General features: G+C 38.8%; 2 protein-coding genes across 10 annotated transcripts; one reads left to right on the top strand and one right to left on the bottom strand.

The window, feature by feature from the left end:
• Window positions 1-4,086: 4,086 nt before the first annotated feature.
• On the top strand, window positions 4,087-66,638 carry SPTAN1 (spectrin alpha, non-erythrocytic 1). Of its 9 annotated transcripts, XM_074211014.1 has the most exons (58): window positions 4,087-4,193; window positions 13,602-13,841; window positions 15,922-16,047; window positions 19,794-19,934; window positions 20,447-20,593; window positions 21,957-22,090; window positions 22,265-22,409; window positions 22,495-22,649; window positions 23,628-23,763; window positions 24,891-24,992; window positions 25,874-26,011; window positions 26,488-26,598; window positions 27,714-27,791; window positions 27,917-28,072; window positions 28,269-28,473; window positions 31,855-32,036; window positions 32,411-32,654; window positions 32,975-33,097; window positions 33,313-33,530; window positions 33,948-34,040; window positions 34,570-34,704; window positions 35,407-35,555; window positions 36,931-36,990; window positions 38,192-38,390; window positions 39,092-39,196; window positions 40,774-40,797; window positions 41,283-41,318; window positions 42,421-42,468; window positions 43,508-43,599; window positions 45,973-46,117; window positions 46,206-46,387; window positions 46,720-46,819; window positions 46,986-47,183; window positions 47,277-47,423; window positions 48,106-48,209; window positions 48,452-48,614; window positions 48,901-48,915; window positions 51,082-51,213; window positions 51,396-51,533; window positions 52,514-52,618; window positions 52,935-53,143; window positions 53,927-54,047; window positions 54,345-54,466; window positions 54,943-55,075; window positions 56,600-56,698; window positions 57,007-57,166; window positions 58,037-58,113; window positions 58,194-58,403; window positions 59,412-59,708; window positions 60,347-60,459; window positions 61,043-61,060; window positions 62,348-62,410; window positions 64,407-64,461; window positions 64,676-64,872; window positions 65,165-65,218; window positions 65,307-65,453; window positions 65,569-65,716; window positions 66,119-66,638. In XM_074211014.1, exons 2-58 carry the CDS (start codon window positions 13,605-13,607, stop codon window positions 66,242-66,244), a joined length of 7,497 nt encoding a protein of 2,498 aa, XP_074067115.1. In that variant the 5' UTR covers window positions 4,087-4,193; window positions 13,602-13,604; the 3' UTR covers window positions 66,245-66,638. The 9 variants fall into 9 exon arrangements, with proteins under 9 accessions (XP_074067115.1, XP_074067118.1, XP_074067117.1 ...); XM_074211017.1 differs by lacking the exon at window positions 36,931-36,990; XM_074211016.1 differs by lacking the exon at window positions 42,421-42,468.
• Window positions 66,562-109,244, bottom strand: DYNC2I2 (dynein 2 intermediate chain 2). The gene is made up of 9 exons (XM_074211023.1): window positions 108,666-109,244; window positions 83,624-83,872; window positions 78,644-78,753; window positions 75,243-75,400; window positions 74,553-74,662; window positions 73,087-73,254; window positions 72,246-72,478; window positions 67,488-67,645; window positions 66,562-67,058 (listed from the first exon to the last, which is right to left on the bottom strand). Exons 1-9 carry the CDS (start codon window positions 109,053-109,055, stop codon window positions 66,820-66,822), a joined length of 1,815 nt encoding a protein of 604 aa, XP_074067124.1. The 5' UTR covers window positions 109,056-109,244; the 3' UTR covers window positions 66,562-66,819.
• Window positions 109,245-120,230: the final 10,986 nt, after the last annotated feature.

Raw genomic sequence — 120,230 nt, 5'->3', positions numbered from 1 at the left:
AAGTTTGAATTGAATTAAAAAGCCCCAGCAAGGACCAACTTAGCTAAATTTGGAGATCACCACCAGGCTGGCTGCAATATTTTTGCCACTACAACTCTTTTAAGACTGTTTACTGTTTCTTTAGTAGGGTTCCAGTGTATTGATAGCAGACACAAACAGGTTCCCCTACAAACTGATTTCTACATTGCCTCCCATTGTGATATAATAAACTGATATTCTGATTTAAATTTTCCCTCTTGTGAATTTTGTCAGTGTGAATTAACAATCTGATTATTCAATGAACTGATTATATCAAGTTTCTGATACTGCATGTTTGAAAATAGGAGCCATGAGTAGAAGTAATAAAAGCCTTTCTTACACCTGCCAGACTTATTGTATGGATTTTCTGCCTGCTATTAGTATATATGATACAGAATTGACCATAATGAGTTTTACAAAAGCATTTATAGTTTCACTAATATGAAAAGTGTATTTCTTGAAGGCAATCCTCCTAAATATTTATGGATCCACAAAGCTCTATTCAGTGTTGCCCAGAAATCCATAAATTTTGGGGGTCAAATTATAACTGTTAAGAAACAAGGGCTTCTCATTTGAAGGGTAAGTTGTCTTTTCTGTATTATCTAGATTTCCTTTTTTTTCTCTTCCATCTTTCTTTGCTGAAAGTGGTATTGATACTTTCAATAGTTGTAGTTTTTTTAAAAAGCTCTATGTTCTCCACAAAAGTTTCCACCAGTGAGGTGTGACCCTAGATTCTTGAGGCTTTCAAGTACAGAGGAAGCTTTCATATCCTAGCAAAGCTTTTTATATGGTTCCTCTGGTAGACCATGTCTTAAGCACTTAACTAAGTATTGAAAACTTAAATACAGATTGGCCTCTAGGTGGTAAATTCTTTTTAGGTTTTTGCAAGGCAAACAGGGTTAAGTGACTTGCCCAAGGCCACACAGCTAGGTAATTATTAAGTGTCTGAGACCAGATTTGAACCCAGGTACTCCTGACTCCAGGGCCAGTGCTTTATCCACTACACCACCTAGCTGCCCTATGGTAAATTCTTTATCATGATGATCCATGAAACAGATAAACATATAAAATGTCCCTTGGGGCCTATGGCAGTTAGATGATGCAATAGATAGAGCACGCCCTGAAGTCAGAAGGACCTAAGTTCACATTCAGACTCAGACACTTGCCTGTGTGACCTTGGACAAGTTAACCCTGATTGCCTCATATCCTGGGCCACCTCCAGTCCTCTTGACTTCTATCTGGCCAGTGGACCCTGATGACTGGAGGAGAAAGTGAGCTGATGACATCCCCCTCACTCAAATCCAATTCACATGCATGTCCTGGCACCTCCCTGATATCATAGTCTTCTTTGAGCAGGGAGGACAAACAACAGCCTACTCCTACCCCAGTGGTGACAGTGATAGAAAAGAAGGCAGGTAGTAGTAAGAATCGGTTTGGTTTCAGTGTTTTTTAGATGGCCTACAAACATTAACTCTTACTTTGCTAAATATGAAACCTTCATCACCAAGGTCTGAGGAAATTGAATTACATAAAATCTCCAGTGGGTTAATTATAATGGCCTCTGGAGGATTTATGGAAGAATCTAGATGAAATTTTACATGTTGATAAGGCAGTGAACACAATTCACTGTTGGAAAAAGTGAACCCATAATTCCAAAATGCAAAAGTTGACTTATAAACAAGGGTGACTTTGTCAGCCCATAAGGTTTCACAATATTCTCAAGAGATGCCTTATAGTAGTGAAATATAGGTCAACATTCTCTTAAACTTGCCTTCAAATAACTAGTTGTGCAACTGGGAAAGCTAGGTGCTATAGTGGAATGGCAACTAAGTGGTGTTATGGATAGAGCACCGGCCCTAGAGTCCAGAGGACCTGAGTTCGAGTGTGACCTCAGACAAATGATATTAGTTGTGTGACCTTAGGTAAGTCACTTAACCCCAATTACCTCAAATCCAGGTTATCTTCCTTTGATTCATCTCTGGCAACTGGACCCCCTCATTCAAATCTGCTTCATTTTGCTTCTCATGGCATCACCTTCCTGATGTCATGGTCTTCTTTGAGAACTAAAGACAAACATCAAGTTTTAAATGTCACAGGGTAAGAAGTGGCTATTTTTGAGGATAGTTTTTATATAAAAAAAATAACAATTGTGCTTTTTGTTTGTAAGCATCTAAAAAAAGGTATTGGACCAGAACTTGATAATGTCCATAAGATATAAAGGCAGTGGAAGTGTATTCCATTAAATGAGCTCTGATAGGAAGATACCTTGTAATAATCTACTTTGATATTCCTCCCCAATAGTAGGTACTAAATAAAGTTCTTGTTAAAGGAATGGAAACTGATGAATGCAGATGTTGACAGATCTCTCAGAAAATAAAATGCTTAGTGTGAAATAGTGAGGTCGTCACTGAGACTGAATTGCAGTTTTCCAAGGAAAGCCTTAGTTAATGGCTTAACAGGAATTAGTATTTTCTGTAATCCATATAGTGATTTGACAGTATTGAAGCTTCTTGTCTCCTTTGCATTTGGCATTAGTTGTTGGAACCCCAGCACACAAAAAGCTCCATAACACAAATAGTGCAAAATGGCATTGTCATAGCTGTAACTACCTCTGCCACATTAGATGATGTTAGCCATTTTGTACACTGAGCTGAAAATTTGATTAGACATTTTGTTGCTGCCAGGAGTGGAAGAAGATATTGAAAGGATCAGCTGTTGGCTGAAAGGATTCCCCCAGGGAGGAATCCTTCAGCTCTGGCCTTCTTTAGGTAGCTTTCAGCAAACATTCAACCCCCCCCCCCCACCGTTGCCCCATTTTTCACTGAAGTGTGCAAAGCTTTTGGGGAGTGGCCAGTCCTGTTCCTTTGGGATGATGATTTCTCCTAACAATTTCCCTCCCAGCACTGTCGTGTTTTGCTAGGAATCTGGGCAGAGCTCCCTAAGTCAAAGGAAGGAACCGCCCATGGAGTGCAGCGAGCTTCGGAGATGGGCCCTGGACCAACCTTTAGCGCAGTGCCTTGCATGTTTATTTAATGAACATGGCTGCAGTCTGACGCGGCTTTAAACTCTCCAGCTCAGCACTGCAGAGCTCCCTTTCCCTATCGCAAGGGGAATGGTTTTCCCTCTGCTCCTAAAGGCTGTTTTTTTCCCAGCTCCTGCTGTTACAGGACTGGGAGAGGGGGAGGGGTTTGAAGCATCATACTGCAGATTTCCCACCCCGAGAGATTGAAAATGGGTTTACGGGGGGAAAAAAAGCATTCCTTTTTCTTGTTAGGCTCACAAAAGGTTTTTACATGTATTATATCTTGCCATATTTATGACCCAAGTATACCCGCATTTTACAGGTAAACATTCTGAGGTCGCCATATTGCAGTGGTAGACTTTAAGCAGTCCAAGTCCGATGTTATTCCCAGTCTATCCTGCTACTGTTTCTCTACGAAGCCACCTGCCGCGTTCCCGCACCCCATCTAATGGGACTGCCATTATCAGCAAAGGGGGTTCCGCATCTCCCCCTCGGGTTGCGGGGGTTAAGAACCTCGAATAATTGCTGCTTTTAATGGCGCTTCCGCCCTGAGGCGCCCCGGGTCCGGGGGTTCCCTCACGCCCTCCCCGGGCGTCTCGACCCCAGCCCTCCCCGGAGGCCGACGCTGCGGCGGGCCTGGAAGGGCTGCTTTCACTGAGCTGAACGGCAGCGCGCGCCCGGAGCGGGAGGGAGCCTGGGCCCCGGGGCCCCCGGGAGTCGCCCCAGGTGCGGCTGGGCCGCCCGGCCCGAGCATCCCGGCAGGGGCGGGGCAGGACGGGCCGGGCCGCGGGCCCCGCCCTGGGCGCGCCAATCTCGGCTCCTTCCGCGCCCCCCGCCCACGCCCACTTCGGCTCCTTCCGCAGCTCCTCGGCCCTTTCCGCCGCAGCCCGCCGGGGCGCGGCCCGAAGGCTCCGCCCCGCCCCCCCGCCCGCCGGCCGCCGGCCTCCTCCACTCCCGGGCTCCAGACTCCTGCTCCCTCCCTCTGGCGCGCTTCCCGTCGGGAACGCGCTCGGCCGCCTATAAAGGGGCCGGGGAGCGCGCGTCGCCTCCACCGGCCGCCGCGGGAGCGAACGGAGCGGAGCGCAGCGCAGCCCGCCGGAGCCTTCCGTCCCCTCCTCCGGCCCCGCGAGCCCTACGCCCCCGCCCACAGCCGGTGAGAGCCGCGGCCGCCCCCACGCCGGCCGGGCCGGAGCCGGCCTGGGAGCCCCGGGAGGGGGGGCGCAGGGGAGGGGGCACGCCCTGGCGCTCGGGCGGGGGCGCGGGGACCCGGAGGGAGGCTGGAGGGGCAGGGCGGGGCGGCGGCCGAGGGGACAGGTGAGCGCGGGCGGGGGCGGGGGCGGGGAGCCCCGCCGCCCCGCAGAGCCCCGCCCGCGCCCTCGCCCTCGCCTCGGGGCCGGGGGATGCCGGGGCGGACTGCCCCCGAGAGGATGGCCCGGGCGCCCGCCCCGCCCTCACGGGCCCTGCCGGGGCCGAAGCCCCCTCCGCCCAGCCTCCACGGGGCCGCGCCTTTGCCGGAAGGGAGCTCGGGAGAAGGCCGGCTGTCGGGGCCTGGAGGAGCCCCCTCCCCCCTTTTTTCCACTTCGCTCTAAAGAGGCGAGAAAAGACGCTACCTTTGCAGCCCTCCCCTCAGCAACCATTTTCTAGAATTCCCCAGCTCAGCCCGGTTTGTCAGACTAGTTGGTGTCTTGAAGCTTGTGATTATGAAACCCTTCCAATACAAGCTTTAATAGGTTGGTCAGGTGTTTCCTCCTTATGCTTGCCATCCATAAGAGAATTATTTAGTTGCCTTTTTGTATCTATTTCTATTGAATGCTAGAGCGGTCTTGTTTGAAAATAATCCCTTTTGGCAAATTTTTTCTAAAGATGTTACCTTTAAAGGTCTCTCACTCGAGTAAAAATTACCTTTTTTAAAAAAAATGCTCTTAGGTTTAAAAATCTGTATGTGTATCTTTTGGGCAGATTTGAGAAAGCTGGGATGAGATGAATCAACTTGGAGAATCGATATTTATATAATGAATCCTGAAATGCTTATGCTCTTTGTTCTAGCTGTATCATGTTATTTTGGGGAAAGCCCAAACCCACACCTATGAGGGAGAATAGAAGACAATTCCAGTGACAAAGTTTTAACGTTCATCGTTAAATTTAAAAATTTTAGGGATCTATTGAAAAAAATTGCCATAAGCCTGGAATGCAGACTTAAAATATATTGTTATATATTGTGAGTGAGAAGAGGACAGAAAAGCATAAAGAGGTAGGAGGCGTTTTTTTTTTTACAGCAAGAAAAAGATACAGATTTCTAGTTATTGAGGTATGTGAAAATCATAACATAAAGCAACTGATTGTTGTGTCAAATTTTTTTTAAAAATTTTAACTTGTGCATTTTGCAAGGTCAAATTGAAGTCATCAGGGAAAAGATTGTGCTTCAGTCAACTTTTTACTGTAGGATATTAATTCTTTTTTTTTGGTAAGTGGATCAGTAATTAGCAAAGGGACACATAAACTGTGTTAAATGTTATCCAGGGACCTGAACAAAGTCAGGGAAAGAATTGGAACATGTTATGGACAGATGTCAAATAGTTTCTAATAGATTTTTTTTTGATTGACCTAATAGGAAAAAAATCTCATTTAATCTTCTGTCAGACTGTCTGACAAACCATTTTAAGTAATGGATTCTTGGTTTTTTGTTTGTTTTTTATTTATTTTCCTATTTACATGCAAATATAATTTTCAACAGTCAGGTTTTTTTTTTGGTAGCATTTTGAGTTTCACATTTTTCTCCTCCTCCCCTCACCCTCTCACAGAAAGCACTCCAACTCAAAATGACTTTATTATATTTTAGTTCTTTGGAATAAGCCCATTGAAAGGGAGGGGCATACTGCAGATGCTGGGAGAAGTCCAGCACAATCCACCCATTGCTGAACTTGTGTCAAGGGCAATAGGCATCCAGTCTGCCTCCCTACCCAACTGACTGTAATCCATCCTTTCTGAGCTATGTGAGGATTGTGCGGGGTATGCACTCACAACTGCAGCCGTTAGCCATGTACAGTAGCTTGGAATGCACTGCTTTGATGGCAAATTCAGAGTAAGAGAATACAAAAAAAGCTTCTATGGCCAATCATTTGAGTAGGCTCTCTCAGAAAAGCAGCTGTTTCCTCAAAAAAAAAATTACATTTCTTTGTTTTCCCTTGTATTCCCTTTGGACCAATTTTTTTTGTTTTTAAACAGGAAATGATATATGGAAGAGGAAGGCAATTCAATGGGTTGGGCTGTGGTAGTGTATAAAGATAAAAACCATATCATTTTCCCCTTAAATCTCTGTTGTTTCTTGTCCAGGATGTTTTAAGTAATCCTAGAGAATGAGATATTTTAGAACGTAGGCATCACCTTTCCTTAAGAAACCTTATTCAAAATTATTGCCTATAATTTGAAGTTACTTAGGCACATTTTTATAAAAAAAATAAAAGAACTGCTGCATTCTGGTGGAATGATACTTGGTTTTTAAAAAAAAGATTAGCATTGTGGAAGATGATATGCTCCATTAATTCTTTGAAACATGGGTAAGGAAAGAAAAGAATTCTGAAAATGGAATTTCCCTGTACAGTTTTTAAATCGCTTTTTTTAACCCTTGTTCAGATTGCCTTTAGCAGTATATTATCTTGCTCTTCCCCCTCCCCCCCTTTAGACTGCATTCTTCCATCATGTTGTCATCGTTTCGTAAGCGCAGAGTCCAGGTATTTGACAATGAAGCATGCAGGAAATGTGTTGGTTTCTCTGGTTTGCCTGTTTTGCAGTGATGGCACAATATTGATGTCACAGAGGATTGTGATCCAGAGAAGGGGGACAAGGGAGAGGAATTTGACATGCATGAACCTTTCTATTAAGTAGACAAGTTGGGGATTTTTTGTGGGGGGAGATGGAGGAGTGAAGGGAAAGGCTGATGTGTGTGATCCAAGGATTCTTAGTAGCTTCTCTTAAAAATTTCCAAATCCTTAAGTATTTTTCTTCTTCTGATGCATGAATGTATAGTATTGCATCACCAGGCCATAGTTTGCATGTTTCTTGGATTTGGATTTTTCTTTTCTGGTCATTGCTTGGCTCTTAGGAACCAAGGGACAAAAAATGTTTGGAAAAGAATTTGAACCTCAATTCACTTAGTAAAGTGACATTTTGGTTCTTGTTGCCATATGTTCACAACTTGGGTTTGTTTCCTGTTTCCACTAGCTTCCAAAAATGGCTAGTAATGATTTTAAATATTTCAAACCATTCGTTGAATTGGAATCTTTTTATTTTTTAAATTAAAAACAGGTAGAATCATGTCCAACAAAGAGAAATATAGACTCTCAAATCTGGAGGGATAATGGTGTGCAGTGTAAAGAGCCTTTGATATGGAATTAGGACCTGCATCCATGTTGCCCCACTCTCGGCTGCCACCTAATGTATGGTTTGTCACTTAATCCCTCCTAGCCTCGGTTTCCTCATTTGTAAAATGAGAGAGTTAAAGATCACCAAATCTATGATTCTGTGATCTTGTGATTATAGGCAATAAATCCAAGGTGCAGGCCTTTTTTAAAATTGACCCTGTTTAATTCTTTAAACGGGAGTTTTAAAAGATGGGCTATTATAAAAATACTTTCCTGTTTAAACTATAGTACAGATAATATTGTGCTCAAGTACTTATTTCAATGTTATAGGTTAAAAGGTAAGTGACATGATGATATTCAGGAATTAGATCATCTGAAAATCATGTTCATTTTGGATTTTGATGCAGTGCAGTCTGGACAGTGTGCTTTCTCATAGCTGAGACCCTGCTGATTTCTACTGACAATCTAATAAACTGAAAATTATGTAACATTTTATGGGTGCTAACTAATAATCTATAGATTTAATACTTTTGCTGGGGAATGTTAAAATGAAGTTCCAGGCTACTATTCTCCAAAGTCATAGTAAGCTGCATTGTTTTTTCTAAACATCTGAGGTCTGACTAAGCAGAAGAGCAAAAGTGGTGGATGTTTTAGATAGCTTGTTCCTTTGGTTTAATGTGAAGATTTTTTTTTTTTCCATAGACCAACCTATTCTTGTTCATCCTATTAATGAACAAAGACAGATTTGTTCCAGAAAAATCCCTCCATAGCTACATTTTGGTTTTGTTTTAATCAAGTAGGTGAAATGCCATTCTTAACTTAGAGGAAAATAAATGAAGTACACATGGGATTGGAAATGCAACCCTTAAAAAAATATATCATTCATTGCTCTTTCTGGAAGCCTGAATTTGTTTGCTTTGAATGCCTTTCAGATTTCTGTGTCATTCATTTCTGAAAGAATGGCAATCTGAGATTTTCCTTTTGTAGAAACTTCTGACCATCTTCTACAAATTTTTCCACTCATGAGACCTAGAAAGAAGCTGTGAATTACTGGTTCACTGCAGATATCAAATCTGCAGTGCCCCAAATCTTTGACCTTTGGATTGAATGTGTTGCTTAACACTCTTTTCTACCTTGGAAATATCCCTCAACCCACGATAAAGATTTGACTTGTACAGTTTTATTGATAATCTATTTTAAATAAGAAACATTTTTAAGCAAATATATTTTTAAAGTCCTTTTCTAGGGCACTGATTCAGAAACTGTAAATGCTAATTAATGTCAAATTGTCCTCTAACTAGAAAATGCAACCATATTCAGTTGATATATTTAAGCTTTAAGGTAAAGTTGAAAAATTGTTCTGAGACTCCTTAGGTGTTAACATTTAGCATCCTTGAATCCTCTTCTCCCTAGAATTTAAATAATACTGTAGAAATGCTGACAAAGTCTTAAATTTTCATTTATCACTATTGGTGGCATGATAGTAATTCCTCTTTAATCCCCTGAGATTAATCTACTTTATTTGTTGAAAGATTGCTGACATCTTGTCTGTTGCATTGCAGTATTTATAAATAGCTCTCTTTGAGTGATGTCATTATTTTTAACATTACTCTTTACAAATATCATCTGCAAAAAATCTGTTGTGTTTTTTGTTTGTTCTCCACTTAAAGAGAATGATTACAGTTTTTAAAATAAATACATATTTTTATTTTTAGGCCAGTTTCACCTACTATTAAATGTCTCCTTTTATTCAATTTTTTAAATCAATTTTGCAAACTAATTTGAGATAAGTAATTATTTGCATTATATTTGTAGTATAAAAATTAATCTCATTTGAGGATTTTTAAGAAGTTAATGGTTGGAACAACAATAAGATAAAGATTTTTTTTAATTTTTGTTTTGCAAAAAGAAACATCCATTTTCCTTTTCTTTTTTTTTAAAGTCCTCATGACCAAAAATTTTTTACCTCTAGAAACAGTGTGGAACTTTTTGTCTCCAAGTTGATCTTAACCCCATTGCATGTAATTAGGGGAGACCTTGGGACAGGTTCCTTGGAGTTCTACAACTTTAGTTTTGGGATGGGTAAGGGTTGTATGTAATAGAGCCCAAGAATGCAGTCAGTTATTTCATGTTTGTTGTATGAAAGGTAACACCATGGAATGATAATGGTGTTTGATGATTCAGAAAATTCTTAATTGAGTGGGGGGTTTGCCCTACTTATCTCTCTTTTAGGGGTCTCTTCAAGTGAGAATGAGCAATAAGAGTAGGTTGAAAATAGCAGCTAAAGTGGAGAAAGTGTGCTCCATTTCAAATTGGGGGGAGGCTTTTTGTAATTCTACAAATGTAACACTGCATGCAGACCTCATTCTGCAGCATGGATGACTTTCAGCCTCTGAGCTCCCTAGTGACTGCTGACTGCTGATTGCGTCTTGGCAGAACCCAGGCCTGCTGATGTCAGCTGATCTGCTGTGGGGGAAAGAACAGTCCATTATCATCCCACCAAAGTACTTGGTATACAATTGACTGGCTCTACTTCACTAGGGCTACAAAGAGGTCCTTTTAAGTTGGTAACTTCAGCCACAGGCCTCTGGATGGTCTAACCTCATTGGTAGATTGAAACCAGTGAGCTGGGTGGTGGTGGGGGGCCTCCTTCATAAGACAAACATATTGTGATGGTGGATTGTTATTTTTCATTCCAGAAGGATTTTAACAGAATATGATTTTTTTTGGAGGTTTCCATAGCAGCTGAAAAATTATGGAATAGGAATGGAGATTGTGATGTGAAGAGGCAAGACTAAATAATACAACGATTCCTAGGATTTAAGATGTCCTTCAGAAACTCTAATGGTTATCTCATGCCTGAACTTAATGCATTTCTTGCTATGGAGGAATTGGCAAAAACTGTTTTTGTGCTTTTTTTTAATTTTATAAGAATAAAGTAGATAAATTTTTCTTAAGGAGGGTTACTCAACCTGTTTTTGTCTTCTGTATTCACTAGGAAATATGGTAAGAAATATAATCTAGTGCAAGAATTCTCATGAACCATGGTTTGGTTTGCTCAGCCAGCTCAGTCCATGTCTCAGTCCTTAAATACAAATTCATTTTAATTAAAGTGTAAATAAATGCCATATAGCTTAGGATGGAGAACACAGATATAATCTGTGTAGGAATTTATTAACTCTTCAGGGAAAAAAAAGGTTAACAATTCCTTGTCTGGTAGGCAAAGCATTGAATCAGGGTTCAGGATATTTGTATTTCTAGTCTTATTGTGTTGGCTTCATGATAACAATGGGTAGATCACTTTGCTTTTTTATGCCCTCAGTTTCTTGAGCTGGTAAGAATGAAAAACTCTTTTTATCTTATTTCCCCAGTAATGATTTGAGGATTAATGAAGTCATGTCTATAATGAATGAGTAATCAATAGAAAATAAAGGGTTTGGTGGTGGTAATGGTGCTATCAATAAGATATATTTACTTTTTAATTTTATCTCATACTGCTTTCACCAAAATAAGCTTGGGCAATGAGACATCAAGAAAGGAAAGTTTTTTTAAAATGTCTTTACGTTAGAACAGGGTCAACTACTGCCTTTTATATGTTTTTTCTATGTCTTCTGTTTCTTTTTCATTGCATGTCTTGCTTTTTTTAACTTAAGAAAAACACTTAAGAATTCAGAAAAGAGAGTACTTTTTTCTTTTTTTCTTATTTATTTTTAGAAACAATTTTACCTGTTGTCCTTCTGGTACTCTTAAGAAGTTCTGTCATCTTTATTTCCCAGTGGTATATCTCAATTACAGTGAAAAGACCAGCAAATTTTCTTAAAAAGTTGCCCTATGGTCTTATCCATGAGTTGGACTGAACTCATTAAATGTGATTCAGACTTGCTAATTAGAAGGAGGCTCAGCTATATTTCTCTAGTTAATATTTCTTTACTTTGTCTTTTAAGTCACGAGTAATGACTTTAGATGAAACATCATTTTTTTTTTTCGATTTGGAAAATGTAGTTGTGAATTGATTATTAAACCTCTTTCTTCATCCTTTTCAAATACCCTTAAAACTCCTGCGATCCAAGTTAAGCTCAAGACCCAGTGGGAAAAAAACTCGTACTTTTCTCGACAATAACCGGTCTTGTCTGGATATCATAAGAAAAAGAAATCATAATGTAATTGGGATTACTTAATGTATTCCTGTAAAATAATCTTTAAAATGTTTCATTTCGAAACACACTGACCGTACCTAAACCTCTTCTCAATAGTGATGGAGTTTTACAGGAAATTCTGCTACTCATATGTGTTACATGTAGATGTATACGACCTTAAAAACACAGTAGTCTGAGGCTGAGTTTCTTTGTTAGGCCTTTTCTCTCTTTCCTCTGAATCCTCTCATCTCAATTTATTTTATCCCAGAGCTTGATAGATAATATATTTCCCACAAATCACTATATTCTAAAATCAAATAGTATAAGAAGATATACTTAATTCAATTCTTTGAGCTGTTTCCTGAGAAATAGTGTTGAACTTTTTATTGTTGGAGATGTTACCCTTTTCCTTACCTTACCCTTTTCCTTACCTATTTCACTTGTCTATTAATCATCTACCAGATGAGAATGACTCTTTTCATGGTTAAAAGTTTCTTGGGTTCCTCCTAACCATACTAATTCTAACTTGTCAAAACCAGAAGATCTTGTTAGCTCTTTGACATTTAAATTTCGGTGAAGTTGCCCAGTCAATCAGCATTTAGAGCTGGTTTGCAACAGAACTCTGCTTTGTTGGTTTGCCAGCTTTTGGCAAGCTGACTTCCCAAGGAAATGAATTAAAGGAATTTAAATTTGAAGCTAAACTTCCTTTTTCCCTTCCATCTTTCTAAAAGGACAAGTAGGGATTAAATTAGTCAAACCTAAGTTTTGTAACTTCAGTTAGAAGGACTTTTTTTTATAGTTTTCTTGCCACTTCATTAAAACTGATTATCACCTATCTAACTTATTTGGTCTCAAGTCATGGTGTGACTTGAAGTCAGCCAATGAAGTCAGCCAATAATGTTTGATTTTCATAGTTAACTTCATTGATATTAAGAATTGATAATTTTACAGTCACTTTTTATCTTCATTAAAAGTCTAAATGAGGTTGAGAGAATAGGAATAAAAGAGAAAATAACTGATTTAAGAATTGGTGAGCAGGGGCAGCTAGGTGTGGCAGTGGATAGCATTGGCCCTGGAGTCAGTAGTACCAGAGTTCAAATCTAGCCTCAGACACTTAATAATTACCTAGCTGTGTGGCCTTGGGCAAGCCACTTAACCCCATTTACCTTGCAAAAGACCTTAAAGAAAATTCTCTCTCCTTTCCCCAAAAGGAAATGGAAAAAGTAAACGAAAGCTTTTTGAATTGACATTAACTCTTGATTACTATGGATAAGACAGATCAGTCTTGAATTCTCAAAAGACCTTTTAAGATTCTACAACCCAAACTGTAGGCCTCCTATCTCTGTTCTTCATTTGAATTTCCCTCTGCTACATTGGTTAGGCATTTGGGGGATTCATGGAGACGTGTATAGGTTTTAGAAATTAGAAATAATCAAGGGGCGGCTAGGTGGCACAGAGGATAAAGCACGGGCCTTGGAGTCAGGAGTACCTGGGTTCAAATCCAGTCTCAGACACTTAATAATTACCTAGCTGTGTGGCCTTGGGCAAGCCACTTAACCTCATTGCCTTGAAAAATCAAAAAAGAAAAAGAAAAAGAGAAAAGAAATTAGAAGTAAGCAGTCCAAATCTGAACTTCATTGTTAGGCTGCTAGGAAGGAATACCCTACCCCATCCCTTTGTACTTTCCACATATATGAATTGATCTTATGAAAAACTATTTTTCATTAGGTATAATGGTAATGGGGGGATAACTAGGCAAAAGTGAGTGGAGCTAGATGGCAAGATCTTTCAAGCCTGACTTTTGATACATGACAGGCTAGCTGAATCTTGGCAAGGCACTTAACCTCTCAGGGTCCCAGGTGTCTTGTATAGAAGGTATAGACATGCATTGGTATAGGAAATTCCTTATCCATTATCCCTCACTCTTTTCTCCTCTATTCCTCCAACTTGATGAAAGCACAGTTTTGGTTAAAGGAAAAAAATGAAAATATTGAGAAGTCATATTGATTCTCTTCCATTGATTATGTTTAAGTAGATTATAATTCAAAGCATTTTGTTTTTCAGAAAATGGACCCAAGTGGGGTCAAAGTGCTGGAAACAGCCGAAGACATCCAGGAAAGGAGACAGCAGGTTCTGGACCGATACCACCGCTTTAAAGAGCTTTCCACCCTTAGGCGTCAGAAGCTTGAGGATTCTTATAGGTTCCAATTTTTCCAACGTGATGCTGAAGAGTTGGAAAAATGGATCCAGGAGAAGCTACAGATTGCATCAGATGAGAATTACAAGGACCCAACTAATTTGCAAGTAAGTTTCAGTTCTCTGAAATGCCTGCTTAAATTCTTGAAATCTTAGGCTTATAACATGAGATAAAAGATTTTTATTTAAAGTGATTCCAAGAGGAATTAGACTGTAAAAGAACCAAATTTTTGGTGAATGTTGTCAGTGTAAATCCATAGTAAATGTCTTTTGCTGTATTAATTTTGTATAACTTTATTTTAAAATATTCACAGTACTAAATAGGTGGTGCAGAATTGAGCTATAAAATAGTCAATATTCAGGAACCATAGGTATATGGCAAGGGGTGGTGGCACTATGCCAAATATATTTACAGTTATTTTCTTGATCTTTACAACAGGTCTGTGAGAAAGGAGCTGTTATTATCCCCATTTTACAGTTGAGGAAATTGAGGCAAATAGATTTTTAAGTGACTTGTCTAGGGTCATACAACTAGTAAGTATCTGAGGTCAGATTTGAACTCAGAACTTCCATTCTCCAAGTTCAGTTCTCTATCCACTGTATAGTAGCCATTGTATAGTACTCAAAATATTTTAAAATAAATTATGCAAAATTACTGTAACTATATTTACTATGAATTTATATAAAGCTTGTCTAATATCAGGACTGACTCTAGAATTTATTTAAAATCCCATAAGTAAGCAGACAGTCTATAATGAATGATCTGTAAACATCTTTTTTGGTGTTCCATTCATTAATCTCTTAAAGCATTAATTTTAAAACATTAAGTTTATATTTTTGTTACTAATATGAATTCAAAATGATGATAAGACAAAAGAATGCATATTGTGGAGAACTCCCTCTGTTAGTGCAGATCAAAACTCATTTGTGATTTACTCTCTTTATATAAACGTCCTAGAGAGGTAGCTGAGGAACAGAAAGATGCAGTGACGTGTCCAGAATCATATAGCTGATTAAAGTGTCAGAGGTGGTTTGCTGGACCAAAATCCAGCACTATCTACTCAATATTCCATGCTATTTCTGTTGCTGAAGAATATTTATTAAATACCAGATGTTGCTTCAGTGGCTTAAAAATTAAAAAAGACTATTCTTTCTATTCTGGAGATAATTTTAATCGTTTCAAACATAATTGTGTTATTAGGCAATACTGTAAATTAAAAATAATTACCTATAACTGCCTTATATAGAATTTTGCTCCTCGTACTCCAAAGTTGAATCAATGTAGAGCCTTGCAGCTGGAGCAAGCCTGTTGTCCCAAAGTAGAAAGAAGTTTATGGTATTAAACCTGTACATGAAGCAAAGTGATGACTAGCTGATTTATGGACATTCGTTGTATACCCACCTCTCCTCCCCCCTTAGCTCTAAAATAAGTAGATTTTGCGCTTTCATCAAAACTATTCTTGGAGGTATGGTTGTTATTGGAGTTGGAGCTGCAATAGTATTTTCCTTGGAAAACTCCCAGCCCCAACATGAATGGAATCTCAAGGTTCTTTAGTCTGACTATAAACCCAGGAGTTTACCCAGTTATGGATATGGCATCATAAAACATTGAACCTGTAATCACATTCTTGTTAAGAGAATGATGATAAAAATGATGAAGATAAAAACAACCATGAATGAAAGAGCTTTGGTGAGAAAGTGACCTCACTTGTGTAGGAAATACCTTCTACCAGTGCAGATTTGGAATTGTTCTTAAAGGAAGACAACTGGCTTTGAAGTTAGACCTGAAATCCAGGTCCTGCCTTATGTGACACATTCTGCTAACTCACAAGACACGAGAAGGCTCACTTAACTTGTCAGTGTTTCAAAGAAAACATTTTCATAGAATTGAAAGATAGTGAAAAAAATTAGCAATAAATATATTATGGTAGTTTTAAAATATTTCTAAGTATTGAATTCTTCTATTGATATATTTTTTTTCCTTTACCATGCACTCAGTATTCATAGCACAAAATGTATTTTGAAACATTGAGATATTTGAACCAAGTAGTGGGAAAAGGGAGGAAATAGCATTGATGGGTGTGAGAGATATCAGGTGGGAAAGGGGGGGAGCCCTAGGAAGAAAACTACTGAACTGAGTGGTTGCTTCTTCCCTCTTCTCTCTCCCCCCCCCCCCCCTTCCTACCAGGGAAAGCTTCAAAAACATCAGGCTTTTGAAGCTGAAGTGCAGGCCAATTCAGGTGCTATTGTGAAGCTGGATGAGACTGGAAACCTGATGATCTCTGAAGGGCATTTTGCATCAGAAACTATAAGAGTAAGTATGAGTACTCAGTTCAGTGCCTTTTGGCTGGGAGTAGGAAGAATTTGGTAAAGGCCACAGCCACTTAGCTCACTTAATAGATTTTGGATTTCTCAAATATTCTAAAGGAATTTATTAAATCCTTAAAGGGGATAACAAATCTCTTTTCCATACTATGTTGATTCTGAGTGAACATAATAAACAATAATTGTTTATTCATTTCAGAAATTACTATCCTTTTTGGATAGTAATCTTAGTAAGTAACTAGAATGAAATGTTAGAAACTGGATTAGACAAACCATGTTTTTGGAGAGGTAATTAGCAAAGAAGAGAATATCAATAATAAAAAGTAATCTCAAATAAATCACAGATAAACTGATTCAGCCTTGGTAACCATGAGTCTGAAGCATATTTGTTGTTCAAGTCTTTTGCAGAATGCTGTGGTTCATATGACTTGTTCAAAGTTTACACATGGTGGAGTCTTTTGTCCTGCAAATTTCTAATGGCAGGAAGTTGGGAGAAATAATTTTCTATAGGATAATATTTTAATACTGCTTTTTTAGTTTTTGCAAGGCAGTGGGGTTAAGTGGCTTGCCCAAGGCCACACAGCTAGGTAATCATTAAGTATCTGAGGTCGGATTTGAACTCAACTCAGGTACTCCTGACTCCAAGGCCAGTGCTCTATCCACTGCGCCACCTAGCTGCCCCAATGCTGCTTTTCTTCGATGTGCTTTTTACTCTTTGTTGCTTTTAGTATAACCTTACTTTCCTTGAAGGGTTGGTCGATGCTTTTCTATTTATTATAAAAGTTTTCCTCAGGACTTGAACTTAGTAGATGCTCTTATCAGTTGTAAGAGGAGGTATCTTCTATACCCTAGTGTATATAATATTTAGTACATTTATATGCCTTTAATAACTTATTTTTCTAAAGTTAATTTTTTTGTCATTTTTTTATGACTGCCGTAATAAGCAGTCTTATAATGAATGCATGCAAATACCATGGTAGAAATCAGTCATTCATTACTTCTATTATTAGTAGAGGAAATGCTAGTAACAAATGGACTTCCTCTAACATAAAATAATCCTCTGAGAAATCATAAGAAAATTCCTTTCAGTTAAATTCCTTTGCAGTTTAGTTTCAATTAAGGAAAAATATGTTAGCCAGTTCTTCTTTTTTTTATTTTATTTAAGGCACTAAGGTTAATTGACTTGCCCAAGGTCACACAGCTAGGCAGTTATTAAGTGTCTGAGGTCAGATTTGAACTCAGGTCCTCCTGACTCCAGGGCCAGTGCTCTATCCACTGCACCCCCTAGCTGCTCCCCAGCCATTTCCTCTTAAGAGTAGTAACAGATATCGAGATAAATGAAATCAGCATTGTTCTTCGCTTCCCTGGTATAAATTGTTACCTCCTCAAACTGAATTTCTTTCATAAATGTCAGTAATGTTATTCCCATGTTGCTTATGGAAAAAGAAAGAATAGCTCAAACAAATAACTTTCATAGCATCATTTAGGACATCAATTGATATCAAAGTTCAAACTTCCCTAAATCCAAATTTGTTGGTCTTCTTGGAACTTCTAAGTGGATCATTAAAATATTATTTTCTTCTAGTTTGCTTTCTTAAGCTGTATAAATATAAAATTACTTTTTTTCTTATTTTCAACCCATATTTGTTGGTAATACCTATTAGCCTTTTTTTTTTAAGCTCTGCTACTTTTAATAGATGGCTATTTTCATGAATTTGCTATTGAGAAATGTCTGACTCGAGACAGGAATTTTCCCTGTAGCCAGTTCACCTTCCCTGCATTTCTCAAGTGTTAGGAGAGTAGCATTGGAATCTTCGTGCAGACTAGGAATCCTTGTCATCATACCTACCTACAGTTTTATAATAATCATAGCCTTGTGAAACTGGTATCTAAAACTTGAGAATTCAGATCAGACTAATCAGGAAGTAAAAGATTGTTTTTTAATTAGTAGATTTTTTTTAGAAGATCTTTAGTCAGTAATATGAAAATTAAATTTGCTCTGGATGAAGAGTTAATTTTGAAGTAAAAAAATGTTCGTAACATATGTTTAATCTTTTGTGACATTTTAAAATTGGATTAGTTCCTTCCCTACTCTTTGCCTTAGTGTCTGCTTCTCAGAAACCAGTAATTTCTTATTAAACTTTTAACAGGCAAAATGTCATCACTGACTTGGGGTTGGGTAGGTTACAGAATGCTATTTTGTATGCTCTAAATTGTGGGTAACCTGCCTATTACTGGTTCAGACTTTTACGCCTTACCGGACTGCGTGTCGTCCCATAGTCACAGCCACCCACATCGGGTCTCACATACGAGTAGGTGGAGTGTTTACTGTGCCATATGTGCTCACTCTTTTTCTACTCCTTGGAGATGCCACTATCCTCTTCCTTTCTTGATTTAATTGCGATGATAATGAGCAATGCTGGAAGTGAATTTTGCTGTGAACCCTTTTCTCTCCCTATTACTTTCTCCTTGTAAATTAAATACCCATAGTTTCCTTAGACTCCTCCTATATTGAATATCCTATAGCCTCTGTAACTTGACTTTCAGGTTACAGTTTTAATGGGAGTGGCATTGTCAACAGTGGGTGCAATTCATGCCTCTTTCTCTTTTGTGTTTAATTTCTTTGTCTGTGTAAAAGAGAAACTTCCAGCATCTTGGGAAGACACATTTGTATTAAAAAAGAGATGTTTACCCGAAATCTGAAAATAGAGTTTTGGTCTGCCTCTTCGCAGGCCAGATTAAGATTCTGAATTTGGTCCGGCCCAAAATAATAAAACCCAATGATGCTGGAAACATTGCTTAAAATTTATTTATTTCTTCTTCGAATAAAGAGCATGTGATCTATGGTTTTCATTTGTATGATGTCCAAATTGAGTCAGATTTGATAAATATGTTCTCAGTCATCTCTTCAACACAAGTTCCCAAAGTTACTCTGCCAAGAATCCATTTTCATCATCTGGTTAAATTTCAGGAACCCTTCCTTTTCATTCTTTATACTTATTTCAGTTTCCCTTAATTCCCATAACAATTTTTTTTACATCCTTGTTTGCCATAGGTAGTTATTCACCATATACCCCTGCTGAGGTATCCTTTCCATTAGATCATAATCCTTTACCCTTCTCTTTTTAGATCATCATCCCTTCTATCAGGGAGAGTAGTCTCTTGGTTTGAAAAATCTAATTTGAGAAATACTATCTTAAAACAGACCAGAGAAAATCTGTCTATGAAGACTTGAGTCACATCAAATTAGCTTTTAGTACCCACTTATTTTTCATCATCACCACTCACATTTTTTTTTCCTGCTGCTATAATGCCCTTTTTTTTAAAGTTTTTTTACAAGGCAATGGGAGGTTAAGTGACTTGCTCAAGGTCACATAGCTAGGCAATTATTAAGTGTCTGAGGTCAGATTTGAACTCAGGTCCTGCTGACTCCAGGGCCAGTGCTCTATTTACTGTGCCACCTAGCTATAATGCCCTATAATGCCTTTTTTTAAAAAAAAAAAAGATTATATTTATTTTGAGTTTTACAATTTTTCCCCTAATCTTAACTTCCCCCGCCACGGAAAGCAATCTGTCAGTCTTTATATAATATAATGCCCTTTCAACTAAAAGGAAGATTTTGATGCAAAGCCCTGTAATGTTTCAGGCTACTTGTAATTCTTCTAAAAAGGTGTCCCTCACTGCCAGTGCCCCTGAGGCTGGCTGTGCTCTGTAGGGCTGATTTTTGTTCCACAGGCTCGTTTGATGGAACTACATCGACAGTGGGAGCTACTCTTGGAGAAGATGCGGGAGAAGGGAGTAAAATTACTGCAAGCACAGAAGTTGGTACAGTATTTACGAGAGTGTGAAGATGTGATGGATTGGATCACTGACAAGGTAGGTCTGAGAGAGACAGCCTCCCACACCTTCCTTGCCAGATTTCAGGAGAGTAAAGGAAAGCCCAGCAATAGATAATATCTGGCAACAGTAAAATCATTTTGTGATGGAGATGATAATTGTAATTGCCACACCTCAAAACCTTAAAAGAATTCACAACAAATATGTGGGTGACCTCATTTTTGAAAAGAAGTTAAAACTAAGGGCTTTGTTCTTCTCTCAAGAGTTATATACTTTTTTAAATTTGTTTTGGGTTTTTTTGCAAAGCAATGGGGTTGTGTCTTGAAGTCACACAGCTAAGTAATTATTGTCTGAGGCTGAATTTGAACTCAAGTCCTCCTGACTCCAGGACTAGTGCTCTAATTTCACTGTGACACCTAGCTGCCCTGAGTTGTATACTCTTGTATACATGTAAACACATGTATCCCCATATCTTGTTCTCTTTATAAAGAAAGTTTTGTTTTTTTTTTTTGCATTGGTGGGTAACTGGTTCTGATTCGATTACTGGATAGGAAGCAATTGTTACTTCAGAGGAGCTTGGTCAAGATCTAGAACATGTGGAAGTTTTACAGAAGAAATTTGAAGAATTTCAGACCGATATGGCTGCACATGAGGAACGAGTAAATGAAGTAAATCAATTTGCTGCCAAACTCATCCAGGTAAACAGCAAAGGAATTGTATGCATCCTAGAACATCATTGATACCAACTTGTTATAGTGTATCCAAAAGAAGGGGACATTCTAGATATTATTTATAATCTTTGAGCAGATCACATTTCCCAAAATACCATGTTCAGTTCATCAGTTTGTCAGTTTGAAAGATCACTTATTTTTCTGAAAACATTTGCTTTCCTACTTAAAACAATCCATACTGGTCACCTTGGGCAAAAAAGGCAGAGTCTATTTGAGCATTTTCACCTCCACCCAATTTGGGGTGAGGCTTAATCAAGCTTCATTTGAAGCTCTGCCCCAAAGGGTTTCTCAGGAGTAGGTGTGGTAGAGAGAGCTTCAAACTCCCATCAAGTCTGATTATTCTTTGCCTCCACTATGATTAGAAGTCTTCCCGGATCCATGAGGTATCCTGGCCTAGGAAAGGCTGTAAATTGAATAGGTTGTAGAAGAAGTGTCCATAAAATGGGAGAGGACTAAACTACTTCAGTCATCTTCTGCCCTCCTCTTTCTCATACCTTCCAGATCTAATTCTCTGCTAAGTCTTGTTTATTATACTTCAAGGCCTCTTTCATTTATCTCCTTTAATCTACTTACTTATAGGTCAGGCCCTTATCAGAACTATTAGAATATCTTTTAAATTTGTCTCTTTGTAACCATCCTCTCATGTTCCATGCAGCTTCCTAATGGTCTGACCTGACCCAAGAAGCTGCACTACCTGCAATTTGCCTCTAGATTCCACTCCTCTTGAGGCTGGCCCCGGTCTCTCTTTGCAGGCTTATTATAGTACTATCATTGTGCATTCTACCTTCTATCCTCCATTCAGAACACTTCAGCACCCCGACCCCTGTGCCTGCCCCTGGAACACATTGACTTTCTCAGAAGGTCTCACTTTCTCAGAATTCCTAGTTCCCTTCAGGCTTTAGCTCAGTTGCTACCTCTAATCCAGGGTCTAACCTTGATCCCCTTAGTAATTACTTTCTTTCCTCACTCCCATTTACATTTACTTCATATCTGTTTTGTCTTTGCTTAACCTTGTTCAGATCATTTCTTCCCAGTAGAATGTCAGCCTTTTGTATCATAGTCACCTTGCAGTATTTAGCAAAAAGGAGATGCTTAGGAAATACTAGTCAAATTCATTATGTCCTTGGTCATTGATCTTAATTACCAAAGAAGTAATTGAGATGTACATAAACAATTAATTTCAAACCATGTAGTAAATTGCCATGAGATACATATTTCTTACCATGAAATTACTTTTAGGAGATGCCATTACAACCCCAAGGTGGTTTTCTCTAACCGGATGAAGTTATTCTCCATTCATGTCTCCTTTATTCTATCTTACTTCTTTTAGGAGCAACATCCTGAAGAAGACTTGATCAAGACCAAGCAGGATGAAGTGAATGCGGCCTGGCAGCGACTCAAGGGCCTGGCCCTCCAGAGGCAGGGGAAGCTCTTTGGAGCAGCTGAAGTTCAGCGCTTTAACAGGTGCAGTCCTCTCCTGACTAGTAACAAGAGCCTTTGAGACAGAGACCACTCTGCATACTAGAAGAAAATGATTTAATGTATGAGGAGATCTTAGCAATGATACAAAAATACTAGAGCTCCTGCTCCTCAAGGTGCTTGAATTCTTGTGGGTAAACTGGTTTGTCCATCTTTTAGGGATGTGGATGAAACTATCAGCTGGATTAAGGAGAAGGAGCAGTTAATGGCCTCTGATGATTTTGGCCGAGACTTGGCCAGTGTACAGGCTTTACTCCGGAAACATGAGGGACTAGAAAGAGACCTTGCTGCCCTAGAAGATAAGGTGGGTTTGACAGGAAACAAATTGATTCATTCAAATAAAAAGTGGTCTAGAGGAGGGTACTTACTTAGAGTTAATATGTTTGTAGGTCAAAGCTTTGTGTGCCGAGGCAGACCGTCTCCAGCAATCCCACCCTCTAAGTGCTACTCAGATCCAAGTTAAACGAGAGGAGCTGATTACAAATTGGGAGCAGATTCGCACACTGGCAGCTGAAAGACATGCACGACTCAATGATTCTTATAGGTAGGGGAAAAATTTTTTGCATCACTTCTATTTCTCCCTGGATCCCTCCTCTCAGCACAAATAATTTTTCTTAAAAGAGAAAGGAGAAGAAATTCAGAGAAACCACAAACACATGGGGGGAAATATCTGACTGGATATGTAATGCTACACATCTATGAACTCTGATCTCTGCAAAATAATAGAGGAGGTATTATTTTTTCTTCTTTGAGGCTAAACTTAATCTTTATAATTTTGCAATATTCAATTTCAATTGTTTTATGATTATTCTTCGCAATTACTTTAGGTAGCCATTTTGTGTATTGTTTTCCTGGTTCTTATTTCACTTTACATCAGTTCCTTTAAATCTCTTTCCATGCTTATATTTTCATTGTATTCATTATTTATTACTGCACAGGTAATACTCCCTTATATTCATGTACCAAAATTTGTTTACCCATTTCCCATTTAATGAACATCTACTCCAATTCTTTGCTACAAGAGTGCTGTTTAAAGATGTTTTGGTGTTACGCAATGTTTTTGTTATTGACTTCCTTGAGATATATACCTCTTGATAAAATCTTAAGTCCAAGAGTATGGACATCTCAGTCATTTTCTTTACATAATTCAAGATTATTATTCAAAGTGTTTGGAAACCAGTTTACAGTTCCAACAACAGTATATTAATTAGTATGTTTGTCTTTTATACAACCTCTGGGACACTGACTGTTCTCATCTTTTATCACCTTTGCCAATTTACCAGGAGTGAGGTAAAACTTCAGGATTGTTTTGATTTGCGTTGAAATTATTTTAAAACCTTTTCTTTGCCTATCATACCCCCTTCTATCCTTTATTACATTATAGCATGGAATAGAGAGGTTGATCCCAGTTTATGAATTACCCACATTTTTGTTTTTGGTTTTTTCCAAATTGGGACCTCATGGTAGAATTTTCCATCTTTTGGGTGAAGAAAGCTCATTGTATATTTCTGATTTTTCAAAGACTTCAGCGCTTCCTAGCAGATTTCCGTGATCTCACCAGTTGGGTGACTGAGATGAAGGCTCTCATCAATGCAGATGAACTTGCCAATGATGTAGCTGGGGCTGAAGCACTGCTTGATAGGCATCAAGAACACAAGGTAGCTATATTAGAATCTTCTGGAATTATGTACACCCTGTGATACATTAGATTTCTTTTTGAGTTTCCAGTGATCTAGTTTCAAATCTCGTAACCTTGCTTTCATGTAATTCTTGTTCTACTTTGCTCCTAAGATTTATCAACTGCATTTAGTAGATAGAATTAACCTTGGTTTAAGCATCAAGAAATTAACTAGAGTCTGTAAAGGTTCTGGCAGAAATAGATGTGATGATGTTTTGGGTTCTACTGTAGCATATTCTTTCTGGTGAAGAGGATTAGCAGAAATGATTCATTTAAACTCCAAATTTCTTCATTAATATGTATATCAAAAGCTCAAGCATGGAAAGATCCCTGGATTTGGAGAGGGGGACCTAGATTCAAATTGCATCTTTACCACTTAGTCCCTTTATTACCTTATACAGCACTTAAGATTTCTAGGCCACATCAGTAGAAATGATTGCTTATAAGATCCTTTCCAGCCTTAATCTGTGATCCTTCATATTTTATGTTTGGTGACATTTTCAAAATCTTATGCTACTGCAGTTTAGTCTTTCTATTATACATGCCCATTGGGTGCTAAACTTGCACAATTTTGTTTCTCCAAGGGAAGAGTTGAACAGTAGCTTTCTCTGAATACTATTTTTCCCAACTTCTCATCCTGTTGTTAATCTTTTTGGTAACCATCCCCATCTTTTTTCCCTTTTTTTTTTTAGGGTTTTTTCTTTTTGCAAGGCAATGGGGTTAAGTGGCTTGCCCAAGGCCACACACCTAAGTAATTATTAAGTGTCTGAGGCTGGATTTGAACCCAGGTACTCCTGATTCCAGGGCCTGTGCTCTATTCACTGTGCCACCTAGCCGCCCCACCTTTTTTCCTTTTTTGAAGATATCCTTTGTCCACAAAAGCTAATGAGATTCAGTTATCTGGGCTATTCAGACTTTTAAAAATCATCAAGAGTTTTTAATATTGATTTTTTAGAAACCTATCTTAATATTTGATTTAGTGTCTAATTTCTTATAATATTTTGAATTATATTCCGAAAGATTATTGGAAATAAAGGGGTGGAACTTTTTTTTTTCCATTTTTGCAAAGTGCAGTCTGAATTATATGCTTTTTTTCTCCTTCCATAGGGTGAAATTGATGCTCATGAAGATAGTTTCAAATCTGCTGATGAGTCGGGACAGTCTCTTCTTGCTGCTGGTCATTATGCCTCTGATGAAGTAAGAGAAAAGGTAAGATTTCAAGAGAGTTGAAGAATTTTCTGAATCTGTGAGCTGCCTATTGCTCCTGTTTTCTAGTCTATTAAAGCAATTCTTTTCTTCCCTCCCACCCAATATCTATAGATATAGATATAGATATAGATGTGTGTGTGTGTGTGTATATTTTTACATATATCAACTTTATATTCAGCCTTTAGAGTTTTTTAAAGTAAGTTTATCATTACATGTGTTTATAATAAGTTCTTCCTATTGCCCTTCCCCAACCAAAAACAAAGGAAAAAGAAAACCTCATAATAAACACCATATTCCAGCAAAACATTTCCACATTGGCCAATCACAAAATAACTGCTTTTGTACTTTAAGTTATGAGCATAAAAATTAAGCAATGACCAAAATTATTAGGGATTTATCATAAAGTGGTAGAAGACATATATCATTTACAAATGGGGAAGAAACTAAAATTTGAAGTTACTTAGATTAAAGCTTAGATTATGTTACTTAGATTTTTAGATTAAAAACTGTTATTTTTTTCATTTTATATCTCATTCTTTAGGCAGATGTCATTTAAACAGTTTTCTTTTAGATAAACTTATAGCATCAAATTAACCACAAAATAAAAAGACAAGTAGAACTTTCTTTTTTCATTAGCATAAACACTAATATTTTTGTTCTTTGGATACTTAATATTTATATAGTTTTTGTCATGTATCTTTCATTAGTCTACCATTCTAATAAGCAAAATTTTTGTAGACACGAAAACTAGGCTTTGGAAAGATCAGCATTCCTGTAATAGAATTCACAGCCTCCAAATTTGTTGCTTAGTTTTGTGTTACTGTCTAGCTATTATAGCTAAAGTAATGATAATCTCCATGTTTGTGTATTTTCATCTATAGCTGAACATCCTTTCAGATGAAAGGACTGCCCTCCTTGAACTTTGGGAACTTCGCAGGCAACAGTATGAACAGTGCATGGATCTGCAACTCTTTTACAGAGACACTGAGCAAGTTGACAATTGGATGAGCAAACAAGAGGTACAATTTGAATGAGAATCTTTTAGGGAAATAGGAAGTTGTGGTGCTCTGCTTGGGAAAATAAAAATCTTGGGTTTTTTTCCCTTTTTTAATAAGGTCTGACTCAGTAAGTAAAATTACTGAGTCTAGTTTCTCAAATGGACTAATTTTTCTCCCTCAGCCAGCAGTGCATCTGGACTTATCCTTTGAGGAAACTTCATGTGTATGGTTTTTTTAATTATTATCAATCTTATTGAGAACTCACAGTCATTGGGAAATATATATATCCAAAAGCAAGATAAAAAAAAAACAGCCTGAAGAATTTAGGACTGAGTTCATTTTGTCCTTTGTTGTTCCTAGAAGTATCTTCAAGTTTGCTTTGGAGATTGGGAGTACGTAGACTCTTCTTTCTCATTTTCTTTCTCAGCCTATAGTAGTTTGTATAATTTTTAGAAGTATGAAAATATTATCCCAAATCCTCTATTTCCCTTCCAAAGGCATTTCTGTTAAATGAAGACCTGGGAGATTCTCTGGACAGTGTAGAAGCTCTACTCAAGAAGCATGAAGACTTTGAGAAATCCCTCAGTGCTCAGGAAGAAAAAATTACAGTAAGATCTTTTACTTAACTGAAGTTTCTTCATAATGATCTCAGTAATGTTTTACAGGATTTATCATTTTTAAGGGGTTCTTTCACAAAATAATTGTGTGAAAGGTGCTTTAATTTCTATTGCTATCCAAAATGTTTTCAGTCTGAACCAGTGATCCTAAGTGATATGAGTTAGGTGACACGAGGCCTACTTGGTGTGTTTGACTCCAAATTTGGGATTGACCTTTTTGTTTAAAGATAGGCAGGTAGAGGGGCTGCTAGGTGTTGCAATGGATAGAGCACCGGTCCTGGAGTCAGGAGTACCTGAGTTCAAATCTGGCCTCAGACACTTAATAATTACCTAGCTTGGGCAAGCCACTTAACCCCATTTGCCTTGCAAAAACCTAAAAATATATACGTGTGTGTGTGTGTGTGTGTGTGTTGTGTGTGTATAAATGGGAAATTTTAAACAAAAGCAATAAAAATACAAGAAATCATAAATAATGTTCATTTTGTGGTTTTTTAAGTCAATATGAGGCCCACAAGAGTCTGTTTCTTTTTAAGTTTGTCACCATTGCTCAAAAACAGCTGAAAAAAAGAGCCAGAGATTCAAAACCAAGAGAACAAATTTTGTGCTTCTTATCCACATTTTAAAGATGAAGAAACTGAAACTTAGAGAGATGGTCCTTTACACAGGACAAGTAGCCAAAGCAGGTTTTGAATTTGGGTTTACATGATTCTAGCTCCAATACACTATTCATTGTACCACCTAACTACCTCTGCATGAATTTTTTTTTTAAGGTTTGAAACTTTATTTTTTTAAGAAAGATTTTATTTATTTTAAGTTTTACAATTTTTCCCCTATTCTTGCTACCCTCCCCACACCCCCCACAGAAGGCATTCAGTTAGTCTTTACATTAGTTTCATGTTAGACATTGATCTCAGTTGAATGTGAGAGACACCATATCCTTAAGGAAGAAGAAGTATGAGATAGTAAAATTACATAATAATATAACATTTCTGCCTGAATTTTAAAGTGGAGTATTATCTAGTCCTATAAATCTCTACACTAGTACAAAGTGAACTCAATTTTGAAGAAAAAAGTATCTTTACTAATGAACAATTCTGTCTGTCTAGGCACTGGATGAATTTGCAACCAAACTAATTCAAAATAACCATTATGCAATGGAAGATGTGGCCACACGTAGAGATGCAGTAAGTTTCTAAGTCCTTTGTAAAAGAAACAATCAACTATCCTAGGAGATAAAAGGAAGTCTCCTAGTCATAACTTACCCTGGGAGCCCAGAGCCAGGGATTCACAAATGATCTTTGTCTTTCAGTTATTGAGCCGCCGCAATGCCCTTCATGAACGGGCTATGTATCGCCGGGCACAGTTGGCTGATTCATTTCACCTACAGCAATTTTTCAGAGATTCAGATGAACTCAAGAGTTGGGTGAATGAGAAAATGAAAACTGCAACAGATGAAGCTTACAAGGTAATGTGTTACTTCTAGGAGGGATAGACATCAGGTAATAATAATAATAATGATGTGAAATTATTTCAGAAAATGGGATTTTTTTACAAGGAATACTGTTAACTTCTAATTTAAGACTTGATCATAGGTCAGACAGTGAGTGTGTAAGTGCATGGGATAAATCCAAGTAGAAATTGTACTCTGCCATTTACCCCAGGATCCATCCAACTTGCAAGGCAAAGTTCAGAAGCATCAGGCTTTTGAGGCTGAGCTGTCAGCCAATCAGAGTCGCATTGATGCCTTGGAGAAAGCTGGACAAAAACTGATTGATGTTAATCATTATGCCAAGGATGAGGTGGCAACTCGTATGAATGAGGTAATCAGTTTGTGGAAGAAACTGTTGGAAGCTACAGAGCTAAAGGGTAAGAAATATTTAATTTCAATATTGGTGAGTTCTTCAGATAGGAATCCAAAGGTAGATGAGCTCTCTTGATGTAGGACATTGCATGTAAAGTCAAGTTTATATTGGGAAAAGTCATATATTAATTAGGAAGAGTAGATTTGAAGATAATTTTAGTATTAGGTTTCATGATTCTAGGAGACAATTATTGGAACAGATTGAAATGCCAGAACTATATAGTAAATATAATTGAACATGGTAGAAGAGTTAAATGTTCTTTCCTACCACTGAAAAAGATTAGAGAAAATGGTTGATAGACTGTTCAACCCTGGTTGAGAAAGGGATGGATGGACAATTTCATTTATCTGGTAAGAGACCAACCTGATTACTGAGGACAAAAATGAACACTCAATTGAGTATTCAGTTATATTTCATATTAAGATTTTTTCTCCTAGATTTCAGAGTCCTTTTAAAATTCATTTATTTTCCAGTTAACATGCATTCATTATTTTTTCATTTTTCTATCACCCTTTCTTCTCCCCCATTGCAAAAGCATGTATAATCATATTTAATGTATTTCCATATTGGAAACAAAAAACATAAAAAGTTTTAAAAAATGAATTTGCTTGCTCTGCATTCGGAATCCATAGTTTTTTCTCTGAATATGAATGGCATTTTCCTTAAAAAGTTGCTCGGGGATGGTTAGGTGACTCAGTGAATAGAGCGCTGGCCCTGGAAAAAGGAGTGAGAGGGAGAAAAACATCTCACAAAGATCTGGCAAATTTGGTGCCACAGGGAGTCACAGGTATACCTTAGAAAGAGATAGGGGGCGGCTAGGTGGCATAGTGGATAAAGCACTGGCCTTGGAGTCAGGAGTACCTGGGTTCAAATCCGGTCTCAGACACTTAATAATTACGTAGCTGTGTGGCCTTGGGCAAGCCACTTAACCCCATTTGCCTTGCAAAAACCTAAAAAAAAAACAATAATTGCCTAGCTGTGTGACCTGGGGTAAGTCACTTTAACCCCATTACCTTGCCAAAAAAAAAAATTGTTCAGGATTGTCCTTGATTACTAAATTGCTGAGAGGAATTGTGTCCAATCTGACAACGTTGCTGTTAGTGTACACAGTGTTCTTTGGTTCTGCTCACTTCACTTAGCATCAGTTCATACAAGTTGTATTTTTGAAGTCAGGCTGTTCATGATTTCTTACTGAACAATATTACTCTATAACATTTATAGCTTGCTCAGCCATTCCTCAGTTGATGAGGATTCCTTCAATTTCTAATCTTTTGCCACCACAAAAAGAGCTGCCATAAATATTTTTTAAAATGTGGGTCTTTTCCCATTTTTATAATTTCTTTGAAATATAGCCTGTAAAGGGACTGTTGCATGTGGGAGTACTGTAAACTCATCACCTGGTGTCCTTGAGCACTGTTTTACTGGTTGACTGTAGAGTGCCCACGGGAGTGGGAGTGGACCAGGGCCTGGAGAGTTTATTTAAACACTTGTATTCTGGTGAATAAAGGGAGATCTTGGAGATCTAGGAACCTAATACTTCCTGAGCAGCTAGCTAAAAGGAACTTAACAACAGACCACTAAGTAGTGGTTTTGCTGGATCAAAGGGAATGTAGAGTTTGGTTGCCATTTGGTTATAATTTCAAATTGCTCTCCAGGATGATTGGATCAGTTGACAATTCGACCAACAGTGTAATTATTAATGTCTCAATTGTCACACATCCTCTTCAACATTGATCATTTTCCTTTTTTGTTTTTTTAAGCAATCTGGTAAGTGTAAGGCAATATTTCAGAGTTTTAATTTGCAATTTGCTCAGAGTCCTTTTTTTTAGTGGGGGGGGTTTGTTTGTTTTTTTAGTTTTTTGCAAGGCAAATGGGGCTAAGTGGCTTGCCCAAGGCCACACAGCTAGGTCATTATTATGTGTCTGAGGCTGCATTTGAACTCAGGTACTCCTGACTCCAAGGCCATTGCTCTATCCACTGTGCCAACTAGCTGCCGCCCCCCCCCCCAAGAGTCCTTATTAAGAAATATCTGATTGAACTTCCCATCGCTTAAAAGATAAGGGAAACAATTGAGATTGGTGTTTCCATCATGCAGAAGTACATGAAATGATTGTACATGTATGACCTATATCAAATTACTGGTTATCATGGGGAAGGGACTAGAAAGGGGAAGGAAAGGCGAAAAATTTGGAAGTCAACTTTTTTTTTTTTTTTTTTTTTTTAGGTTTTTGCAAGGCAAACAGGGTTGAGTGGCTTGCCCAAGGCCACACAGCTAGGTAATTGTTAAGTGTCTGAGACCGGATTTGAACCCAGGTACTCCTGACTCCAGGGCCAGTGCTTCATCCACTACGCCACCTAGCCGCCCCTAAAATATTTTTTTCCTGAATTTGTGGTCCCCCCCACTCCCCCTTACATGTGAAAACAAGTTCCAACATTCAATTCCAAAACCTTGAGTTCCAAATTCTCCCCTTTCCTCCCCCCTCATTGAGAAAGCAGGTTACTCGATATAGGTTAAAAATGTATAGTCATAAAAAATATTACTACAAAAGTCGTGTTATAAAACTAATCCCCCACCAAAAAAAAAGAGAAACCTCAAAAAATATAAAGTAGGGGAGGGGGAAGCATGCTGTATTCAGACACCATCAGCTCTGTCTTTGGGATGGATAGTATTCTTTCTCAGAAGTCCTTTAGAGTTATCAGCATTGCTGAGAAAAGGTAGGTCATTCACGGCTGATCAGACTCTCACCGTGTGTATAGTATATTGCCCATTGCATTTGCTCATGTAAGTTTTTTACTGAGAGTATTCTGTTCATCATTGTTTATAACAGAATAGCATTTCATCTCCAATCATATACTGTAATTTGTTTAGCCATTTTTCAATTGCTGAGCATCCCCTCGATCTCTAGCTCCCCACCACCAAAAAAGAGCTGCTAACACATCCCTATATATTTAGGTGGAGTGCACAATCTTTTAAAAAATGGTGAAAACTATCCTAATATGTAATTGAAAAAATTAAATATTTGTAATTTTTTTAAAAAGCACAGGAATGGTGGTAACCTTTCTCTTGTTGTAGAACCACAAGAAAATGGGTTTCTGGGGGCGGCTAGGTGGCGTAGTGGATAAAGCACTGGCCCTGGAGTCAGGAGTACCTGGGTTCAAATCCGGTCTCAGACACTTAACAATTACCTAGCTGTGTGGCCTTGGGCAAGCCACTTAACCCCGTTTACCTTACAAAAAAAAAACCTAAAAAAAAGTAGGTTTCTGATCCCAATTTCTATACTAGTGTCATATGGTCTCTTTAGAACAAATATTGACAATAAAAAGTGATTATCCATAATGGCATATAGAAATTCTCTCTGAATCTCAGACCCTTCTCTCTGAATAGGAATAAAACTTCGTGAAGCTAACCAGCAACAGCAATTTAACCGTAACGTGGAAGATATTGAATTGTGGCTTTATGAAGTAGAAGGTCATTTGGCCTCTGATGATTATGGGAAAGATCTTACTAATGTCCAGAACCTGCAGAAGAAGCATGCCCTGCTAGAGGCAGATGTTGCAGCCCACCAGGTAGAGAGTTTGTTTCTTTGGGATATTGGGCATTTTCAGCACCATAACTTGGGAATGTAGAAAAAATGCTCTCACACTAGAATCTCTGGTCATGAGATGCTGTGTAATTCAATGGAGAGAGACTAATGAATTTATCAAATGTTTGTAAGACCCGTTGTGATCAAGTCAGGGTTACATAGATAATTGAAACTACAAAGTCAAAGGAAATTAACATTCTCCTGGAGGTTACTTATTAACTTTAATGAGACTTGCTAAATTTTCCAGAATCCTACAGCAATTGTCTAGGTTCAGAATGCCCATAGTGATGATAGAAAGTAGAGTGGAGACCATCTTAATCATCAGGTTTATTTCTTCCTCCTTTGTACTCATCCCAGGATCGAATTGATGGCATCACGATCCAGGCCCGGCAATTTCAGGATGCTGGTCACTTTGATGCTGATAACATCAAGAAGAAGCAAGAGGCCCTTGTAGCTCGATATGAAGCTCTGAAGGATCCTATGATTGCCCGAAAGCAGAAGCTAGCTGACTCCCTGCGCTTACAGCAGCTCTTCAGAGATGTTGAGGATGAAGAAACATGGATTCGGGAGAAGGAGCCCATTGCTGCTTCCACCAACAGAGGTCAGTCCATCTCTATCATAAGTAAAACAAGTTAATAAACTAATATTCAATTCTAATTCAGTTTTAATATTCAAATAAGATAAAAATTTAAATTATTTTCTTTGAAACTTTAAAATATGTGAATATTTGTTGCTGATTTCATAATTTTGTGTCTTAAAATGCATGTCAAAGTTTACTTAAATTTCAACTATGATAATGATTCCTTTGCAAATAATAGACATTTGATGCTTAAATTGAATAATGTGTGTTCTAAGGAAACAGCTCAGCCTTGACTTTGTTTTATTTAATGACTTGACTGAAGAATTGATTTCTGTTTTCAGGCAAGGATCTAATTGGGGTCCAGAACCTCCTAAAGAAGCATCAGGCACTTCAAGCTGAGATTGCTGGTCATGAGCCCCGTATCAAAGCTGTTACACAGAAAGGAAATGCCATGGTAGAAGAAGGTGAGTTTGACACATTGTAATCATTTTTGGAATTCATGGACAGATGTTTTCTTTTAAATTATTATCAATATGGTTTTTTTAACTAGGATTTTGTTAACTCTTATGGTTGACTTTATTCCACATTGTTGAATTATGATATATATTTGTTCATCCCCTTTATTGTTGCCTTTTTCTTTTCTCCTCCTTCCCCTCCAAAATATAAATTCATACCACAGGTCATTTTGCTGCAGAGGATGTGAAAGCCAAGCTAAATGAATTGAATCAGAAGTGGGAGTCTCTAAAAGCAAAAGCCTCCCAGCGTCGGCAGGATTTAGAAGATTCCCTGCAAGCTCAGCAGTATTTTGCTGATGCCAATGAAGCTGAATCTTGGATGCGAGAGAAAGAACCTATTGTGGGCAGTACAGACTATGGAAAAGATGAGGACTCTGCTGAGGTAAGCCTTTCTCAGAAAGTAGGAGGAGTTGAGCAGTCTAAGGCATTTGAGAGACTAAAAAGAACCATTTGGGTTAGAATAACTAACTATAGAAAGCGTAGGAATAACTGCCTTCCCCCCATTCCCAAGAATGGGGTCTCTGTGTACACCTGTTCCTTATTTTTTCGATCCTTCTGATTGGGAGTCATAAAACTGCAGCAACATTAAAGTCTTTCATATAATCAGTTTGAATTTGTCATGAGTCATTAGGGTGGATACAAAGAAAAAATGTGACATTTCAATTTGTGTGACATTTAAAAAGCCTGCAATTTTCCCCCACTTTATAGTAAGCCATTCAATAAGCTTGAGGGAGAATGATTGATAAAGTAGCCACAGGCTTCCTGTTCATGTTTTTGATGCATTTAATTTTGATTTCAGGCTCTTCTGAAGAAGCATGAAGCCTTGATGTCAGATCTGAGTGCCTATGGCAGTAGTATTCAGGCTTTGCGGGAACAAGCTCAATCTTGCCGGGTAAAGACACCTAGTATAACATCCCATTCTTTTCTCATTTGATAATGCTTCTGGATACTATTAATAAGTATTTCAAAAATAAACTGAATGTGTGCCTAGCATATGGTAGGCACTTGAAAAAAATGTTTATTGATTAGCAATCAGAATGAATGCAGTTTGAGCTCTTAGAGGAGATACACATTTTAGATACACATTTTATTATAGTATAAGAGCATTAACTTCAAACAACGTCAAAACTTAAGTGTTCACTTCAGCACCATGTAAGACTAAAATTGAAACAATACAGAGATTGGCATGGCAAGAATGACACCCAATTATAAAACATTCCATTTATTTAAGGTAATTGACTGCAGGTTTTACTAATTTCCTGCATTAATAAATAAAATATAGTACTTACAAAGAAATGTGGATGTATTAAATGAATACAAGTGATAAATTGAAATTCTCTTTCACTTAACATTTAGATGATACTCTTTAAGAGAGTTGATTTTTAACTACTAAATGTTTTAATTAACTCTTGGTGTTTTAGCAACAAGTTGCTCCTACAGATGATGAAACTGGGAAGGAACTAGTGTTAGCCCTCTATGATTATCAAGAAAAGAGTCCTCGAGAGGTCACTATGAAAAAGGGAGACATCCTTACACTACTCAATAGCACAAATAAGGTAAGGTACATTAAAGGATGGTGAGCCTTCTTTTTTTTCATCAAAACTGATGATGGGGGTACAGCTAGGTGGATCAGTAGATAGAGCACCGGCCCTGCAGTCAGGAGTACCCGAGTTCAAATCCAGCCTCAGACACTTAATAATTACCTAGATGTGTGGCCTTGGGCAAGCCACTTAACCCCATTGCCTTGCAAAAAAAAAAACCCTAAAGAAAAACCTGATGATGGAATTTCTGAATTTTCACAGTTGTACTTATCCTCCTGTAGTTGAAAGTAAGTTTCAGGTTCAGTTTAGAATAATAAAATGTTACATTAGAAAAAAAAACTTTAATCCAGTGTTTCAAGCAATAGAGAAAATATTCTCTCTGATAACCTAAAGAGATTGTTATCAAGATTGAACAGAGACGCACACATACGCATATGCACTTGCACCCTATTCCTTCAACCAGTTCTTCCATAAGTTTTTTGAACAGAAAAAATTGCTATGTCCTTAGCAACCCTTTTTTTCCTCCTAGTATAGCATTAGAACCATAATTAAAACTAGAGTATACAATGATAAAATCTATAAGTGGCATACAATAGGCTTGCTTTTAGGAGTAGTATGGTATCTGGTATATACATATAAAATTTAACTAAATTCTCAGTTTCTTTTTAAGAAGCACTCTTGGACTTTAGATTTAAGTACTCTTTTCTTTTTCTCCAGGACTGGTGGAAAGTGGAAGTCAATGATCGTCAAGGTTTTGTACCTGCTGCCTATGTAAAGAAATTGGACCCAGCCCAGTCAGCCTCACGAGAGAACTTACTGGAAGAACAGGGCAGTATCGCACTGAGACAGGAACAGATTGACAGCCAGTAAGGGCACTGCAAATAAGACCCAAAATCAAAGCATATCAGCTGGTGTGGTCAGCAACTCCCAGTTAAGACCACAATTTTGACTTCTGTGGAATTGAATAGTCTCCTAAGTGTACATCTTTACTCAAGATATGCTTCCTTACCCTGGCTACTTTTCTTAGAATCACCTTTAACATGTGAATATCCCCAGTTTTAACCATATTTCCTGGCTAATTTCCATACTTTTTTTTGTTTTTCCTAACTTTTCATAGAGTTCTCTTTTTCTTAAACAACTTTCCTTTTTTGAAATTAACAACCCTCTTAATCTTTCCATCTGGCATGGGATACTTTCTGAAATTGGTTTTCAGGTTAGGCTTTGGCTCCCTGTCCCCTGGTTCCACTCTAATGGACCTTGCAACTTTTCAGTGTAATTTGTTTTGTGAAGAATAGCACTTTTTTCCAAATCCCTTTGTTAGGCTTTATTATGATATAATTAATTCCACTAATGGACTTATCAGCCAGAAAGTTTGGTAGCCATCTTTTTTCTGCATATCTTCTTTTGATTTGAAAGTATCAGAGGTTATACTTCACCATGGTTAATCTTGTTGGGGGGAAAAATAGAGTTGATTTGTTTATTCAGCAATTTTAGAAACTCCTGTTTTCTAGAGAGGCAACCTTGACATATTCAAAATGACATCACACTGAGATAGACAGACCTGGATTCAAGTCCTAGCAATTGACACTTTTGTACCTTAGGCAGTGGAAAATCATTACTCTCTCTGAGCCTCAGCTTCCGTATTTGGAAAATTAAGTTAAGTAATACTTGTCCAGTTTTGCTAATAGTAAACAAGAAAGGACTTATAAAAGTACTTTATAGTTTATAATATGAATTATTTTTACTGTTCATCATAAAGAATTCTTGATTATTGTGGGGAGATAGTGATTTCCATTGTAAATTGTACAAACTAAGCTTGAAATTTGTTTTTAAACCTTCCTGTCATGTGGAATTGATTAGCCATCAAAAAGATTCTCATCATTTACAAAGGAAACCAGTTCTGAACCTAAAGTTTCACTCCAAGAAATATCTATCCACTCCTATTCCCTCCATAACTTTGAAGTCAAGGAATATGTCTAATGGATATTTTCTTCAAGTTTACAGATCTGAGATAGTCCAACCTACTAATAAGTTGAAATGAATGCCCTGCTGATGATTTCTTTTGCCATTTGCTGGCCTATCCTGCTTTCTAATAGCTTTTGAATGACTCCTTAATCTTCACTTGAATGAGTTCTTTCCCTCAGTCCACCTTGACCTCTGGTGGAGGTTCCAGCTTTACATTAGTTGAATTAATCTCACTAATTTTTGCATGCTTTTGCTGTGCCCCCTCTGTCTGTGCAGGACACTCATAACTAAGGAGGCTGGCAGTGTATCTCTACGTATGAAACAGGTGGAAGAACTGTGAGTAGGCTGAGGGCCTTTCCTGAGCCCCTCTGTCCATTGATGTGTTTGTTGGTCTTGCCTCTGCTGCCTAGTTTGGAAGGGTTGGGGGTTGCTGATTGCTTCTCCACAGGTGGTGGGAAGAATGTTCACTTAGTCTTCCATCTTTCATCCAAAAGGATAAGATTTAAACTATCTTTGGTTGGTTGCTGCTTTTCTCATCAATTGCTTTCATGTCTTGCTACGTGTTCAGAGCGTCCTTGGTTTCACCCTCTTGGTTCTGTTTAGCTGACAGGTCATTCTGTCAACACCAGACACTGATTTGTCTTTAATACCCAGTTGGCTGGTATTAAAAGAATGCTGACTGTTGTGTGGATTCAAATTTGCTTCACTTCATTTTTAGAAGCTAAGGTTTAATTTTTTAGAGTTATGTGAGATGCTTTTTGTCTCAAACCCAGTTTTATTAATTTTTTTCCTAATTTCTGTGAACCCAATGAGGTTACAATCTTTGTATTTTCTTTCATCTTTGATTCTTATTCTTTGCCAAGTCTTTGGCTGGAAGACTTGTAAGTTAGTAAGCTATCTTGGACCTAACCTAATAATACTCAGCTAATCATAAACTACATTGTAATTAATGTCAAGATGTGTTCATTTCTTAATCTATTAGAGACACATTTTTGAAACTCATTCACCATCTTTCTGCCTTGAATTTAAAAAAAAAATTCTTTCTAATCACTTAGGACATAATGCACTGATCCCAGCTTAGATGCCTGTAACATCAGGCTGCTTTCTAGCTCACCCAGCCTACAGGGTTCTTGAGAATGACTATATGGGAGGAAAAAGGAAACCCTCTGTGATACATGATAGTTAGACTATCCATCTCACCTGTGGTTTGTAGTTGCATGCACCACATGAACCATGTGCTTTGTTTCAGTCATTTGCAGTTGTTAGTTGTGAGTATTAAGTGACAGATTTTGTCATCAGTGTGCTTGGCTTTTCCTGTGCTTAGGTGCTTCTTGGTATGGAGGATGTCTGTGTCATCTTCCTGATCTTCTGGTATCAACGTGTGGAGTTTTGACCCCCACACAGCTCTAGATCTTAGTTACCATGGGTATCATGTACAGTAATACTTTTAGATTTGTGCCTTGGAAGCTCCCTAGTGTCAGCCTTGTGTGTTTGTATCATGAGACAGCTAAATGTCTTCTCTTCTGAATCCTGCCAGGTACCACTCTCTGCTGGAACTGGGAGAGAAGCGCAAAGGCATGTTAGAGAAAAGTTGCAAGAAGTTCATGCTATTCCGTGAAGCTAATGAGCTGCAACAGTGGATCAATGAGAAGGAAGCCACATTGACCAATGAGGAAGTTGGCACAGATCTAGAACAGGTGGAAGTGCTACAGAAGAAGTTTGATGACTTCCAGAAGGTAGGGTGTGGTTGGGTTTTCTGATAGATACTTTGGATTTAGAATTAAGTACCTACTGGAAAAAAGGATTTCTTCTAGGTTTATGATGGTCTCTTTACATATATAATATTTACTCTAAATTCCAGAACATCAATATTTGAAACAGAAGTTCATTTGTGACAGTCTAGATTGAAACATGATATTCTAGTATCACTATCTGAATTTCATTTTTATTTAGCATACTGAAACCTAGTAACTCTTAAGACTCTTTCATAAGGCAATTCAGTTTAAATACAATAGTTTTCTCTGCTGCTTTCTCACAACAGATGGTATTAAGAACCATGCTAGACCTAAAATATCGTAGTAGAAATGTATTCTTATAAAACATTGTTATATAATCAGCATTTCAACTTATATCCATTAAATATAGAACTACTTATCTCATTTAAATAGCATCACTTGTCCAAAGCAATATGATAATTAGACATGGATAATTAATTGCTCCTTTGAGACACAAAAAACTGCTGTTATATCCTTATTTCCTTCACTGTGGAAGCTAATTTTTCCTGATCTTAACCATTGTGGAAGAACATAATGACATGATTATGAAGAGATTCCCCACTGTTCAGGGATTCTCCTTGACAATCTTGAATTATTTGCCACCCATATCTTTGTTTCCATTTGACATGTGTACAGTTATATATTTGGCTTTTTCATTAAAGGATTTAAAAGCCAATGAGTCACGACTAAAGGACATCAACAAAGTTGCTGAAGACCTGGAGTCAGAAGGGTTAATGGCAGAGGAAGTCCAAGCTGTACAGCAACAGGTAGGAAGTTTCATTTCTTCTGTCCTAAGGCCCTACTATCATATCATATCATATCGACTCCATCTCTGTCTGTACCTTTAAAAATCCTTAGTAACCACAGTTAACTGACAGTGATTTCTATGTAAGTTCTTGAAAGTTGTTTAATTCCTTGAATCAATTCAGTAGGGAAAACCTTTCTCCTTGTAGGAGGTTACGTAATGATAATCTGTTTATGTTGTATTAAAAAAAAAACTACTACAGAGCATCAGAACTACCAACCAAACTTACTTGGACAACAATGTGTTTCAGTAAATTAACTTCCAACGCATGATGTATCATGTCAATTTTTAGTTACTTCCTGTAAAAAAAAGTCAATTTCTCATTTTTCCTCTTAACATGGTTACAGTATATACTTCATGCTTTTGGCTCTTTTTTTTGTGTATTGTGTTATGAAAGTCTTTCCAGATTTACAAAGATTTTTTGCTTATTTGTTTGTGTATTATTTCTAATGAGTTCTTCAAATAAATATATTAATCACCAGACCCCTTTTAATAATCCTTATTCTTTTGAAGAAGTCTCTATTCTGACTAAGAGAGATCAAAGATTTCTTTCTTGAAATTCTTCTATAATATGCTTTTATGCCTTTTGAACAAAAGATCTATGACTTCATCAGAGGAGATATTTTTCCAGTCAATCAATAAGCATTTTTTAATTGCTTGCTGTGTTCCACACAGCTTAGTATATAATTTTGATGAGTTTCTTTGGGTAAAAATTATTCACAGCCTGACCTGTCACAAGGCATTTTTTCAGTCATCTCTCCAACTTGGTAGCATTCTAAGAACTAAAATTTTAATGGAAGCACTTTTGCTGAAGTTACATTACAATTCTGCATTAGTATGCTAATTTGTTTAAATTTCAGAATAATGAGCAAACACAGAACAGGTATAATCAATTTCTTCTCATTCTCTACTCAGATGTTTTCACTGTACAAATCCATTAGTTGTTCGTTTATTTCAGTGTTGTCTGACTTGTCATAACTACATTTGGACTTTTCTTGACTGAGATAACTGGAGTGGTTTGCCATTTCCTTTTCTAGCCTATTTTACAAATGAGGAAACTGAGGAAAACAAGGTTAAGTAATTTGCCCAGAGTCATACAACTAGTAAGTGTCCAGAGTTGGATTTGAAGTCAGAAAGATGAATCTTCCTGACTCCAGGCCCAGCAGGCCATCCAAACCATTAGATCAGGTCAGTTATCTAACTTCTAGTTATGAGTTTTACCCTAGTGTTAATAAACATAATTGGTGTGCATAACTCCTCAGAGAAGTAAAATGCATTGAACTCAAGTCAGGAAAAACTCAGTCCTGCTTCTAACCCTATCTCTGGGCAAGTTCCAGTCTCCTCGTCCCTCAAATGGAGATAATATCTTTATTAGTATTTATCTACTTCATAAAATTGTTTGAATCAAATGAAGTTATGCAGGTTTGAGTACTTTGCAAACATTATATCATTAAAGTAATATATAAATTGCTTATCATTATTATCTAATTTTCCTTCCTGTGATAGTAAACAATCCTATCTTTTTTTTTAACTTTGCAGGAGGTATATGGTATGATGCCCAGGGTAAGTCTTCATTATTGTAAATATAATTTTTGAAGAACTTGAATATGGTAAGGCTTAGGATGGCAAAATTTTAAAACCACTTGAGGTGTCTTTTGCTGACCCCTCAGAAATGTCTTAAATAGAAAGTCCTTTGAAAAGAAATAGAATGGGTGGCTAGGTGGCACAGTGGATAGAGCACTGGCCTTGGAGAGTCAGGAGTACCTGAGTTCAAATCCAGCCTCAGACACGTAATAATTACCTAGCCTTGTGGCCTTGGGCAAGTCACTTAACCCCAATGCCTTGCAAAAACTTAAAAAAAAAAGGAAATAGAAGACTTTTTACTTTTTTTTGCTGCAAAAACAGCTGTAATTTTAGCTTTTCCAGGTTATTTTCCACATCTGTTATTTCAATGTTTATTTTTCCCCCTTGTTTTGAAAAAGTAGTAAAAGTGTAGTATAAATATGTTGATGAAGGCTGGTCTTAATCCATTCTTGTGTTTTGGCTAGGATGATACTGATTCTAAGACTGCTTCTCCCTGGAAGGTAAGGATTCTGTTAACAGTATGTTGCCTTTAAAATGTTTTATCTCTAAAAGATTTTTAGCCATTTAAATTTCTCCCATAATAATATCTTGGGGTTTTTGCCAAATATTTCAACTATTTCCTTATTTTCTCCATCACCCAGTGAGCTATTTCTTATAACAAAAAAAAATTATAAAATCTGAGAAAAAAGTATCCTGGAAAAGCTAGTACATCAACTAAGGCTGACAGTACATGTAGTAGTCCACATTCAGAGTCTCCTACCAATGGAAGGAAGGAAGACATTTCTTTATTTCTTTTGGAACTGTTGAGAAGTTAAAGATTCTCTTGAAAACCCACATGAGCTTTGAACTTCTTTAGGTTTTTTTCTTTCACATAATTCTCTTTTGTAGATCAGTTAATATTTCAGGCACAGAGTAAAAACCAAGCACATAGATTAAACTGCATAAAGTGGTTATTAAGTTTCAGGTCCAAAATTATGGTGTTATTGTACTGCATGGTTAAGCACACATCCTACCTCCCTATTCATACTGCTGTCTAAAGGATATACCACAAAACTTTCAGTGGACTAAATAGAATGACAGGATTTTCTCCCCCTCCCCCCATCTGTTACTCTTCCTGCTTTTACTTACTTAAATAATATTTCTTTAATGATCTTTTTTTCCTTGCCCTTAGTTGACCCTATTGATTTAAAACAACTTCATGACTATAATTAGTAATTTCACCAATTGTTAATATAGCCATTTGATTATATAGGCTTGATTGCCATTTGTAATTTCTGGAGTGTTTTTCCCTTTGCAATAAGTTCTGGATTTTTGTTTTTCACTAATCTAGATAATTAGTTATTATGACTTCAGTTTTTTATCTTTCTCATTATGCAGTGGGGAAAATGAGCCATTGAAATATGTCTAATTGTTGACATTGGATATTGTGATCAATGCTACTATTGATATCTTGAATGAAAACTCAGCATCCTTTTATCCTTTTAACATCATATTGGTTGACAATTAGTCAGGCATGATTGGTGTTGAAAGCCTGGTTTCCTGTCTGTGATTAGCAGATCTTTGATTACTCTTGCTCTACTTCTGCCTTCCTTCCCCATTTAGTCTGCACGTCTGATGGTTCACACAGTGGCCACTTTTAATTCAATCAAGGTAAGAACCAATGAAAGCTCTGCTTGCAATTTTCTTGTTTTTCTTCAGCTCCTCTCTTCCCTTTTTTTGTGATTAATCTCCAATGATATGGGCTCCACTATTCAGCATCTCTTGAATCAGTGCTGAATTTCAGATACTATTACTGAGGCTTACAGATTTATTCAGATGCCCTGTCATAGAAATCTCATGGTGGGGATCCACTGTTAAAAAGGCATTACTTGGGGACAGCTAGGTGGCGCAGTGACTCCAGCCCTTAGAGTCAGGACCTGAGTTTCAGATACTTAATAATTGCCTAGCTGTGTGACCTTGGGCAAGTTGCTCTTTATCCCATTGCCATAAATAAATTAAAAAATTTTTAAAAGGTATTACTGGTTTTCAAGTTTCTCATGCCTTTGGTAAAGAATAGTATCTGCTTTAGCCCTGAAAAAGTAATTTTCATTAATCTTGCATTATTGCACATTTTATCTTGACTAAATTACATTACTCTTATTTTGAGAGTACACATTTATAAGCAGTTTCTCCTAAACTTGTGAAGGCCCACAGTATATTAAAGTGGGAAGAATTTAGCATGCTTTATATTTATTAAAGTCTCTTGAACAAATATGAGAAATTAATTTTCTCCAAAGATATTTGAGCCTTACTTGGGTTATCTTTTATTTCCTAAAAGAGATCTTGTGGAGGTCAAGATTCCCTAGGCTACTTTTGAAAGCTATGAGTACAACTCTAGTGCTAGGAATTAACCAGTACCACTAAAGACCTCAGTGTTGGTTGCCATGGTCCTGTCACTTTGAATAAGCTTAAGAGGATTTTGTCTAGTCCATACATTTCATTTTGTGGTCTGGCTTCACTTATGTTCTCATTGTTGAAGTTAGAAGATTTACCTGGAAACTAAGGAACAGATTATATGTTATACTAGAACTTTATCTTATCTTCCTTTAACCATTATCACCAAGATAGGCTTGTTTCAGGAAAAATGTGAAGCCCCATTGTAAAGGCAAAAATTATAAGCAAAACTGATGATTGCATATTTCTTCCATAGGAACTAAATGAGCGCTGGCGGTCCCTACAACAGTTGGCTGAAGAGCGAAGCCAACTTTTGGGCAGTGCCCATGAAGTACAAAGGTTCCATAGGTGAGAGATCCTTGTTTAGGAATGAAGCAAAGGATAGAAGAAGAAATAAGTAATTCTTGATTTGTAATATTCTTAGAACTTAAAGTGATTTTAGATCCTCAGAGCTAGATAAAGGAAGATTCTTCACTACTTAAAATAGGAGTTAGCAAACTATGACCTACAGGCCAAATCCAACCTGCTACCTAATTTTGAGTTTTTTTGGGGGGGTGCATGAATGAATAACTTTTTTTTTTTACATTTTTAAATATCTTAAAAATGAATTTCCCTCACAAATACATGTTTAGCTGAGGTCACAGATGATATGAAAGAGCATTGTGTAGATAAACCTCAAAAATAAGTGTTGTTCAGGTGTTTCGTAGCGTCCAACTCTTCATGACCCCATGAACCACATGTTCTGTTCAGGGAGTTTTCTTGGCAAAGATATCAGAGTAGTTTGCCATTTCCTTCTCCAATGGATTAAGACAAAGGTTAAGTGACTCACCTACAGTACAGAGCTTGGAAATGTTTGAGGGGAGGTTTTGAACTCAGATCTTCCTGACTCCAGACTCCAGTACTCTTTCCACCTAGCTGTGCAGATACCCCTGCCCTTCCCCCCTCCCCAGTAAATAAATCCAAGTACCCCCTTCTATTGTAGAATTTTTAGGAATGTTTTTACTTTAAAAAAAATTTTTTTGAGGGTTCCACAAAAACTGTGTAGCAAGCTAGGTTTTTCTTACTGGCCCTGGTTTATCAACCAGGCTTTGATTTAAAGGATTTCTTCAATCTCCTGGAATAACATAGAATTTTTATTCTTGACTTCTTTGAAAGCTACTATATGGACTTGAATTTTATTGTTTAGTTCTATTTTTAGAACTTTTTAACAATTAAAGATATATTTTTAAATAGTCAGTTGAACGAACTACCTCATGAGAGGTAATAGTACAATGAAAGTACAAGTAGTAGGGACGGCTAGGTGGCGCAGTGGATAGAGCACTGGCCTTGGAGTCAGGAGTACCTGAGTTCAAATCCGGCCTCAGACACTTAATAATTACCTAGCCGTGTGGCCTTGGGCAAGCCACTTAACCCCATTGCCTTGCAAAAACTAAAAAAAAAAAAAAAAAAAAAGTACAAATAGTACAAGAAAGACTACCTGTAACTGATGGTGTGTGACTGGTAAATTTCCTCACCCTTTGTACTCCTCAGTTTCTTTACCTATAAAATGGGGAGTATAGTACTTAAATCAAGTGAGCTGTGCTGCATGTAAAATGCTTTAAAATTGTAAAGTACTATATAAATATGTTACTTTAAAAATTACTGATAGTGATCCCCTTTATTATAAAGGTTCTTCAAGCAAAGATTGAGCAATTTATCAGAAATGTAATAATATAGATTCTTGTAGGTAATGAGAAATCAAATATATTAAACCAAATATTACAACTAAAAATCCAAAATTTGAATCTCAAAACAAAAATAGTATTTGTATGCAGAGGACAGAGCACTGGCCCTGGTAGCAGGAGGACCTAAATTCAAATCCAGCCTCAGACACTTACCAGTCCCCCAAAAGTTTTATATTTGCCTTGTTTCTTAAATTACAGCCATTTATTTATTTATTTGTGTACTTCTCTCTACTTCTGTTCAGTTGAATGATTCATTATATCAAATAACAGATTAGTAAAACCAATAGACAGTATATTGTACCTAGAGCTTAATAAATCAATGCTTGATGCTTTGCCTTACATATACAACATCCAACTCCTTAGGTGCCTCATCTGCTTTGTTACATCAAGGAAAGAAATGTGTTTCATCATCCATTCTTGAGGTCTCAGATTGGTCATTACACTTACTTGGTGCTTAGTTACCTTTTAATGATGGTTTCATTACATTGTAAATTTTTTCCTGGTTCTACTGATACAGGATTTTGATAGAAACATTCTCATGTTTTGTTTGTTTTGCATTCCTCAAAATTAAGTTGCTATGCCACTATAAGTTCAGTCCTTTTCCCATCAAGTGCTCCCATTTAAAGTGCTGGTGTTGGATGTAGGTTTGGCCTGCCACTGGTGTTAGTTAAGTATTGTTCTGTGCACCAGTCTTCTTAGTATGATTAAAAGGACTACAGTGAACTAATGACATATTCTTGCTTCTTAGTAGTGAAGTAGTTTAACTGCAGGTATGGAATGAAACATTTTGTCAGACATGGCCATTGTGTTTTAACTATGTATGTATATTCTTTGTTATAAAGGTTCCCTTAAGGGATCAGGAGTAGAGGGCAAGGGGTTGGTAAAAGAAAATTACTTCACTTCTTAAACTGCACCAATATGGAATGCAAGTTTAAATTCCCATGGTTGATATTTCAAAAAACAAGTTCCTAGAGCATACGTGCTCTGTCTTCTGTAGAGATGCTGATGAAACCAAGGAATGGATTGAAGAAAAGAATCAAGCCCTAAACACAGACAATTATGGCCATGATCTGGCCAGTGTCCAAGCCTTGCAACGCAAGCATGAAGGCTTTGAGAGAGACCTGGCAGCCTTGGGGGATAAGGTGAGCTGCTTTCAGACCCAGACAGAACAAAAACCTGGTGATTCTCCTAAGCCTGCTCCCGACTGGATTGTTCTGATTTCTTCTCTAGGTGAATTCCCTTGGGGAGACTGCCGAGCGCCTGATTCAGTCCCATCCCGAATCAGCCGAAGACCTTCAGGAGAAATGCACCGAACTAAATCAGGCCTGGAGCAGCCTGGGGAAAAGAGCTGACCAGCGCAAGGCCAAGCTGGGGGATTCTCATGACCTGCAGCGATTTCTCAGTGATTTTCGGTAAAGGTTTAAAGCATTTTACACATGAATGTCGTGATTTTGTATGTCTCAGTTCCATTTGAACAAGGAGTTTTTATGGTCCTAAATGAAAAGTAGAACCCATCCTTCCCCATTACTCTCTAAGTTGTCCTTTTAGAAGATTTCCAAGTGGTTGCCTTGTAAAAAGGGCTGATGGGGAAACTGTTTTTCTCTGGGGAGTTACTGGGTTTTGAACACAGTATGAGCCAAGTCTCTTGAGTTTCTTCACCCGCCCTTAAAAGTTACTGAGTTTTCTTGGACAGATGGCCTGCTTGCCAGAGAATGTAATATTTCTTCATGGATCTGTTTTCTAGGGACCTCATGTCTTGGATTAATGGTATACGAGGCTTAGTGTCCTCTGATGAATTAGCTAAGGATGTCACTGGAGCTGAAGCTTTGTTAGAAAGACATCAGGTAGGTGAAATTTCCTGTTGGATATCAAAGCCACCAAGAATTTGAAGACAGTTTATTCCCTATCTGTTGGAAGACCTCTCTCTCCACCTTTTGTTATGAATAGGTTGATAACATTGGACTGGGCATTCCACTGCCAGTTATTTAATCCTTTCCCTCCTTTTGGCAGGAACACCGAACAGAAATTGATGCCAGAGCTGGCACTTTCCAGGCATTTGAGCAGTTTGGGCAGCAGCTGTTGGCTCGTGGGCACTATGCCAGCCCAGAGATCAAAGAGAAACTAGATATTCTGGATCAAGAGAGGGCTGATCTGGAGAAAGCCTGGGTTCAGCGCAGGATGATGTTGGATCAGTGTCTTGAACTGCAGGTACCTTTTTTCCTTGATAGCTATTTATTTTTCACCATAGATCTGTCCTGGTTATTGAGCTCTCTCTCACATCAGCCTTTTCCTCCTCTTTAGTTGTTTCACCGAGATTGTGAACAAGCAGAAAATTGGATGGCTGCTCGAGAGGCCTTCCTGAATACTGAAGACAAAGGCGACTCCCTGGATAGTGTGGAGGCTTTGATCAAGAAACACGAAGACTTTGATAAAGCAATCAATGTTCAGGTACAGCATTTGTATGTTAAGAAGAATCATCCTTCCCTAAATTAACATTCTTTGCCTCTTATTTGCATGTTTTACTCATCTAATATGACCAAGTTAGAATCTGAGATAATTAAAAAGAAAAGAAAAAGGCAGATAGTACTTCAGAAAACAGCTTCAGAAAAACACAACTGAACCAACTATTTTAGATGTAAATTATAGTTAATCCCAGGATTCCCCAAGAGAAAAATTGACAACTAATTCACATTTAAGGGAAGAATCATGTGATTCGTCCTTGCTGTCCTTTTTTGTTTCTGAAGCTGTGGATTCCTTCTTAGGTTCTTCTCTGATAATGAAATAAGTAGATGTCACAAATAACGGGCAGATTAAAGCTTATTACACCCTAACATTATCACCAAACAGGGTTTCTGAACCCCCCAAAGTAGTCATTCTTCTTTGAATAACTTCATATAGTTATTCTCTTTTTGCTTTTATGAGGCAGTAGGGTTAAGTGACTTGCCCAGGGTCACACAGCTAGGTAATTTTTAAGTGTCTGAGGCCTAATTTGAACTCAGGTCTTCCTGATTCCAGGGCTGGTGCTCTATCCACTACACCACCTACCCACCCCTTCACAATTATTCTTTTTAAGTAATTTCATCCTGCATATGCTTCCCAACTTCAAATTGTGATTTTCTTCATTTAATAGGAAGAGAAGATTGCAGCTTTACAGTCTTTCGCTGACCAGTTGATCTCTGCAGACCACTATGCTAAAGGAGACATTGCTAACCGTCGCAATGAGGTTCTGGACAGGTGGGTATTTATAATACATAAATTTCGTTGGCAAATAGACTTTCAGTTTAACAATGGAAATTAATTTTGATCCATTAAGTCAGGATTGGCATACTGTGATTTACTGCTAACATTGTTTTAGAATGTGAAAACCATTCCAGGCAGCTGCATGCAGATCCCTGTTCTTGGGTGGTTGTTGTTTGCTTTTTATCTTAGATTAAATTGTTGAAGTAGGTTAACCTGATCTAATTTTCCTTCTGTAGGTGGAGACGCCTAAAAGCACAAATGATTGAGAAGAGATCCAAGCTAGGAGAATGTCAAACTCTACAACAGTTCAGTCGAGATGTTGACGAGATTGAGGCCTGGATCAGTGAAAAGCTACAAACAGCAAGTGATGAATCCTATAAGGATCCTACCAACATTCAGGTGAGTTACTAAACTGATAGGCTCTTCTGACAAGTGATGGAAAAGATGTAAAAGTGAAAATTGATATAGTCTTTTGTAAACCTCTCTCTTAGGCCTATCTTCTAGCCCAGTGATATAATATGAGACTATGTTGCATAATTAGTCCCAAAATAAAACATTTTAAATCTTCCTTCTATTTTACTGTTTCATAATTCTGGCAAAGTTATTTTTTGTTTTTGTTTTTGTTTTTAAGTAACTGATATGTGGAACTGTGTACTGAACTTTTGTCTCTTAATCTATTTTGTAGCTTTCCAAGCTGCTGGTAAGTTTGGCTTTTTTTAAAAGCTTGGTTAACTAGCTGCCAGTATTTGTGTTCTTTTGTATAGATTATTGATATCTAGTCATGTTCATTTTGTTAGTCCATTCATCTTTGGTTTCTCTAATCATCCATCATATTCCATCTAGGTGTCCCTTGTGGGATGTGGCTTTCTTTGTTTTAATTGTGTGGCCAAAAAACTCATTGCCTAGGCATGTTCTGCATGATCTGTTTGATTCTGAGGCAGTATTTGGGTTCTCTTCAAAGCAGTGTTTAGTAATAGAATATTTTAAACTTTAATATTTCATTGATAAGCGTTAACCATCTTCTTTTTTTAGCAGATGTTACCATCCTCTGTTTGGACTTTTGGTTTAAAATTTGGGTCTTTTATATGGAAGGAAAATCCTTAATTGTATGGAGCCTTAAGTTGCCATTCAATAAAAAGAAATTGCCTAATGTCATAAGGAGATACAGATTTTTTGCATTAAAAGCCTAGTAGGATAGCATTTTGTTTTGGGGGTTGTTTTTTGTTTTTGTTTTTACAAGGCAGTGGAGTTAAGTGACTTGCTCAAGGTCTCACCTTTAAGTGTTTGAGGTCACATTTGAATTCAGGTTCTCTTGACTCCAGGGCCAGTGCTCTATCCACTATGCCACTTAGCTGCCCCAGGAACTACAAAATAATTAGAACTAGAAACAAAAGGAGGATAGAATTTAATCAGTGATGACAGAGATATGTAGGTCTATTTAGACATGTAAGTCCTTCTGGGTGTTTATTAAGAAGTTGATGTGATGGGGCGGCTAGGTGGCACAATGGATAAAGCACCAGCCCTAGAGTCAGGAGTACCTGGGTTCAAATCCAGTCTCAAACACTTAATAATTACCTAGCTGTGTGGCCTTGGGCAAGCCACTTAACCCCATTTGCCTTACAAAAAAAAAAAGCTGATGTGATATTGTCATATTAAGTGACATTTTTCCCTTTTGAAAATTCTCTGGTAAATTCCTTTTTTTTTTTCCTGTCACCTTTTAACTCTTAGTAATGGATTTGTTGCCTTTTGGCATAGACCCAGTCCTTGAATAATTGCTGCCTCTCTAAATAAACATTTGATGCAGAATCTTCACCAACAGTAGTATATTTCCTCTTTTTTTTTTTTACCTCTGCCTTCTGTACTTTTGAGTTCTGTTGTGGGGTTTTTTGTTTGTTTGTTAATAAAATTCTCCAGTAGTTTTCATTCTCTGAATTGGGACGTTACAGCTGTCATCATTGCTTATTGTTTTTGTTTATGCTAATAACAGTATAGTCTCTGTTTTCTTTATGGATTCTTAAAGTAAATTAGTCTTCCACTCTTGGGGGGTCCAACTGTTCTCATGGTTCTACTCTTTTTTTCTTTTTGGCAAGGCAGTGTGACTTGCCCAAGGTCACACAGTTAAGTAATCCTGAGATTGGATTTGAACTCAGGTCCTCCTGACTCCAGGGCTGGTGTTCTATCCACTGTGCTAGCTGCCCTGTCATCTAAGACAAATCTTAAGAAGAATCTAGCCTGTGGTTCTTTAATAGACTTGGTTTTAGGTTAACCACAGTTACCAGAAGACATAAATTACTTAGTCTATATTTATGCAAGAGGCTTTAAATTTGACTTTTTTGCTGACTAGCTTCTTGTTTTATATTGATGTTTTTATTAGTTTTGTGTAGTAAATCTGAAATCCATTTGAGAGAAAGTAATTCTCAAATAAAATCAAAATTGCAATTTACTTACCATAGTATCTGGAATTTGAGCTCTCCTTGAAATCTGTTTCACCTCATTAAGAAAAGGGTTAGGAGTCTTATCATTTACAGCCTTTTTAAGTTTAGTCATTTGATTTTTTTTTAGGTTGCTTTTTTTTGGTAAGGCAATGGGGTTAAAGTGACTTGCCCAAGGTCACACAGTTAAGTGATTGTTAAATGACTGAGACCAAATTTGAACTCAGGTCCTCCTGACTCCAGGACTGGTGCTCTATCACTGCACCACCTACCTGCTCCCTCGTCATTTCATTTTGATAACCCCCTTTCCTTTTAAACTTCCTATAAGTCTCCTCTCTTGAGAGAATTTTCTATAGCTCACCTTGTCCATGAGAACAGCTTTGGAGCCCAGTCCAACTTAGTGCATAATGACACTCTGTTTTTGCTATCTCCAGAGCAAACATCAAAAGCACCAAGCCTTTGAAGCTGAGCTTCACGCCAATGCTGACCGAATTCGGGGAGTCATTGACATGGGCAACTCCCTCATTGAGCGAGGGGCCTGTGCTGGCAGTGAAGATGCTGTTAAGGTCTGAATCTTTACTTCTCCCCCTGTCATGTATTACCTTGTCTGACCTTTCTTACTTAGCAGGAGTAAAAATGACTTAAGTTTTAAATGTCCTATTGTCCTCATTGGAAATCCTAGGATTGATAGTGCTCAGAGCAAACCAGGCAGTTCTAAGTGACTTGTCCCTTGCTGTCTCTTGCACAGGCCCGGCTGGCAGCCCTTGCCGACCAGTGGCAGTTCTTGGTGCAGAAGTCAGCCGAGAAGAGCCAGAAGCTGAAGGAAGCCAACAAGCAACAGAACTTCAATACTGGCATCAAGGACTTTGATTTTTGGCTCTCAGAGGTGAGATTAGAAACTTTGCCACTGTCCCATAAGAATTATTTCCCTTCAATTTTTCATCTAACCAAGAACTTGGGAGAAGGGCCCTTATTTGTTCTATTTAATGAGAGAATACAAGATTCTTTCAAACAGAGCCTGCCGCAGGAGGGTCATCAAAGAACAAAAGTCAGAGATTTGAAGACAATCAGATACCTCCAGAGTTCCAACAATAAACAATTTCAGCTAATGATCTAGTGTCATTTTTCCTAAGACCAGTGAAGCAATCTCCAGGAAACCAAAATCTTTTGAGTTTTGGAGCAAGTGGTTGTAGAGATGAAAAGAACAATTCAGTCACTTTACTGACCGTTAGATAAGTTAGTTGATACCATGTTGTCACAGAGATGGCACCTAAAAATCACTGTACTGGTGTTATGCCCAGCATTGCCAGAGCACCAAAGCGCCTCACTGAATGAGAAGTAAACCATATTCAAAAGGTCAAGGACTCCCACAGCATCCAGACCCCATCAGAAGTCCTGTTTCCTCAAATCAGGCTATGGGGTGAGACAGTTGTGGAAAAGAAGGAGGTCTTTGCACAACATTTCCCTCACTATGAAAAACATAATGAATAAGTCATGTCATCATCTATGTGATGTCTTGGGATTCTGATTATAAAGGATAACTACAAACTTAACTGCAAATTATCTCCCTCAGTAGGGTTTGTAAAAATTCATAATTTATAAACCAGAGCAGATTTTGAAATTGGCTTCATGCTTCTGCAATAAGATAGCACTTTTAAACTGAATTGTCTACACTAATTAAGATTTATTGACTGTTTTCATAGGCGACTAAGACAGCCTGAAAATATGTTGTAAAAGTAATGTAAAACCTAGAATGAAATAGTTCTTGAAAAAGTTGGGCATGCGACTGATTCAAAGGTGACTTCAGTCATAAAGGTAAAGATTTGTGTGAAATGGCATTATCTTCTTTGGTTCTTCCCCTCCCAGGTGGAGGCTCTCTTAGCTTCAGAAGATTATGGTAAAGACTTAGCCTCTGTGAATAATCTCCTGAAGAAGCATCAGCTACTTGAGGCAGACATTTCAGCCCATGAGGTAAGGTTGCCTCCAGAAAAGACAGATAAGACTTCTTAGTGCAGAGAACACAGGTCATGCCAGGGGGCGTTCTGTGACAGCGTCACAAATGGCTTTTGTGATCAGATGCCTCAGTCTGCAGCGTACTCCTTCAAGAGTACTGACTTACTCAGTAGAACATCCTAAAAGGTGGTTCTCCAAACATGTAAATAAACTGGAAATGGCTTGCTTGTGCCATCATCCCCTTTAGGAACTTGACTGATAGTTTCCTTGTTTCCTTGCTTTTGATTACATTGTTAGAGATCCAGCTCTCACACACCTCTTCCTGTATCCACAGGATCGTCTGAAGGATCTTAATGGACAGGCAGACAGCCTGATGACAAGCAGCGCCTTCGACACTTCTCAGGTGAAGGAAAAACGGGACACCATCAATAGCCGCTTCCAGAGGATCAAGGGCATGGCTGCTGCTCGGCGAGCCAAGCTAAACGAGTCTCATCGACTGCACCAGTTCTTCCGGGACATGGATGATGAGGAGTCCTGGATCAAGTATGTGCTGCTGAGAGGCTTTGTCAGTCTTTAAGGGGGCAGTAAGTGTGTTAAGCTCTGTCATTGGCAGACAGCTGTTCAGGCGTCCATCTCTTTGATGGTCAGCAGAATTTTGATGCCCCTGCCTCTGCTCTGTTGGACTAACTCAATGTGTGACCTTGGGGGAAAAAAATCACTTGGACCTAAGTTCCTTGATATGTAAAATGAGGAGGTTGGACTAGATCTCTAAATTCTCTTTTAAGCTCTAAGATTCTATGGTTCTAGAGAAGATAAATGAGATCATGTCTATAAGTCAGTCTGAGTGCCCAGGTGTGGGTTTTGTGGTCTGGATGGGCAACTAAGTTTTCAGTTTTTTCTTTTTTTTTCCTTTTCAGTTTCCTTTCTTCAGAAAGAGGTTTTTTCTTCTTAAAAATGTTAGATTACTAAAGCTAAACTGATGTAAATTCTAAAAAATAAAAAGACCTGTCTAAGGCACGTAGAATCTCTTTTTTCCCCCCAAGAGAACTTGCAAAGGAAAGGTCAAAGAATTACTTCAAACTCTTCAGCCAAAGAAGATTATGATTGACATACTGGAAGACTCACTTTTGAATTATTTTGGGGGAGAATAGATAAATGAGGTGGATTTTTGAAGATAATTATAGCATTGGGATTAAAGGACATTTTGGGTCTTGCCTTCACAGAAAGCCATCTTTTGAACCAGAATACAGTTTCCCAATCCATTAACTTAACATAGCACCAAAAATATCTATAAATTTGACTTTTTTCCTCTGTTCTCCCGTACAGAGAAAAGAAGCTCCTGGTGAGTTCAGAGGACTATGGCAGGGATTTAACAGGTGTACAGAACCTAAGGAAAAAGCATAAACGCCTCGAAGCGGAGTTAGCTGCACATGAACCTGCCATCCAGGTAAATGCATTATGGCAGTGTTAGGAGGGAGGGAGCTATGAAATTTTGATTGGACATAGCTAGAACAGTAGTGTCCTTCCTGTGACAGAGCAGAGGCTGAACCCCAGGGTACACTGAAAAGAGAGGAGTGGAATTGGCATTCCCAGCATAGATGGGCATTTCAGTTATCTAATAAATACATCCAAGAAGAGGGAAGGGAACCCATCCAATTTAGTCATAAAGGGAATGATACAGCCAAGGGATAGGACTGGGTGGTGGGAGAGCACTGTGTTATTGTGATGATTCTGTGCCTCTCAGGCTGTTCTGGACACGGGAAAGAAATTGTCTGATGACAATACAATTGGCAAAGAGGAGATCCAGCAACGCCTGGCTCAGTTTGTGGAACACTGGAAAGAATTGAAGCAGTTGGCAGCTGCTCGGTGAGTGAAACCTTGAACCTGCTTCTCCCAATTTCATGAAGCAAATGAGGACTCCATTGTCCCTTTTTGTGTTTAGTATCAAATGCCACCAGTGTCTTGTTGTATGCTGAGGTCAAATGAACCAGAATATACTTTGGTGTCTCTAAGCCCTTTCCGGACCCTCTTTTAATGAACATACAACCCTTTACATGCTAGACCTAGAATCTGCCTCCAAATCCATGGGAGGACATGGATCAAGCCAGTCCTGGCCCCATGTTACTTAGCTGATCACAGGCGGGGAAAGGAAGTGAAATTGCATCTCCAACCTACTTAGGGTTACAGGACTTGTGTTCTGGCTGTGATGATGGTTCCCTTCAGAATGAGGGGAAGCAAATATGAGCATCTTTTTTGTACACCAGGTTATAGCTTCTGTTTTAAATTCAGATAGACGGACCCCCAGAGCTCAACCTGAATGGCTGTTTTTTTACTCTTGATAGAGGCCAACGTTTAGAAGAGTCCTTAGAGTATCAGCAATTTGTAGCCAATGTGGAAGAGGAAGAAGCCTGGATCAATGAAAAAATGACCTTGGTAGCTAGCGAGGATTATGGAGATACCCTTGCTGCTATACAGGTAAATGAGACACTTAAAAAAGATCACCAATCTTGTAGTAGCCACTATTTTAAAAATAGTTACTTTTTTCTCAGAACAGCAATGAAAGGGTTTTGGTTTTCCATTTGCTGATGATGCCCATCTGGATACTCCATTTCATCCTTCCCATGGAAAATAAATATTCTATTAAGTTAGACCTAAGATCCATCAAGCCAGCATTCATTCTGATGGTGGCACAAAAGGACATTGTATGAGAGAGCATGGTATTGCTTCTCAAAGATCAGGGATGTGTACCCCAAACATAACAGCATCCTGGGAGAAACTGATTTGGAATTTGAATTCCCTAACTGCCATTACTTTCTTTTTCTTTTTTCTTTTTTTGGTTTTTGCAAGGCAAAACTAAAAGCTAAATGTGTAATAAGTTTCTGAGACCTGATTTGAACTTGGGTCCTCCTGACTCCAGGGCTGGAGCCTACTGCCCTTTAATTTTTTTTTAATTTTATTTATTTTTAATTTTTTACAATTTTTCCCCTAATCTTGCTTCCCACCCCCCACACAAGGCAGTCTGTTAGTCTTTACATTGTTTCCATGGTATACATTGATCTAAGTTGAATGTGATGAGAGAGAAATCATATCCTTAAAGAAAAAAATAAAATATAAGAGATAGCAAAATTACATAATAACTTTTTTTTTAATTAAAAGTAATAGTCTTTGGTCTTTGTTTAAACTCCACAATTCTTTCTCTGGATACAAATGGTATTGTCCATCGCAGATACCCCAAAATTGGACCTGATTGTTGCACTGATGGAATGAGCAAGTCCATTAAGGTTGATGATCACCCCCCATGTTGCTGTTAGGGTGTACAGTGTTCTTGTGGTTCTGCTGATCTTGCTCAGCATCAGTTCATGCAAATCCTTCCAGGCTTCCCTGAATTCCTATCGCTCATGGTTTCTAATAGAACAATAGTGTTCCATGTACCACAATTTGATTAGCCATTTCCCAATTGATAGTCCCAATTAAATTTTGATTAACTTCCTTTTTCAAGTTTATGTAGAACATCACAGAAGAGAAAATGAAAAGATTTTCTCAAACTAGCATTTTTAGCACCATTAATTTTCACTGCATAAAGAGTTCCTTAAGAAATTTTAAAAATACTTACCTTTTTTCTAATAAAATTTTTTTAAGTTGATGGAGACAATGTAAAGACTAACAGACTGTGGGGGTGGGGGGAGGGAAGCAAGATTGGGGGAAAATTAAAATTCAAAATTAATTTTTAAAAAGTTTTTTAGGTTGACATTGTTTTTACTGAACTTATTTATGTATTTTTTAGGAAGATTTAATTTATTTAGAGTTTTACAGTTTCCCTCCCATTCCCCTCAGAAGGCATTCTGTTAGTCTTTAAGATTGTTTTCTTACTGAACTTATTTAGTTTAAACCTATGCTTTGTTTCTTATTGTCTTTTGGATGACAGGTGGAGGTGGCAAATTGTGAATCATTGTATTGATCTGGCTCTGAGTCAATCACAGATATGTCTCTCCTCTACAGGGCTTGCTGAAAAAACATGAGGCATTTGAGACAGACTTCACTGTTCACAAAGATCGAGTGAATGATGTTTGTAACAATGGACAAGATCTCATTAAAAAGGTAACAACAGATCAAAAGAAAAATTTTGCCTCCCACTTCCTAATCTTAACTCTGGTTAAGTAGGTAAGCTGCTTAATGATAGACCCAGAGAATTTGCTTTGCCATGATTTTTCCAGGTTAACAAAAAAAAGACCATACAGAATACTACTTTTTGATATCTGCTAATTATCTGCTTGCATTAATGTTGGTCCTAAAATGACCATTTTTATAAGGAATTAGGGTAGAATTTGAGGTGATCACTGCTAGGATCTAGATCAGGAGATGATGTTTGATCCATTGCATATGTTTGTTTTATTTTTATCCAATAGAATAATCACCATGAAGAGAATATCTCTGCTAAAATGAAGGGCCTAAATGGGAAGGTGTCTGACTTAGAGAAAGCTGCAGCTCAGAGGAAGGCCAAGCTAGATGAGAATTCAGCTTTCCTTCAGTTCAACTGGAAGGCTGATGTGGTGGAATCTTGGATTGGTAAGTAATATTTCAGCAAGATTCTTCATTTCTGATCATTAAGCTCATATGATTTTTACCCAGTTCTGAATGGTAAAGGAATATTGTGAATGCAGGGTAAATGTTGATAAGATTTCCTTCATAGATAAGTAACAGAATGCAGTCTTAGATCATCATTAGTTCAACCTCTTTTTATTTCTAGCTTTTTTTGTAATTATCAAACATTTTTGCCTTCATCTCCCATCTTCCCACTGTCCTCTTCCATGGGGGGACATTTGTAGCAAATATGCACAGTCATGTCAGTCAAATTTCTGCATTGGTCTTGCCACCTAATAAAATAACTTAAATACAAAATAAGAAAAGGAAAAAAAAAGTTGCCATATGCACAGCAGAACATGAGAGACTCATTACTTCTCATCAGTATACTGGAATTATGATTTGTCATTGAATTAATTAGAGTTCTTAAATCTTTGAAATTTCTTCTCTTTATAGTATTGCTATGAATTTTCCTATTTCTGCTCACTTCATTCCGCATCATATAAATCTTCCCAATTTCTCTGAAATCTTTGCTTTATTTCTTACAGGATATTACTGTTCTATTACATTTATAAATAATAATTTGTTCTACTATTCACATTTAATGAATATCCTCTTAATTTTCAGTTATTTACTACCCCAAAGAGAGCTGCTATAACTATTTTTGTACCTAGAGTCCTCTTTTCTTTTTCTTACTTTATAGCTGAGGAAACTAAAATGTACAAATAAAGTGACTTGCTTGTGATCATAGCTAACTAAAATCATTTATAGAAAGTTTGATAGAATTTGAGCTTGTCCCTAATTCTCACTTTGTAGAGAAGGCATGCTCCATTTTTTTCAAACTTAAATTTCCAGGTGAGAAAGAAAATAGTCTGAAGACAGATGATTATGGCCGGGATCTCTCTTCTGTCCAAACTCTTCTCACCAAACAGGTAAGTGGCCCTCACTCTCTGTAGAAAGGAAGGTGAGCTGCTTAGTCTGTCTCAGGACTCTGACCACTTTATTATTGCAGGAAACTTTTGATGCTGGACTTCAGGCCTTCCAACAGGAAGGAATCGCCAATATCACAGCCCTCAAAGATCAGCTGCTCGCTGCCAAGCATGTTCAGTCCAAAGCCATCGAGGCACGGCACGCCTCTCTGATGAAACGCTGGAACCAGTTGCTAGCCAACTCAGCCACCCGTAAGAAGAAGCTTTTAGAAGCCCAGGAACATTTCCGAAAGGTAAAGATCAGGATGAGTCTGCTTTTTGAGACTAGAATTTGATCTGGACAATTGCCAGACTTTTTTTTGTTACAGAAATATCTGTAAACTTGGACTTAACCTAAAGAATGTGATCCACGCATGACCGAGCTGGTGGTGTTGGAACACAGACTGAAGCACATTTTTTTCATTATCATTATTATCATCGTCATCATCATTATTATTATTATTGCTGTTGTTACTATTATCTTCATTTTATTGTGGGTGGTGTTAGGGGCTTTTTTTGTTGTTTTGGTGTGGGGTTTTGGGGGGGTTTTTGGGGGGGGGTTGTTTTTGTTTTTGTTTTTGCAGGGCAATGGGGTTGGGGTGGCTTGCCCAGAGTCGCACAGCTGGGTGATTGTTGGGTGTCTGGGACCGGATTTGGGCTCCGGTGCTCCTGACACCAGTGCCGGTGCTCCGTCCACTGTGCCACTTAGCTATTGTTTTTTATTTTTAGGGGGCTTTTTTGGCAAGGCAAATGGGGTTAAGTGGCTTGCCCAAGGCCATGCAGCTAGGTAATTATTAAGTGTCTGAGACCGGATTTGAACCCAGGTACTCCTGACTCCAAGGGCTGGTGCCTTTATCCACTGCACCACCTAGCCGCCCCTATGTTTACTCTTAAATGAGAATTTTTTAATGATTATTTAAAAAGTCATTCAAAAATAAATATAAATATATTAATTAAAAATTTCCAAAGAAAAAGAAATATCTGTAAACTACAGATGGTATAGTTTATGTATGACAAAGTGCAAACATAAGTAGGCTGTCTTTTCTTTAAAAGCAAGCTGAAAAAACTTTGTAATTCCATTGCAATAGGAAAAAATTAGAGAGGAAATAAGGTTGATAGGAATGCTGATTTACAGAAGTGAAAATGAGAGGAATCAGAAAAGTGGGTATCAAATGATCAGAAAGGCAGTATGTGTTTGTGTTTAAAATAAACTTAGCACTGAGTAAGTGACTCTTCTGAATCAGGCTCTCCTCTGTTTTCAGGTGGAAGATCTTTTCCTGACCTTTGCCAAGAAGGCCTCAGCCTTCAACAGCTGGTTTGAGAATGCTGAGGAGGACCTAACAGACCCTGTTCGCTGCAATTCACTGGAAGAAATCAAAGCACTGCGAGAGGCCCATGATGCCTTCCGCTCCTCCCTCAGCTCTGCCCAGGCAGATTTTAATCAACTGGCTGAACTAGACAGACAAATCAAGAGCTTCCGGGTGGCCTCCAATCCCTATACTTGGTTCACCATGGAGGCCTTGGAAGAAACCTGGAGAAACCTACAGAAAATCATCAAAGTAAGTTTTCTGAGCCCTTATTTCTCTTGTTTATTGATACTCTATTCCAAATTGCCCTTTTTGTGCCATACTCTCAAGAGAAGGAAAAGACTTCTGAGGTACTGCTAGCCAACTCAAGAGAATTCCATCTGCAATAGGAGAATGTGATGAACCCCTTCCCTTTCTTAGAATAATGTTTTAAATACATAAAATGAGATACTCTTACCAAACATGTTGAAATAGAGTTTTCAAAATATATTCTTTTAAAACCCCAAAGTTCACAGATCCTAGATTAAGAATTCTTTCTCTGAGGTCTTCAGCAAGTGATAAAGTCTTATCTTCAGATCCCTTAGTACAACAGAATCCAGAGAGTTATTAAAGCAGATCATTAAGTTATAAAACAGATTAAGAAATCTGCTATTCTGCACCGCTTTTATCCATTGAGTTTCTTTCTGTCCTCTAGTACTGATTAAATATCAGTCTGATGCCTTTTCCAAATAATAGCCTATCATATAGTTGACCATTATCATGTCTTAAATTTTCTCTCCAAGCTAAACATCCCTAGTTGTCAATCCTGTAGGACATAACTTCAGTGAACCCATTTACTGACCTGATTGCTCTTTTCTTATGCACATCTGCATTGTCCCTCTGGTTCTTAGGAGCGGGAGCTGGAGCTTCAGAAGGAACAGCGGCGGCAAGAAGAGAATGACAAGTTGCGACAGGAATTTGCCCAGCATGCCAATGCCTTCCACCAGTGGATCCAGGAGACCAGGTGCCTTTCTCCTTGTAAAGCCATCACAGTGTGGCCTTCCGCTGGGTCTTGAGGGGCAGCTGAGCTGAGGATGATCCTGTTCAGGCTAGACTCCCTCTCCAGGGATGCCCATTTCCTTTATGTTGCTTCTTTACACAACAACAAAATGATGGAGCCTTTACAGCAAGTCTTTTTCTGAAATCATTTAGTTTATATTCTGAGGTGCCACCTGTCCTCCAGCACCTCCAGCTTATTTGTGGCACCCTGTTGTGGCAATCATGTGATGGAGGTTGTTGTTTTTAGACCCTCACTGTCTGATCCAGATCTCAGTTAGAGAAGAGATTAGATAAAGAAGGCAAAACAGTTTTTCATACTTTTTTCCCAAAGGGATCAATTATAAATCCAGGAGTTAAGAACAGAAAGGTGCCTTGTGACTTGTAACAAAGTGTATAGCTGTTACAGTACAGTGCCTACTTGCTGATGAACTAATGTAAGTGTGCATTGCAGAGACATTATACTAATGTCTTTTTTCTCTCTCTCTTTCTCCCTTTTTAATGGTTGCTTCTCCTGATGTCACCTGCTTCTTGGATCCGTGTCTCCACAGAACATATCTCCTCGATGGGTTAATATCACCTTTTTATTCTCCCGAGGCTTGTATTGTGGCATTGGTGTGATGTGTGCTTTTCCCTATCCACCCACCTCCCTTCTCCCCCTTTGCCCAATGACTTGGCTTAAAGTGTTTCTTTGATGGGCCTGCCTGTCCAGGGGTGGATTGTATCACCCTTAATATACTGTGTCAGGCACCATCCTTCCCTCCTCCCAACGTGCAGCCTGGATATCCAGGTTAAATGTAAAAAGTATGCCTATTTTCCTTCAGGACCTAAAGCCTGGGGAGGAGAGCCAATTTTTTATGGGGTGGGGGGGAGAATAGGAGTCAATCAGACAATCTCCTTTGGCAAAAAAAGTTTGATGAAGGGATGAGTCTTAGAGTCTTGAGTTGTTAACTGTTGCTTCTATGTGTCTATTTTCCCATCCACGCAGTAGGAAAATCATTGCCATTTGTTGCAAAGATAGTTGGAATATAATTGGAAAGTGAGAAAGCTCAAAATAGTTCAGAGAAACAAAATGTCAGTTTTGGTATCATTTGTACAGTTTTTTGAAATTGATCAAGCTGCAGTAACTCAATTTAGAATCAGGACTACCTGGTAGGCTATCAGATCTATAAAAGAAAAATACGTTCTTTAAACACTTGGGACAAAGGGTCTTCTGAGGATCTTGTCCTACCCTGGGAAAGACATTTTTGAAAACGTGTAATTTTTCATTTTCTTAAGTTGGTGGTTGAGAATAGGATGTAAAAAATACTAGAGTTCCAAGACAGGAACACCCACATTTAGAGCTTTTGGATCTACTGAAGTTAGACCACTCCATAGTACTATTATTTCTTTGTTTAAAGAATTAGCTAATGGGGACCATCGTGGGGGGGGCAGGTTAGAATCAGAATAAAGTCACTACTGGGAGAGTGGAAAGAGAATTGTTAGTAAGAGAAAGTCAGTACCAAAGAAACCTGAATCCTCTGGAACAATTGGCCGCCTGGCTCTCCTTCCCAGACTCACCCCTTTTAAGCCCTCAAGTCTATATCCTGTCTAAGTGAAGTAAAATGCTCCATTTTTCCTTGTGGGTCCCAAGATGTCCTTTTTCCCTTTCCACTATGAGTTAAAAAGCACCTGCCTGTGATCCCTCGTGGGTAGAGGCTCTAGTCCACCACTGGACGCCTGCCTTGGCTTTGATGTTACTGTTCTCTGTGCATTGCCAGTTCGGACCTTGTAGTGTGTTTCCGTCTATGTGCTCTTGCCTCTTTCCCTTCTTCCTCCTTTGGTGTGTATTCATTTGGTTTCTTTTCTTTGAATAGCATAGCATATCGTCGGGTCATTCGTGTCTATCAGTATGAAGTTGGGGATGATCTGTCTGGAAGGTTTTTCTCCTATTTTCTCTTCTTACCTCACTGTGGTTTTTCCCATGCACTCTTGACTTCCTGGGCGGCTCTGCTTCCTCACTAACTCACTACCCATGGCCGCTTGGGAAGGAGGGGCCTCTGTCCTTTCCCCCGCACCAATGCCCAAACTCTGACCATGCCCTGCCACCCCACCCCAGGTCCTGGTGTGTGCTTTTCCCATGGGAATAGAGCATAACTAGATCTGACCTGCTTTATTGATTTCCCTTGCTCTAGAGCAATTTTGAGCCTCAATTTCAAGGGGCAACAGAGTATCATCATGATTAGAGAAAAATCTGATGGTCAGGAATTCTAAAATTGAAGTCCTACCCCTGGCTGTGATACATAACTAGGCTGTGATACATAACTATGGTAGAAAAAGTTTTGGTTTTTATTTTTACCAGAAATAATCTATCCCAATGAAATCTCCATTCCCCCAAAGATACAAAAAGGTAGTTTCCAGGGGAAAAGGTAGTAGATGGCACATAAACAAATTTACTCTGTCAAGAACAGGGTGATAACCTTGTCCTTGCATGGTGACCACAACTTGTTTTTTTGTTTACTTGTTCCCTACTGTGAAACCTCACACTGATACATTAAAAGACCAAAGCATTTAAGAATCAAAGCAAATTATTACTACTCCCATGGAACCTTTGCCCATCAGCATCAAAACCTTGTGTTGATATATAACCTAGGGTCTGGATCAGGAAACCAGCCAGTGTTGTTTTCCTCATTGGGCCAAACCATCAGGACTTTACAGAAAGTTCTAAAAATATTAAAAACCAATGGGCTTAGCATCTCTTAAGCAGAAAAAAACAATTCACTAAAGAAGTTTCTAAGATATTAACCTGATTTTCAGTGTAGCTTATCCCCATGCTTTTTGATAATGGCAACATAGTTCCCCTCACACAATGAACAGATTGCAAAGAGGTCCTGAGATTTGAGCTCCTGGCAACCAAACCTTAAAGAAGCATTTTGGCTAAAGGGTCTTGGCCTCTAGCCTTTCATCTTAGCTATATATGTCGCCTTCTCCCAAGTTTCCTACTGTTGTAGTATGTAGACCACGGTTCTTGAAGCTGCATTGTTTCTAATCTGACAAGGTAGGGAGAGGGATGAACACTTTGAATTGAGCACAAAATATATCTCAGTTCATTGACATGGGACTTGAAAATGACTCCAATATATCACTTGAAAAAGGTCACTAAGGTGGCACAGTGGATAGAGCACTGGCCCTGGAGTCAAGAGTACCTGAGTTCAAATCCGGCCTCAGACACTTTATTAAGTGATTATTATCACTTAGCTGTGTGGCCTTGGGCAAGCCACTTAAACCCACTGCCTTGCAAAAACCTTTAAAAAATAAAAAAGGTCGGGGGCGGCTAGGTGGCGTAGTGGATAAAGCACTGGCCTTGGAGTCAGGAGTACCTGGGTTCAAATCCGGTCTCAGACACTTAATAATTACCTAGATGTGTGGCCTTGGGCAAGCCACTTAAACCCATTTGCCTTGCAAAAACCTAAAAAAAAAATAAAAAAAACAAAAAAGGTCACTAAAACAGCCTTCTACACTGAGCAATTTCCATATCAAAACCCTAAATTAACTGACACTTGGAAAACATGAGGAAGATATGACTGTGGTAGAATCTTGTGTGAGGCAGATAACAACTGATGCACAGTAAATGGATAAAATACCGCCCTGGGGAGGAGGCCTCGATTCTAATCCTGTCTTCATTCTCAATCTTGCCTAAAATCTGGTTGAGCCTCAAGTTTCCTAATCTTGAAAGATGGAAATAATACTCACCTTGGCTTCCCTCATGGGCCACTTGTGAACAGATGTTAGCTAAAGAAAGATGTCTTTTGTGCTCCATGAAGAAAGGGACTTAAAATGCAAAAAGTATTATTTTATTCCTGAGAGGATGGGGTTAATTTCAAGCCCTCAACCCATTATTCTTCCCCAAAACGTTTATCATCCTCCTTTGTTTAGGTCCTGTATGGTGGAAGAATCTGGGACCCTGGAATCACAGCTGGAAGCCACTAAAGTAAGTGTCAGATGTGACTCCTGCTCCCTCCCCATGTGGTTATCCACATGGTATTTAATCCCCAAGAGCTGCCATGGGGCCCTGCTCTGTGGGAACCAGTGATTCTTTGATTCTTCCTCATGCCTTCACTAGGCCTCTTATCGTAGTTTCAAAACAAAACCTTGAAACCAACAGCCATTTTTTCCCCTCAACCACTAACTCTTCCTACCCTCAGCGTAAACACCAGGAGATCCGGGCCATGAGGAGTCAGCTAAAGAAGATTGAGGACCTAGGGGCTGCTATGGAGGAAGCCCTGATCCTGGACAACAAATACACTGAGCACAGCACTGTCGGGCTGGCCCAGCAGTGGGATCAATTGGACCAACTTGGGATGCGAATGCAGCACAACCTGGAGCAGCAGATCCAGGCCAGGTAGGCCTCTTCCTTGATCTTTCCCAGATGTTGCACTGCAGACATTTCTTATTATTTCTCCTAAAAACTTTAATACGTTATTAGAGATTTGAGAAAGGAGGGGAATGATCTTGATATCAACAGGAAGCTTGGTGAGCTAAACAATTACTAGCCATTCATCTGGGATTCAGGATTCTCTAGGAACTTGAGTGTTTATAGCAGGAACAAGACTGTATTTTCCTTGGCAAAAAAAAAGTGACCCACACAAGTGCCAGGGCTGCAGGCAAATCCATAACTATGCTTTTGTTTATAGGAATACAACTGGTGTGACTGAAGAAGCTCTGAAGGAGTTCAGCATGATGTTTAAGTGAGTATGACCACCATCCCCAGTTGGGCTTCATGCTTGCTGATGCTTGCTGACATTATTCTGCTAACTTTGACTCTATGCATTCTAGACATTTTGACAAGGATAAGTCTGGCCGACTTAATCACCAAGAATTTAAATCCTGCTTGCGTTCTCTGGGTTATGACCTGCCTATGGTGGAAGAAGGAGAACCAGATCCTGAGTTTGAAGCTATCCTCGACACTGTGGATCCAAACAGGTAACAGGGCCAGAAAAAAATGAGGGGGCAAGAGCAAAGGATCATGTGCAAGGTGATGGCCAGACTCTATGATGGATGGATCATTCTTACTCATTTCCCTTTCTTCCTTTCTCAGGGATGGCCATGTATCACTACAAGAATACATGGCTTTTATGATCAGCCGAGAGACTGAAAATGTCAAATCCAGTGAAGAGATTGAGAGTGCTTTCCGTGCCCTCAGTTCTGAGGGAAAACCCTATGTGACCAAGGAAGAATTGTACCAGGTATGCATGAAGGACATGGTTTTGATCCTCCAGTTGACTGCTGGGCATGCTTGTCTAGAGAAAAGCTATCTTAAACAACCAGAGTAGAGAATTTAGAGCCTTGCTAGTGACAGAATTTTTCAAGGTAGCTCCATTCCATGTTTGTTTTTATTTAAGTTATAAATTTGTTTCTATATAAATTGGTGGGTGGGTGGGTGTGTGTGTGTGTGTATGCAGACCGAATACTAGTGACTTACCCACAAAGCCAATTAGCTGGTGGTAGAATCTATACTAGAAGCCAGATCTTGACTTATTCATGCACTTGCTAAGGGAGGGTTCAGTCGTCTGACATGTTCAGCTTTCTTGGTCTCAGGGTGAGACAGTGTGCCTGTAATATAGCTCTTTTTTCTTTTTCCCTTGCAGAATCTAACAAGAGAGCAAGCGGACTACTGCATCTCACACATGAAGCCCTATGTTGATGGCAAGGGCCGGGAACTCCCCTCTGCTTTTGACTATGTAGAATTTACCCGTTCTCTCTTTGTGAATTGATTCACAACCCCTAGTGTTAGCCACAGCCAAACACTGCTCGTCTTTGCTGCCTCACTGCATGTTTGTCCATCTATCTTTGTGCTCTTAATGGAACAAAAATTCAGACAGTGTTACTTCCAAATGTAACCTTCAACCTGCTTAGCTTGGGGATATTATTTAGAGAAAATGGTGCTTAATAAAATGCTATGGTGGATTACTGTCAGAAGACTTATGTTTAAAATTCTGGGATTTCATCCTGTCTCAACCAGCTTACCCCCAATCAGACCTGAGAGGGGAAAAAAATGTATTAAGCTGGCTTTATTTAACTTCATTCCTGTTTCCTTCCCAATTTTCTGTATGCAAAAGATAAATAAATGATTCACTCCCCCAAAAAAAAGTTTTTTCTTTTTAATTAGCAAATAAATGCCTGAATCTTTTATGTATGAGTAACATATCTGCTCATAGGAGCAGGAATTCTCTCTCCCTCTAAGCCTTGAACAACATTCCTTGTGCCATGGTAGGCAAGCAGTTTAAATGCCCTTTGCTGCTCACTGCTGCTTGTCACCACCTTCTTGCAAAAGGAAAGCGGGGTATCTTCAACCAGCCACCTCAGTGGCCAGTTGGTCCAGATCTTCAGTTTCCCGGGGTGCTTGTTCTGTAAACTCTGTGCTTAGCTGCCATATCTTTACGACACCTTTGGCATCCCCAGCAGCCAGGAGTTGAGTCTGTTGAAGATTGAATTCCAGACAGTAGACTGGGCTTTCATCTGGGGTTTGCTTGATAGAAACTGTGGGCTTCTGGGAGCTCTTTCTGAGATCAAACAGCTGTATGTCTCCTTTAAGAAAAAGGTAAGAATATAAACTATTTGAGAAAGTGTACAAAATGATTCCTTAAATGTTTGGCAGATGCTTTAAAGGCAAGTCAATTCTGAGAAATCAGTTTGTTCTCTGCACCCTATTGCTAGAGTCCCTGTTTAAAGCTAGGCTTCCAGAAACCTAGACCTAGAGTTTTAACTAAAATTATTACAGCTTTAAGAATCTTATCTCCCCAACTAAATAAAGAACAAGGGAGCAGCTGGATGGCACAGTGGGTAGAGCACTGGCCCTTAGCACAGATTGACATAATTACCTAGCTGTGTGACCTTGGGCAAATGATATAACCCCCACTGCCTTGCAAAAAAAAAAATTGTCTCCTTGCCCTGGGTGATTTAAAAGTGGCTTTCTAAAAGGATTAGGCTTTGTGAAACAAAGGAAAGCCTAAGTACCTTCCCCAGAGGCAGCAGCGAAGACCAATGGACGGACAGGAGACCAGCGCACACTAAACAAGTATTTGTGGGAGAGCTGGAGAGATGTCAAGGGCTGGGCCTGCAGCATAGAGTAGAGGTGGATGTGGCCATCTGTCCCAGCACTCAGAAACAAGTTCCTAGAGGAAAGCAAGGGAACAAGTTAGTCTACCCCATGGGTTTCTATCAAAATACACAACCAAAAGCTCAGACTTTGGACCTTAAAGGCAGCACAAATGACAGGGTCCAGTATATTAGGTCCAAAGTTAATTCAGAAAGCTGAGAGACATGGTAGGCAACTAGGTGACAGTGAGTGGAGTGTCAGGCTTGGATTTGGGAAGATTCATATCCCTGAGTTCACATCTGGCCTCACACACAAGCTGTGGGACTCTACATTTCACCATTTTCCCCCTCAATTTCATCTGGAGGACGTGGCAAACCATCCAGTCTGCCAAAACAACCCCAAATAGGGTCTCACAAAAAAATACAACTGAGCAACAGAGAGCCACAGCAATAGGTTTGGGTATTGAGCTATGACATCTCCTTGAGCCTTGAAAAAAGGGTGGGAAACGATGTGAACAAAAACTTGGAAGTAAGGCATCATCTAGACTTTGAGTCTAAGGCAGGGGTGGGGAACATCCCACCCATGGTTATCAGGTCTAGTACTGCTATGGCAAATGCTGGCAGGACTCAAAATTCAATAAATCTAGCAACTTTCTATGGGTAAATTAAATGTTTGACCAGATTATAGTAGGTAAATATTTTAAATATCCAAATGGCCCTTGGAACCAAGATAAGGGAAGGGTGGATGTAAAGGGCCTTCAAAACTTAGTGGGTCCCAGAATCACATCTAATCACTTCCTTTTTAAGTCCATCTCCCTCATTTTACAAATGTGGAAATTTAAGGATTAGTTACTGGCCCAAGTTGTCCACGCATTTCCAGCTGGCCCAAGGTCCCACAGCAAGTATCTATCTAAACCCCAAGCCCAGGGCTCTGTACCACACTATATTCCCCCTAATCTTTAATTTATGGCAGTGAGTGGGGTTAAGTGGCTTGCCCAAGGTAATTGTTAAGTGTCTGATGCAGAATTTGAACTCTGGTCCTCCTGACTCCAGGGCCAGTGTTCTATCTACTGTGTCACCTAGCTGCCCCCTCCCCTAATCTTTCAAAAGATTATTCTGCAGGAGGGCAGAGCCAAGATAGCAACAAGAGTGGATTGTGTCTTAGGGGCTCTCTGATAAAATTCATAAGCTAAAGATTCTAACTAAACTTTTGAGAGACAAAACCCACAGAGGGACCCAGTGAGGCAGTTCTACTCAAGATAACCTGGAAAAGAGCAGAAAGGCTCTGCTCCCCGGGGTTGAAGGGGCGGCCAGCCAGAGGGGTGGCCCACCAGAGTGAAAGAACTTCAGCCTCCCGGAGGCAGCCCCAGGGTGCTGGGAGCTGAGCGGAGGCTCACAGCTGCAGGGGAGTTTCCTGACCTATGCCCCGGGGAGCACCAGGCACAAATTGGGGAACAGGGGGGGGGGACCTCTTCCAGAGCAAGCACCCTCAGGGCACACAGTGAGCAGCCTGGCCAGACCCAGACAACAAGCAGGCTGAGCCGGTAAGCAGGAGCCCCCAGGGCATGAGCCCATTGAGCTGAGTGGGGGGAGTGAAGAGAGAGACTGCCCAGCTCTGCCCCTGGAACAGGACTCTGGGGCTCTGACCACATTCAGATCCTGTTCACAGTCTAGGCCCTCCAGAAGAGCAGCAGGGCCCCCCCCCACCTCAGCCCCGTGGCAGAGGGGGACGCATATGGTCATTCACAGACCAGGAGGGAGGACAGAGCTTCACACACTGAGACCCTTGTGGGAGTGTCCCAAAAGCTCAGGAAGCACCCCAAAAACAGGCTCAGGCTGGGAAAATGAGCAAGCAGAGAAATTAAGAGGAACACCATTGAGAAATATTTTGCATATGAGCCCAAGAAGGATCAAAACACTCAGTCTGAAGATGAGGAAGCACAAGCTCCTGCATCTAAAGACTACAAGAAAAACAGAAATTGGGATCAGGCTATGACAGAGCTCAAAAAAGACTTTGAAAATCAAATGAGGGAGTTAGAAGAAAAACTGGGAAAAGAAAGAGAGATGCAGGAAAAACATGAAGTCAGCAGCTTAGTCAAGGAAATCCAAAAAAATGCTGAAGAAAATAGCATGCTAAAAACCAGCTTAGGTCAAATGGATAAAACAGTTCAAAAAGTTACAGAGGAGAAGAATGCTTCAAAAAGCAAAATTGGCCAGATGGAAAAAGAGATAAGAAAGGTCTCTGAGGAAAACAAATCCTTCAGACAAAGAAAAGAACTCAGGGAGATTGATGAATTTACGAGAAATCAGGAATCAATACTTCAAAACCAAAAAAAAATGAAAAATTAGAAGAAAATGTGAAACATCTCATTGAAAAAACAACTGATATGGAAAACAGATTTAGGAAAGATAACTTAAAAATTATTGGAATACCTGAAAGTCATGATCAGGAAAAGAGCCTTGACATCATTTTCAAAGGATTACTACAGGAAAATTGCCCTGATATCCTAGAAACAGAGGGCAAAATAGAAATGGAGAGAATCCACTGATCCCCCCGAGAAAGAGATCCCAAAAAACCAACCCCCAGGAATATTATAGCCAAGTTCCAGAACTCCCAAGTCAAAGAGAAAATATTACAAGCAACCAGAAGGACACAGTTCAAATATCGTGGAGCTGCAGTCAGGATCACACAAGACTTAGCAGCAACTACATTGGAAGCTCATAGGGCTTGGAATATAATATACCAGAAGGCAAAAGAGCTTAGAATGCAGCCAAGAATGAACTACCCAGCAAGACTGAATGTCCTCTTCCAGGGAAAAAAATGGACTTTCAATGAACCAGGGGAATTTCAAATGTTCCTGTTGGAATGGCCAGAGCTGAACAGAAGGTCTGATCTTCAGATACAGGACTCGGGTGAAGCATAGAGAGTGGAGGAGAGGGGGAAAATATGAGGGACTTAATGAGGATGAACTGCATGTATTCCTGTATAGAAAAATGACACTGATAATACTTGTATGAACCTTCTCGGTTAATATAGCAGGTAGAGGGAGCTTTTATAGTTGAAGCACAGGAGAAAGCTGAATTTGAAGATAAAATATGGAGTAAAAATGGAGTCAATAGATAAAAGGGAAATGTAATAGAAGAAAGAAAAAGGAGGGGGGAACAGGTCAAGATATTTCATATAAGATTTTTCTTTATTACAATGAGCTATTGCAATGATATGGAAGGGGGAAGGCAAGGGGGAATGAGGGAACCTTTGCTCTCATCAGAGGTGGCTAGGAGAGGAAACAGCATATATACTCAATGGGGTATAGGCATCTGGAGTAGGGGGGGGGGACAGGGGGAAGGGGGGGGATGTGAGTGATAGAGGAGAGGATGGACCATGTGGGGAGAGTGGTCAGATACAACACATTTTCTTTTTTACTTCTTGCAAGGGGCTGGGATTGGATGGCTTGTCCAGGACCATAAGGCCAGGTGTATGCTGGGCCTAAGGGGTGGTATGGGGGCTCAGGGCCTCTTGGCCCCAGGGCCAGGGATCTGTCTGCTGCGCCACTCAGCGACCCTACAGCAGAGTCAGAGTTAAAGGAGAGAGAAAATATAGTATATGGTAGTGGAGAAATACGAAAGAAGAGAGTTGTGATCAGCAATGGCAACAGTGGAAAAATATGGAAGTAACTTTTGTGATGGACTTACCATAAAGAATGTGATCCATCAGCAACAGAGTTGGTGGTGTTGGAACACAGACTGAAGCACATCTTTTATTATTATTATCTTGGGGGGGGTGTAGGGCAAATGGGGCTGGGTGGCCTGCCCGGAGCCACATAGCAGGGTGATCGTTGGGTGTCTGAGGCCGGATTCAGACCGGGTGCTCCTGGCTCAAGGGCCAGTGCTCTGTCCGCCACCCAGCTGGCCCCTACTATTATTACTATTTTATTTTATTTTAGGTCTTTTTTTCCTTTTTTTGGTTTATTCAGGGCAATGGGGTTGGGGAGGCTTGCATGTCACACAGCTGGGTGATTGTTGGGTGTACAGGGCCGGATATGGTTTCCAGTGCTCCTGGCTCCAGGGCTGGTGCTCCGTCCATTGTGCCACCTGGCCATACCTACAATTATTACTATTATTTTTTTTATTTTAATTTTTTTCTCTCCCCTTTATTTTATTGCTCAAGTGAGTCTATATTTTTTGGGGGGAAGGGGGTATTTTGTTTACTCTTAAACAAGAATATTTTATTAATGTATAGAAAAAACTTTGTACAAAATGAAAATAAATAAATATTTTTTAAAAAAAAGATTATCTATTGGTCCACACAAGGTGCAGTAAAAATATAGAGATCAAAAGTCTGAATCATTAAAGGATAATAGAGCCTTTCTTAGGAGGTGAAAGTGAAATTAATATTTAAACCCCATTGAGCAAAAAGTAGTGACTTGCGAAAGGGCCCTTTGAGCAAGCATTCTCAACTATTTTTGGGTCCTTGGACCCTCTTTTTGGCAATCTACTGAAGCTTATGAATCCCTTTTCAGAATGTTTTAAATACATAAAATAAAAATACTTAAGATTACAAGGAAAACCAGTTTCTGGACTTCACATTTAAGAAATCCTGCTCCAAACAATTACTGTCTTATAAACTAAAGAGAGAAACTGAATACTCACCTGGTCTGATGAACATAGGGACCTTACCTGTGAAAGGGTGAGCAGCTCACAGAGTAGATGGGGCCGCCATGAGGGGAGAAGGTGAATTGGGCAGGTGCTCGGAGTGGCAGGGAACTAGGTATTCGAGTAAGGGCTGCCACTTCCACTGCCGTCGAACATTTGAGTGGAAAGCCACCTTCAGTACCCAGGATAAACAAACTGGGGTCAAAGCTGGAGAAGGCTAGGGCTGTGACCCCTACCTCTGTTTCACCCCTGGTAGGCTACAGAAAGACATCAACAGGAGGGTCAGTCCCAAAGTGCTCTGGCCTGCAGCAGTAAGTACTCCCTATCTCCCCAGGTGAAATTAGACAGCTTTAGAATGCCAAGAGGAACACTAGAGAGCATCAAAGCCAGACCCCCTTCTTTAAGGAGATCTGGTCAAGTGTACATGGTGTTAACCAGGGACCAAATTTGGTGTTCCCTCTACTGGATCATATTTTGGATATGAAAGACCTCAAGCATCCTTCCTAGAACCCAACACTGTTTTCCAGGAGTCACCAGCCAGACTGGGCCTCCTCAGGTTCGGGCATGGACAGGAGCCTATCTCTTCTGCCTCAACCCTCCTGTTCCTCCATGTGGTCTTATTACCTGGTCCTACCCTAGTACCAATGGAGGAATTTCCAATATTAGACTCTCCACCTCCTTACTGCATAGGTCTTTGCTGTTCCCAGGAAGGTAAAGGCAAGTTGAAGGAGGGAGGGACATAAGTACCACCAATTCTGATTAGGTGTTCTTCATGGGGAGAAACTTCATATTAGGTCATTAGAGCTCCACAAGTAAAGTCCCTTCCCCATACCCAGCCCTCCATATCAGTCCTGGCCCTACCCACCTTCTTCAGCTTTGTGTTTCGGGGAATTTGCTGGACAACTAGAGCAAAGCCCTCTGTCAGGTGCAGCTGTCCTGGACTAGCTGCCTGCCACATCAACACCTTCCCGTCTGTGGAGACACTCAACAGCTGGAAGCGGTGGCTGTGCTGGGGTTCTGGCAACCAGGCAACCTGTGTAGACCACAAGGGAAGAAAGAAAAAGGATATGGCAGAGTGGGCAGAGGCTTGCTGCTTCCTGTCAGATGAGGAACAGGGAATGGACAGAGGCCACCCTCAGTGGCAGGGAGGATCCTTGATTAAGGCTGTATCTAACATTCCTTCCCCCCATGCAAGGGTATGATCATTTTTTGTGCCAACACACAAAATAAAAAAATAAGGAAAAACCAGGGTTCTAAAGGACAGTTCCATAGTGACAGAACTGAGTGAAGGGGTTCTTACAGGCTCTCAAATAGCATTCTCCAGAGCACAGCTGGTTTTCTGGGACCTCCTGAGGCAGCCAGAGTTGAGATTTGTGAGCAAAGACTCATGCTCATTTAACCAGAGTACCCTCCAAAAAAAGAATCACAAAATTAGAAGGGATTTCCTTCATCACTTGTCTGGCATAAGTCAAACCTCAAGCAGAATTCCCAAGTGGGTATCCAGCTTGTGGCAAGACTTCCAGGGATGGGAGAACTAGTGCCTCCCTGCATAGTTGATTGTACACTGGGGCATTTATCATCAAGATGTTTTTCCTCAGGGCCTAATCCTACTTTCCTGTAACTTCTCCCCCATGTCCCCCTGGTTCTGCCATCTAGGCCACCTTCAGTGTGACCTTTTAATTCTTCCCTGGGCACAAGAAAGTCACAAAAAGGCTAGCCCACCTAGCAGAAGAATATAGGCTGCTGACCTCCCTAAAACTGCTCTCACCACTTCATCCACAACACAGGAAAGGGCTGAATAGGCAAGAGAGGACATCTCACCCAATCCACGCCAGACTCCAGTCTGGACACCTCCAATCCCCACATGATGGGGCTTTAAGTGGAGGCCTTAAGATTATTTTGTGCTATGGATTCTAAGTCAATCAGAAGCCAGACAGCGGGAAGCAACTCAGTGACACTTTTGTCTAGACTTTTCTAGTATGGGAAGCTGGGCCAGAGGGTAGCAACTAGGAAGCCTCCAGGAGGAAGTGAGGATAATCAATTATGATGACAATGAAGAATTTTGAGATCATCTATTAGCTAACACTGACTTGATTCCTGGTGATTTCATTCCTAGAAGGGTGGGCTTTCACATTTTATTGTATTAGATGCGAACCTGGGGGCTTCTTTGCTGACCAGGAGACCAGGGAGATGCTACTTGTTCATATGAGCCCCTGTCTGCTTCCAGCCCATTTACTACAGCTACATAACTCAGGAAAAAGGAAGAATCAGGGAGGAGCTGAGCAGCAGCCACAGCCTCCACATAGCAGGCTGCCGCTGGGCTGTACTGACCTGATAGACAGGATCTGTGTGAGTGTCATCCGTCATTCCTGTTCTCCAGAGTAAGGAGTCCTCAGGCCGGCTCATGTCCCAAACTATCACCTCCCCACTGTAGAGGCCACCTGAGGGAAAAGGAATTGAAGACTCAAAACTCAATTTCCTGTTCCTTCTGAGCCAATCTTGCATGCCTCATTCTAAGACATACAAAAGAGGTGCATGAAAACTGGCTGCTTCCTGCAGATTATCCCACCACAACCTCTCATTGCTAACAAATCCTTCAAGATCCACCTTTAAGTCTTAACTCCCCCAGGAAATTTTCCCTCACCTCACCTAGAGCTTTCCCTGTCTACACTGTGGCCTCCCCTGGGCCCCACAGACTAGCCCTCCTCCTTCCCTGAGCCTCTGGACTGAGATTCTCTACAGGCTTGCTTCAAAGGTCACTCTAGGAGGCCTCTGGACCCCCTAAGCACCCATCATCTCCCTCCCCAGACCATCTTATACATGTCACCGTCATCTGTGTGTAAGCTCTTGGAAGGCAGAACCATCATTATCGTCTTTGTTGTCATCACCGTTGTCATTATTAAACTGAACTAACCTCCCCAGACCTAGTAAGACATCATGCCCACTGGAGTCTATCCATGAAGAGCTGAGGAGCCCTTCAGTTTCTCCACCCCAAGGAGAAAGGAGCTAGGTGCAGCTCACCTGCAATGTGCGAGGGCTGAGTCGGATGGAAGGAGAGACACATGACTGAGCTGGGGACCTCCACCACAGCTGAAGGCTGCCTGGGGTTCAGCCCCCGGCGATCCAGGTTCCAAGTACACACAAAAGACTTTTCAGTGCTCCAGTCCCCATCATCTAAACTGAGGGGGAGGAAGAGGCAGAGAAATGGTGTTTCCTACCACCTATTACCAATTGTTTCCTAGAGGCTTCACATAGACTAGAGACTTGAAAAAAGGACCAATCAGGAACTGGGGCAAAGAAGGTGAAAACAAAGAACCTAATTTGGTTTCTGATTCCAGATAATTATGTAATCAATATCCCTTGTCCACCTCCCCAGAATCCCTTAGAGGACAGTGAGTTGATAAGGAACTGGAAGAAAGAATCTTCCTTGGGATATATAAATTCAGCCTCTCAGTAGTAGGTTAACTATGGATAGTTCTGAATCTGATCAAATCAAAAAAATCTTCCCTATTTCTGTGAATTTATATTGAACCTGAGACATATGGGAGGCCATACTAAAATTGTTCCTTCATGGAGGTAAAAGATCCACATAAATTACCCACTTACATGTAACTGACTTTTTCAAAATATTGTTCTACTGGTTTTCTTTCCTCCTTTTTCTTTCTCTTTAATAAATACTACTTGTTACATATGACAGCTCTCTGGGAGGGGGTGAGTGATATTGGAGAGAACTATGATAATGTAAAAAACAGGAGACAAATTAATAAAAATCTTATTTTTAAGCTAAGACTTAACTCAAAAAATTCAATTAAAAAAACCTTCAAGAAGCAAAGACATTCAAATCCGGTCTCAGACACTTAATGATTGCCTAGCTGTGTGGCCTTGGGCAAGCCACTTAACCCCATTGCCTAGCAAAAAAAAAAAAAACCTTAAAAAAAAAAAGCAAAGACATAAACTAACCTAGGCTGTATGAATATAAGTCCAAGGAGAAAGGTGTGAGAACTACAGCCTCACCTATACTAAGAATCTCTGAAACATCACAGTATTTGCAAATCCAGAGGATGGATTCAAAGAGCACTTCTGATACTTATCAGCTGTAAGTCACTTACACTCTCTGATCCTCATTTTTTGACCTGTAAAATGGGAATATCTTCATATCTCTAAAGGTAGTTTTGAGGCTCAAATGAGATAATGTATGTAAAGGTATCTATCAAACTTTAAAGTGCTATATAAATATCAGTAATTATATTTTATATATAATGTATTTTATTATATTTTAGGTATTATGATAACAATTTTTAAAATAAATCTCCTCATGGCCATCCTTCAAAATCTCCAAACTACATGCAATAAATAGCTTTCAAAATAATAAGAGACCCAGCAGAGGAGATCAACATCATACTACAACAGGACAAGGTAGATACATATCATCTTGTACTGCCTGTTTCTGAAGTTATGCCAAGGATATTTTCAGCTCCTCACAAAGGATGAGCTAAACTTCCCAATACTTTTACTCAAATAACAAAAAATAGCTATTTTAATTACCTGTGCAATAGAATATTTAATACTAAAAATTACTAGCATGATATCAATTTTTTCCAGGACTATTTCTATCTGAAACTCCATTGAGGATGAGATGAAAATAAGAACACACTGGGTCCTAGGGCCAGGCACATTCTTGTTCTGAGTACACCTTGTGGGCTGACCCCAGGCCCTTTCCAATACACTCATATCCTGGCTGTCCAACTGGCTTGATCCATCTTAGCAAATGAACAAGTTAAAAGGATCACAATGTACTCAAGTGAAAGTAACATTCTGTTCAACATTTTTATCAGTGATTTAAATGAAAACATAGATGGGATGCTTATCTTCACTTTTGTGATACACAGAATGAGGCTGGCCAATATGGTGACTAACAGAACTGGGATCCAAAATAATCTCAACAACCTAGGATGATGGAGTATATAACCAAAGGGATAAATACTCTGTCTTTCACTTGAGTTCAAAAAATCATCTCTACAAGTACAAATGGATGAGATGTAGCAAGATGGTACGTTATGTGAAAATCCAGGTGACTGTAGCTAGTTACATCTAAGCTCTTAGTCATGGGAGCTACCTGAATTTGGGGGTGCTATAATCCACAGGGGAGGTAACGATCCCACTGTGTTCTATCTGAGGCAGAACTCATCAGGAAAATTGTTTCAAGCCTTAGTGTCACATTTTAAGAAGACCAAAACAAGTCCAGACAAGAGGGAACAGAATGCTGAGGAACCTCAAAACCATGTCATGTAAATATTAAGGAAAGGAATAAAAAAAATGCATAGCCTGAAGAAGAAATGATTAGAGAAGATAGATTGTGGGCATATGCAAATGTTTGGAGGGCTGTCAAGTGGAAAAGACTTACTGTGCTTGGCCCCTGAAGGGGAAAATTGATACCACTAGTTTTATTACAATAGAGGGAGAATTTTCAAACACTTAGGGCTGTCCACCAATGGAATAGCAACCTTCTCCAATAGAGTTGTTCACCAAAATCTGGCTCCTGATTCCAACAGTAGATGTAGTAGCACCAGTGGTTTAGTTTAGACCTTGTTTTCCTCAGCTTTTCTGAAATTTTTAATACTACTGACCATCTTCTTCCCAAGCCATTCTCTCCTCCCACAACTTCCATTCTACTGTTCTCTCCTGATTCCCTTCCTACAAGTCTGATGGACTCTTCTGGGGCTCTACCCACTATGGACATGTTCCAAGGCTCTTCCCCCAGTCTTCTCTCACTATGCTTTCCCCTTTGGTGAGCTCATCCACTCCTGTGGATTTAATTGTTGTTTCTATACAAATGAATCCAGAAACTCTCTCCTGACTCCAGCTCCATATTATCTACTTTGGTATAGGTATTTCCACTTGGATGTCCTATGGTTGTTTAGTCATTTCAATCATACCCAACTCCTCATTTGGATTTTCCTGGCAAAGGCACTGGAGAGATTTGTCATTTCTTTCTCCAGCTCATTTTACAGATGAAGAACTCAGGCAAACAAAGGTTAAGTGAGTTACCTAGGGTCACACAGATACTAAGTTTCTAAAGTCAGATTTGAACTCCAGAAGAGGGCCTTCTTACTCCAGGTCAGGCCCTCTATCCACTGCACCACCTAGCTATCCCTGGATGTTCTATAGGCAATTCATAATCAACATGTCCAAACAGAACTAACTTATCCAAACTTCCCAATTTCTGTTTATGGGACCAATAGCCACCTAGTCTCCTAGGTTTCCAACTTCATAGATATTCCTAACTATTCTCTCTCCCTTAAAATTCTAGCTAATAAGTTTCTAAGTTTTGCCTAGGTCGATTCCAGATTAGAGATGATGATGCTATCCATCTGCTGACACAGAGGTGATGAACTCAAGAGTATAGAATAAAATATACTCACCGACCATAAGAGCATGCCACCACTGAGCCAGTGGCATTCCAGGAGACACTGGTCACCTGCAGCTTCTGAGCCTGGGCCAGAGGGTAGCACAAGGTGTGCTGGCAGGTCACCTGCCAAACAAAAAAGTTACATGTTCTTTACCCCAAGTTGATGTGGCATTCCTGTGCCTAAAGTAAAGAAAATCCCCTTCCAGATTGGAGAATACAGCCTTGCAAAGAAATATAGAGATTTTACAAAGTTACTCTATATGTTTCCCTAATATTTCTACCCTGTACGAGAGATATAGTCAAATAGAGTTAACACATCTTCTATGTGGAATAAAGTCAAGTACTATGAAAGAAGTCCAAGAGTCCTCTAAACAGCAGGTCACCAATTCAATTCACTAACTCATCTTGCTTTTCCTCACTATAAGTCAATCATACTCTGTTGCCTCCTCTATGATGCATTATTCTAACCAGTTTATAGATCTCTTCAGCAGAGAGGCAGTGTACTAAATAGATGGAGAACTGGTGACCACAAGTCAGAAAGACCTGGGGTTTAAGTTTCATATCTGATACAGATGGGCTATGGGACTTGAGCAAATTACTTAACCTCTCAGGGTTCAAGTCAAATCTAGATAATAAATTAAAGAAAAGGTGCCAACCTACTATGGTTTAGGAAAATCTTCATTCAAAAACTTACCTGTATCAAAACCATGCTGGGTCCAATTCCTATCCCTAACCCTAGCCATTTAGCATTGCCACAAATGGAATAATAGAAGGAAGCAAGTCAGAAGCAGGAAGGGGGCTACAGGCGATGCTCAAGTTACAAAGAATTCTTCTTGAGGCATTCCTGAACCCCAGCTGTCTTTTACAATTATAGCAATGATCAGTGGATTCTTGACAAGGTGGTAAACCCCAGAAAAACTGTAAAAAAACAAAAGTAATTCCATCTAAGGAAATAACTACAACATTCACTAATCCCTTACTATGGACTAGGCATTATGTTAAGTATGAGGATACAATGAGAGGCAAAAATAAACCCTACCTTCTAGGAACTTCCATTTTGGAGGGGGAAACAACCTGGTGAAATGAGGGAAAGTGCAAACATGAAAGGGGGACTAGAAAAGCCTCTTACAGAAAGGAGAACTTGAGCTGAAATTTTAATAAAGCCAAAAGCAAGGAGGACACCCAAAGGAGGTGCACCCCATAGGCATGGGGGGGGGGAGTATTTGTTGATGTTGTCCTTCATTCTCCAAGAGAACATGACATGCACATGAATTGGATTTGAGTGAGGGTGCTGTGCTAAGTCACCAGTCTCACTTTCTCCTTCATATCTGGGTCCAGGGGCCAGATATGAAACAGGACAACTGGAGATGGCCCTGGATGCAGTGGAAGACTCTGACTTTTTTAAGCTGAGGTCTTTCCCAGATCATAGTTTATCTGAGGCAATGCCCATTTAATGATTAAGGTAGATAAAAAGGCAGAGTAGGGACATGGGGTGTTGTGTGTGAAAAAGAGCAAGAAAGCCAAGGTCACTGATCACTGAAAACAAGGATGAGAGGAAAGAACACTAGAATAAGTAGGTAGGAGCTAATTGTGAAGGCTTTAAAAGATAAAAAAAGAATTTTTTATTTGACCTTAGAGGTAAGAAGGAACCACTGGAGTTTATTGACTGGAGTTTATTGAGTACCTATGCTAGAAGACAATCACTTTGACAACTGAGGGGAAGAGGACTTGGAATAAGGCAAGGCTTGAGGCAAGGAGAATAACAGTAGACTATTGCAATGGTCCAGGGGCCAGGTGATAAAGATCTGGATAGCCTCAGGAAAGGAAAGGAAAGATTCAAGGGATGTCAGGATGGCAGAAATAACAAGACTCTAAGGAAACAATCAAAAAGTGGAAGGTTTGGGGAGAAAAGGGAAAGAGTCCCCCAACCTTTCGGATATATAAATAACAAAAGCAGTTAGGGACGAATAAGGAAGAGGCTAATTGGCAATTTTGATCATATAAAATTTTACAAATATTTACACAAATAATAACAATGCAGTTAAAATGAGGAAAAGAAAATATTTTTGCAACAAATTTCTGATAAAGGTCCCATTTCTAAGGTAAATAAGGTACTGATTTAAATTTATAAGACTAAAGGTCACTGCTCAATTAATGGTCAAAGAATGTGAACAGTTTTTCTAAGGAAGAAATCAAAGCTATCAATAATTACATGTAAAAATACTGCAAATCACTAAAAATTAGAGAATACAAATTAAAGCCACTCCTCATACACAGTAGGTTGGCAGAGATGACAAAAAAGGAAAATGATAAATGTTGGAGAACTTAGTAGAAAACAGGCACACTAATATGTTGTTGCTACAGCTATATGGTTCAATAGATTGCTGGACTTGAAATCAGTAAGTCAAATACTGCCCCAGATAACTAATAGCTGTGTGACGCTGGGCAAGTGACTTAACTAGTCTGCATCTACAGAGTTTATAATATTAGCAAGTCCCAAGGTTATTGTGAGGATTAAATGACCATATATATATGTGTGTGTATATATGTATGTATGTATAGTGCTTTGCATTTTAAAACACTATGTAAATATTAGTTACAATTATCATTAACATAATCATTATGTAGCATACTTTAATTCTAGTACATTATTGTAATATTATTATATCATGTCATTATAAGGTTGAGGATAATGATGCCATTCTGAAAAGTAATTTGGAAATATACCCCCCAAATCATTAAATACTAGTGCTATCACTAGTAGACTCATATCCAAAGAAATCAAAAAATGTTGAAAAGATCCATATGTACAAAAATATTTACAGTAGTTCTTTTCATAACAGCAAACACCTGGAAACTAAATGTGTGTTCACTTAATTGGCACTAATTGGGACTGGTGAATGTAATAAAACATTTACATACTGATCACAATAATATAAAGGAAAAGAACAGTGGAAACCTTCAGAGCACTACATCAATACAGTGAACAGTAAAAACTTCACACTGAAAGTGAAGTCCATCCCTAGTCTCTGGCAGAGAGGTATACTTGCAGAATGAGGTGTACAATTTCAAACAAGGCCGATATGTTGATTTGTTTCACTAAACTGTCCTTACTTCTTATAAGACAAGGATCTTTTGAGAGGGGAAGGAAAGTCATTGGGAAGTAAAGGTGATGTAAAAAACAGAGCATCACACCAGAATTCTGTCTGTCCCCATTGGCTCCATGGAGCTCCTGACTCTTCTCCTTCTCACCCCTGGCACTGTGGGGGGGGGGGGTTAGGGGTAGATGTGATAGACAATCTACTTCACAATTCTGGTGATGATCGACTGGAGAGAACACAGGAGATTCAAAGAGGACAACAGCAACATGACAAGTTCTCGGGCTTGTAAGGAGGTGGCTTGAAACACTGGGGCAAAGAAGGATGGTGATCAGAGAAAAGTAGTACATTCTAAATGAAATCAGAATGTTTTCCAGAAAAATAGAAATCTAACAGATTCAAAACTGATTAAATAATATACAGATGAATGCACAGAAAGAATTGAAATAGGTTTAGATATAAGACCCCATATCCAGGATTCACCTGTCTCCACTAGCCTTCACTCTTTTACACAATTGTAGACTTCCAACCAGGAGAAGCTAAGGAAATTTTCCAGATCATTATTAGTCATTATCTCAGGATGAAGTTTTTTAATCCAAGAAATAGGTTTGCTGCATGAACCAGGAGCCAAGTTAGGACTGAGTACAAACTAGAAGATGAATCTTTTCTCCATCACTTAAGCCCAGTCAGAGAAAGGAAGAACAAAGAATATAGTCTTTGCAATAATTTCTTGTAAATGCTCAAAGACTAGGACTCTTATCTCATAACACTAATATATATATGTCCTTGAATTTAACAATACAAATGTCACGCTACTAGATAGGAAAATGTTCATCCCCAAAGATTCTTCCTAATCATGATCTCAGATGAAAGTCTGAATATAGCAGAAACTAGATTTAAGCTTAAATTTTAAAAAATTAATTTTTTTGTATAAATAATGTAATAATACATAGAGAAGACTGCAGAATAGAGACAAGGTAGTACCTGTTAGAAGCTTTTCTTGGATACTAGTCCCCAAAATTATGATTCTCTGTAGCTTTGTCTAACTTAGGAATATACTTAAAATAAGACCTTTTATGTTTTAGTTTGTCTACTAATATCTTTTTTTTGCTCTCTTGACTCAAAGATATACTTCTCATTTTTATACAAGCAGGATATTTTCTCCTTTACCACACTAGCAGAGTTCATCATACATATTCTAAGACGCATCATCCCCTTAACTGCCTGTGGAAAGATATAGAAGATCAGGAAAATTTGGGAGGAGGGAAATATTACAAATTTTCTAAGAATTTTTGTAATATATTCAATTCTGTCCATTAAATGCAAACTTATACTATAATCAGTAAAAGTAATCATTTTTTCCTAATTGACAACAACACTGGAATCTCACAAGCAGAAGAATATACTATATAAATTACAAACCTAGGCTGATTTAAAAATTATGTACAAGAAAAGGAAATTCTAAATCAAAAGAAGACTATATCTTTGTATTAAGTTAAGGGAAAATCCCACTGAGAGTCATTTTATATAAGTGTTGTCTTTCATGTTCAAAGATGATTGAAATCTTTGATTTTTTTTGTGTTTGCTTTTGTTTTTTTGGCAGGCCACAGGATTAAGTGACTTGCCCAAGGTCACATGGCTAGGTAAATATTGAGTGTCTGTGACCTCATTGGAACTCAGGTCCTCATTCAAATGCTCCTGGATTTTGGGTTCTCAGAATTCTTTAGGGCTAGATAACCATTTTCATGCAATAATAGTTCTAAGGTCTAGAGGTTAGCAGAGGTCCTAAAGGGAGGACCTCAAATTAGGACATAAAGATAAGAGGAAGAAGGAAGAAAAGAGGCCTTGTAGTCCTCAGAGGATATTCCCAACTTCCTTACCCTACCCCTACATACCGTCTGCTGCTGCTCTGCCCAGTTCACCTCAAAGCCATCAAATGCATGGCTCTGCCAGTTCTTATCCAGCTCCCGGATGATAAGGTTTTCTACCCGATGGAGGAAGGAGGCCAACCCAGGGATATCTTGCTGGGATGCATATTGTAGGGCCACAGGAGAAGGTGGATCAGTTTGTACTTCTGCATCAACCTGTTCAACAGCTTGGCAGGCATCTTCTGAAGTGGAAATGCTGGCAGTCTGGCAACTTTTCTAGGGAAAAGCAATAAGAACATAAAATCCATGGCAAAACTATAGCCCAAACCATGACAAATGGAATGTATCAGAGAAGCAAGCAATAATATATCTACATCAAGGCTGTCCACCCCTAGGTCATCTTAGAGCCACATTAAAATAATTATTTGAGGGCTGTACCCAGAATAAAATATGGTACACCAATATAATAGTTAATTTGTGGTCTTACCTTAGGTTTAGTAAGCACTACGAAAAGTTATGGTATTTTTAATTTCTTAGAAAGTGGGGAAATGCATGTCATCAATATGATAGGCAATGGTGCAAAGCATGAAAGCAAACACAAAACAATAAAGCGACAACACAACAGTATAAAGGTAGGAACATACTACTCTGCATCATACAGACAGAACACATCCCACAGATAACTGAAAATTCTGTGCAATATGTTCCATCAGTAATACTGCTTAAAAACACCAAAGAAAATTTACATCAATGAGATTATTTATTAGTGATGGAATTAAAAAATCAAACATTCCTTACAGATTTTTTCACTTGTGAAAATAAAAAAACCCAAGTGGGCCATATAACATTACATGCAGAAAATAATATATAGGATCACAACAAAGCAAATAGAATGAACCACCAAAAAAAAATAAAAAATGAATAGTGAGGGGGCAGCTAGGTAGTGAAGTGGATAGAGCACCAGCCCTGAAGTCAGGAGAACCCGAGTTCAAATCTGAACTCAGACACTTAATAATTACCTAGCTGTGTGGCCTTGGGCAAGCCACTTAACCCCATTACCTTGCAAAAAAAAAAAATCTAAAAAAAAAAAAAAGACTTATGAAATCAACTCATCCAAACACCTTATCTGACAGTTAAGAAAACAGGCCAGAATGGTTAAATGACTTGCCTAGGTTGACTCAGATAGTCAAGAGGCAGAGGTAAAAACAGGATTAGAATTCAAATCTGATTTCCTGGCCAACTCTTTCCACTTGTTCTACAACTGTTCATGACATGAAAATATTCATTCTCATATTTCTTAATGTGCTCACTCCCTATGCTAGGTATATGTATCATTTGTTTGTGTCCACATCAGTTTTCCATCTTAGATTGTAAACTCTAAGAGGACAAGCAGGGATCAACCAAACACAATGGTAAATATGAAGGTGATAAAAAAAATCTATACCAACTCCTGAAAAGCAAAACAAAATTGATTATCACATTAAGAAGGCAGTTGACAGATTCTAATTTTATATTTTACAACTCTGGATGAAACAACTTTCCCTCATCATTCACAAGAACTAGGAGATTAGGAATATTTTAAATATTTCCCAAATGAAGCTGAAATAAAAAATTCACACATAATGTGACATATCTCTAATTTTCAAAGGTCAAAATCACAGAAAGTGCTTATGTTTTTTTCAGAAACTATCCCTTCCTGCTCACATCAGAGAGGGCTCCAGGACTGTATTAAAAATTAACTGCTGGAGAGCAGCTAGGTGGCCCTGAAGTCAGGAGAACCTGAGTTCAAACCCAACTCAGACACATATTAATTGCCTAGCTATGTGACCTTGGGCAAGTCACGTTAACACCTTAACTTAAAATAAAAAAAAATGAAAAAAATTAACTGCTGCACATTTCCTTCTGAATCAGGATCTCTACTAAGCATGAGAGAGAAAGAAAAACCAAGGAATAGTCTCTGCCCTCAGATTTCTGAAAAAGGAGACAAGATGAGGGGATGTGGGGGAGGAGAGAGGGAGAGAGAGAGCATTAGGGAAAAGAAGTATAAAATCTTATTAAACTCCTTGAAAATTAGAATTTGAAAAAAAAATGCAGCCTAGCTGCACCAAATCTAAAACTATATTAAAAGTGATAGTCAGGGCAGCTAGGTGGCACAGTGGATAAAGCACTGGCCCTGGAGTCAGGAGTACCTGGGTTCAAATCCGGTCTCAAACACTTAATAATTACCTAGCTGTATGGCCTTGGGCAAGCCACTTAACCCCATTTGCCTAGCAAAAACCTAAAAAAAAAAGTGATAGTCATTAAAACTATTTGGCACTTGACACTGGATAAGAAAAAGGATGGTAGATCAGTGAGATAGATTAGGTACACAGGACCAATAGTAAATGGACTATAGTTACTATTTGATAAATCCAAAGACTCCAGCTTCTCAAATAAGAACTCATTATTTGACAAAAACAAAAACAAAAAACAGTATTCCAAGATAAGGTCATAATGGGTACAATATCTGGCTCTTGTCCTTCCTTAAGACCAAAATGATATCACTATGTTTGAGACAAATGACATGTGTCTGACTGTGGCTGCTCAGCTCAATTAGAAGTTTAGAATACTCTACCACAGGTCAGGCATAAATAGTCCATGTGAACACCTGGGGTGGGTACTCTAAAATAAAGGGTGATACCCTAACAGAAACATGAGGGTGATGATCAACCTTAATGGTCTTGCTCACTCCTTCAGTGCAATAATCAAGGACAATTTTAGAGAATACGTGACAGAGAATACCATCTGTATCCAAAGAAAGAACTGTGGAGTTTTATTTTTTCCCCCTTTGGAAGCCCAGATACAATTAATTAATTTATGTATTTGGTTGTTCATTTATTTATTTATTTATTTGCTTGTTTGTTTATTTATTTATTTATTGGGAGATTTTATTTATTTTGTATTTTGCAATTTTCCTAATTTTGCTTCCCCCTCCCCAGCCCCCACAGAAGGCAATCTGTTAGTCTTTACATTTTTCCATGCTATACATTGATCTATATTCAATGTGATGAGAGAGAAATCATATCCTTAAGGAAGAAAAAGTATAAGAAATAGCAATATTATAAGTTTTTTTTTTAAAGGTAATGGTCTTTGGTCTTTTTTCAAACTCCACAGTTCTTTCTCTGGATACAGATGGTATTCTCCATTGCAAATACTTCAAAACTGTGCCCATTTGTTGCATTGATGGAATGAGCAAGTCCATTAAGGTTGATCATCACCCCCATGTTGCTGTTAGGGTGTACAATACAACTGTGGAGTTTTAATAGAGATAAAAGATTATTACCTTCAATTTTTAAAAAAGTTGTCTTATGTACTACATTATTTGCTATCTCTAATAATTTCTTCAAGGATATTTTTTTTCCTTTCAACACATTCAGTTTTGATCAATGCATATCATGAAAACAATGTAAAGATTATCAAATTGCCTTCTGTTGAGGCAGGGGAGAAAAGAAGGGAGGGTGGGGGAAAATTGTAAAATTCAAAACCTTACAAAAGATGATTGGTAGAAATTACTATTGTATATAATTGGAAAACAAATATAATATTTATAATTTTTTTTAATTTTTTTAATTAAAGATATTATTTGTGTTTTACAATTTCCCCCCAATCTTACTTCCCTCCACCACCACCCCCACAGAAAGCAATCTGTCAGTCTTTACTTTGTTTCCATGTTGTACATTGATCCAAATTGGGTGTGATGAGAGAGAAATCATATCCTTAAAGAAGAGACAAGAAGTCTAAGAGGTAACAAGATCAGACAATAAGATATCTGGTTTTTTCCCTAAATTAAAGGGAATAGTCCTTGAACTTTGTTCAAACTCCACATCTCTTTATCTGGATACAGATGGCACTCTTCTTTGCAGACAGCCCAAAATTGTTCCCGATTGTTGCACTGATGGAATGAGCGAGTCCTTCTGGGTTGATCTTCACCCCCATGTTGCTGTTAGGGTGTACAGTGTTTTTCTGGTTCTGCTCATCTCACTCAGCATCAGTTCATGCAAATCCCTCTAGGCTTCCCTGAAATCCCATCCCTCCTGGTTTCTAATAGAACAATAGTGTTCCATGACATACATATACCACAGTTTGCTAAGCCATTCGCCAGTTGAAGAACATTTACTTGATTTCCAATTCTTTGCCACCACAAACAGGGCTGCTATAAATATTTTTGTACAAGTGATGTTTTTACCCTTCTTCATCATCACTTCAGGGTATAGACCCAGTAGTGGTATTGCTGGAACAAAGGTTATGCTCATCTTTGTTGCCCTTTGGGCATAGTTCCAAATTTCTCTCCAGAAAGGTTGGATAAGTTCACAGCTCCATCAACAATGTAATAGTGTCCCAGATTTCCCACAACCCTTCCAACAATGATCATTATCCTTTCTGGCCATGTTGGCCAGTCTGAGAGGTGTGAGGTGGTACCTCAGAGAAGCTTTAATTTGCACTTGAAAGTTTTTTTAGAAAGAACTCTATGAAAATCTTAAGTGTAGTTCATTGCCTACCATCATTACTGTTTGAGGACACATTTGTATTTGCTTTCCTTACCATTATGTTTGACTCTCAGTAGTGGTATTGCTGGGTCAAAGGGTATGCACATTTTTGTTGCCCTTTGAACATAGTTCCAAATAGCTCTCCAGAAGGGTTGGATGAGTTCACAGCTCTACCAACAGTGTAATAGTGCCCCAGATTTCCCACAACCCTTCCTTTCTGGTCATATTAGCCAATCTGAGAGGTGTGAGGTGGTACCTCAGAGAAGCTTTAATTTGCATTTCTCTAATAATGAATGATTTAGAGCAATTTTTCATATGGCTATGAATTGCTTTGATCTCCTCATCTGTAAATTGCCTTTGCATATCCTTTCACCATTTGTCAATTGGGGAATAATATTTATATAATTTTAAAAAAGGAGAGCAAGGAATAGTCTACGTCTAAGATCTATGGAAAAGGAAAGAATATATGACCAAAGAATATATGACCAAACAAGAGATAGAATTAACAACACGTACCTTGCCACTTGAAAAGAGCCTAATGGCATTCAAAACCTCTTCTTCAGTTGGAACTTCAGTTAGGCATTGATTGACTTTAACTTGAGATAAATAGTCAATGGGCTTCTGCACTGATTGATGATAGTATGTTAAGAACACTATGAAGTGTTCAGCCCTTGTTCACCCCATCTCTAAGATCACGTCCCTATCTTTAATCAAGGTGGATCCATCAGCACTTAGTTGTTGAGATGCACCATATATCTTTGACCTAAAAAAAACCTTAAGGGCATCATAAAAGCATTTTTAGTTGTTACTGTCTTCATAAAATTGAATTTCATCTGCCTTCTTACTGAACGAAGAGGTCTGCATCTCTCTAACCTTAGCTTGTACTTTACTTTTGACGTAATTAAATGTTTTCTTAGAAATGGATGAACTTGGGGGCGGCTAGGTGGCAACAGTGGTAAAGCACCGGCCCTGGAGTCGGGAGTAACTGGGTTCAAATCCGGTCTCAGACACTTAATAATTACCTAGCCGTGTGGCCTTGGGCAAGCCACTTAACCCCATTTGCCTTGCAAAAACCTAAAAAAAAAAAAAATGGATGAACTATCCTGCCAGTAAACCCTGTGGAATTCTCATTTTTTCATTTAGCAACTTCTGCATTTCCCCATCTTTTTTAGGTTTTTTTTGCAAGGCAAATGGGGTTAAGTGGCCTGCCCAAGGCCACACGGCTAGGTAATTATTAAGAATCTGAGATCGGATTTGAACCCAGGTACTCCCGACTCCAGGGCCGGTGCTTTATCCACTGTACCACCTAGCCACCCTTCCCCATCATTTTCAACAAATCAGTCTTGGTGTTTGTGAGTGTTCTGACCCAGATGAGCAAATGTAGTGCTGTACACCAGATCTCTAAAAGTTGCCCACTCTTTTTTTTGCTCCTTTGTTGCCATCTGTAGATCAGCTCAGTTTTCCCTCCAAGTTAGCAACAAACTGTTCCCACTCAGAGAGACATTCTAATCTTTGACATTAATTTTTCTAGTATTCATTTTGCCTTGGGGCCATCACTTTGGTTGACTGAATATTTAGCTTAGAGAAGACGAATCTGTGATCGGTCCAGCACTCTGCACTACACATTGCTTTTCTCATTCTCACATCCTTCCATCTCCTTCCCCTTACAATCACATAGTCTATTAATGCCAATGTTCACCATTAGGGTGCATCCAGGAAGTTTTATTGCATTTAGGTAAATGAAAGACTGTTTTTGACAAGGTCATGGGATGCACAAGTCTTCAGTAGTAGGTGACCATTGCTGTTGATATTTACAACTCCATACCTCCCAAGGACTCCCTGCCATGTATGGTAATCTGAGTCTACTCTAATATTTAAGTCACCCAGAATTATAAGCTTATCCTCTCTGGGTACATTGATGATAAGGGTCTCCAGGTCTTCATAAAATTTTTCTTTAACTTCATCAGTGTTCGTCATGATGGGAGCATAGACACTGACAACAGCGGCATGCTATTTTCCTGAAAATGGCAGTCTCATTGTCTTGAGCCTGTTGTTCACTCTTTGGGTAAGCATTCAAGAATGTTCATTAGTTTTGATTGCAAAACCTACCCCAGCTTCATGGTGTTCCCCTTCACTGTGGTCGTTCCAGAAAAACGTGTATCCAGATCCAACTTTTGTAAGCTGGCCTTCATTTGCCAGCTTGTTTCACTCAGGGCTGCTATTTGGATATTATACCTGCTGAGTTCTCTTGCAACAAGAGCTATCTATTCATCTTTCAGGTCTATTGGATCTTGTGTTGTCTATAAGTGTGTGCACATTCCATGCTCTGATGCTGAGTGGAATCTTGTTTGAAAAAGCTTTTGCAGATTTTTTTGTTCTCAACCACACTGTGGGATCTCCATCTGCCGAGATAATTCGGCCAAGGTTGGGTAAGCAGACAATTTTTAAGGCACCTTTTCTAGTCCCTTCTTGACATCAGGAGGTAAACAGTGCGATCCTTTAAAGGGCTGCTCAGTCACCCAGCAGTTACAGAATCTCATTGCTTCTTTCAGTAGAGAAACAACCCTATGGCCTGAGATGCCTGTGTACAGGGTTGTGACTACAGTTCCCAGTGTATCCAAGAACTGCTGCTTCATCACATGTCAGTCACCACAGGACTTTGAGGAATGGTGATAAATGATATCTTTTGTTACATTAGTAAACTGAATCTAACCAAAGCAGATTAGAATTAAGGCAGAAAGCTGGGAAACAATTTTCACAGCTAGGGTTTCTGATATAGAATTCATTTCTAAAATACAGAAAGAACAGAATCAAATTTATATGATTACAAGTCATTCCCCAAATTAATAAATGGTCAAAGGATATGAATAGGCAGTTTTCAGATGAAGAAATTAAAGCTATTTAGAGTCTTATGAAAAAATACTCCTGGGGAGGCTAGGTTGCACAGTGGATAGAGCGCTGGCCCCAGATTCAGGAGTACCTGAGTTCAAATCCGGCCTCAGACACTTAGTAATTACCTAGCTGTGTGGCCTTGGGCAAGCCACTTAACCCCATTGCCTTGCAAACAACTAAAAAAAAAATACTCCAAATCACATTATTGATTAAAGAAATGCAAATTAAAGCAATTAAATGCAAATGCAAATTAAATGCAAATTAAATCTCATAGATGCCATTACCATCTCACACCATCAGATTGTCTAAGATAACAAACTGGAAAATGATCAAGGTTGGAGAGGATATGGTAAAGTGATCCACCCATTCTGAAGAGCAATTTGGAACTATGCTATGCATAACCTTTTGATCCAACAACACCAATACTAGGTCTATATCACAAAGAAATCATAAAAAAATGGAAAAAGTTTCACATGTTCAAAAATATTTACAGCACCTCTTTTTTTTTTTGCAAGGCAAATGGAGTTAAGTGGCTTGCCCAAGACCACACAGCTAGGTAATTATTAAGAGTCTGAGACTAGATTTGAACCCAGGTACTCCTGACTCCAAGGCCGGTGCTTTATCCACTACGCCACCTAGCCACCCCCATAGCAGCTCTTTCTATGGTGGCAAAGAATTGGAATGGTTGAACAAACTGTGGTATATGAATGTTATGGGGTACTATTATTTTACAAGAAATCATGAGTGGTCAGACTTTAAGAGAAGCATGGAAAGACTTACACAAACTGATGCTAAGTAAAGTGAGGAGGACTAAGAGAACATGGTACACATTAACAACACTATTTGATGATCAACTTTGAAGGATGCAGCTCCTCTCAGCAGTTTAGAGATCAAGGACAATTCTGAGACACCTGCTATTGATAATGCCATCCGTATTCAGAGGAAAAAAATCTATGGAATCTGAATACATATTATGTGCACTTTTTAAAAGTTTTATGTTTTTCCTTCCTTTCTCATGTCTTTTTTTTCTTTCCCTTTAGTTCTAATTCCTTTTTCACATTAATAATATTTAAATAAATTAAACACAAATGTTGCATGTACAACTTTTACCAGATTTATTGCCCCCATGGGGAACGGGAAGAGGAGAGAGTGGTAAAAAAATGTGGAACTTGGGGCAGCTAGTTTGCACAGTGGATAGAGCACCAGCCCTGGAGTCAGGAGGACCTGAGTTCAAATCCAGTCTCAAGACACTTTAGTAATTGCCTTAGCTGTGTGACTTTAGGCAAGTCATTTAACCTCATTGCCCTAAATAAATAAAATTTAAAAGAAAAAAGAAAAAATATGGAACTCATAAATTTGCAAATGGATGAATGGTGAAAAACTAACTTTGTTATGTAACTGGAAAAATAAAACAAACTTTCAATTAAAAAAATGAGTGTTGAAAAATATCTTTACATGTATATGTACATATACATATGTGGAAAAATACTATTACATGTTTTAAAAACCAAATTAAAAATTCCAAGAAATATTATAAGCAAAATTTAGACCTAACAGAACAAAGAAGAAAATACCACAAGCAGCCAAAAGAAAGAATTCAAGTATTGAGGAGCGATAATTATGATCACACATAATTTAGCAGCCACCACTGTAAAGAAACCTAGAACTTTGACTCCAACATTCTAAGAGTCAAAGGAGCTAGGCTTATAACCAAGAATAACACTCTAGAAAAAACTGAGTATTATTCTACAGAGGCAAAATTGGACTTTTAATAAAATAGAGGACTTCTAGGGCAGCTAGGTGGCATAGAGTACCAGCCCTGGAGTCAGGAAGAACTAAGTTCAAATTTGGCCTCAGACACTTAATAATTACCTAGCTTTGGGACCTTGGGCAAGTCACTTAACCCCAGTACCTTACAAAAATAAAATAAAATAAAAACAAAATAGAGGACTTCCAAGCATCACCTGAGAAATTTTGAAATACAAACACAGGAATAAAGAGAAATATAAAAAGGCAAACATGAGAAAACATAAGCGACTAAAGAAGGTTAAACTGTTTTATATTCTTATATGGGTAAATGATACATGTAACTCTTCAGTACTTTTATCACCACTAGGATTTATAGAAAGGATTTAAGTAATTAGAGGATCTGAGCGAGATTCTGTTGTATTTGTATAATTTCAAACTAAGAATGGAATGGGTGCAGAAAAAGGAATGCACTAGAAGAGTGAAGAATGGAGACAAAAAGAGAGCAGTGGAGTAAAAATAGATAACACCTTGAACCTATGTCACATTTAAATTAGTTAAAGAAAGGAATATACATATATGCATAAATACATCCTACTCAATAGGAAAATGGAAACAAGTTAAGTGATATGGAGGAAATAAGAATATGGGTAAGATTAAGGGATGCATTAGTCAGTTAAAAAAATTCTTAAAGGAGTCAGGGGGAAAAACGAAGATGGTAAATACATTTAGCACTCAAAACTGTGAAGGTGAATGGAAAGAAATCACCCATAAAACAAAAAAGGATAGGGATGGAGTCAAGTTGGCAGAGTGAAGGCTGGAAATTCCAGGAGCTCTCCACCAGAAATCTCCAAATACCTTTAAATAATGACTCTAGTCAAATTTGAGAGTGGTGGAAATCACAAAGACCAAGTGAAACAATTTTCTGGCCCACAAATTGGAAGATCTGCTGGAAAGCTCTTTTACACTGGGGTTAGAAAGAGCCACAGTGCAGTCCAGGCTGGAAGGAAGCAACTCCGTTCATTCAGAAACAGACCACCAGGCACCTGGGTCCCTGGGGGTGCCTGGGTCCATGGTAGTGGTGATGATTTCCATACCTCTCAGCTCAGGAACTACCAAGCACAACTTGAAAGGTGTCCAGCACAAGTCTCAGCACAGACCTAGCCCCAGGAGTCCAGAAGCAGACCTGTAGAGCTCTCTAACAGCTGTTTCTAAAATGCTCAGCCCACAGAAAGGGTATCAGAGGAGACTGTAAATATCCACTTATTCCTAGGGAAGGACTCTGTTGTTTTGCCCATACTCAGATCAAGGTCACAGTCTTGAGGTCCCATACTGCCATAATGGAGTCCAAGTGCTTGTGGTCATCCATAGACCAGAGCACAGGCCAGGAGAACAGTCATGGCCTCTCATAAGAACTTTAAGGAATTGCAGTTCCCTGAAGGATGTCCCTGAAAACTGCTGCAAAAACCCCCAAAAGCTTGGGACAGAGTGTCTTCTATCCCAAGTTAAAAACAGGACATAGGCTAAGGAAATGAGCAAACAACAAAAGGAAAAAAAATCCAACCATAGACAATTATTTGGTCCCATGGGGGATCAAAATACACATCTTGCAGATAACAAAGTCAAAGCTTCTGTAGCCAAAGCCTCCAAGAAAAATAGGAATTGTTCTCAGTTTATGGAAGAACTCAACAAAGATTTTGAAAATCAAGTAAGGAAAGGAGAGGAAAAACTGGGAAGAGAAATGAAAGCAATGCAGGAAAATCATGAAAAAGATGTCAGCAGCTTACGTGAAGGAAATACAAAAAAATACTGAAGGTCCTCCTGACTCCAGGGCTGGGTCACATGGAAAAAACAGTCCAAAAGGCCAATGAAGAGAATAACTTAAAAAGCAGAATTGGCCATATGGAAAAGGGGAAACAAAAGTTCTCTGAAGAAAATAATTCCTTAAAATGTTGAATGGAGCTAAGGAAAGCTGATGACTATGTGAGAAATTAAGGGACAATAAAATAAAACCAAAAGAATAAAAACTAGAAGAAAATGTGAAATATCTCCAATAGAAAAACAACTGACCTGGAAAACAGATCCAGAAAAGATAATTTAAAAATTACTGGGCACCCTGAAAGTCAAGAAAAGAGCCTATTTTCAAGAAATAATCCAAAAACACTGCCCTGATATCCTAGAAGCAGAGGATAAAACAGAAATTGAAATAATCCACCTTTCACCTTCTGAAAGAAATCCCAAAATGAGAACTTCAAAAATATTAGAATCAAATTCCACAACTCCCAAGTCAAGGAGAAAATATTATAAGCAGCCAGAAAGAAACATTTCAGGATGATACAAGATTTATCAGCATCTATATTAAGGACTCTGAGGGCTTGGAATATGATATTCCGGAAGACAAAAGAGCTGGGATTACAACCGAGAATCAACTACTCAGCCATTCAATGAAATAAGGGACTTTCAAACTTTCTTGCTGAAATGACCAGCTCTGACCAAAAAATTTGATCTTCAAGTATAGGATTCAAATGAAACATAGAGAGGGTGGATGGGAAGGGCTAATAATGAGGGGTTTAATAGAGCTGAACTGTATGTATTCCTGCATGGGAAGATCATACTGATAACTTATATGAGCCTTCTCATTTTTTAGGGTAGCTAAAAGGAGCATAAGTAGACAAGCCACAGGAGAGAGCTGAATTTGAATATATCATAAAGATGGAGTTAATAATGAGAAAAGGAATGTACTATAGAAAGGGAAAGGAGAGGTAAAATGGGCTGAGATAAAGAAGCAAGAAAAAGCTTTTGCAGTGGAATGGAAGAGGGGGAAGGTTATGGGGAGTGAGTAAGTCTTTACTCTCATCAGAAGTGGCTCAGAGACACTATCTTATGGGGCAGTTGGGTAGCACAGTGGATAGAGTACCAGCCCTGGAGTCAGGAGGACAGGGGTACAAATTCATCCTTAGACACTTAAAATTGCCTAGCTGTGTGACCTTGGGCAAGTCACTTAATCCCATTGCCTTAAATAAAATTTAAAAAAAAAGAAATCGCTCTCGTCTTCTTAGAGCCATTTTGTTGACTTCCATTGCACCATGAGAGCCAAGTGGAAGAAGTGAATGCGTAGGTTGAAACACAAAAGGAGAAAGATGAGGCAGAGGTCCAAGTAACCAGACACTGCCAACCACAGGAGCAGAGATGGAACGACCCTTGGTGACATTCTCGGGAAGGCAGAATCCTTCAGGAGACAGACATCATCTGCCCTACTAAAGACTCTACAAGCTCTACCATCTGATAAAGGACTCTTTGGCACACCTCCCTGGCAAAAAAGGACAAACCATCTTTTGTTTGGGGTTTTTTTAGGTTTTTTGCAAGACAAATGGGGTTAAGTGGCTTGCCCAAGGCCACACAGCTAGGTAATTATTAAATGTCTAAGACTGTATTTGAACCCAGGTACTCCTGACTCCAAGGCCAGTGCTTTATCCATTACACCACCTAGCTGCCCCCGACATACCATCTTTTAATGCAGATCCCGCCTCCCTGCCTGTGCTATAGGACTCTTGTCATTCCAGACTGGTTGTTCTCCTTGTGGCTAAGTGTAGCACATCTGTATAATAAATCCTCAAAACTTTGAAAAAAAAACAAACAAAAAATCTATCTTACCTTAAAGGCAAATAGGAGAGGAAAGGATTTGGAGAAAGGGGACAAGGGAAAAGGGGGGAGGGGAGGTAGGGTGTAAGTGATAGAAGAGAGGGAAGATAATAGACAACACTTTTGAGAAAAGACAGGGTGAAAGAAGAGAGAGAGAGAGAATAGAATAAATGGGGGTGGGGGTAGAATGAAGGGAAATACTGTTAGTGATCCTTGAGGACCCCTGCTGTGAGATAACAAGGACAAAGGTCTCCAAGACCCTATTGCCCCCGGTTGTTTCTGCAATACTGCTGGCTCAGTATCTCTAGACATCTTCATTCTCCTACTTTTGTGTTTGCCCAGGAAGGGGCTCATCCTGAAGTAACAGGATTATACCAAAACTGTATAGATAAGAAGTATGACAAGAATTTGGGCAAGCAACTTTATGATCTTTTTGTATGGTTGATTCCCATTGATTATCTCATGAGATATGTTTGTGGTGTCCAAGGGCATTGGGAAGATATATAGAAGTTAAGGATACTCAATAAAGTAGTCTTTTGGTCTTTTGTTCCTAGGAAAAGAGGCTCCTGTCTTTCATTTCAAAATACAGCTAGGATTAGCAACTGTGGGAAAAAATATTGAAGCAATTTCACTGATGGACTTATTCATTCCAAAGACAGAACTGATGATTTCTAAATATACAGACTGAAACACACTTTTTCTCTCACTTTATTTTTCTTAAGGTTTCTCTTTCTTTGTGGGGGGGGGAGGTGAAGGGATTATATATACTTTTACAATATGACTATCTGTAGTAATGTGGAAAAAAGAAAAGAAAATTAACAAATAAAAAACAAGAAAAAAGAAAAGTGTAACAGACAAGATTAGAAATCAGAATCCCAGGGGCAGCTAGGTGGCATAGTGAATAGATCACCAGCCCTGGAGTCAGGAGGACCTGAGTTCAAATATGGTCTGAGACACTTTAATAATTACCTAGCTATGTGGCCTTGGGCAAGTCACTTAACCCCATTGCCTTGAAAAAAACAAAAAAAAAGGAAATGAAAAGAAAAGAAAGGAAAAGAGGAGAGGGGGAGGGGGAGGGGGAGGGGGAGGAGAGGGGGAGGGGAGGGGAGGAGAGGGGAGAGGAGGGGAGGGGAGGGGAGGGGAGAGAAAAAAAATTCAGAATCCACTGTTGTTTAAAGAAGTACACTTGAGGAGAAGCTAGTCAGCACAGTGGACAGAGGACCAGCCCTGGAACCAGGAGGACCTGAGTTCAAACAGACACTTGATACTAGCTCTGTGACCATGGGCATGATACTTAACCCTATTGTGCCACAAAAAAAAAAAAAAGAAAAGAAAGAAAAATACAGTTGAAGCAAAGTTTAAATAAGGAGCTAGAGTACAAATCTTCATCTTAAGTAAAAAAGGTAGAAGTAGCAATCGGTCTCAGACAAAACAAAAAATAAACCTAATTAAAAAATAAGTACTTTGAGCAAGCCACTTAACCCCACTACCTTACAAAAAAAAAAACAAAAAAAAAGATAAGTAAAAAAACGCCTTCATTTCGCTGAATTACCACAGACAATAAACTTAGTCGATACTAAACTTAATGCCAAATGGCATAGTATCTAAATTCTTTAAAGGCATGTTAAATGATTTGCAGGAAAAAATATATTGGATTTAAGATATTAGGGAGGGATCTTAATCCCTCTCATATCTAGATAAATGGAACCAAAAATTAACAAGAGTTAAGGATATGAACAGAATTTCAGAAAAATTAGATATGATAGATTTCTGAGGAATACTGAATGAAAATAGAAAGACATAAACCTATTTCTCAAGTATGCCTGGGGGCGACTAGGCAGGTGGCCACTAGGTGGCACAGTGGATAGAGCACTGGCCCTGGAGTCAGGAATACCTGAGTTCAAATCCAGCCTCAGACACTTAATAATTACCTAGCTGTGTGGCCTTGGGCAAGCCACTTAACCCCATTGCCTTGCAAAAAAACTAAAAAAAAAAAAAAAAGAATCAAGTATGCTTGGGATATTCACAAAAATTGAGCATGTATTAAGGCAGGGCAGTCCAACCTTACTTTGAATGAATTGGGTTTTGTTTTTTTTTTAGTTTTTGCTAGGCATTGGGGTTAAGTGGCTTGCCCAAGGCCACACAGCTAGGTCTTTACTAAGTGTCTGAGGCTGGATTTGAACTCATTAGATACTCCTGACTCCAAGGTCAGTGCTCTCTATCCACCCCACCACTTAGCTGTTCCCCAACCTTACTTTTAAAAGTTTTTATTGAAATAATAGACAATATATTTTGATTTGTCATTTTAGTGAGAACTCTGTAATAGCTTCTTTTATTAAAGCCATTTAATGAAGCCACAGGTGGGCTGCATAAAATCACCTTAAGGGTCGAATTCATTTTGGACAGCCCTGTGTCAGGGCATTAAAAACCTCACAAATGCAGAAAAGCTAAAATAGTAAATTAACTGTTAATGACCATAAGGTAATAAAAATTATATTCAATAAAAGATCTTTGAAGTAAAAGACCTTTTGGAAAGTAAATAATTTAATCCTAAAGAATGAATAGTGAATAAAGCACCAGCCCTGGAGTCAGGAGGACCTGAGTTCAAATCCAGTCTCAGACACTTAATAGTTACCTAGTTGTATGACTTTGGGCAAGTCACTTAACCCTAATGATCTATAAAATTTTTAAAATTTAAAAAAAAAAAGAATGAATAGGGGTTGACTAGGTGGCACAGTTGATAGAGCACCAGTCCTGGAGTCAGAAGACCCGAGTTCAAATGTGACCTCAGACACTTAATAATTACCTAGCTGTGTGACCTTGGGCAAGTCACTTTGACCCCATTGCCACACAGAAAACAAAACAAACAAACAAAAAAGAATGAATGGGGCATAGAAATAATCAATGTTTTCATTAAAGATAATTACAAAAATGAGATAACCTAACAGACTATGTTAGATGTAGCTAAAGCAACACATAGAAAACACAAAAACTAACAAAATCCATCCTCCCCGATTAAACATCAAAATAGAAATCCTGAAAATAAAAGGTTAACAAAACTGAAAGTTAAAAAAACTAAAAACCTCAATGAATTAGTAAATAAAACTAGGAGATGTTTTTTTTTGAGAGCAAGAAGCAAAATAATAAACCATTAATTAGATTTTAGAAAAGAACAAAAAGTCAAAATCTCAATATGAAAATGGAAAAAAATTCCAACCAACAAAAAAATAAAACAATTTTAGGAGCTATTTTTCCAGTTATATACCAATAAAACTGACAGTCTAAGTGAAACAGATGAATATTTACAAAAATAAAATACCCAGATTAAATAACAGGAAATGTACAACTTAAATAGAAATAGAAAATTTTAGAAAAAGGAATCTACTCTGTCTTAGAAAAAAGAAATTGAAAAATACATAAATGAACCACCAAAGGGAAAAAAACTTAGAACCCAAATGTATTTACAAGTGAATTCTACCCAACAATGAAAAATTAATTCTAATACTACATAACATTTTTGGAAAAATAAACAAATAAATTCTACACAATTCTTTTATAACATAAAGATGGCCTTAATACCCAAATCAAAAGGAGTCAAAACAAAGAAAACTATAGACCAATTTCCTTAATGAATATTTATTCAAAAAAACTTAAAACATAAACAAGGAGCCTACAGCAAAGATCATACATATACTATGATCAGACTGGATTTATATGGGATTACAGAGCTGGTTCGGTATTAGGGAAATTATAAGCTCAACTGACCTATATAAACATCAAAACCAATAAAAACAACTATTTCAATAGATACAAAAAAAAAAGCTTTTGACAAAATACAACACATACAGAAATGAAACTTTACTAAAAACAGTAAATTGTTGCTCTGTTGGGCTTGACTCTTCATGACCCCATAGGGTTTTCTTGGCAAAGATACTGGAGTGCTTTGTCATTTTCTTCTCCATATCATTTTAGAGCTGAAGAACTGAGGCAAACAAAGGTTAAGTGACTTACCCAGAATAACACAGCTAGTAAATATCTGAGGCAGATTTTAACTCAGGAAGTCTTCCGGACTTCAGGTCTGTCACTCTATCCACTGTGCCACCTAGATGCCTTAAACCAAGAGCTAGTATTATTTGTAATGGGGGTAAGCTTTGAGCTTTCCCAATAAGATTAAAAGTGAAGAGAGAATATACACTATCATGACTACCATCCATTATAATGCTTGAAATGCTACCTAAAACAATAAGTAAAAGAAATTAAAGGAATAAGCAAAGCAAAGAATAATTATCATCTTTCACAAATGACATGTTATTTTACTTAACCCTAATGAATTAACTAAAAGATCAATTGACAAATTAACTTCTTCAAAGATGAAGATATAAAATAAACCCACACAAATCATTAGCATTTTTGTATCTTACCCACAAAATCCAATAGGAAGACAAAGAAGAAAGAGGATTTCATTTAAATGAAATTTAAAATACTATAAAATACTTAGAAGTCTGATTTTCAAGATATATACAGGAACTGTGTGGACAGAATTACAAAAGAAATACCCTTTACATAAATAAAGGCAGATCTATATAATTAGAGAAATAATATTGTTCATGGGTAGGCTAAGGCAATAAAATCAAAATGACAAAACTACCTAATTAATTTACCTATTTTTTGCTATATCAATAAAATCATAAAAACATTACTTTATAGAGAAGAAAAATAAATAATAACAAAATTGGTCTGGAGAAAAAAAAGATCAAGAATATACAGGAAATCAAAGGTTTTATTTGGGAATGAGGGAGATCAACAATACCAAATATCAAATTATACTAATAAGTATAATTATCAAAATAATTTGTTATAGGGTAAGAAGCAGATATATCATATACCAAGATAAGGTAAGGACCAGATTGTGAAAAGATCTTGAAAGTCAGACTGAGTAGCTTAGAGTTTGTAGTGCTTTTTGTAGTTTATATCCAACTCTTTTCTTACCAAAAAAATTATTGCTATAAATATTTTGACATGTGAATTTTCCTCTTATCAGTGGACTTCTTGGAGTAAAAACTTAGTAATGAAATCTCTTGGTCAAAGGGTATGGTCAATTTTAGGAAGTAGAGACACAAGCTTTTATTGCCTCCTGAGCTCTTGGCACTGTGTGAAGTACTTTACAGATGTCTCATTTGCTGTTTACCCCAAACCTAGGCAGTAGGGTTTGATTTGAGTTCAGGTATACCTGACTCCATGTCTAGTGCTCTATTTAGACATAAAGGATGACATCATAAGCAAATTGTGAAACACAGAAGATAAACTGCCTACAAGATCTATGCATAGGGGAAAAATTTATAACCAAACAAGAGATAAAGGTTCATAAGAAGTAAAATACAGAGGCGGCTAGGTGGCGTAGTGGATAAAGCACCGGCTTTGGAGTCAGGAGTACCTGGGTTCAAATCCAGTCTCAGACACTTAATAACTGCCTAGCTGTGTGGCCTTGGGTAAGCCACTTAACCCCATTTGCTTTGCAAAAACCTAAAAAAAAAGTAAAATAGATCATTTTGATTACAAAAAATTAAAGGCTCTTGCACAAACAAAACCAATGTAGCTAAAATTATAAAAAAAAGTAGAAAATTGAAAATAAAGTGACTAAAAAGGCAGCTAGGTGGCATAGTGAATAGAGCACTAGGCCTGGAGTCAAGTATATCTGAGCTCAAATCTGGCCTTGGTCAAAAAATTACATCAAATTTCTCTAATAAAGGTCTCATTTCTAAGATATATGGGGAATTAAGTCAAATTTACAAGAAAAATAAGTATTTCCTAAGTAATAAATGGATAGGTAGTTTTCAGAAGAAGAAATCTAAGCTATCAATAGCGATTTGTTTTTTTTTGTTTTTGTTTCTTTAGTTTTTGCAAGGCAATGGGGTTAAGTGGCTTGCCCAAGGCCACACAGCTAGGTAATTATTAAGTGTCTGAGGCTGGATTTGAACTCAGGTACTCCTGACACCAGGGCTGGTGCTCTATCCACTGCACCACATAGCTGCCCCTATCAATAGCAACTTGAAAAAAGTATTCTGAATCACTAATTAGGGAAATACAAATTAAAATAACTCTGAGGTACCACATTACATCCATCAGATTGGCTTAGATGACAAAAAAGGAAAATGACAATTTTTCAGGGGCTTTGGGAAACTGGTTTCTGGAACTGGTCCAATTATTCTGTAAAGCAATTTGGACTATGCACCAAAAAGTTATTGAATTGTGCATATTCTTCAACTAAGAATACAATTATTAGTTATAAACCCCAAAGGGATAAAAGAAAGAGAAACTGGATTGTTAATATTAAAGATCATACCATAAATCAATTATTAAACCCTACAATCTAGTACAACTTGTCCACTAGTTGCTTCTGAACACTTTTTCAGTCTTTCCAAAGACCATTTTCATTTCACTATTGTTAAGTATTCTTTCCACCTCAGTCTCTCCCTATCCCTTAGGATTCAGTTTCATGGGGTGCTCTACCTAAAAATATTTATCAGCTAGTGAAAAGTCTCTACACATAGTCTAAAACAAAAATCCCTTCATTGGGATTAAAAGGATCTCAGAAGCCAACTAACCAACCCACAGATGAACAAGAATCCCCTTAAGTCAGAAATGGTTCAATTGTCATACATTTATGGAATACATAAGGGATTCCTAATCAGGGTTCTGGAAGTTTTTTTAAAAGATTTTAATTACTGTATTTCCATATCATTTTTATTATTCAAAAACAATATTCAGAGAAGTTAAAAGCTTCCCCAGACTGCCCAAGGAAACCATGACACAAATGTGATAAACATATATGAGAAGCATATAAAATCTAGAAAGCCCTTTTTTGAAAGGTTACAATGTGAAAACTATAGAAAATGGAGTGTACACTAAGGAGAATCACAGTTGGCGACTACAACATATCTAGCCTATAGGAAAGAAGAATGAGAATGAATAGACAAGAAATCATGACGAGGACTTAAGAGGAAAAAATTATTATAAATTATAAAAGTGATATTATATTAATAATATATATATTATAAAATATAAAAATTACAGGGGGAAAATTATTAGGATACTTTATGCATTGAAATTAACTAATTTAAGGGTAAATCATTACTAAGCATGATTAGTTGGTCATACTGATGTCCAATATGGTTTTGTTTTGTTTTTTGCAAGGCAAATTGGGTTAAGTGGCTTGCCCAAGGCCACACAGCTAGGAATTATTAAGTGTCTGAGGCTGGATTTGAACCCAGGTACTCCTGACTCCAGGGCCAGTGCTTTATCCACTGCACCACCTAGCCGCCCCCAATATGGTTTTTAATAAAAAAAATTTTTTTTAACAAATGTCCCCAGCAACATACAAACAAGTGGTCAGTCAATTAGCCTATGTGTAAAGACATCCAGTGAGAGGGAACTGCAAAGGGAGAGGCCCATTTCACTTTTGAGTGGCTATTTTTTAAAAATAATATTCTATTTTTTCCTAGTTATATATAAACACAATTTTTAACATTTAACAAATTTTTGACTTCCAAATTTTCTCTCTCCCTCTCTCACCTCCGCTCTTCCTTGAGACAGTAAGCAATGAGATATATTATACATGTTCAATAATGCAAAGCATTTTATCATATTAGTTATGTTATGAAAGAGGAAGACACCAAACCTAAAAGGGAAAAAACATGAAAAAAATACAGAAAGTGAAAAATAGTTTACTTAGATCTGCATTTAGACTCCATCAGTTTTTTTTTTCCTCTAGAAGTAGAGAACATTTTTCATTGAGTCCTTTGGAATTGTCTTAGATCATTGTATTGGTGAGAAGTCATTCACAATTGATCATCATACTATGCTGCTGTCACTGTGTAAAGTGTTCTCCTGATTCTGCTCCCTTCATTTTGCATCAAGTCATACAAGTTTTTCCAAGTTTTTCTGAAATCTGCCTGCTCATTGTTTTTTAAAACACAATAATATTCCATTCCAATCATATCACAACTTGTTCAGCCATTCCCCAATTGACAATCATTCCTTCAATTTTCAATTCCTTGCCACCACAAAAAGAGTGGCTATAAATATTTTTGCACAAATAAATCCCCCCAACCTTTTTTAAAAAATCTCTTTGGAATATAGACTTATAATTGATACAGAGTAGCTATAATTCTTAGGAAATTTTTCTTTGGCCCCTTAAATTGATTTCTGACCTCTGGAACCAAGCAGAACTTAATCATGTTGCAATTCTTCAAAACATTATTACACAACAGAGCTAGGCACAGATTGGGAGAACTGCACTAGAAACCTCTTTCCAAGTATACTTCAACCTATTAAGGACTACCCTAAGGCATCATTTTACCAGTTCTGAATCCACTGTATTATGGGTATCTATCCCCATACCTTTCTGTCTTATCCACAAGAGCAACATGAGGGACTTTGCCAAATGTTTTGCTTAAATCTAGGTAGACTACAGCTACACACTTCCTTCACAAACCAGAAATATGTCACAAAAGGAATGTGAACCTGAGAGGTCCTCTTCTGATGAAACCACGCTGGCTTTCATCAATGCTCACTATTCATCCCTTTGGGGCAATCCACTAGAGAATTCTAACCAAGTTGCTATCAACACTTTAATGACTATTCTTTGAGTGTACCATCCATGCTATCTAGGCCACAGTCTCCATCATTCCCATAAGAATATGATACTTTAGGCAAATGTACCAATAATAGTAATTGCCAAATATAGACCCCGGAAGCACTTTATAAATCTCATTTGATCCTCACAACAACACTAGGAAGTAGGTTCTATTATCCTCTTTTTTTTTTTTTAGGTTTTTTTGCAAGGCAAATGGGGTTAGGTGGCTTACCCAAGGCCACACAGCTAGGAAAGTATAAAGTGTCTGAGACCGGATTTGAACCCAGGTACTCCTGACTCCAAGGCCAGTGCTTTATCCACTACACCACCTAGCCACCCCTCTATTATCCTCTTTTTACAGTTGTGGAAACTGAAGCAAACATTTTCCCAAAATCACCCAGGTGGTTAAGTGACTGGATTTAAACTCAGGTCTTCATGATTCTAAGTCCAGTATTCTAGCTACTAGACCAACTAACTGACCAAAGTTTTCCTAGGTAAACTTTATAAACTGCATTGCCCTAATGTACCAAAGTTTTTAATATTGCCAAAAAATAATTAGATTAGCCCAAATAAAATAAAAACAAAAAGATTAGCACCAAATAAAATGATCTTTGTTGTTCTTAGAGATCACTGCATCTTTTTCTCTGTTCACTAACCAATCCTTGGATAATATGTTCAAGAACTTTATAAGGATTTAAATCAAGGCTAGTTACATGGAAAGACATGTAAATTAATAAAGAATTTGTTCTCTTTTATGAAAACAAGAAGAAAAAGTCCTTTTCCAACCCATCCTACTACTCTAGTTCTCCTCAACCTTTTAAAAGATGTTTCTACACTATTGTTCTATTAGAAACCAGGAGGGACGGGATTTCAGGGAAGCCTGGAGGGATTTGCATGAACTAATGCTGAGTGAGATGAGCAGAACCAGAAAAACACTGTACACCCTAACAGCAACATGGGAGTGACGATCAACCTTGAAGGACTTGCTCATTCCATCAGTACAACAATCGGGAACAATTTTGGGCTGTCTGCAAAGGAGAGTACCATCTGTATCCAGATAAGGAGCTGTGGAGTTTGAACAAAGTACAAGGACTATTCCCTTTAATTTAGAAAAAAACAGATATCTTATTGTCTGATCTTGTTACCTCTTAGACTTCTTGTCTCTTCTTTAAGGATATGATTTCTGTCTCATCACACCCAATTTGGATCAAGGTACAATATGGAAACAAAGTAAAGACTGACAGATTGCTTTGGGGGGGGGGAGTAAGATGGGGGGAAATTGTAAAACTCAAATAATATCTTTAATAAAAATAAATTTTAAAAAAAGATTAAGTCTTATAAGAATATGCAAATCTTTCTGTATTAAAGATTTTGCAAGACCTCAATGTTAAAAAAAAAAGATGTTTCTATCTTCCCATACTTAACAGAAACCTGGTTTCCTCTATACATCCTTGGTCTTCCTAAGACTGCATGTTTCTTCAAGTCACCTAAGAGAATAGTGCAGGGTTAAGTATACATCTTTTTATACATACAACTATTTCCAGACTCTCCCCTGATGCTGCCATTGTTCAGTTATATTCTTCTTCCATTGTCTATAATATACTGTCCAGATTTTTTTTTGTAATCAGTTGCCATTATCTATTGTTGGTCTTTGTTCTCATCTGATAAATTGGAGGGTTGAATTAGAAGACCCCTAACATCCTTCCAGTTCTAGATCTTTGACTTTTCTGAGATCAATGTGTTAAATGGTAAAGTCAGGATAAGATGGCAAAACAATTTAATTGATGATAAAGGATTTTTTTTTAATTAACTAAATGCAAGGCAGTAGATGACTGAATAATAAATGAATCATTTGATTGGACAACAATGAGGTGATGGTCTCAGCTACTCTCAGCAGTTCAATGATCAAGGACTATCCAAAAAGACTTGTAATGGGGGCATCTAGATGACACAGTGAATAGAGCACCAGCCCTGGAGTCAGGAGGACCTGAGTTCAAAATCTGCCCTCAGATACTTAATAATGACCTAGCTGTGTGACCCTGGGCAAATCACTTAACCCATTGCCTAGCCATAAAAAAAAAGAACCCCCAAAAAACCCAAAAAAGACTTGTAATGGAAAACATCATCCACATCCAGAGGAAAAAACTGTGGAATATGAATGCAGATAAAATATGGCTCATTTCATAAATTTCTTTCTCATTTTTTTCCCCTTTAGTTCTAATTGTTCTATCACAACATGATTAGTATAGAAATGTTAAAGATGATTGTACATGTACATTTATATCAGAGTATTTGTTGCCATGGGGAGGGGGGGAGGGAAGGGAAGGTGGTAGAAAAATGTGGAACTCAAAAGCTTAATTGGTTCTTTACCCTTCATTATCAAAGAAGACCAGAATGACTTCATTATGTTTGAGACAAATTACAGTGTGTTCAACTGTGGATGATCAGACTAATAGGATCTTTCAATGCTCTATCACACATCAGTATCTTTGCATGAAATTGGAAAAAAATAAAATTTTTAAAAAGGAATCATCCAGTGGGGCAGCTAGGTGGCCCAGTGGATAGGTCCTTGAGGCAGGAGAGCCTGAGTTCAAATAATGGCCTCAGACACTTAATTACCTAGCTGTGTTTAACCCCACTACCTTGCAACCCCACCCCCAAAAAAGGGAATCATTCAGAGGAGATAGAATTCAATTAGTAATTCAATTAGCAAAATTCTTGCTTAAACAAGACAAAAGACACGGAACTCCTAGGGAGCAACAAGGAAGGGAGAAATTGGAAAATTATTTTAAAAATTAGCCTTTGAGCCTACCTTCTTTGGAGCACAGCACAGGTAAACTGCAGTGGTAAATAATTTAACTTTGGGGAATATTTTGAAATAATCTCAATTCCCCAGGTGGGGGGCCCCCAAGCTCCGGCCACCTTCAGAAGGGCCAGATAACAGCAAGAATAGTTCAAAAGCCGAGCATAAGTAAAATGGTAAAAAGAAAGAAAAAGCAAGTTAAGAATTAAAAGTTGGCGACTTTCTGAAACCACACAGCACAAAATATGTTGAAAAATACAGAATCCAAAAGCTTTGGGACTGAATGAGATCATACAATCCAAAGCCCTCATTCAAGCTACAGCTACGTGACCGTAACCGGCGGCTCCAGGCTGCTCTCCTCCTCTGCTCCACCGGAGCAACCCAAAGCAGGCCAGTCCTTCGGGGGCAGGTGCCTCCCCAGGAGCGGCCAGCCTGGCATTCCGCTGCCCCCTCTGCGGAGCTGCCGGCCCTCACTCTCCCTTGGGCATTGCCCATAACGACGTTTGCCGCGGCGGCCCAATCCCCGAACCCAGACTTCATTCCTCGGGGCACGTTACTTCCGTTTGGCGCCACATCACACACGTGCGCTTTATTGTGTCCATTTCCACGGCACGTGTCGGTTCTGCCAATAGAGTGGAAACTCCCTGGGAGAAGGGACGGTTCGTGTCATTTCTGAAAATCTGCCCCCCTAGGGGCCGCATAAGTGCTGGGGTGCCGGGCCCGGCCGCCCGCACGGGTGAGGTAACCGAGGTTCGGGGGAAAGGGAGTGCCCCTCGGCCGGCCCGCAGCCGGCCCGGGGTGGGCCGGGGGGCCGCCAAGACTCACCGGCTCACTCCGGATCTCCAGGGACCCTCTCCAGAGGGAGGGCACCGTGGCCCCGTCCAGGGTCTCGTCCCGCAACATGCCGGGAGCCTGGCCGGGGCCCGGGCCGGGGCCGGGGCCGGTGCCAGGGCCAGGGCCGAGGTTGGGGATGAGGTCAGAACCGGTGCCGAAGTCAAGATCGGGGTCGGGAGCCGGGAAGGGGCCCGAGTCAAGGCTGGGTTCTGGGTCCGGGTCGGGATGGGGCAGGGGAAGGAGGCAGAGGCTTGATCCCGGGCAGGGACCGAGGTGGGGGCCCGGGTCAGAATCGGGGCGCCGGGGATTCTCGCCGCCTCTGCTCTTCCCCCACCGCCACCCTCCACTATTTAGCCGCGCCCTACGCCCAGGGGTTTCCATGGAGACGGTTCCCGGCCTCCTCCGGGCCCCTGGGAGGCTGGCGCCTCCTGATGACGCCTTACACCGGGGCCGCGGGCGAGACCGAGGCTACCGCCGCCATCTTGATGGCGGGCACCTCTCCTCCCGCTCGGAGGGACTACTTTTGAGGAAGGTGGCGCGGTGGCCTTGAGCGTCCCGGCCGGTCTCGGAGGGGCGGGAAAGAGGAAGGCCGGCGCTGGTTCCGATATACACGCGACACTGGGCCTGCGCGCACCAGGCTCCGAGATGGCGGCGGGGGCGGGCGCTCCGCCGGTAGGAGGCTGCGCCGAGCGGGCCGCCCCCTCGGGCTGGCCTGGGAAAGGCTCGTCGCCGCGCACTGCGTGACCTTGGGCCGATCCGCTCCCCTTCCCCGACTTCCCCAGCTTTGTAATGCCCCTGTCCCGCCCCGCCGCGGCCCGAGGGCCCCCCACTCCGCCTTGGGCCCAGAAACCCCCTTAATCGCAAGCTGCCCCGGGGCCTCCCCGCTCCTGCACCCCGCGCCTCACCCGAGGAGGCCCACGCAGTGCCGCGCTCCAGTTGCCCAAAGAGACCAAAACTCGAATGAGAGTGACGGGAAGCGCGAGCATTAATAACGAGCCTTCCCTCCTAATTATTTTTCCCATTTTGTTTCCTCAGCTCACCTGTTGGAGGGGAAACTTTGTTGCCGGTGACTGTTTTGCCTCTTTATATTTAAAGTCGTTTTTCAGCCCTGGCGGATTCTTCCAGACTCCCATTTGGGGGTTTTCTTGTTAAAAAAAAAAATACTGGAATGTTTTGCCATCCCTTTCCCAGTTCATTTTACAGATTAGGAACTGAGGAAACTGGGTTAATTGACTTACCCAGGGTCACACAGCTAATCTCTGAGGTTTACTGTTTGATATAAAAGGTTTGATAATAATCAAGTGTATTGATCTTGTTTGACTACTTTTGTGCAAAATAAGATAGGAACTTGATGTTTATAATGGAGTAATCAATCAGCAACCATTTCTTAAACCCTTAAGTCTACTTAAGTATCTAAAAAGACAAAAGTTAAAAAAAATGTGTACTAGCCCTAAAAAAACTCACTTTCTCTCTATCAGTCAATTCACTGGCCTTTATTAAAACTTCTCCAGGCTAGGCTCCAAGAAGGCAGACCAAATGAATCTGCTTGCCTATAAGGAGCTTTCAGTCTATCCAGAAACAACAAAGGGAAATGGCTTTAGGAAGTTAGTCAAATGACTATATAAACTCAAGGAGCCACTACAATTAGCTCTTTCATCTCCAGAGTTATGGGAGCCAGAAATTTGAAAAGTCTGTCTAAAATGTTTTGGTCCTCCCATAGTACCAAAATCTGAATTTTTCTTTTATAAAATATTCACAATTCCTTATAAAATTTGAGTTGATATATAATACATATATGATATATATATCATATGTACATACATGATATATATTTATATGATACACAATACATTTTTTTTCTGTCATCTTCTGACCTTTGTATGTTTTCTGTGGCTTCCACAAAACTTCCAAAAAATTCCCATTTAATTTCTTATGTTAGGGCAGCTAGGTGATGCAGTGGATAGGGCACTGGCCCTGGAGTCAGAAAGACCTGAGTTCAAATTTGACCACAGACACTTAATAATTGCCTGATTGTGTGACTTTGGGTAAGCACCTTAATCCTATTGCCTTGAAAAAAGCAAAAAAAAAAAAGTAAGTAAATACAAGGCCACATTTGAGCAAAGCCAGAAAATTCAGGTGAAGAGGAAGACCATTCCAGGCATGGGACAGCCAGCAAAAAGGAAGGAACCAAGGTGGCTGGGTCGTGTTGATAGAACAGCAAGAAGGCCAGTATCAACAAATCTTAGACTACCTGGAAAGGAGCAGGGGCCAAAAGTTATGTAGTGACTTAAAAGCCCAACAGAGGACTTTATATTCCATTCTGGAGGTAACAGGGAACTACTAGAGTTTATTTTACAGGCAAGTGACAGGGTCACACAAGACCATTATTGTTAATAGTCCTGACATTAGGTGAAAAGTACAGTGTAGCTATGTCAAAGCAGAAAAGGGGATTATATAGGAGAGATTCTGTGAATATAGAAACAAGATTTGGAAGTGGATCAAATATATGGCACAAATGCAAATGATGATGAGGATGATGATGTTTGTTCTTCATTCTTGGTTTTTTTTGTCTGTTTTGTGTTTTTTACAAGGCAATGGGGTTAAGTAGATTGCCCACAGCCACAAAGCTAGGTAATTATTAAGTGTCTGAGGTCAAATTTGAACTCAGGTACTCCTGACTCCAGGGCCAGCACTCTATCCACTGCGCCATCTAGCCACCCCTGTCCTTCATTCTTGAAGAAGTTCATGACATCAGGAAGGTGAAGCACAAGCACATGAATTGGATTTGAGTGAGGAGTTGCTGTGCTAAGTCACCAGCCTCACTTTCTTCTCTAAAGTCATCCGGGTCCAGTGGTCAAATATGAATCAGGACAACTGGAGACGGCCCTGGATACAAGGCAATCAGGATTAAGTGACTTGCCCGAGGTCACACATGTAGTGAGTGTCAAGTGTCTGAGGCCATATTTGAACTCAGGTCTTCCTGACTCCAGAGCTTGTTCTCTATCCACTTTGCTACCTAGCTGCCCATGCAAATGAGGAGTTGAAGATGACTCTGGTACAACTGGGAGGATAGTAGTACCCTCCAAAATAATAGGTAAATTAAAGTTAAGGGGAGAGATAAATAGTTCTGCTTTGGTCATTTTGAATTTGAGATATCTGTTGTGAGGAATATCTGGGTATATTTGGGTTCTGCAAGAATGTGAAGGGAGATTATTAGTTTACATTACAAAGACTGGGGTTGCCTGTATTGGTGCCTATGGGTAGGTATGAGAGTGTAAGACAACCTCAACCTGATCAAAACTTGAGATTCGATCAGGTCTGCTCCACCTAGTCCTGAGTTAACCTAGGGTCTGGGTCCTTCTCCTTCATGCATGCTCAAGGAGATTACTATTACCTCTTATTAGTATAATGAGCAGGGAGGGGGAAAACATATGGGGGTGAATGTATAAATTAGATTGTGACACCAGCCAATGATGGGTAGGAAGGAAGAGGAACAAGTCTTTCAAAGTAACAGACATTTCTGGGATTCAGCACCCCTCTATCTTTTAGAGAGAGGTGGCCCTTTTAACTAAGATAAAAGACCATTTTAATCACTCTGGACTAAATATTCAGGAGCCATTTATAACATCCATAGAACAACCAGATTAAACCTGCCTTTGATTATCTGAGACTGGAGATCAGGAGAGTTTAAAGATAAATTTTTTAAATCTAGGTCAAATATGTACCTAGGGATGATGACTAAATCCATAAAAATTGTTAAAATCTACAAAGGAGATAATATAGGGAAGTAGTTATCTTTGATCCCTTAAGAGTATTCTGTGGGTCAAAACTATGTTCAGTATTATACTAAAAAGTTATTTGTCTATTAAAATTCTTCTTTTCCAACTACCTATCAGTATGAAGCTCCATTATCTTTATGTGGACCAAAACAACATATCACATCAAATCAAATGCAGAATCATACATATGACTCTAGCGGTGTTCCATTTAGTGTTCTATTTAGACTCACTAATTAATTTTTTTCGATTTGGAAACTAGTTATTTTTTCATTAAAAGTATTTACATTAATGTAAGCACTATCATTTTTAATGATTAGTTTTATTTTCTAATAATACAATAAATATTTTCATTAATACATTAAATATTGATAAAACTCAAATAAACAAAAACTTTTGAGATCCACAATAATTTTTAAGAGTGTAAAGGTAGGGGGTGGCTAGGTGGCACAGTGGATAGAGCACTAGCCCTGGAGTCAGGAGGACCTGAGTTCAGATCTGTACTTAGACACTTAATAATTATCTAGCTGTGTGGCCTTGGGCAAGCCACTTAACCCAATAGCCTTGCAAAAACCTTAATAGAAAAAAAAAGTGTAAAGGGATCCTGACACCAAAAAGGTTGAGAACTCCAGATATAGAGGGAGAAGAGAAAAGAGCCCAGAACAGAATCTTGGGGGACAAGCATGCTGATTATAAGCAAAGTAGTGAAAGAGTACATGTCTTAGGAGTTGTTTGCTAGAAGGCGGCCAGGTGGTGCAGTGGGCAGAGCACTGGTCCTGGAGTCAGGAGTACCTGAGTTCAAATCCAACCGCAGACACAATAATTACCTAGCTGTGTGGCCTTGGGCAACCCCATTGCCCTGCAAAAACCTAAAAAAAAAAAAAAAAAAAGTCTGCTAGAGAAGAGATAGAAGGGGGAATCAATCGTGTGTAAAAGGGATTTATCCTGGCAAGGAGAACAATCACCTCTTCATGTGAGACAGAAGTAAAAGAGGAGAGATTGAGAAGTATATAATTGACTTGAGAAGAGGAAAGGGAGAGGAAAAGGAGCTTCTAGAGAATGTTTTCAGCTTTTTCAGTATGAAACAAATGAGAGTGAGAGGAGGGGAATACAGGAGAGGCTTTAGGAGGGATGAAAAGTGTTAAGAATAGCTACTGTGGTAATTGATTAGGAAGGTGTAAAAAGGATTGCCTAGCTGCAATGAGAGCCTAGAAACAATAAACTGAGATTATGTAAAATAAATATATAATAAAGTCAACTTGACCTTTGTCTTGCCATTGGACTCTGAAGTCTCTGAAGGAGAGAGTGAAGTTGATGACCTTGCACATTTAAAGGCAGATGACTCTGCCTCATTTAAAACCTGTTCTCTAATGAGTCAAGACATTAACCTTATGATATTATTGGTCCTCTTCTGAGAATGAAAGACTAACAACATAAATTTGTAGTGGAGAAATGTAATTCTCTGTATGAGGAAGAGTAGGAAAGCCAGTTTGGACACTAAAAAATCTAGAAAGATAGGTAGGGGACAGGATATGAAGGGCTTAAAATGCCCAAGTGAGGAAGTTGTAGTTGATCCTAAAGATCCTAAAGACCATGGAGTATTTTGAACAGGGAAATTACCTGGTCAGAGCTGTACTTTAGAATTAAAAATCACTTTTTGCGGTTCTGTAGAGAGGAGAAAGACATGATGTAGTAAGACGAATTGGGGGTTACTATCCAAGTGAGGTAGTGATGGGATGCTGTAGGTGGCTATGTGTGAGTTAAGAGATGGAGACTGATATGATAAAAATAATAATTATGATGTTTGTCCTTTTTTTGTTTGTTTTTTGTCTTTCATTCTTGAAGAAGACCAAGACATCAGGGTGGTGATACCATGACAAGTACATAAATTAGATTTGAGTAAGGGAGGGTCATACTAAGTTACTAGCCTCACTTTCTCCTCCAGAACCATCTAGATCCAGTGGCCAGGTATGAATCAGAATGGCCCTGGATATGAGACAGGGTCAAGTGACTAGCCCAAGGTCACACAACTAGTAATTTTCAAGTCCCTGAGGTTGAATTCATACTCAAGTCCTTCTCACTCCAAGGCCAGTGCTCTATCCAGTGCACCACATAGCTGCCCTAGAGACTGATATGAGAAATGATGTGGAAATGAACTCAACAGGACTTTGCCAAATCAGTTGCCACTGACTGGATATTTATAGTGAAAGAAAATGTGGAACTATAGGTGACTCCAGTTTCCCAGAGTTTTGGATAAATAAAAAAATAGTTATGCTCTTGACAAAAATAATGGAAATTATATGTACTCATCATCTGGTCATTTATGACCACAGGTCAAAAACTGCGGCAACTAGAGCAATGCTTGTGTTCTTTCAGAGGTACATGGCAGAAATAGACAAAAGCTGGTCCATTCAGTTCAAGAGGGGAGTTTATGGACAATATTCCTGAATTCTAACTTCCAATGCAAAGTAAGGATTTCTGTTTTCTAGCTAATGTTATCCTGGAATCTAAACTTAACCAATGAAGGGTGATTGCTTGGTCTCTACCAATTTTAGAGTTTTCCTCACATGTCTCACAGTCTGATGAACCAGTAATTTGGAGAACTCCCTAGGCAGAATGATACAAAATGTAGCCTTTAGGATTTCCTGGGCAGTGTTAGCCTGAGTGTTACTTCAGGAATAGCCCCAAGTCGCATAGAAGGCAACTCCTGTTAATTGATTTTCATGTATTTTTTTCTTTTATTTATTCTTGGAAGATATGTCTCTGGGTAAAGAAAATGAAATGATACATTAGAAAATGTAGATGGGCGCACCTAGGTAGTGCAGTGTTCAGAGTACCAGCCCAGGAGTCGGGAGTACGTGAGTTCAAATCCAACCTCAGACACTTAATAATTACCTAGCCGTGTGACCTTGGGCAAGCCACTTAACCCCACTGCACTGCCTTGAAAAAAAACCTAAAAAGAAAATGTAGTTGGCATAAAAATGAAACATAGCAATAAATTTTTTTAAAGTAGCCAAAAGATAGGAATAATCAATATTGGATGGGTTGTGGAAAGATAAACAAAATAATGCATTGTCAGGAGAGCTGTGATTCAGACAGTCATTTTGGAAGGCAATTTGAAATTATGTGAATAAAATGACCATGACCTTTGACCAAGAGATTCTATATCAGGCATATACCTCAAGGAGGACATTGATAAGAAGAAAGTTCCCATATACACCAAAATATTATTGTAATACATGTTATGGTAGCAAATAACTGGAAGCAATGTAGAAGCCCATCAATTGGGAGAAAAACTAAGCAAATTGTGGTATATGAATAGTGAAATATTATTGTATTGTAACAAATAATGGGATGAATTGATGCTGAATGAAGTAAGATTAAGAAAATAATAATACACAAGGATTACAACAATATTAATGGAAAGAATGACAAAAAATTATAAGTGACTGTTAAAAAATTTCAAAAAATAATTATAACTCAAAAGAAAAGCTGCAAGAGGATAACACCACTTTACCCCATCCCTGCAGAAGTTGGAGGTTATAAAACAGTACAAACGTTTCCAAATCTTTCTTGATTTATTCAACAGTTTTACTGATTTTTTTTCCACCTCTATTTTTGTTTTTTTGAAGAGAGTGGCGGGGGGAAGCGAATTGGGAAGGATGTTAGGAGAAATTTAGGATATATAAAAACAAAAGATATAAATTTTTTAAAAATGTTAAGTAGCATCAAGATTGAGAGTCAAAGATCAAATTCTGAAAGACAGAAAAAAGAGCATTTTCTGAGCTTTGGAACCTCTTAGAAAAAGAAAAAGATTGTCCACATGCCCCCTGCAGCTGGATAACAGAGCTACAACATGGAGAGACAAGTTACAGGGACCTTACCACATAATAAGTCCTGCTGCTATTACCTTTAATGACTCAAACAGAGCAGGTGTGATGGGAAAAGCTTGTTCATATAAGTCCTAAGTAAGTTTCCCTTCCTGGGGGGTTGTCTGAAGTCAAAGATGCACTACAAGTCCTAGGGGACATTGGATAGGAAACATATGGGAGAACTAGGAAGATTCACTGGAATTACACTGATCTCTCAAAGACAATTTTAAGTGTTATGTATTAGTAGCTGCATCCAAACAGTGGTTTCTTTCTTTCTTTCTTTTGTTTTTTGCAAGGCAATGGGGTTAAGTGGCTTGCCCAAGGTCACACGGCTAGGTAATTTTTAATTGTCTGAAGTTGCATTTGAACTCAGGTACTCCTGACTCCAGGGCCGGTGTTTTATCCACTGCACCCCCTACCTGCCCCTAAACCATGGTTTCTTAATCATTTTTGTCTCAGGGATATTCCCTTGATCCCTTGGAGTTTATGATCTCATCTCAGAATAATATTGTGATTTAAAAAAAATCCTGTTTTCCTCCCACAGCTTCCCTACAATGAACAATTAAAAAAAGAAAATTTCTCATAACAAATATGCATAATCAAGCAAAACAAATTGTCTAATTGACCACATCCAAAAATGTATGTCTCATTGTGAGTTTTAAGTCTATCCCTTTGTCCTCATTGTTGCACTGATCAGTTCTAAAGTCTTCCAGTTTTGTTGTTGTTGTTTTTAAATAATGTTGTAATAGTATAGATTGTTCTAATTATGCTTATTTTGGTTTACATTGGTGTGTAGAAGTCTCCTAGTTTCCTCTGAAACTATTTCATAATTCAAAATGGCACATGATCAGAACAATGCTTTTAAATGCATAAAACAAAATACATAGGACTACAAAAGTAGTCATTTATATAAAAATATAATTAACTAAAGTATTAAAAAAACCAAATTCATGGATCCTAATTAAGAGCCCATGATCAAAATTTATTAGAACCCATGTCAGTAGGGCTAGGAAAACTAAAGGGTTCCTTGAATTCAATGTAGTTTTTCTCTAAAAAGAGGCAATAAAACTACTCTTGAACTGAATTGTTTTAAGGCTTGAACTTGAGGGGCAGCTAGGTAGCCCAATGCATAGAGCACTAACCCTGAAATCAAGAGGTCCTGAGTTCAAATTCCATCTCATACACTTAATAATTGCCCAGCTGTGTGATCTTGGGCAAGTCACTTAACCCTTACAAAAAACAAACAAACAAAAGCCTATAAGGGCAAAACTGAAAGTGTAGGGGAAGATTGATCATCTGACCCAATACTGTATAACTTTGCTGAAGATTCTCTCCAGCAATTGTTGTATATATTCCTCTAGATTACTCTGAGAAACACTTGACTCAGGGACCCAGGGACCCTTCCTAGGGAAACTGCCACAAGGGCTTTTTGTATTTTCTACTCCTATTTATGGACTCTTGAGAAATCTTTTCATTTTCTACATTTTCTGTGACTCAAATAAAAGGATGTTCTATATCCAATATGCATTTCTTATTTTGAATGCTTAGGCAGGAACTCAGGACACCTGTTATCAACATTTATGGTACCCCAAACAATCTCTACTTTAGAAATTTTTACAAAGTAACTTCTGGTTGAAGGCAATGAGCCAAATAAAGAAAATTACCATTTTAGTTCAGACACCAGCCACACACCAAGCCCTTATGAGCAAAGTCAGAGGGAAAGAGCTAGACCACAAGTACATGTAGAATGGCCTATGTGTTGGATTAAATTATCTTGAAATTATCTTGAAAAATGGCCCCAGTGATCCTGTGGGAAACATTACTCATGTTAGACAATTAGGCAGTCAGCTACGTTCCTTGCCTTACAGGTCCACTGTAAGTGGTATATACATCTAGTACAAAAAGAATCCTTGTAAGGAGTGAGCTCTCTTGTGCTAGAAGAGTTTAAACAATGTAAAGACTAAAAGACTGCCTTCTGTGGGGGATGGGGGAGGGAAGCAAGATTAGGGAAAAACTGTAAAATTCAAAATAAAATCTTTCTAAAATAAAAAGAAGAGGTTAGATTATTTCATGTGTGGGTTCCGGAGAGGATTCCTAGACTGAGTGGACCTTAAGCAAATCACAATCTCCCTGGGTCTCATTTTCCTCAAACATGAAAAAAAAACTAATGTCAACAAAAAAGAGATTGCTGTTTTCTTCCTCTAAGACTCTGGTTTAGTACTCAACAGCAGTAGCACCCTAGATTTAGAGTGGAAAAGAAACTCAGATGTTACATATTGTTTACTCCTTTCTCATTTAATATGATACTTTATTGATAATAATAGCTTACATTATGTAGCACCTTAAGATTTCCAAAACACTTCCTTCACAACTGTTATATACTGCTCCTGAATACTTAGTCCAGAGTGATTAAAAAATTTTTTTATTAAGACATTTTAATAAATGGCACACCTCTCTCAAGAGGGGAGGGGTGCTGAAATCTGGAATTACTAGGTGTTATATGCACTTCAAAATGCTTTATTCCTGCCTCTTAGTGCCAATCATTGTCTGGGGTCACAATCTAATTAATATAATTCACCTCCACACATCTGCCCTGCCCTGCTCATTGTACTAATATGCAAGAACAGCTGCCTTGTCGAATATGTGAAAAGGAGAACAGTCAGACCCTAAGGTTAACTCTGAACTACATGGGGCACACCTGGCCTGATCTCAGGTTTTAATCAGATTGAGGCTAAATCTTTTGTCTTAACTGAAATCAGGTAGGCAACAATATAGACAGACCCCAGTCTTTTGTAATGTAAACTAAATTCTCAGTTCACATTCATGTGGAACCCAAACACCCCCATATTCCTTCACACAACCACTCCAATGTGCAAATGTTATTAGCCCATTTTATAGATGAGTTATCTGAAGACCTAAGAGGTCTGGACACTTCCAGGATCCAGTAAAGCTAGTAAATATTTGAAGATAGAATTCAAATCCAGGGCCACTAGGTGGCCAGTGGATAGAGCACCAGCCCTGGAGTCAGGAGTACCCGAGTTCAAATCTGGCCTCAGACACTTAATAATTACCTAGCTGTGTGGCTTTGGGCAAGCCACTTAACCCCATTGCCTTGCAAAAACTAAAAAAAAAAAAAAAAAAATTCAAATCCAGAAATATCCAATACTAGATCACACTATATACCTATAACATGACTCCTCAATTTCACCAGTTTATAATTACACTTTTTTTGTTGTGTCTTTAAAAATGTTTTATTGAAGTTAATGGGGGGCAAGCTAGGTGGCACAGTGGGGAGCAGCTTGATGTGGCAGTGGCAATGGCCTTGGAGTCAGGAGGACCTGAGTTCAAATCTGTCAGACACTTGATAATTACCTAGCTGTGTGGCCTTGGGCAAGTCACTTAATCCCATTGTCTTGCAAAAACTAAAACAAAAACCAAACAAAAACCAATTTTATTTGTTTTGTTTTTTAAATCTTGAATTTTGACAGCAACATAAACATTGCCATATACAAAGAACAGGAAATTAGAAAAAATTTCTACAACTAGTTTTTGAATGTATATATTAATAAATTAATAAATTAAATGTAATAGTAGCAACACTTATCTACTTGTCTGTGTCTCCTTTTGAACTTCTATTCTTTTTGGGGGACAATTTTTTTTTTACAAATATGGTTTTATTTATTTTGAGTTTTACAATTTCCCCCCTAATTTTACTTCCCTCCCCCCACCCCCACAGAAGGCAATTTGCCGGTCTTTACACAGTTTCCATGTTGTTGTACGTTGATCCAAATTGAATGTAATGAGAGAGAAATCATATCTTTAAGGAAGAAACATAAAGTATAAGAGATAGCAAGATCAGACTATCATTTTTTTTTCTAAATTAAAGGTAATAGTCCTTGGTCTTTGTT

The sequence above is a fragment of the Macrotis lagotis genome, chromosome 1, assembly GCF_037893015.1.
Source record: "Macrotis lagotis isolate mMagLag1 chromosome 1, bilby.v1.9.chrom.fasta, whole genome shotgun sequence".
NCBI classification, from domain to species: domain Eukaryota; kingdom Metazoa; phylum Chordata; class Mammalia; order Peramelemorphia; family Peramelidae; genus Macrotis; species Macrotis lagotis.
This window is presented reverse-complemented; position numbering and strand designations above follow the sequence as displayed.

Bases quoted from the DNA above. Each gene is read 5' to 3' on its own strand.
- SPTAN1 (XM_074211014.1), top strand. From the start codon at position 13,605: ATGGACCCAAGTGGGGTCAAAGTGCTGGAAACAGCCGAAGACATCCAG. The intron at 20,594-21,956 runs GTAAACAGCAAA...TACTTCTTTTAG, and splicing joins TTGCTGCCAAACTCATCCAG to GAGCAACATCCTGAAGAAGA. The intron at 58,114-58,193 runs GTAAGTGGCCCT...TTATTATTGCAG, and splicing joins AAACTCTTCTCACCAAACAG to GAAACTTTTGATGCTGGACT.
- DYNC2I2 (XM_074211023.1), bottom strand. From the start codon at position 109,055: ATGGAAACCCCTGGGCGTAGGGCGCGGCTAAATAGTGGAGGGTGGCGG. The intron at 83,873-108,665 runs GTGAGTCTTGGC...GCTTTTCCCTAG, and splicing joins TGGAGATCCGGAGTGAGCCG to AAAAGTTGCCAGACTGCCAG. The intron at 78,754-83,623 runs GTATGTAGGGGT...TTTGTTTGGCAG, and splicing joins GGGCAGAGCAGCAGCAGACG to GTGACCTGCCAGCACACCTT.